Source organism: Ziziphus jujuba, chromosome 2 (assembly GCF_031755915.1).
Source record: "Ziziphus jujuba cultivar Dongzao chromosome 2, ASM3175591v1".
In the NCBI taxonomy this organism is placed as follows: domain Eukaryota; kingdom Viridiplantae; phylum Streptophyta; class Magnoliopsida; order Rosales; family Rhamnaceae; genus Ziziphus; species Ziziphus jujuba.
This window is the reverse complement of record NC_083380.1, coordinates 9,195,578-9,303,799: the sequence shown is the minus strand read 5'-3', so window position 1 is coordinate 9,303,799 and position 108,222 is coordinate 9,195,578. Positions and strand designations below refer to the sequence as shown.

Below are 108,222 nucleotides of genomic sequence, written 5' to 3'. Positions count from 1 at the left end.
TGCAGGTGCAAAATTGACAAAGCCTGTGACTGACCATATGGAAGAGCAACTCACACTACGAAATTTGGAGTCCATCGGACTACGTGTGAAAGCCATTAATATGCATGAATTTCTTGTGGAAGGTGGGAGTTTGAGGGGTACAGTTAATCTCCAATCAAAAACATGCTCATGCAAAGTCTTCGATCTTGATCAATATCCTTGTGATCATTGTATTGCCGCTTGCAGAGACCGAAAAATTGCTCCTTATGGCATGTGTTCTCATTACTACACCGCGGATGCATATCGTGCAGCTTATGCTGAGTCCATTTATCCTTTGTTAGATGAAAAACAGTGGCATGTCCCGGATGACGTGGCAAGTCGCATTGTTCTTCCACCAAGATGGACACGTAGGCGAGCCGGTAGACCGAGGATGCAACGCATACCATCCGAAGGTGAAGATGTTATTGGACGTAGATGTAGCCGATGCGGTGGTATTGGACATTATAGGCAGAGATGTACGAATCCATTGTCTTATGCTTCGAATTAAAAAGTTTTAATTTAGTGTTATGGTTTAATATGTTTTGATAATTATTTCATATCTTTTTTTTTTAATTTAATCCTAAATGAAAAGATGATTTCTGGAATTGATTTTCAATCTTTAGTTTACATATCATTTTATGAAATGTCCAAATGATTTTGAAAATAAAAACAAACATATATCAATTTTATTTTTATTTAAAATGGTTATTGATTTTAAATGTCACTACATTTTTTGTTAATTCCATCTTCATCTTATATAATATTTGTCTCCACTCCCATACAATTAGTTATGTCTAACCAGTCATAAGCCAGATCTCAACATGAACACCAAGAAAAACAACTAACACTCCAGTTAAACTAACACATTCTCAAAAACACATAAAACCTTCAACAAATATATAGATATACATATAGATATTTCAGATACCCGCGTTATTTTTTATAACGCATTTATTTAAAAGAGTGACAAAGATCGAACCGGAGAGGACTTCTGGTCAATTTAACGGAGCAACTTCTGCAGTAAAAGTCAAGTCCTCCACAAGACGAAAGACTCTTTATATCTGAACCAACCAACCAGCAAACCTTAAGATAAAAGAATACACTTTATTATACATAGTATGTGAAAAAAAAAAAAGAAAAAAAAAAGAAAATTACAAAAAAAAGAAAAAAAGGAAAAAAAGGACGGGTGGTTGTTCTTCCACAGACCACTAAAGATCGATAAACACAGAATATGGTAAAGTGTCAAAAACACTATCACACATTAACTCGCCAATTTAAACATCTAAAACTGTAATAAAAAAGCACGCAGCTATCTTTTTCAAAAAAAATTAAATAAAATCATTATTTTTCGTACGGTTCTAACACTGGTCTTTTGGAGTATTTCCCACGGCCATGGGTGAACTTCAAAGATTTATATAACCTCCGCAATCGGGCTGTGCAATACCTCCTGTGAATTAACGAGAATCAACCTATTAACATAATAAATTAATATTGACTCACAAAGTAGTAATACAATAACAGTCACAATATATCACTAACACTGAAATCGAAACTTATCCCTGAAATGGGATCACAAAGTACTGATAATAACACTAGCAATGACAACAAAAATAAACCACAACAGTATTGCAAAATATTATTAACACTATCAATGAGGAAAAGAAAAAATAAACGAAAACAGCAACATAAAAGACTAATAGTAGTAGCAATAGTGCCAGTAATTAAAGGCTTAGGCTCAACAATGCTTAACAAAACAGAATGAGCAATAATTTCAATCCGACCGGAATCCATAGAGATCAGCTTCGACCAAGCATCGAAGGATGCATTTTCTACGTCATCAGGCAAATTCAAAATGGAATTGAAGCTTGAGATAATAGGATGATCAACAGGAAGAAGCAGGACGAGCTTGACCTCAATGTGATCATCCAACGCTTTGAAATTCACAGGGGATTCGGAATCGACCAAAACGCTTGGTATTGGAACCCTAAGCGAGATTTGGGTTTCTTGGCACCAGCTGACCAGAACTGAGGACTGCGAGAGACTTACACCGACCTTGAGGTTCTAACACTGAGTCGAAGGGTTAGTGTGCGAATCGAAGAGGAACAATCGGAGGGTTGGGATGTAGACTGGACTTCCCAAGCGAAACGCCATTTTCTAGGGTTTTCACCGGTGTGAAGCTTCAACGACATCCTTCTTCCTCTACTCAGTTCGCTGCACCTTCCTGTGTTTCAAAAAAGAATAGGGAAAGGGAAAGCAGAAAAAGTATTTTGGTCGACGAAAAGAGATAAAAAAAAATAAAATAAAAATAAAAAGAAAAATTAGTAATAGAGGGTATTTTAGTCCGGATACTTTAAAAGTGGGTTACTTTTTAAAAAAAAAAAAAAAATTTGCTATTCTTCAACAAATGATTTATAAGGTGGTTATTTTTGAAAAAAACCCCATTAGTAATCCATAACTTTTCATTGTATACTTTAGGGGCAGTGGTCCATTTTGCTCTCAACCTCCACAATATGTTCTTACTTTAATGTATCTAAACCCAAAATATATTTTCTTCGTTAAACCCAAAATACATTTCTCGTCCTATGTATCAGGCCTTTGTTTTATTCAATATTTGGGATTTGTTTGCTTCTTCAAGTAGGCCCAAATAGTAACAGGGCCTGCATAAAGTCCGGTCCTAAATCCCAGCGCCTTGGATTATCAAATTTCTATAATCTATATACATGATAAAAATACAAAGTGGATAACACCCGCAATGAATTAAAATTAACAAAACAACAAAAATATTGTTAAAATTATTATTTTTTATTACAAATAAAATATCGATTTGGAAAAAAAAAAACAAAGACATGAAACAAGCAGAAGGCTATTCTGGAAATGATATTTCACAAAGCAATTTCCCTGTATAAAGTAATTTTTAAGAAACCGCATTAGATGTTTATTCAAAAATATAGAGATTGCACCTGCTGAAGTTCGAAACTTAGAACCCACATGTAACAAAGCACGTTGCTAGGCTGGCAAAATTTTTAGACAATCCAGAGCTCATAGTAGGCGAGGAAGGACGGACGGGAAAGCTGAGAGTTAGTATTAATTGCTCTATTCTCAGGTAATGAATATGTAATTTGCAATATTGGCCCTGTTTCTACAAGAATTTCATGAAAGCACCCCACACAAATATTCTATTCTAACACATTTTAAATGACAATGGGTCAAATGTCGTTGTTCAAATTTGGGCTCTGTACAAAGTTAAAAGCCCACGGCCTTTGATTATGATACTACCTTGTTATAATATACATATACATAATACATCTTCTGTTTTAGGCTCTGTACCAACATAGCGATACGTAAATTACAAAATAATAACAATAATAATAATAATGATAAAAATTAAAAAACATAGTGATACTTTAAATACGCCTATTATTTTATGTTTAACATTTTATTTTATGTAGAACATATAAGTTGCCATTTTCTATAAAAAAAAAAATATATATATATATATAAGTTGCCATTATTTCAAGAGTCATTACTCAATTAAGGTAAATAGTAAATGCTAAAAGCCTGTTTAAAAAAAAAATGAAGGTAAATAGTAAAATCTATATATGTACCTTTTTCTATCAAGGTTCAAGAGCAAGAACTTTCCAGAAAAAGAAAACAGATTCAAGAGAAATAACAACTCTGGACTTCACCAAAATAAAAAAATAAAAAGAATTCTGGATTTGTGGTAGTTCATATACATACGTATTTCAATTGGTAGTCTTGAGAAAATTAACATTTTTCCTTCGTGTATCCTCCACAACAGATTCGAAAGAAAATCACTAAAAAAACAACTGAAAAGAGATAAAACTAAATTTCAAGACCAAATGATTTGTTGTTATAGAGTTGCGATCATGAAATGAATAAGAAAACATATTTTGCTTATCGCAAAAGTTTTACTATTTTGTTATTATTAAAACACTAATTTAATCCATTTCTAAAGTGAGTGTTTCTAGGATTCAAGCAAATTATGTCTTCAAAATATGTACCAATAAAATAAAAAAGAAAAAAGGTTTGGCTGGTGTTAAAAACTTTTAGCACGGAGAATACGAATGATGTGAATTAAGCACATTACGTATTTCTACATTTTGACTTGCTGATTTTCGTCGGGGCAAGAATTCTTTTTAAAACAAATTGTGTTAGGCATGTCAAATTTTATTTTTTTTAAATATATTTAAAACTGCAATAAACAGGACTTACACGGGCTTAAATTTGGGCCAATAGTGGAGTTGGTTGTATTTTTGCAATAGAAGCCCATCGTAAGAACCCAATCCAAATACCTTTTATAATGATTGTGTAATACGAACATGCTATGAAATAACGTGCATAAAGTTATCTATAATTAAAAATAAAAAATCAATGAGAAATTTATTTTATTTTATTTTACTGGGAGTTCTCCATGCAGCCGTGGCCAAAAACCAAAGAAAACTTTCGGCTAAATATGGACCAGCTGATAGCCCATATTTGGCTCCTTTAGGCAATATATTTTTTCCCTTTAATTTTTGCTCAATCTGTTCTTTATCGAGTGTTTTCAACAGTTCTATGTTTGTATAGTAGAAAAAATAATTGCTTCAAAGATATTTGTATTCGCCTAATATATATAAACAAGATGATTTAGACTTATCCAAGTTATGTATATTAGATGTATATTGTTTCATCCAAATTATTTAATTAGAATGGAAACAAATAATATGTAAATCAATCATTTGATATCTAGAACTTGAATAATCTGAACATATCTAAGTTTTGTGTACTAGACATATGTTATTTTACTTCATATGCCTAACCTAAATGATTTAAACTCATCAAGATTCTATACACTAAACATATTTTTTTTCATTTGGATTATATAGCCTGAACAAAAATGATCAATATGTGAACTAATCATCTTATATACATAACTCAAATGATTTGAACCCCATCTAGATTCTATATATCAAATATATTTTATAGGGTTTTTCCCATAAATAACCACCTTACAACTCCATTTTAGAAAAATAGCAAATTTTTTTTTTTTTTAAAAAACTAGCCACCTTGGGACAAAAATACCCTTGATAAAATTGAAAATTACACAAAAGCTTTCCTTTCTTCTATACAGCCGTTCGTTCGTGGGGGTGGAGTTTATACAAAACTGTTCGTGGGGTTTCTCTAAACTCTTTGCATCTCATCGCCTCTCACTTTCATTTTTTTGTATTTTCTCAGATCTCAAACTAAAATCAGGTAAAAATTTTATCTTTTTTCTTATTAGATGAAAGTAAGGAAATATGTATTTTTTTTGTTTTTTCTCTTTCTATTTTTTCTTGTAAGTTTTATTAGTTTAGGGTTTTTTAAGCTTTTTATTTGATATGGGTATGCAAGAAATTGATTTATGAGATGTTCTATGTGATTTTAAAGATACTTTAGGTGGCATATGGTTTGAAAATGAGAGAAATTTTGTGTAAAACTGAAAAATCCCGAAAAACAGTAAAAAAGGAGGAAATTTGGCGAAAAAGATGAATTTCCGCCAATTTCCTCCAGTTTGTCAGTTTTCGCAAATTTCCGCCAATTTTCCGCCAATTTTCCGCCATTTTTCCGCCAGTTTTCCGTCAGTTTTCCGCCAATTTTCCGCCAGTAGGAAAAAGCTATATTTGGCCCGAAAAAAAAAAAGAATCAACTTTTTTAATACAGTTAATATGTTTGTTTAATATTATTCAAAATTTTATATATTTATTGATTTAACGTTATTCATTTAATTTTGTAGTCAAATGGAAGATGATGACATTGTAATTGCGGTTTTATACAATGGAACATTGGTACAAAATGATAGTGGTGATTGGGAATATCGAAATGGTAAAAATGTAATGGTTTCCGTCGGCAAGAGATGCACAAAATCAGAGTTAGAGGATGAGATTTTCAATTCTATTGAGATAGATCGAAATGAATATTTGCTAAAGCTAAAATGGATATATGGACGATGTGCAGAAAAGTTGGATCCTACAGAAATACGATGTGATAGGGATGTGAAATGCTTTCTTCAAGAAGTAAGGAATGGAGGGATGACAATGATGCGGCCTCCATTGTATGTTGAGGTGATTTCAAAAGTTGCACATGTATGTAGAAATGTTCATCAAACAGCATTTGCTTCGGATAGTGGGAGTAATCTTCATTCTTTTTCTTGTCCTCCAATTGGCGGTCGTCTACCACAAGCTTCCGGTACTGAACCGATTCAGGCTACATCTCAGGAAATTATGGTTCAAGAAACTCAGTTTAGAGATCAAGTTGATGTTCGTGGGGGGGCCTGGACATCATTTAACATTCACGAAGGAGTTGATGTTGGAGGTGACTATGCTGAACGGTTTCCTAACGACGAGGAGTATGAGCAGTTGCATCATATTGATCATGATGAGAATTACAATGCAGCAGGGGATGATGTTGGTCATAATGATGTAGATTTTGATCATGAGTTGCCGGATAATGATAATGATATGCATCCTGAAATGAACAATGAAGGAGTTGATGATGTTAGGGTTCATCGTGCTACAAGTGACCACATATCATCGAGCAACAGAAGTGGTTCTATGGCCATATTTTCGTCAAAGTTCACTGGCTGTGAGAGCATAGTAGTTGGACAATTATTTCGCAACAAACGTGACCTACAGAATAAACTGAGTATCTATTGCATGCGAGAAAATAAGGAGTTCAAGGTGACACGATCAACTACACAACGGTATGAGGTTGTATGCTTGGAAAATACTTGTAAATGGCGACTACGTGCAACCACATTTAAAAATGGAGAAATATTTGTTATGAGAATTTTTGATAATGTACACAGTTGCTCGTTAGATATCGTGCATCGAGAACACAAGCAAGCCAGTAGCCGGGTTATCGGGCAATGTATCAAATCTAAATATGAAGGTATTGCACGTGTTTACAAACCCAAAGAAATTCAACATGATTTTTTGCAGAAATATGGGGTGAATATAAGCTACAACAAAGCATGGAGAGGTAAAGAGTATGCACTTAACAGTGTTAGGGGATCTCCAGAGGAGAATTTTGCTAAGTTACCTGCCTACTGTTTTAAGTTAGTGTCGAAGAACCCTGGGACTGTTACACGTATCAAAACAGACGATAATAACAATTTTGTATATTTCTTTATGGCGATTGGAGCAAGCATTAGGGGATTTAAATCCCACATAAGACCCGTATTGGCTGTTGATGCAACTACATTGAAAGGGAAATACAAAGGGTACATGTATATTGCATCGGGCATGGATGGCAATAAGCAAATATATCCTTTGGCTTTCAGCATTGGAGATGGAGAGAACGAGCAAGCATATACATGGTTTTTCCAAAACCTGAAGGATGCCATCGGAGATTTTCCAGATTTGGTGTTTGTGAGTGATAGACACCCCGCTATTGAAAGGGCATTACGCAAAGTTTTTCCCAATGCATACCATGCGTTGTGCACGTACCATATAAGCAGAAATATTAAAGCAAATGGACATGCGAAAGATGAATCAATAATACAATGTTTCATACTCGCAGCTAGTGCATATTTGGTTGAAGATTTTGAGTTTTATATGGGGCAAATTGAGGCAAAAAACAGTAGAGCTGCCCAGTACATTCGATCATGTGACCCTACAAGGTGGGCACGTTCTCTTTGTCCATGTAGAAGGTACACTATCATGACCACCAATATTGCAGAAAGCTTGAATGGCATTCTGCTAGATGCTAGAGAGATGCCAATAGTAGCATTAATAGAGCACATACGGGATTTACTGCAAAGGTGGTTTTATGAGCGACGTACTGCAGGTGCAAAATTGACAAAGCCTGTGACTGACCATATGGAAGAGCAACTCAAACTACGAAATTTGGAGTCCATCGGACTACGTGTGAAAGCCATTAATATGCATGAATTTCTTGTGGAAGGTGGGAGTTTGAGGGGTACAGTTAATCTCCAATCAAAAACATGCTCATGCAAAGTCTTCGATCTTGATCAATATCCTTGTGATCATTGTATTGCCGCTTGCAGAGACCGAAAAATTGCTCCTTATGGCATGTGTTCTCATTACTACACCGCGGATGCATATCGTACAGCTTATGCTGAGTCCATTTATCCTTTGTTAGATGAAAAACAGTGGCATGTCCCGGATGATGTGGCAAGTCGCATTGTTCTTCCACCAAGATGGACACGTAGGCGAGCCGGTAGACCAAGGATGCAACGCATACCATCCGAAGGTGAAGATGTTATTGGACGTAGATGTAGCCGATGCGGTTGTGTTGGACATTATAGGCAGAGATGTACGAATCCATTGTCTTATGCTTCGAATTAGAAAGTTTTAATTTAGTGTTATGGTTTAATATGTTTTGATAATTATTTCATATCTTTTTTTTTTTTTAATTTAATCCTAAATGAAAAGATGCTTTCTGGAATTGATTTTCAATCTTTAGTTTACATATCATTTTATGAAATGTCCAAATGATTTTGAAAATAAAAACAAACATATATCAATTTTATTTTTATTTAAAATGGTTATTGATTTTAAATGTCACTACATTTTTTGTTAATTCCATCTTCATCTTATATAATATTTGTCTCCACTCCCAATTTTTTTTACCCTACTATTAACTTATATAATCTATTAGAAATTGATTTTCCAAGTGGAGGAAATTAGTTTCTAATAGGAGTAAAAATTATTCAACGATTTCCGCTTGGAGGAAATGTTTTCCAACAGGAGGAAAACTATTTCCGCTTGGAGGAAAATTTTTCCACCTGGCGGAAATTTATCAAGAGGCTTCAATTTTTCTTCATATGGGATTTCCAACTGGAGGAACGTTTTTCCTCCATTTTTCCTCCAGTAGGAAAATTTTTCGGCCTATAGGAAATATTTCCGACAAGCGGAAAATTTTTTAAAATTTGCAATTGAGCTCTTAAGGCGTTTGTGCATAACGGAATTCTAATAAATAAACATGGCACATTTCCTATAAGGTCAATTACTTATCATTACATCAATACCACATTGTTATCTTTGTTAAATGAACATTATAAGCCACCATTATATTTACAATTAAAAGTCAAATATAATAAATAATATGCATCTATAAACATGAAAAAAGGAAAGAAAAAAGCATCACCACGCAGCTCATATGCTAAGTTCTTTGTTGTAAACCTCATATGCATACTTCTTCCTAAAGAACTCCATGTTATCTTGTGTGAATGTCAATGGTAATCTAGCATGTAAGAATTCGATGGTCTTGAGTGTAAATATGCCACAGTCCTCTAACTCTGATTTTGTGCATCTCTTGCCGACGGAAACCATTACATTTTTACCATTTCGATATTCCCAATCACCACTATCATTTTGTACCAATGTTCCATTGTATAAAACCGCAATTACAATGTCATCATCTTCGATTTGACTACAAAATTAAATGAATAACGTTAAACTAAATCAATAAATATATAAAATTTTGAATAATATTAAACAAACATATTAACTGTATTAAAAAAGTTGATTCTGTTTTTTTTTTTCGGGCCAAATATAGCTTTTTCCTACTGGCGGAAAACTGGCGGAAAATTGGCGGAAAACTGGCTGAAAACTGGCGGAAAACTGGCGGAAAATTGGCGGAAATTTGCGAAAACTGACAAACTGGAGGAAATTGGCGGAAATTCATCTTTTTCGCCAAATTTCCTCCATTTTTACTGTTTTTCGCGATTTTTCAGTTTTACACAAAATTTCTCCCATTTTCAAACCATATGCCACCTAAAGTATCTTTAAAATCACATAGAATATCTCATAAATCAATTTCTTGCATACCCATATCAAATAAAAAGCTTAAAAAACCCTAAACTAATAAAACTTACAAGAAAAAATAGAAAGAGAAAAAACAAAAAAAATACATATTTCCTTACTTTCATCTAATAAGAAAAAAGATAAAATTTTTACCTGATTTTAGTTTGAGATCTGAAAAAATACAAAAAAATGAGAGTGAGAGGCGATGAGATGCAAAGAGTTTAGCGAAACCCCACGAACAGTTTTGTATAAACCCCACCCCCACGAACGAACGGCTGTGTAGAAGAAAGGAAAGCTTTTGTAGATAAGGGTACTTTAGTCCAAACGGGTAAAATATTGGTTAGTTTTTAAAAAAATAAAAAAATTTGCTATTTTTCTAAAATGCAATTGTAAAGTGGCTAGTTATCGAAAAAACCCTATATTTTATTTATGAATGAACCAATTTCAATTGAGAGGGACTATTGAAGATGAAGAATAGAATTCAGACAAATAGCTTTCTCACGTCTTGCATTATTGTTGTTTTTATAGATGAATTAAATTTGGATCCAAAAAATTTGTTGAAGTTGAAGTGACAAGGATTTAAGTATTGAGGGTGTAGTATAGGGTGTGTATTTAATTTCAAAGAAATCAGGGTTAATAATATATAGTGTATGTATTTAATTACATTAAAGGATAAATCAGGTATAATTGAATTGGAGTAAATAGTAAAACTTGAAATAAAAATAAATGTGTATAGATTATAATGTGGGTATTAATTATTGTAATGCGAACAGAACCACCCTTTTAAATTCTAACAATACAAAATTATATTTACAATTTTCATTTTTCAAAATTGATCTATAAAAATTGTTTTAGATCTGGATAGTACAAAGCTTTTTTCTATCAAACTTCAAAAGCAAAAACTCCCCCCCCCCCCCCCCCCCCCCCCTCCCCCCAAAAAAAAAAAAAAAAAAAGATTCAATACCAAGAACAATTATAGATTTGCAATTGACATACATATGTGCTTCAATTAGTAATCTTGAAAAAATAATTAATATTTTTCCTCCACATGTATATATCCTCTACTCCAACCACTCCAGACCCGAAAAAATTTGAAAATACTAAGAAAACAATCGAAAAGAGATAAAATTAATTTTCAGTATTAAATGATTTGTTGTTTAATTTTAATTGGTTGGGGTCATGAGATTAATGAGAAAAATAAGATTTTTGTTATTTGCAACAGCTAATGATGAGTACTAGTGTAAACAATTTCTGATATGATCGCAAATATTATTTTGGGTGTATTTAATTATGTTTTAATCTTTTTATATTAAAAACTTAAAATAAAAAAGTGAATTATTTGAATAACCACATGATAAGTGGATCAACGGGTGATGGTCATAGACTCACAAATAATGACAGTTGTATATTTAAGCCAAAAAAACGAAGAAAATGACAGCTGTATTATTGTTCTATCGACAAATGGTGATCAGGAAGTCAAACTACAAATTAAAACTCAAATAACCAGAAACCGCCACAACCACCGTCGCTACGTATTTCCACTTCACTATTTCATTTAATTTAATTTAATTTCTCTTTGTTCAATTTTGTTGAAAGTGAAATTAATGGCTGTTACTTTGGCATCTCAATATTTATGTGACAAATGAAAATTGACGGCTGATTAATATTTTGACCATTTCAGTACACGGTCCGTACACCAACTCAATGGTCAATATCTTGATGTCCATTTGCATGCCTTTGCAATAAACTACTAATATTCGAATATAAAATCTGGTGAGAGGTCAGAGAAAACTTAACGAGCGAATTTCTAGAGAGAGAAAATTAATTCACACACAGATACTTAAATGTTGGAAAATCCACCACACCATTTTAATCCGACTTTTATATTTGCACAGGCAGAATTACACTGTTTGTGTCACGTGCTCTACAAGTTTCTCAGAAGCTGCTACGTGTCAAACTGACTCATGCTAACAACTCTTAACCAATTCCACCGAAAAGCTTCTCGTCGGTTAGATCTTTACTTGCCAACTCAGCTTTTTGTTTAGACGTGTCACTGGTAGTTATGTCATCATTCGAGATGATACCGAATTAAATTATACATTTAGGTTGAATAACTTAGTAAAAAGTATTTAATCAAATAAGCCTTTTAAGTTTTTTATTTTTATTTTTTATATATTTTAAATAAATAAATAAGTCTTAAGTGGTCCTAGTAGATGATCGCACTATGCATATTTTATCAAATTATACAATATATTTAGCGATTAAATATACAACCTTAATACAAGATTTAACCTATTACCATCAACAATATTAGCAGCAGGCAAAGTAACATCATTATGAAGGAGCTCCCCATTGAGTCGTTCGAGTACATAATGCTCACTACTGTAATGGGGGAAAACATTTTTCCATAGTTTTGAAAACTCATTTTAAATAAAGAAATCGGCTTTAATATTTTAAAACCCAATTGTTCACCTTCTTTTTTAATCATTACGAATTTGTTTGCTATTATTGTCAAAGTTTAAATGAAACTTTTTGTTAAACAATTTTTTTCCCCTTTATTTTTATTTTTTTAAAACTTTTTATAGAAATCTATGTTAAGACGTGTTTGGGAAATGGAATATACATGTTTGGGTTCCCATTATAATTGCCAATAGATGTTCGACTTCCCTGCCTTCCTGATTAGCCAGTAATTTTGATCGAGCAGCAGCTGCTTCAAGAGCTGTTGCAACAGCTGCTTTAATTCACAAATTTAGAAGTATATCATCCTTCTTAAAAGATGCATCCTGATCTTCTGTAAATATACAGGTATGTATGTATATATATATATATATATATATATTACAGAGAGAGATATGTTAGGACTGGCATAATGAAACTATTAGTAGACAATAGAACTAAGGAGGGAATGTCTCAACATTAGAATACTGAGAATGCAGGTCAATAAACTTGACAACCATACATAACATTAATATATACCTGACTGGGAATGCCTTTCCTTCATCCCTGAATCTTCAACCTCAGGGACTCTGAAATGAATACACGTTGATTTCAGAACTGTAACACTAGAACAACTAACAGAATAATTTCAATGGACGAACTAATCTCTGTCTCAAAATCAGCATTGGGAGACAATAGACCATTAGTTACACAATCATCTTCACTATCAATTATCTCCCTCGAACGTAAGTTTTCCTCACAAAATGAATAACAGCTGCCTCAGCTGCGGCAGCTGTGATATGTGATAGAATAGCTATCTAATGAAACATTATTTAAACTTTGTTGTTTCTATTGAACTAGAAACATAAGCAGTTGAGCTTAAAGCCCAGACAAATTCTCAAAAGTTGTTTTAATAGCATTTATTAAAAACAATTAGAAGGTATTCACAGAACCAATGTTGTCCCAAAATTATACCACGAGATTACATTTTTCTAGAAGTTTTGAAGATTATGAATGTGCCAGGACTCCGACCTGTTTCATCAGTGAACCATCATCACCTAAGAAGGATGCCATCTATTGTCTCTTCAGAGGACCTAGGTTCTAAGTACCTCCATTGTGCTCATTCTCATTTGTCTGCATATCATATTAACCCACGCTTTTGACATTCTCTGGATGTTCAGCTGAAAGTAGCTGGATTTGTTTTGAATTGTCCAAGTTGCGATTTAGATAACTAGATTTCTGTGAACAAAACGCAGCATAATCTCCCTCAGTGGTTTCTCAATGAGCTTGGCAGTACAATCCATTTGGTCTTTGTCTGAGCATTTTGAGCAACAAGCTCCCAGTCATCCCCATGCTTCATAACAGACTCCAAAAGAAGTGAGGTTTCAAGATTACCACCGTTTTAACAGAAGTAACGCGCAGCCACTCATTAAACAGAAACAAAAAGAACACAGAGGTGATTTTCTCAAGAAACTTATCCGTGGTTATCTCTTCCAGATCTGCGCTTCTATCAACATCTATGGCTTTTCCACTTTTGAAGACACATCAAAGCACTGAATGTGGCATTTATGTAACACCCTTACTGTGGTTGTGACACAGACAAAGGGACTTTGGAGTCTCCATTCACAAACTATTTCCTCATAAACTACGATCAGACATTTGTTATTTCTAAGTCGAAAAGGAAATCATTGTAACCAGATCATTCTTAAGCATTTAAAACAACGACACGTCGTTTCTAATGAAACTGTTTTAACTTTTTAGTTATTTATCGTTTATCCTTGTTCCACAAGTATAATCCTTTCTTCTCAGCTTGTTTAAGGTTCAAATTACATTTTTCTCACAAAAAGAAAAAAAAAAAAAAAGTACAAATTACATTATACTACTAAGAAACTCACATCAAGAAAAATTATGAAGCATACACCATATAAAGCACCAATGTTAATCGAGTATACAGAGCACCTATGTTAATCAAGAATTGGAAACAAACAAAGCAAGAACTCAATTAATAAAAAATTTGGAACAAATAATGCCAAAACCTCAAATCAATTCATAATTTGGAGCAAACAGAGCCACAACTCTATCAATCCAGTGTTTGAAACAAATAACGACAGAATTCAGCCAATCCAGAATTTACAACTCTATCCATCAGTGTTTGAAACAAATAACGACAGAATTCAGCCAATCCAGAATTTGAAACTAAGTAATATACCATTGAAACTAAGTAATATACTATGTAAAGAGTCAAGATCATTGTGTCAGCAGCCTCCGTTTGTCAATCAAAAACGATACGAAGTCTGGACTTTGGCGGCTCACCTTCATCCACCAACAGTTGCAGTCCTGAATCAACATCAGCATCGATAAACGTCTTAACCCACGTACCTTTGAAGCTGAATGCCGAAACAATCAACCACCTCCTCTTTAACGTCAAAACATCTTCCTGGCCTTCGGTTTGCCATATGACATGAGAGGTGATAAAAAATAAAAAGCGCACGGTTAGACAACAGTATTTCTGACTGCCCCATAAACCTTGAGCACTTGCAGGTGAAGCAAGATTTGGAACCACCTTCAAAAAGAACAACAAGAACAACAGTGTTATCAGAATTTAAAAAACCAAGAAATAAAGAACAAAACAGACAAACAAACATACCGGTGCAAAGTTTCTTGGGATTATGGTCTTTCGGGGTAGAATGACCTGTTTGCTGGATCCATAAACTCTGCTGATCCAGATTGATGGATCCCAAGCCCCCAGCCCCGAAATAATGTTCTCTTCCTCCTTCGTTTCCTGCTTCTTCCCTTTTTCTGACTTGGTTGGTGGAAGTTTGGCAGAGAACAGTATGCTGTACAGTATGCTGTTCTGCTGAGTGTTCTTCCTCAACATCAAATCAATTTTCTCTTTGCTAAAATCGACTGAGATTCTAGTGCTGATCCCTAATCCAAGAGCCATAAGCTTCGTCTTCCTGAATTTCGGAGAGACTGCTTGTTTCCACACAAATTGCAGGAAAAACATTGGTCCATTCATCGTTTAAAGCCTTCAAACACGTGAAATTCTTTCAAAATCAAAAGCATGGAAAACGAATAAGCAATGTTTAATATAGATACATAGATTTCAGAGATAACCATACCTGAGAATAGCTAATGCAGAAGGAATTCTTTCTTCGTTTGTTTCTTCGTCTGTAAACGATTTTTTTTTTTTTTTTTTTGTAAGAGACCTCTGGTAATGAATTTAAATATTTGAAATCTGGGCTGTGAGTGAATTTATACAAAGAGCTGGCGACGGTTATTTATTTTTTTTTTTTTCAATCCATTTTCCAATTTCCCGCGCACGCACAAGGAAGAAGCAGATTATAAAGCTTCTGGAAAGTAATGGTTAAATAAAATGAAAAAAAAAAAATAATGTTTGTAATTTAAAATTCTTTTGAATACTTTTTATTTTTATTTTTATTTTATTATTATTATTAATTTTTTTGGGCCAAGATTTTCTATAATTTATAATTTATATTTGGACTGGTCTAGAGCTTAAGCCTTAGAAGTCGATTAAGTGACATCTGGCACATTGTTTGCCATCGTCATGTCATTCTGATTGTCCCGAATCCACTTCATATTCTCAATCACCATGAGCCATGTCACGCGCGTGTTGGACACATTCCATGCTTTGGGCCTAATTGATTCTTCCCGCCAAATTTTATAGCAGCACTTCCATGAATTAGATTTCTGGGCAACAAAACCTCCCTGATTCGATCATTTGAGAACTCTAGCCCTTGCGACGTCGTTTCGGTCTCAACGGTGCACTGAGGTGGCTCGCGGCTTATATTCATTAACTCCGAAAGACGCAATGGAGTCGATTTGCCGGCGGACGGTGTCGTATTGGGAAAAGGGCTCTGCGACCCTTTCGCTCCATTAACAGGGTTTAAACTATTAGGCATTGCTAGGGTTTAAGGTTTTGCAAGAGTGCTCATTATTTGTGTTTTGTTTAAATGCGTTTATATTAATAAGTTTAATCCCTTTTTTAATTTGTATTGGGTTTTTGTTTTTTTCTTTTTTTGTGTTAATTTTGTGATTTTCCCCTTTGGGTTATGACTTTTGTTTGCAGATATTTGTCACGGGATGATTATTTCATGGAAGTAGCGGGGTTTAAGGTTTTGCAAGAGTGCTCGTTATTTGTGTTTTTTTTAAATGCGTTTATATTAATAAGTTTAATCCCTTTTTTAATTTGTATTGGGTTTTTGTTTTTTTGTTTTTTTGGGTTAATTGTATGATTTTCCCTTTGGGCTTATGATTTGCAGATATTTGTCACGGGTTGATTATTTCATGGAAATAGCATTCTTATCGGCTGATCAGATGATTCTAAGACCTTAACGGGCAGGTCATATTTTCAGCTCTATTGTAATGCTTGTCTGTGGATGCCTTGAAAAGTTTTGAGTAGAGCTGCTATTTGCAATCATGATTAGTTAATGTGAGAGGTGTCATGAAAATGCTTTGCTTTTGTATGTTTTATCTAATGTGAGCATTAATGAATTAGAACAAACAGTGATTGATTTTCTAATTTTGTATCGTAGGTTGAAGCATGCTTGGTCAGTCAAAATGGAGACAGTCTAGGTAAATAACAGGGGCTTATTTTTACTGCAAATTTCTTTCAACTTTTAAAATTGAATAATTTCAGTGCCATGCTAGACTTAAATTTAAGCTTACTTTGTGTGTTTTGGATTTCATCACCAGCTTTGCTTCTGCACTAGCTTATCACCATACTGATTTCTTAGTTTGGATGATCATGCTGCTTCTCTATCAAATTTTGACCACAAAATTCAGATATGATATGGTAAAAGCTTTCATTTCTATTTGTGCAGACGTAAGTTTCATACCCTTTTGGACAAATAGTATTCATAAACGTTTCTGTAGGGATCGGGTCCGTTTACTGAATGATCTTAAGTGTTTGTGTGACTTTCATCAGGCATTGGATATAATGGTTTCCCTAGAGGTTGTAAAGATGGCAAACTTCCTTGGGCAAGGTTTGTAACTGATATTAAATAATGGAAAATACTTTGATCTCTAAGCAGTAGTCATCCCTAAATCCTCTTATGTTTCAGAAATGAAATCCTAAACGGATGATCCTTTGGAGATGTATCCGTAAGTCAGGTTTCTAGGCTGCTGTAATCTGTTGTCTTTAAGAAGGTGGATGTCAAACTTTTTCTATCTATTTTTTTGCATCCAATCACACTATCACATCATATTTCTCCAAAAGGTTTTTGATATACTAAAATATGCATTTTTATAATACTAATTCATTTCATTCTTTCTATATATCTAATAGTTGCTGATACTCTGTCTGATTCTCTTCACTAGTTATAAAGTTTATGAGCGATGTCAGGCTCAATAATATTAGGTTATCACTGTAATTACAGCAAAATTGCATTTTATGCCATAGTCTAAGCAGGATTATTATAGTGGTTGTGGACAAGTACTGTGGAAAATTTTATATATAATATTAGAGATCAAAATTCTTCATACAAGTATTGTCCACAATGACTATAATAATCCTTATGTTACCAACCAATAATTAGGATTATTATTAGTTTAGTATTCTGATTTAGTCATTATATATCAGAATTTTACTATTTTTTTATCATTAGTAAGGAGCGTAGGAAATCATACTGAGAATTACAATGGAAGTATATAGAGTAATGTCTAGTGGCATAAACTGTTTGTTAAGAAATCGGTGTGGGAATTTATGGGACTTCTAATAATCTTTTCAGTTCAATTTTGTTTTTTTGATGAGAAATAAATTTTGCAAATCTAGAATTTTTTCTTTCTTTCTTTTTTTTTTTTTCTTTTATTTTAGGATGTTACAATTTATATCTTGACTTTTAAAATTCATCCTATTGAACCCTTTATTTTTTACTGGAGCAAATTGAGCATTTTATAAACTTAATAATCATAATTTTTAACTACTCATGCAATTTTGAAGTATGAATTAGGATTTTTTTAGTTTTTACGCTTAAGATAAGTTAACTGTAACATTTTAAACATAAATTTTTGTAGATTGATATTAAGAATTTTTTTGTTTTTCCTTTTTTTTCAAATTGAGAGTTTTTTTTTTTTTTCCTTTATTTTGTTTTTTTTTTTTTTTTTTTTTTTGTTTTTGTTTTTGGGGGCGGTGAAATAGAGAGTTAGTTCGGTGGGTTTTTAAATCGAGGATCTAAAATATTAGAAGTATCAAGTGCACTTAATAGACGAAGTTGGCTAGCTCGCGTGGTCGAGCGCCACTACCTCCGCCACAGTTGCGCGGGTTCTATGGGGAGGGCATAGGGGACAGCAAAATAAAAAAAAAAATAAAAAAGTGCAATTAATAAAAAATAAATAAAGTAAATAAAACAAACAAAAAATTGCTTGCTTTTGGAAACAGAAATTTTACTGCCAGAAAACAAGTTTCTGAGACCGAGCATGGAGGAGGAAGACGGAGCAAAGAGAAAGAGAGAAGTAGAAGCACAAGTCCTTGAGAAGGTCGGAGAAGTAATCTCCGGCATAAACAAGGCCAAACACGTCGACCAAGTCATTTGCGCGCTTCACTCCATCGCTAACCTCCTTTTTCCTCTCGATGCCTCTCTTCTCTCAGGTCTCATTCTCAATCGCCCGCTTCTCACTTCTTCGCTTTACTATCTTTTTAATGGTTTTAACCGTGGCTTTTTGTGAACAAAAATTTCAAGATTTCTGAGTTTGTGATACCGGTTGTTTGGTTGCTGAGAAATCGTATAATAATAGTTCTTTGTTTATTTTTTTTGCTTTGTTTACTAAATAACCGACAAAACTGGTAAAATTTTGCTTTCTTTAATTAAATTTTTGGGAACAAAATCAGCGGGAAAATGTTCTGTGTAGTTTCTTTTAATATATAGAGTTTGGAAACACCATATATTTCAATTCTAATTCGAACATCTATAGTTTTTGCTGTGTAGATTTTGATGGAAAAACTGAAAAATGAATTGTGAAATTTCAGGTAGTATTGATAAGCGGTGCAGAGAGCAGGTGTGCTTTCAGTTTGATTCATGGACATTCGAAATCTCGCAAGAAATTCTGTTTGTAGTTTTATGTTCATTTTCGATTCCATGTCTTTTATACTTGTGTTTGTGCTTCTACAGGTACTTAGTGCCAATGTTCCCACAGCAGATGAGAGAAAAGAGTGGTGGCAGGCATTCTACAGAGGAGCTGCATTTCCTTCAATTGCTCGCGTCCTTTTGCGTGGTAAATTTCTTTGATGATATTCTTGTTTCATGAATTCTGACTTAAAGGCTTCTTATGTCCTGTATAAATCGCTGTAATATGCAGATGTTGCTTCCAATTGGCTTGCTTGTTTCCCCTTTTCGGCTTGTAAACATGTCTATGATGTGTTTTTCGTCAATGGGCTTGCATCTGAGGTTGTTCGGACCTTAGTTCCTTGTCTACAGCAGAGTGGAAGTGATGATGTTGATGTTAATGCTATCAACTCCAATGCTGAAAGGTATGCATGAGATATTGATTTAATGCTGCTCTTTGAATTCATAATTGTATTTGGTAAACACACCTTTGAATAGCCAAAGATATCTGGTGCAAATACCTTTCTTTTTTTTTGCTGATGCAGTCCTATGTTTTGAACGTGCTTCTATTCTTATTGTGGCAAGTGTGTGAGAGAGTCATGCTATAGGCATTGCGTTGTATGAATGGAACAGAAATGTTCAATAATTTCACTATTTTAGTGTATGCTTTTGTGATATATAATTTGGAGCATAATAAATATCTAACTTTCAGTCTCATTTTTATTTTATCACCACCAAGGTTACTCGTACTCTGCTTGCTTGAAAATGATGGGGTGCTCCAGATGGCAAAGGAATTTGGTGGTTCTGGCCATTCTGAAAACTCTTCCCGCGAATATTTCAAGCCAGCTTTATCTAGGGTAGCACAGATTGTCACATCTGTACCTGACAAAGCACGATTAAGAGCCCCAGCCTCACTTTCATCACAGTATCCTTTTTATCTTAAGTGCTTAACTGTGTGGGTTCATGTATTTTGGGGCCTGAGATTTTGCTTTCACATGTTTTGGCTAAGATGATAAACAGAGTTGTGTTCTGTTACAAACTTTCTGGCTTTCTGTCAACTGTCATTGAGATGGAGTTAGTGATATGATATTTATCATGTCAAACTTTTATTATTGCTTCCTTTATTTGTTTATTCCTCACCAGATTACCATAGTTTGTTCTTCAAACAGATTACCATACAGCTTCTTTCTCTAGCAGAAGAAAGCAATATGAATCTATTGAATAAAGGAGCCATTTCAGATAAAAATGACATGGATGGTACCTTGTTATTTGTTGGTGAAATATTTGCACGTATCTGTCGACGTGGATCTGTAGGTAACTATTATAACCTAAGATAATGGAAAATCCTTACATTTAATCTATGCATTTACACAAAATATATATATATATATATACACTTTTGCTAGAAAGAAATGAATTCTAGTTCTGCTACTTCTTTTCTGAAAAAGTCACACTTCCATACAAGTTACTTATATCCATCAAATGGAGGAGCCACTCATGTTTTCTCAATTAATATTGTACTGAGATTAATATTGGTTGGGAATTTTCTTGCTTTGTCCTGTCAAGAAGGAGGCCTGGAAATTTCAACCAAAGTGTTTTTCTTTTTTCTGCAGATGTGCTATTAAGCGAAATAACCCCAAGGATCATTACACATGTCCAGAGCTTATTATCATCAACTGTTAATCTACTTCTCTCTGATGATTTTGAGTCGAATCCTAGTTCTCAATTTTGGTTGAATCTAATGCAAACAATCAAAGATTCATATGCTGTAGAAAGAATGTCTGAGCAGCTTTTGCAGAACCTTGCAACTGGATCTGCAAGTGATGTTGAAGCTTACTGGATTCTTTGGTTACTTTTTCGTCGAATTTTTGAACATCAGCCTTCAATAAGGTCAGTGAGCGTGGTTATCTTTTTTTCTTTCTTTTTTTTCCCCCCTTTTTTTCCACCACTCTTATGATCAAGTGGCCAGTTGTTTCCCCTTAGTGTTATGACCAAGTACTACTAATAACTTCTTTTGGTAGTTTTGACGTTTCCTTTCCTGTCAGGTCCATGTTTGTTGACAAATTTTTACTTTGGAAAGTATTTCCTGTTCGTAGCCTGCGATGGATCCTTCAATTTTCTGTGCTTGAATGCCCACCTGTTGCAAATTCACTTTCAAAAGGTCATAAGACCCGCAATTTCTTGGAGACCTTGCAGCGTCTGGTAGCTGTCTGGTCTAAAAGGGAATTTGTGCAAACAGCCACCATGGAGCAGCAAACTTGTATCCTTTCTCATTCCTTTATTCTGAAGCTACCAGTAGTGTTTACAGGATTATTGCTAGTTTTTGGTAATTCTATAATGGGGTAAGTTGTAGGAGCTTCAATAGTAGTTATAACAAACATATTCCAGCCTATTCTGCAAGACTTCCTGTTGCTTTAAAAAGGCTTTAATCCTCTTTGCACTTCTTTTTGGATTCTGTTGCCCCTTAATCTTGTAATTTAGATGTATCTGCAGCCGTTGGCCTATCCCTGGAGATGATGTCTAAAGAGGAACTAGATGAGGCTAAGGATGTGATGCACTCGATTCTTCAAGGAGTCGGCTGTAATTTTCTTCTTCCTTACTCTTAATAAGTATCTTGCAATGTGACTGGTTTGTATTTTATAACTTCGTCTTTCTGCTGGCAGGTAGGTTGGAGAGCCCTAATCATTTAGTTCGAAAAATGGCCAGCAATGTTGCTTTAGTGTTCTCTAGAGTTATTGATCCACATAATCCTCTATACCTTGATGACAGCTGCATTGGGGAGACTATTGACTGGGAGTTGGGGTTGATTAACTCTAAGGAAGGGACTCTGGGAACCACTGATTCTTCCGAGAAAGCTATTGATGTTAAAACATCTGCTACCATAATGCTGGAAAAGGACTTGAACTACACAGCAGATGATGGGACAGGCACTAAATTTAAGAGTAAAACTAAGAAAGTATCTGAATATAAGTTTGTTGATCCAGATGAGATTATTGATCCAGTTACTCTAAACTATGAATCAATCTCTGACAAAGATGACAATGATAATGATAGTGAGAATTCAGATACCTCGAGTGACTCCTCTTTACAACCATATGACTTGTCTGATGATGACACAGATTTAAAGAGAAACTTTTCACATTTAGTTGATGTAGTTGGGGCATTACGGAAACCTGATGATGCTGAAGGGGTAAGTCATCTTTATTTATTTATCATTTTTGTTTCCAAATTTTCTTCCAAGAATATACTTTTTATCTTCATTTTTTGGTATTCTGAGCTATTTGATACAACTTGTGCGATCCCTTTTGGTAAGCATTTTGTACAAGCTGGGATAAAATAGCATTCCTTTTTGTAAGCCAATAAAACATTTGGGAAGAAATAGCTAAAACAGAAATTGTTGGATTACCCAGTTTAATTGGATATGATGCAACTCCATGCAGTTCATCCAGTTATTTGTGCTGAAAAAAGTTATGTTTTTTAGATAGTTACACATGCATTATATTGCAGGTGGAGAAGGCTCTAGATGTTGCTGAAAAACTTGTGCGAGCATCACCTGATGAACTGAGGCATGTAGCAAGTGATCTTGTCCGTACTCTTGTACAGGTTCGTTGCTCTGATTTGGCTGTAGAAGGTGAGGAAGAATCAGCCGAAGACAAGAGGCAAAAAACATTGGTTGTTCTGCTTGCCACATGTCCTTTTGAATCCCTTGAAACTTTAAATAAACTACTATATTCACCTAATGTTGATATCAGTCAACGGATAATGATACTCGATGTCATGACCAATGCTGCTCAGGAGCTTGCTTATGCTAAAACTCTGAAACCAAAACATCAGACCAGGGCCCTCATATCAACCTTATCAGAGACACAAGCCTGGTTTTTGCCTAGTGACATAGGGCCTCCAGGAGCTGGTTCCTGGAAAGAGATTTCAGAAACAGGAACTTTACTAAACTGGTCAAATCGTTACGAGAGGGAACTTCCTTCAAAACCTGGTCAGATCAAAAAAGGAAAAACACGCAGATGGAACCTACGAACATCAAATATGCAAAACAATCAAATAGAGTGGTCTCAAAATAAGTTTCCAATGTATGCAGCAGCATTTATGCTGCCTGCCATGCATGGCTTTGATAAGAAAAGGCATGGTGTTGACTTGCTTGATAGAGATTTTATTGTCTTAGGGAAACTCATCTACATGCTTGGTGTTTGTATCAAATGCGCGGCCATGCATCCAGAAGCATCTTCATTGGCCCCTTCTCTTCTTGATATGCTTAGCTCAAGGTAATAAACTGAAAAACAGCATAATCTGTGCCTAAAAAGCTCTGTACTGATTGCCTCGGTTTTAACATTATGTAGGGCCATATGCCATCACAAAGAAGCCTATGTTAGAAGAGCAGTCCTTTTCGCAGCTTCATGCATATTGGTGTCTCTACATCCCTCTTCTGTAGCATCTTCCTTAGTTGAAGGAAATCTTGAAATTTCTAAAGGGCTTGAATGGATTCGCAGTTGGGCTCTTCATGTGGCTGAATCAGACACAGATAGAGAATGCTATACGGTAAGCAAGTAATTCTATCCATAAAGGTCCAGTATTTAAAATTTATGCATGCTTTTCATTTTTGCTTAGCTTTCTAATTATACTGCTGCTTATTTTATTAGTTATAAGAACAGCTTTACAGGAAACCATTTCTTGACCATTATCAGAGCTTACATTTATTTTCATATCACCTTGTTTACTTTTATTGCCTTCTATTGCCTGATACATGCTCAAAATTATGCAGATATACTTACATTTTTTTTGAAAAATCTATATTTGATTCATTTGCTTTACTATTATAAGGTCCTAATATAGATATTAAAATTTCAGATGGCTATGACATGTCTCCAACTTCATGCCGAGATGGCCCTCCAAGCTTCAAGATCGCTAGAGGCATTAGAAAGTACATCCAAGGTAGAAAATATTGGTCTTCCTTCCCATCTATCCAAGGGAACCATTAAAATCCCCTTCTCTAGTGGAACAATTTTATAAATTGAATATTTACCCCAAAAAAAATTGACAAATTGATCGTGGTCTTAAAAAGGAAATCCATTACTTGTGAGCTCTTTTGTACAGACCATAGCCTCGTTGTCTAGGTTTTGTGTTTTCCTTTCCATTTTCTTTTTTCCATGTTCAGTTTTTTGGGCACATTGGAAGGTGGCCCTCATTCATGTCCATGTATATTTATTGTTGTGTTGTATCCGATAGCAAGTGGGACATTAGCCCAACACTGTTATCTTCTTATCCTTTTTCCTTTACAAGCTAAATTGCTAATTGGCCAACTCAGCGTTAGAATACTGCCACGTGGATTTGAATTGTTCCACCTAGGTTTAATACAACTTGTAAATCAACTTAAATAGGATAAAGCATTTCTTCACAATCTTAAATTACCTGCAAATTAATTTTTTCAATTTCATTTTTATTAATATATTCAATTTCACTTTATTTAAACGTTGTAAGAAACAAAAAGAAAACTCGGAAATTATATTTTGCAAGTGCAAAATTCAAACGTATGTGAATTAACATGCATAGGGAAATTTTTGAGGAGCAAAAATAGAATAGAGAATCGAAACCATTGCATTACGAATTACGTGTATATATATATATATATATATATATGACCTAAACATATTTGCTTGCTTCTCGGCTAAAGTTTAATTTACAAATACACTATACATATCTGTCTACAAGCACTTTCTTTTTTTTTTTCTTTTTTTTTTTTTTTTTTTTTTTGTGGGGGGCTTGGACTGTCTACAAACACTTCGTTTATATGGAGGTCACTTCGTTTATGTAGGTCACTTGGGAAAAGAATCAAGCCTCTTAAGGAAGCATTCCAAACCTTCCCGAGTAAACCAACTTTGTTTCATCTGCAGAGCATCATATAAGAAAGAGAAAACTCCATTACTAAACTTTCTTATCCGTGCATCAAAGAATAAACATATTCAACGCCGAGGGAACTTACAAAATAAGGGTAGCCCTTCATACTAAAATCCTCTGGAGCACCTTCCATGAATAAACTAATGAAGTAGAGGACAAAACTACCACATTCCTCTCCATCTCTCTGCTGCGGTACCTGAATTTTTTTTTTCAAATTGTGATTGCAAGTGAAACAAGTATGAAACGAGAGATTTATATTGACAGAGGTCAAAAGAAAGTTTCATGATCACCTTCGGCACCAAGAGAGGAATTTTTCTAATTTGATCTTTGCTTTCAGGCCTGCCTTCTGCTTTATAAATGTCGAATATAAATCTGACAAGAAAGACAGTATCAAAGTCTAAATTAGGAACCATGCTGAATCATGTTTGGTGAAAAATTAAAAGAGAAAAAGGTAACAATAAAACATACTTTCTTATGTCCGGTTCAAGCCGCCTAGGATCTGCACCTTCAAGAGAATCCAGCAACAACATGCATGTTGTTCTGGATTCTGATTGCAAACTTTCACCAAAGTGACACAAGATTAGTAGGCTCCAGTGACTCCTAAAAGGATGGTACTTCAAACTTTTAACATCCCAGGAATTGATGAGAAAAAAAATCTGAAAATCTCAAACAATGATAAGAAACAAGCACGTACCAGCAAACTATTGGAACAAAAACATATTTTTTTGAAAAAATACGCTTCTTCTTAATCCATGACAGCAGCTTAGATCTCTGAGGTACTTTCTTGTACAAGGTAAACCATAAACAATCAAAGTATGTACAGGAAGTCCTCTGATCCTCCGGGAAGCTCCTCCACAAATTCCTGTACATATTGAAAATATCAGGGATAGATTCTCAAAACACAGGCGATGAACAAGGCCTCTCTTAAATATGCATATTTAAAGACTAAAACTTACTCCAAGTAACACTCAAAAATTCCAGAGTCTAGTTTGCTAGTTCTTTTAGATACTTCATCTGCATTGTCAGCATCCTTGTGGCGAACTAAAGCTCGAGAGGATAGTTTCTTATCTTGTTTAGAGACTGCATCTGCATCATAATCTGCATTCTTGTGGCTAACTAAAGCTTGAGAGTCTAGTTTCTTATCTTGTTTAGAAACTGCATTTGCACCATCTACTGCATTCTTGTGGCTAATTAAAGCTCGAGAGTTTGGTTTCTTATCTTGTTTAGAAAGTGCATCTGCACCATCTTCTGCATTCTTGCGGCTAATTAAAGCTCGAGAGTCTTGTTTCGTCTCGTGTTTAGAGACTGCATCTGCATCATGATCTGCATTCTTGGGGCTAATTTTCCACTTTGATCGCTTTCCGCGAGGAACGTTTAAAAACCATGGGAATTTCTCTTCATGATCTTGATTAGTAATCTTCTTTCTTCGAGAATATGTGCAAAGATTTGAGATCTCTGATCAGGGCATAAAACACACTAACTGATTAGAATTTCTCTATAAATCTTCTAAGACAAATACATAAAACAAAAGCTTCATAGCACTGTCAAACTTAAAAACCTATAATATGTATCTCACTTAAAATTATTGGCTTAGCAGGAAATTACTTTCATTTACTTTGTAAAGAGTAACAAGCTATCAATATTTTCAACACTTGGCCAATAAGAGCATAAATGGTCAATATCTGAAAATCGTTGTAGTATATATGGTTTCCCAACTACAAACACACGGAAAAATGAAAATGCACTGGCACACAAACATATGACACAGACAGAATCTGAACATGTTCCTCCCCCCCCCCCCCCCAAAAAAAAAAAAAAAAAAAAAAACATTGGGGCATCGTCATGACCAAGCCAATAGCAATATTTTTCTTTCTTCTGTTTCACCCCCAATTAGTTTCAACATTTGTCATCAGAAAAGGGAAAATTTTTCGCTACCTATGTCCTTAAAAAAAATAAAAATAAAAATTGACACTTATAATAACAAAAGATGGGCAATAAATAAGCGGAAAAACAAGTATCATCAAACACCCAAACTCACCCCTTAACCTAATGAGGAAAAAAATATATTTTTTTGTTTAGGGAAAAAAAAAAAAAAATAACAAATCGCGTTTGGCAACTGAGAAAGCGCAGGAAAATAAAAGTAACTCCAAAAAACTAAAAAACAAAAAAAAAAACAAAAAAAAAATATATATATATATAGGGCTTTTGTACTGCTACTTGTGGAAAAACTTAACGGGCTGTGAAATTATGGAGAGAAAGAAAAATAGATTAGCAATGGTGGTGAGAAAAAGATTAAACCTGAAATCGGAGGGTCGAGATCAATGATGGTAGTAGTGTTACCGATCTTTCTCTTGGTCATTCTGAAATATGAATACCCAAAAGGAAGGAAGTCCGTCTCTGAGTCCGGCGCAGCAGAGCACGTGAATATTTTGGGCGCCAATTTGAACGAGGCCATGTTTCTGGGATGGTCAGAACTATACTGTGATTTACAGCTGCCCACTATTCTACCTTTGATGGTCATTTATTATTATTCACTTTTTTTATAAAATTTGTTAATACTTTTATTTTTTATTAATTCCTAAATTTACTATTAGTTACTAATGGGTATTATTTAAAATTAAAAAATATATATAAGAAAACAGCAAAAGCGTTGATTATATTCTACAACCATGAACTATAACATTTTTTGTTAAGAAGCAATAAATATGTATATAGATATATAGAGTTTAATATGTATATAGATATATAGAGTTTCAACCCAAATCAACCAAGGAAATCATATTTTGGAAACTGTAATAATTATTATATCACCATAACGTAATGGTATAGTAATTAAATATATATTTTTATAATAAAATCATATAATATATACCTCCCGAATGTGTATATGAAGTTGATCAAAAATGAAAAAAAAAAATGTGTATGGGTAATTTATAATTTTTATGTTATGGTACTTATTTTATTTGCATGTTGTAAACAGGGATAGCAACGGGACAGCCTCTTCCATTCTCCGTCTCTTGAGAATTCCACGTTCCCGTGCCTGGGATGGGAATTCCCAAGGTCGAGTTGAGATAGAGATCTCAATTCCCTTGCTTCTTTTTTAAATTTTTTAGATTTTAATTTAAAAAAATTAATAATATTGTTACTTTCTTTTTCAAACAAACAAATAAATAAATAATAAAAATATCTAAAAAATTGTTTATATATATATATATATATGTTAATTAATATACAGTAAAATTTTCATTTAGGTTTTTTCAGTTTTATCTTAATTATAATTAGATTCATATTTTTAAAAAATTATATTCAAAATTTATCCATTGTTTTAATATGTTAATATTTATTATTTTTTATTAAAATTCATAAGTGTAAGGATGTCAAAATTGAAAAAGTTTAAATAAAATTTACTCTACTATATATGTAAACAAAGCGGAGATTTTATTTCTAATCCCCACCCCTCCCCTAACCCAAGATAAAAAAATTTTACCCCCTTTCCCACCCCACCAACCTAATTAGTTAGGGAATTCCCACACTATTAAATGTGAAAATAGGACAAACCCAAGTTATTTTGTAATACTTAATTGTGAATATTTAATTAAAAAGATATATTTAATTTATAGTTTAATAGATTTTAAAATAAATTATAAATTTTAAAAAATTTGATGGATTATTATGGAATTTTATATACTTTATAAAGAATTTATAAAAATTTAACGAAATTTTTTGAATCAAAGCTAAATTTCATATTAGCTACTTTTTTCACAATTTCACCTTTAAAATTTTTTCAAATTCATTAAGATCTATCATTTTTTAAAATATTTTAAAATCAATGACTTTTTAAATATATATAGATTTTAAAAGAATTTTATAAAGTTTTAATTTAATACATTTGGATTTTAATAAATTTTTATAAAATAAATTAAAATATAAATTTAATATTATTAAATTTATATAGATTATTTTAAAATCTAAATTGAATATCTCTAAACTTTCAAATTCTTTTAAATTTTTTTAAACTCTAACACTCTTAAATATCAAATAAATTAAAGCTCTTGGTGTGCTCAATTACAAAACCTATGGGTAACCTTTTGCTCTCTTGTTAATACTAAAAATATGTTAAGAAGCAATAAATGTATATATATATATTAAAAAAATAGCAATATATATATTAAAAAAGTTGTTTTCTTTTTTTTAATATTTTTTTCTTTATTAATTATTAAAATTTCAATTCCTTCCAAGCGTAGTTTTTAAGTCCAAATTACTAATTACAATGTTTAGGATTGAATTGTCCTATTAGGAGCGTTCAACCAAGGAAAGTTGTTTTTTGTTGAATTACAAATTGCATTTTGTTGTTTTTCTTTCAAATTACCGATGGGGATCATAAGAAATTGTCGATGAAATTGTCGATGAAATTGGTTTAAAATTACTGTAGATTGATCTAGGTTAAATAATTTTTTTACCCATGCCTTGTGCCATGTAATGTAGGCTAGTTATTTTAATTTATTTATCGTTGGTGATATGCAAACAAAGTCGGGTCGGATCGAAATTGGCCCACTGTAAAAACTGCAGCGCGAGAAAAGCATGAGATTTTATTATTAATTTATTAATCAACGAGTTTATATATATATATATATATATATATATACGCATATCAAACACAAACAAAGCCGTACTGTTTATTTTCGTCTATCACTTTCCTCCTTGCCCAAGCAAAGCACAGAGCTTTTAAAATCGGAAACCTAACTCAGTGAATCGGGTACTATTGACTCAGCAATGGAAGGCCAAGATGGTATTCAGCAACCGCACCTCGTGCTCGCTCACAAGCTATTCCTTCTCTCCGACCCTGACGTCCAAGACATCGAGAAGGTTCGACTAAGAGAAGAGGTCTTCAACTCCGTTAAAGCCGACGGTAAATAATTTACTCTCCGTTTGGGACACCAATTGTCGCCGATCTTCTTCTTATTCAATGTTTTCGAATTTCGGCTTCACATAAATAGGTTTCTTTTCTTTTGCATTTTTGTAGACATGGCTCCGTTGTACGAAACCCTAGTCGCCGAATCAGTGTTGGAGTTGGATCAGGGCGTTTTGAACTCGATGCGTGAGAAGATCGAGGAGGAGCTCAAGAAGCATGACGAAAAGTGAGTTTGTATTTGGTAATTTCTGACAATTTGGTTTTTGCTAGCTTTACTTTTGGAGACGATGGAGATAGTAAATTAAATACGTAGTGTATATTTTTAGGATTTGAAAATTCATGTTTTCTTTGCCAAATTGCTTTATTAGGATAAAAAGTAGCGGGTTTAATGTTATTTGATTTGACTATTTAGCAGTTTAAAAGGATTGTGATTCTAATAATCTTGGTCAATCTACATATGCTTTATTGCGCTGTATAACCAAATAGAGCTTGTCAATATCGTTTACTGTTTAGAACTGTAAATTTGAAATTCTGGCATATTTTTCTATAAAGCAAGTTGTATAATCTAAAACGGACTTTATTTTTAGTGAGGAAATATAGGTTGTTGCTCAATGTTAGTTTTTCAAGCAGTTTATTCGTTAAATTGATTGGCATTGGAGTTCCGCGTGGTGTTTTGCACTTAACTCGAAATAATTGGTTTTCATCAACAATTGGTGGTATTCAGCACTAACTGGAAGCACTTATCATGTTGCTAGAGTTGTAAGGTCTCAGATGTGGTTTATTTTCTGTTAGTAGATTATATTCGTAGGGACACATTCACTTCTTTAGCTTGAAGTTCCCTATATACATGGCCATTTTTGTTGGGAGATGGTAGGATGAACCTTTATCACAGGGTTGTTAAATTAGGTGCTTAGGTCCTTCTATACAGCCTCTGCTATATATGCATATGATTGCTGGAAATTTCTTATCTATGGATTATAGATCCTGTCATCATGTGACAAATTTTTTTTACATGCCAAAATTGTGGCGGCTTACCTTTTTTCCTTCTACCTGTTACTCTAGCTGGTGCTGGTTATTACAATGTTGTATCCTTCATCTTATGTATCCATATTGATTGTAAAGTGTTTTACTCTACTATTTTCCCTAGCATTATCATTGTGGGAATGGACCTTTTTACCTGAAGTTATGTACATCAAAATGAGTTCAGGCTGGTGTAGAATTTATGGATGAAAAGAGTATTCCAATACTAAGCTGTTATATTATTGGAATTCATGCATAAACCAGTTTATTTGTCACATGTTTATTTACTGTATTATTTATATCCAATTGATTCTATCTGGTTTCTTTTGTTTTTAGGATTGCTGATGCTGAAGAGAACTTGGGTGAAAGTGAAGTTAGAGAAGCTCATTTAGCTAAATCCTTGTTTTTTATTCGGATTGGTGACAAGGTATATAAGTGTTTGAAGCTTTGGTTTTGGGGTATTGTTTTCTTCTTCATGTTCTTTCAAGAGGTATTTATTCTATATCTTATTTTTTTGCTTATGAACCAGGAAAAAGCATTGGAGCAACTCAAAGTGACAGAAAGCAAAACTGTTGCAGTTGGACAGAAGATGGACTTGGTCTTCTATACATTGCAGATTGGTTTTTTCTACATGGATTTTGACCTTATTTCTAAAAGCATTGATAAAGCAAAGAAGTAAGTGAAGATGCGAAATTTTCTACCTCATTCTATGGCTCTCTATTAACTTGGTAGTTGACTCTATGATTGTTACTGTTTGCACATGAGGTCAGCCTGTTTGAAGAGGGAGGTGATTGGGAAAGAAAGAACCGACTGAAGGTTTATGAAGGCTTGTTCTACATGTCCACTCGGAATTTTAAGAAGGCAACCAGTTTGTTCTTGGATTCTATTTCAACATTCACAACTTATGAACTTTTCCCCTATGATACCTTCATATTTTACACTGTCCTTACAAGCATTATATCACTGGATAGAGTTTCTCTGAAACAAAAGGTATCTATTTTCTCAAGTGCATAGATTTATTTTGAACTTTTTATTTTAGTAAATTTCTTTGGTTTTCTGGGCAATTAGCGATGTTTACTACAGAAGTTATTAATTCTGATGGATATGTGATCAGGTAGTGGATGCGCCTGAGATCCTGACAGTGATTGGGAAGATCCCACATCTATCTGACTTTTTGAATTCTCTATATGATTGTCAATACAAATCATTTTTTACTGCATTTGGTAAGTAGGAATCTATCATACATGCCTGTTATATTTATCAAGTGAAAATGGTCAGAGATACTAATTTGAAAAAAATAATAATAAAGAGCATGATGTACCTCTTAAATATGGACATTATCACTAAATTTTATATACATAGATCAGCATGTTGGGTATGTTGTATAACATCTTTGTACTGTACTTTCAGCTGGCTTGACAGAGCAAATAAAATTGGACCGATATCTACATCCACACTTCCGGTATTACATGAGGGAGGTCAGAACTGTAGTGTACTCTCAGTTTTTGGAATCCTACAAGAGTGTCACAATTGAAGCAATGGCTAAAGCATTTGGCGTGACAGTGGACTTCATTGATTTGTAAGTTATTTTCTATGCATCTTTGTTTTTTTCCTCTCTCTCTCTGTACAATTTATCTTATTTGTGTATACATCTGTGTTTGTGTGTGAGGAAATAATATGTAGTAGGTGTACTAATTCAGTAAAGTTCGTTCCAAGGCCTAAATCTAATGGAAACTCACATTCGTTTTTGCAGGGAGCTGTCTCGTTTCATTGCAGCAGGAAAGCTACATTGCAAGATTGACAAAGTTGCAGGTGTTCTTGAAACTAACCGGCCTGATGCAAAGAATGCTCTATACCAAGCAACCATCAAGCAAGGGGACTTCTTATTAAACCGGATCCAGAAACTGTCTCGAGTGATAGATTTGTAGGTAGGGTCTTCTCTCGGAATTGATTTTCAACAGTTAGTAGTCAGAAAGAGATTTGGAGCATATAACTTTCTGCCTTTCATTCAATGATTGTAATATTAATTGAGAGTTGTATTTCATTTTCTCTTAATTATGGTGATTTAAAGAGTACTGAATTTTCAGGCTTTGGCTTTTATTTTGTTCTGAGGCATTTTTATTTCTTTCCGTAGTGATACTTTTAAATGCACGGATTTTCATGTAAAATGTGCTACAAATAAGCATCTTTTTGATAATCATATGACAGCGGTGGAAAAACAAAGATTCCACAAAAGCTACCATTTAAGCTAAAAAATCGTAACATATTTTCCATTTTCGAAGTAAATGAAATGACTTAATCTCGTGCCCATGCATCATTAGAGAGAAATCTGTATGTGCTTGTGTCATGTGGAGGTATAGTGTCCTGGAAAGATTCACGGGCATGTAGTGTTTGACCCAGATAGGAAAAAGCTAGTTCTTGAAATTCTGGAATTTCAGGACTACTTGCTTTTCTGAGTGGCGAAGAGGTGGCGATTGTCATGTGGATTGCTTTTTTGTGGATATCCTTTCGGCCACACGCCAATAATACTGTATGATCTTTCTTATAGTGTTTGATCATTAATTTTTCTGTTTATTTATTGGAATTCATATAATGATTAAATATTCAATTATGGGTTTCGAATACTTTTAAAAGAGAACCAAGTTTTCTCATTTGATCGGAGAAGTGAAGCTTTCAGTACCATGTGAGAATTGTAACTTGACGTAAGGGTTTTTCTATTATTATACTCAAAACATGATTTGACAAGTTTTCATAAAATAAAAAAATAAAATAAAAAAGAAAAGAAAAGAAAAAAAAAAAGAAAAAGAAAAATGTACTTGTCAAATGAGAGATGCCCGTCGTTAAGCTCACTTTGGTACGATTCTTTCGACACCTCACAATCTCACCAAAGCATAAGACATGAATGCCTCCCAACTTTTTTCAAACTCCAGATATTATTGAATACAACATGAAACTTAAATGCCTTGCGATTTGTGTTTACTATTTAATGATGTTTATTTTTCTTTTTATCAAATTTTCTTATCAAGTGTTAGAATTAGAATGAAGAATACCTAACTTTCGAGGAATATTTACATTTATATATATTTTTCTTTTTCTCTTTTCATTTTTCCCTACCTTCTCATCTTAGAAAGCTATAATAAAATGTATTATGTATATATAAACTATTTATCATAAAAAATATAAAAAGTGTTGCTCCAAGAGTCCAAGAAAGAAGGATGCAGATCAAAACAAAAAAACAAAAGGGTAAAAAAGAAAACCAAAAAAAATGATAATAAATATAAAGCAAACATTCTCATCTTATGAAAACTTTTGTCAATTATACGAAAGAAGCAAATTCAAAACATTACAACCATTTATCACTATATATATAAAAACTACTTATCACAAAAAATAAAAATATAAATAGAGGGCTGCTCCTAGAAATCAAGAAAGAAAGATATAATTCACCCAAAAAAGAAAAAAGAAAGAAAGAAAGAAATAAATAGACCATTTTTTTTTTTTTTTCCGGGGTAAATGAGGATAAAGAACACTCGACTATCTCTCATCGAGTAGAGCTTTTTCAAAACTAGGTGGGGACATGATATTTGGGGATACAAGCCTTGGAAGCCACGCATTTAAGCCATTTCCGCAAACTCTTTTTGCAGTTTTCAGTGGACAACGAGCGCTCCATGTTTGTTATTGCAATATTGGTGGGATATGGCTTTGAATTCTCAACCGCACCATACCAAGTAACTGACAAATTGATTGCTCATTTTGAGGCCTACCCATCAGCTGATAAGCTATCCACTTTGGTTTTGTACCTCGTCGCTGTTAGAAATGGGTTAACAAGGAAAAGCAGAACCACCAAAAACCACCATTGACAACATTAATAACAACAACAAGCCCAATGCTCCCTTTGCCTCCCCTCGATTTCAAAGATGTCCAGGAACGCTTCGCTACCCATTTTAGGCCTTTACAACGCTCTTTTCAATTCTGGGCACGAGCTGTTGATATCTATACTGGCTACAAGGTCATTCTCTCTCTCTCTCTCTCTCTATATATATATATATATATATATATGCACATACTTGCTTTATAGCTCGAGAATTGCTGTGGCTCAAATTATTTGTTTGATGGGATTTATTTGGGTTTTTGGGCAGGCTTTTCAGCTTCGAGTTAGTTTTGTGAAAGATGTGCAGAAGCAAGAGCAAATGTGGGAAAGGCAGCATGAGGTGGCGGCTGAGAAGATATATGCTATGTGCTACGACCTTGGTGGTTTTTTCCTCAAGGTACTTCTGGATTTCCTTTCTATTTAGTTTTATATGGTTCATTGGTCGTTTGAATTTGGTTTCAATTTACTGATTAACCTTTCTATTTTTTCTTTTACATACTATCTGCTGCTTATTTGAAAATGGATTGTTTGTCTAGGTTCTTGATTTTGGATTATATTTCTAGGTTGTTGATTTTGGATTATATTTGTTTTACTTCCAAATGGAGTCATATATGGGTTTAATTAAGTTGAAATATAGAGTGTCAAAGAAAATAGTTAATGGAATGAGTTGGATTAATTGCTTATTCTCTCTGTTCCTTTGTTAATTAGTATTTTCCTTTATGGTCATTTTGGGATGTTATCGTTAAATTACCATTAATGGTTTGTGTTTGTAACTTCTGTGCTGCATATCAACATATCTTGGACTGTTTTAAATTAGATCGCCCAAATTATTGGGAAGCCAGACCTGGCCCCAGCTGCGTGGGTGAGAAGGCTTGTTACACTGTATGATCAAGCTCCTCCAACCCCTTTTAATGCCGTCCAAAGTGTGCTAGAGAAGGAGTTTGGTAAAAGTGTTGGGGAAATATTTGAAAGATTTGATGTGGATCCTCTTGGTTCTGCTTCAATTGCACAGGTACTTTTTTATGAATGTGAATTTTAAGTTTGTGGTATATATATATATATATATATATATACATGTATATATTTCTGAATATATGATTTCTGTTCAAATTAGGTTCACCGAGCAAGACTGAAAGGTGATAAGAGTGATATCGTCGTCAAGGTGAGGGAAATTGACAACTGTTGCATCTTAATGTCTGTGAAACTCTGACTTTTTGTGTTTACACTAGGTGCAACATCCTGGAGTTCAGGAGCTGATGATGACGGATATCCATAACTTGCAAGCTTTTGCTTTATACATGCAGAAGACAGATATCAAATTTGATCTGTACTCTATAACTAAAGAAATCGAAAAGCAGGTTTACATGATTTCTGAATTCGTTTTCTTAGTATATCACTGGTATTGTGTTTCCTTCATTGTTATCTGCCTTATTTTCTTTATTGATAGGTTTTTCCTGATTGCTGCAAGCCTGTTACCTTGAGGTCCATAACACAAACACATGCACGCACACACACCCTCTTACCTCAAATTTTACCCAACCCACCTTAAAGAAATAAATACTAAACCCCCAAATCCTGATGAAAGTGGGATATGTTCCCAGATCTCATGTGAAGTCTAAAAAATTAACCAACTAAGCTAGTCATCACCCTAAAAGTGTCTACCTATATTCAAAGTGTAAAGTATGTTATATCCCATTATTTGTTATTTGCAACTATAGCATTTGCTAGTTGAATGAGGACATTTTGAATGCGATTGTGATCTCTGTCTCTTACTTGCGGATTGGTATATATTCAATACTATTACAGCCTATTCATTAGTAGTAGCAGTAGTCTTTGTTATTTCGCCTATAAAGGGGCCTTAAAGGGCTTACCGATGAAATCAAAGCTACTTTTGTTTTTGAGATCAGGAACATCACATTGAACTTATATAGGGAAAGAAAAATATCATTTTAAGGCTTCACTTGATGTAATATAAGCATATCTCCTTTCTTTTTTAATTGATTGTTGTAAAATATTGGTGAATCTCTATGCTTCATATTTTCCGCTGATGGAAGCTTTCTCATGTTGGATGACTTATTGAATTCAATAACAAGTGTTGGATTGTAATTTTCCTTCATTTATGCTAGTTAAGATTGGATATGAATTCGACTTCGTGAGGGAAGCCAATGCTATGGAAAAAATTCGACGTTTTTTGTTTGAGAATAACAAAAAGCCTCCTGTTTTGGTGCCACGGGTGGTGCGAAACTTGGTCACTAGGTTTGTGCTGCCTTACTCCAGTTTAATACAGTCAGAATTTGCAAATGTGGTCTAGGATGAGAGATATTGGTCCTTATCGGTGTGCATATCTTTATATTACTGACTGTGCTGAAAATGGTATTTAAGAAAACAACTATTTTTGGTCTTATAATAAACAAGTTATTTGAATGTATAACACTAGCATCATCCTGTGTTTGTGTGTTATAGCCTATAGGAGATTAACTTTCAGTAGTTGAGTATTTCCATAAATGTATGCGCTCCAAAAGATACCTTTTTGTTTTTTCCCTCTGTGTGTGTGTGTGAAAGAAAAAAAGGAAAAGAAAGAAACTGTTTTGGGTCTTGAACCTCAAGTTAGTTATTCGAATGTATTCAGTTACAATGTTTCATTTCTGGTACTGTAAGTTCATTTGATAAACTATTTATTGATAAAGTTGTTTCTTTTTAATTGTTAGGAGGGTCTTGGTGATGGAATATATTGATGGAATTCCAATCATGGATCTTGGTAACGAAATAGCAAAAAGGGGCATAAACCCTGATAGTAGGATAGCAGTGGCGGCAAAGCAGTAAGGCCTTAGACTAAAATTTTGGCACAGTTTCACTAATAATCTTTTTCTTAAGGCACTGACAGAGACAGTAACAATTAGTTGCTGGGTTACTTTTGTCATTAGGATTGCAAGCATGATTCGCATTTATTTTCCTGAAAATGCAGGAACATCCTTAAGAGTTTAACTATAGCATACGGACAAATGATTTTGAAGGATGGCTACTTCCATGCAGATCCCCATCCTGGAAATATCTTGATCTGTAAAGGCTCAGAGGCAAGTGAAACCAATATATATGTCCTGTTTTTACCTTCCTAGCACAGTTTTTAGTACTGTTATATGTTTTCACACATCACTAACCAGAATGCTATTTTAAATTAATAGCCTTTTTTTTTTTTTTCCCGGTGAAATAAAATTAAAATTTAATAGCTTATATTGTCTATATGATATCAAAAGAATTTGAACATTTTGTAGATAACTACATATATGGTTTTAAAGATCTGCTTTTTCATGTGAAACCATCTTAAAAGCCTAATTGTGGTCATTTTTCTGCAAAACAGGTGGCGTTGCTAGACTATGGGCAAGTGAAGGATCTCCCTGACAGTTTGAGGCTTGGTTATGCTAATCTTGTCCTTGCGATTGCAGATGATGACCCTGTAAAAGCATCAGAGAGCTACAGGTACTAAATGTTATCCAAGTGAGTTGGTTTTTATGATTCCTGTAAGTTACTGTTCGGTTGCCAATATGGGAAGAGAAACTATGGCTGGAGATGGTGAGCTAGGAACTTTACAGTGATGCTGGTGGTACTCCTGAAGATATGAATGAAGACTTGCTTTATCATTCATTTTAAGTTTTAACTGAATGCTTGATTGGATATTGGTGGTTGGTAATTTGACCAGCTTGGGTTATGTGAAATAAGGGCTTAATTTAATTAAAGAACAACTATTTTCTTTTATCTTTTCTATTCATGTTCCATAATTTGCTTAGATATTTTGGGATTTAACTTATCCATAGGTAATTATATTATTCCATTTTATAGGGAGCTGGGGATAGAGACTGTAAGCAACTGTAAAAATGAACAGCAGGAATTGTTTAGGTTGGCACAGACAATGTTCGATACGAAATTACCCCCTGGAGTTACGATGCTACAACCTTTTGCTGAGGAATCTTCAATTAAAAAAATTGGTGTTCAGGTAGGTTTTCAGACTCTTACATACGATAAATACTATCACTTTTTTAGAAAGTCTACTTCTCTTGTTCTTGAACATTAAGACATATTTACCTTATTGTGCTTGTCCATTTTAGTCCTTTCCAGAGGAATTGTTTTCTGTACTCCGGACTGTACATTTGCTGAGAGGTCTGAGTGTTGGTTTGGGAATCAACTACTCATGTGCAGAACAATGGAGACCTTTTGCGGAAGAAGCTTTGTATCGTGCTGGGAGGTTACCAGGTATTTCATTCAAATTCATAAGCTAAAGAAAATCAGGGACATGGTACATTGCTTGGCAAGATAATCATATCCTTGGATCCTCACGATTATAATTCACCCAAATATTTCTTCTTCTAATTTTCCACATTTTAACATGCTGATTTGGTACTATTTCAGGTAAGAATATAAAGCCTAGAGTCCATAGACGCGGTTTTATAAGAAGATTATTTAGGAAAACCTGATCGACCAGTTTTGATAGTAATGCTGATATAGCATACATACATAAACGACATTCTTATCCTTGGTGTTAAAATTATTTTTCTAGAAGGGAAAAGAATATTCTATTTACCAGTTGCATAGAGTCTGTATCTTAGCTACCACAAGCTCTTGTATGGCGTTGTAATGCAGTTTTAGGGTGTTAAAAACTGCATGAAGTAAGAAGAAAACTGGCCACAGTTCTTTGGTTTGTTGATGATACTGTCTTGGGCATTATTTGAGACTAAATAGAACCAACTTCTGTTTGTGATTTTCTGTATATTTTTTGACAAAAATTTTTATCTTTGTTTTATGTTGGGATTTCGTTTGTCTTTTTTTCTTTCTTATCAATTTGCTTCTATACCGCCTTAAAATTTATAAAGAGCATGTCCTAAATGGTCAAGTAAAGCTTCTTCAAGCAAAACAGAAATTTTTACCATAAAAAAAATAAAATAAAATAAAAACAAACAGACAATCAAGTGGGTTCTGTCAAAACTAGATAGTTGGGATTTCAACATGGTCAAAAAACCAAAATGAATGGAGATGAATGGCTAATTTGATACAAATGGGGTGTGCATAGAGTCGGTTTTGTGTTGCAAATAGAATAGAGTTGGTTTTGACAAATGGACTATTGGGCCAAGGCCCAAACTAAACCAAATACCCTAGGTAAGGGCTTGAGCCCAAGACAGCAATTCTAAATTGGGCCGAAAAAGATTGAACAATAGTTGGAAACGAAAGCCGAAAATCAGAAAAGAGTGCTGAGCAAGCTTTCCCGCGCTGGTTTTTGTTTTGTGCCGCGCTTTCACTACTTTTCCATCTGTTTTCAAAAACAGAATTTAGATCTGAGGGAGTGAGAGAGAGAAAAAAAAATAAAATTTGCAGAATCGGAGAGAGAAGAAAGAGATGTTTGGGAGGATAAGAGCATCGTCTTCTTCTTCTTCGTTGGAGAGACCGCCTTCCAAGATTCTCAAAGACGATTCTCTCTCCATTTACGGTAATCTAATCCTTCTTCTCCTCCATTTTTTTTTTTTAAAACGGGTCGGGTTGGTTCTGGTTCTAACACGTTACCCATCAACCCGACAGGCAACCCGTTTGTGATTCCCCGAAACCGTGTACATCTATCTGCTTTTGATTATCGGTTTGGATTGGCTCGGTTTCTCGGTTCAAGCCTCCACCAACAATTAAGTCGATTTCGATCATCGAATTATAATGTACAGAAAAAGAAGGGAAAAAAAATATAAAATTCTAACCCTACAAAATTGTAAATTAGGAATTTTTACAGTTTTTTTAGCATAATTTGAGCGCAAATCTATTCATTTTGCATCGTAATTTTTCAATTGCCTTGAATATTTCATGAATTCTTTGTGCCAATTTTTGAGGAAATTATAAAAGAAGCTGATTTTGAGTACTAGAAAATCGTTTGAATCATTGTTCTTCCGAGGATTATGGTTCCTGAAGTTGAATTTTTGATTGCTTTTGAGCAATGGGTGAGTCCTTGAATGGATAATTAAGATCAAATTCGACTTTGTAAGCTAAAATTTCCAAAGTAGATTCAAAGTTTTTCATGGCGATTCTCTCTAATTCTGGGGTTCCATTCGTTGCACTCGCTATGTATTTGATAATATTCCTCAGAGTGCAAGGTCAAACGTTTGCGACAGCATTTCTTATGGGAGAAAAACTGACTTGTTTACCACATCACAAATTGCAATGAAATTATTCCTGAAGCAAATGCGATGGGATATTATTGTTAACAGAATTACCCTTTTTGTTTTGTTGCAGAATCCACTCTTATGAAGCTTAAACTTGGTTCTCAACGCAGTTTGAACTCACCCTCGAATGAGGCAGGGGAAATAGATACCGAGGAATCCGAGTCGATGCAGATGGAGGCAAATTGTCCTTCTTCAACTAAGTCTTCACAGGAAGGTCTAGAGTTTGTAAGCTCTCCCAATGAGGAAGAGGTAATGGCAGTAGATACAGATTGTTATTCACCGAGAACCAAACCATGTTATACGGGTTGTCATTCAATGGGGAGCTCAAAACAGCATCACAAAAGGACTATTTCGGTTCTTTACTTGTTTTCTAAATTTAGGAATGCTCAAAATGCTAATAGTTCATCATCAGTGGATTCAATTGAAATAGAGAAAGACTACCTTGTTAGTGTTTCTCCAAGTTTTGGCAGTTGCTCATCTCATAGCACAGAACAACAATTTGAAAGGGAATTTGTCAGTTCTTTATCTGTTGGCAATATGTGAGCTCAGAAATGACCTGAAGATGTATGAGTGTGGAAGATTTTCCATCTGGTCTTTAATGGTTATTCGGAGAAGATAAATATAGGATTTGATCATTCATGACTGGTGGGATTTCAATTGTCTGCTGTAATTTTACACCCTAAAAAGGGGAATGCTTAATAATTCCCGGTTTTATGTTTTGTTTTTCATGTTTATTTTGAGTTCGCGATAGTTATCTTGTTGAATTGAAAAAAAAGACAGCATTTTGCATCCATCTGGCTCAGTGATACCATACAAAGAAAATGAGAGGAAAGAAAAGCCATTGCTGCCAAAATGGATATAAAGTAAGAGGGAATTAGATTGAACTTCCACAATGTTAAGAGGAGTTTTTAAATTTGGTTTCTGTTGTTCCTTGCTGCTCAGCACTAGAAAATGCTCAAAAAGTTAAGCCAGAATGATAATAATGGTGGACACTGTAAATTAGGATCTAAAATGAAAAGATAATAATATATTTTGATGAAATATGTCTCCCAACTAAATTATGAATTAAATTCAGATTATAAAAGAAGACTCTTGCTTGAATTCATTATTTCAATCGATACTGGGGCTTATGCAGCCTAACTTCCAAGCTCCATGTCACATGTACAACAGTACAACAAAGAGGAGAAGTTTCTAATAACTAGAAGCAATTAATAGCAAATAGAGAACATATATATCCAAAATGTTTTGTCTCAAAATCAGAGATGCTACTTGCCAAATAGAAGATACAGGCGCCCAGAACCACCCTTCCAAAATTGCACGCCTCTGTAGTTTTGAGCTTTCAGTGAAAGACTACTCTATTAACCATGGTTCCTGAGTAGGAGTCCACTGGATTATTTCACCCTCCTTGAACCAGAGAGCTGAAAAGTACATATAATGGGGGAGAGAGAGTTAATAGAAGGGAGAGGTGGGAATGCTTAAGCATTGGCGAAAACAAGTGTGTCTCCGACAAATTCTACACAGAAATACAATATACCACCACTAGTGAAGGTCTTACCTATTTCACGGTTGCCATTCTCAGGGCTGTCACTCCCATGAACCACATTCCTGCCAAGATGTTCACATAACATCATGTTTCGTCATAATTCAATTACTATCAAGGGTAAAAAGACACTTGTATGCAACAAAATGAAATTTCATCATGTACAAATAACTCATCAGATACCAAGCATCAAGAGTATACCTTCCTGTTTGAACAGCAAGGTCACCTCTAATAGTTCCTGGTTCAGCCTGAAGAGGATTTGTAGACCCTATAAGCTTACGGGCTGATGCCACAACACCAACACCTTCCCATGCCTTACTAGCATTGCAACATTATCAGAATCATAGACATAAGACCCAAAAATACCTAGATTCAATATCCACTGCTTTTATCATGGTGTACACCAACAAAAAAAGGGGGAAAAAAAAAATGATAACAAGTAAAGAAAGAGAAGAATGTGAATCATACCATGCACACAACGGGACCTGATGTAATATACTCAATTAGTTTAGGGAAGAATGATTTGGCCTTGAGATCTTTATAATGTTCCTGTAGCAACAGAAGTTAGAAAAAGGACATAAAATTAATACATAATTGAAAGAAGTCTAAAAGCTATGGAAAGCAACCATTAGATGGGATATCAAATCAATTTGGTTAAACTCAGGATGCGAAATCATTGAGCAATATTAATGCCTAATTGTATAGGCATAATAAGTATCCAGTCTCTTCAGTGTATGACTCAAGCTCTCTTTTTTTGTTTCTTTCGCACTTAAATTTTCTGTCGTTCTGTATCTTAGCAACACATTCTCTGACCACTAACAAATGCCGTTTATCTCGTTACAAAATGTGGGACCAAAAGTGTATAACAGGAGTTGCTACAGTTCTCCAGCATCTACTAGACTAGCATTAGCACGTACTTAAGAAAGAAGTTGGTTTTGGCACTTCTTCTAACCAAAAATGAAGTATGATCATCGACTAACCTCTGCCAACTCTCTGGGGCACTGGAAAAGCTTCAAGCCAGTCAATTTAAATCCCTTCTTCTCGAACCTCGAAATTATTTCTCCAACCTGAATCAAATCAACCCATATAGAGAAAACTTTGTTACTTTGAATGCCAAGACAAATTTCCATAGCTCATCAGATACTTCTCCATTCTGTTGCTGATAAAGCATAGTAGACAAGGTAAAGTCTTATGCCGAGAAAAAGTAAATAAAAAAGTAAACAAGGTTAACCCTTTACCAAGCCATCCAATGCAAATTAAAATTCAAGGTGTTTGTGTCTTCAGGTCCCAAACTAAAGAAATATAGAATATAAAATTCAACCAAAATTTGAAATTTCTTACACAGTAATAAATTTTCTGAGCAACCCAACAGAATATAGAACATAACAATTACACCAACAAAAAAGGAAGAAAGAAAAGAAAGACTTGCCAAACCACGTTGAACTCCGTCTGGTTTCACCATTATATAAGTTTGTTCAACATTTTCCTGCACATAAACATGAAATTGCCCATAATTCCATCTGGGTTTTTCAAACATTGAAAAGGGCCAAAAAAAAAAAAAAAAAAAAATCTTACATGTTCTATCCAAATTTCCAGACCGCACTAAAATTAACAAAATGGAAAAAAATGCAAGTTGCAAAATTTGCAGCCAAAAAGTGAAAAGCGGATGGAGAAAGAAACATACCAAGGCAGCAACCAAATGGGGAAGGAAGATACGGGATTTGGTACGGAGTTTGGCATGGGGACGAGATAGGCAATATGAGAAAAGATGGGAAGTAGAAGGGAATGCAGCTAAGTGGTGGTGATGTCGAGAATAACGAATGGTGGGGTTGTGGGTGTAGGATAAGCTGCAAATTCTCTCAGAAGATGAGCGTGTAATAGATGAGGAAAGACATGGACTTCCTCCTCCAAACACCGCCAGAGCCTCCATTTTTTTCTCTCCTGTGTCTCTCTCTTTCCTCCGACACGTGATTATTACATACTAAAATTTTCCATAAGGACTTAAATTACTAAAATACCCTCACACTCTGTAACTATATATAGTTTTTTTTAGGGCCGGGGCAAAACCCGACCCAAACCGACCAACCTGCTCGAACCGAACTATTTGGGTCGGTTTGGGTTGGTTTTTAACTGTTAAACGGGTCGGTTTGGTTACATATGTATTGAACCCGTGGTTTTCGGTTCGGGTTACGGGTGGGTAGAAAATTTACCCAACCCAAACCGAACCGACCCATAATAATCCAAAGGTGAAGGTTTAGTCATGAAATATGCATGAGGTCCAAACTGGCCCAAACCAAAAATACAAAAAATTGGGCTGAAAGTGAAGCTCATCATAAGGCCCAAACCGACCTAAACCAAAAATAAAAAAATTTGGGCCGAAGCCCATCAGAAAGCCCAACCCAACCCAACCCAGCCCAACCCGTGAACCCAATCCAAACCGAAAAATATTCATTCGGTTCGGTTCGGTTTGGGTTGAATGTAACGGTCAGTTCGGTTCGGTTTTGTACCCAACCCAAACCGAATCGGTCGGTTCGGTTTAAAAAAGATCACAAAACCGAACCGAGCCCACCCCTAGTTTTTTTAGCCTTAGAAATTCACTAAAAATAATGCTTTTTAATTTGTTAAATATTCTTGAGTTTGTTTAAAAAGTCATATTTTTTTTATTCCAAGAATTTGTCCTATAAATATGCCTTGCAGAGAGAGTCAAAAAGTTTGTGTTTGTGATATTTCTGTAAAAGTTTGTGTTTATATGATATTTCTGTACTACAAGCATGACATGCTTTTTCAAGGCCACGCTTGAAATTGAAAATCCTTTGGTTTTAATAAAACTTATGATCATTAAAGAAATTGAAAATATTTTGGACTTTATACTAGAGCAAATGTGTTACTGAATCCTTTAGATATTATTACAAAGCAAACAAATTCAAGCTTGGCTTTTCAGCTTTTATCAGACAAAAAGCAATGTTGAAAAGCTACAAAACTGGAAATTAAGCCTTGGCAGTGAGTTTTAGTCGTTAAAGAATGAAAGAAATGTTAAATATGTACAACTTAAGACCTAACACACATATGCACACCAAATCACAAAAGGGGCTTCCTCTTTTATTTCCATCTGTGTGGATCACCCAAATAGCATAGCATATTCAAAGCCACTTATTTCTCACTCCAAACTTAAAAAAGACTTTGTGCTCGCTAATTTTGGGGCATACCACCTTAATCACAAATCAGAAGCCAATAAACACGACATTTTTAACACACAAAGGCAAACCCATTTCTCTTCACCAGGAAAAGTATTCAGATTATTTTATTGGGACCTGCTGCATAAAATCTGAATTGGGTCAACAAGAAGAACTCTAGCATTTCCAGCAAGAAGCAGCTATAATGGGCTTTGATTTCCAACCAAGAACCAAACATCCTTTCTCTTCAACAATTGTGAAACCCTCACAGGCCTTGATATTTTCAAGCCATTGTTTGGCTTCAGCTATCATCTTGATTGGTGAACCTTGAAAACCTGCCCTGCTCATCCTTCTCCTCCATTGGTCCACCCTCTCATGCCTCTCCACCCTTGCTGGTCCTTCACAGCTAATGATATTCTTTATCTCCTCAGCAAAGTAAAACTGCTCTATTTTGGCTCTCCTTGTATCATATTTAGGAAGCATTGCATCCAAAGAATCAAATATTGCAGAGTAATAATGCAAGGCTTCCATGAACCTCCCAAGGAAAAAAGGTCCATTATGGCTTGAATCTTGTTCCACAAGAACCAAGACTTTTGGTGAAAGTTCATGAACCATTTGAAGAACAGAGTTCAAAGCTCCTCTACTCTCTTTCACCACACAATGCAGCTGAAGAATGCTGTTGACAACCAAAACTTCACCTTCAAACCGTTTGATATCTTTCGGCTGGAGGTTTTCCAAGTTGCTTTCCACCACAGAGAATTCCAAATTCATTCCCAAACTGTTTGCATAAGCTTCAAGCTCATCTCCAATGATTCGGAACCTGTCAACACAGAGTCCAACAGCTGTAATCCGAATCCGGCGAGGTGGTTGTTGTTGGCCACCTGAACCGGAACGGTTGGCGAGGCTTTGTAAAAGCTCACGCCATTGATGTCCAAGTGGTAAAGCAAGTGTCATACCCAAGTCCACCACATGAACATAACTCTCTCCCTCAAAGGCTTCCAATATTGCTGAATTGGCCACAAAATGACCAAACTTAATATGTGGACAAATTTCATACACGAGGCGCAAAGCCTCTTCTTTCTTCGCCGAACCAACATCCATTAAATTCATTGCAGGTGATACAAAACCAACAGCTCCGAGCGGGTTAACCATAGCTAAACGATCAGCTAAGCCTTGAACGAAGCACGAAGCTACACGTTGGAACGACGAGCCAAACACCAAAGCATTAGACCTCAGCTCAGATAGCAGAAGAGAAGCATGAGACTTGTCTCGGCAAGCCACTGCTTCAGCACAAGCAATGAGGAGCTGGACAAGCCTCATACCATCAGTACCACCCCTGTCTTCTGTACCGGATTCTTCTCTATTGATCATGGCGGCCGCAGCCTCTTCCACGGCTTCGGCCGCCAGATACCTTTGAGTATAAGTCCATATATGATCTCGGAACTGAAGCCGTGGCAAACTATTCAAACTGCTTGTGCTATTGCTGCGGCACATGTTGCAGCTGCTGATGCTCATGTTGCTGCTGCCATTGCTGCCACCACTGCTCCCACGGCTATAAAAACTGCTGTTGCTGTTGCTTGATATTGATTCGGCCATGCTCATGACACGTTTATGTCTCTTATGATTCTGGATTTCGTCGCAGAAAGGTAAAATCATAGTAGAATCATTTTCTTCCAGTATTGGCATATATGGATATGGATAATAAGCCATGGCTGATAAGCTCAGATCAAGATTGCTCAGACTTTCGGCCATTCCTTGTTCGAAGAACTGAATTTTTGACAGCATGTTATGTCTAGGAGCCATTTCTTGATCTTAAATTTGTGTTTTCTTCTAAAGTATATTCAACATAGCCCTGAGAAGAACCCTTTGTTGCTTAATTAGGTTGATCTATATAGAGAACGTCAGGCGGGGTTTGCAATGCTTGGTTAATGTTGTTTGAAGACCAACCAAAAAAAAAAAAAAAAAAAAAAAAAAAAAAAAAAGGAGCTTTAAGCTGCATAAAATATAAATGTCTTCTTTAAAAGTTACATAGTCATAAAAATAAAAATAGCATCGACCAATCAAATTCAAGGCTTCTTATTTTATTTTATTTTATTTTATTTTTATAGTCACACTCCAAGAGTTTTGGGTTGTATATTCTTGTTTCTCATCTACCCATGTTGCTGCAATTTTTTATTTTTTTATATGCTGCAAATGAAAAAAAATACCATTCAAGCTTATATCATTTTCTACATTGTCCATAAAATTCCTCCTAAAACTATACCCTTTTATTTATTTTTTATTTTTTTCTTTTACCTCTTTTAATCCTTTTTACTCTATTGCAGATATTTTCCTCGGTGGATTCATAACCGACTGGAATCTAAGATTGATAACCCCAATGAAATATTAGAAAAACAATTGATTCACCAAGCTTTTTGGAAGATTTGAATGAGAGAGACAAGGTTAAAATTACTTAGTGTAAGGGAATTTTAATCTGTCATAGGTATAAAACAGAAAACAAGACCTTAGAAGCACAATGTGATTCATTTTACTGCTTAGGCATTTTTATTGTTTCATAAAAATAGGAAGAAAAAAAAATGTTGTTTCCTGGTATAGAATACTGTCATCAATGTGAATTAAGATTCTATACACCATATGACAGCTACAGTAAGAGAAAGTCCAGCAAAGACCAGGAAAATAGTGGGGTCTTCCATGTAAGAATGTGAACACAATTACCTTATGAATTTTGCATATGGGGTTTGCATTCATTTGTTGCCGGCATGCATAAACAATGAGAAAAAGACAACCATATAAGTGCAAAGAAGTTCATTGAGTCCTTTACGCTTCTAATTTGTATGTTTCTAGAATTCTTTTTTATATTTTAATCCTATATAAAAAAAAATAAAAAAAAATAAAACAATTTCAACATGGAATTTTCAATTTTTCCCATAAAATATCTTGTTCGATATAATCTGTGTAGCATATTCAAATGCTTCCTAGACTGCTAACAAGAACTAAGCTCTTGTACAAATTCTTCTGCTTGATTAGACAATATGTGACTGTCTTAGACCATCATCTACTACCAGACAGCAGGGAAGTTTGGTCAGCCAGAAAATGTTTGTGTTGTATTAATTTCCAGCATATTCTTCTCAATGCAACAACGAAAAACTTTCGGTCATTTGCAAAGAACGGAAAATTATTGAATATAGAATGGAAAATTTTCTTGATGATGCCTTGGATGTTTGGCAAACGAGAACCGAAATGAGACAACTAAGAGTTGTGTTTTTTAGTGTTTACAAAATGAAGAAAGCTAAATTTATCCGAAAAGCTTAGGTGAAATAAGTGTTATTTAGATAAATAAACCGGAAAGGAATAGAAACATTCGAAGTGCAATAGTTTTTTTGTCCATGTTTGTCTTCACCCTATTAAGAAAATAATTTTTCCCACATTGATTTGGTTAATGTAAACCAAGATCAAATGCACTTTTGTCATTGGCTGTTAAGTAAAACGAGTATGGATTAAAGTATACAGCATGGGAAAATCAGAAAATTTGATTTAATATAACGAATCCGAGGTTAAGTTTTTGGTCCTAAGTGAGTTCTATACTAAAACGGAGTCCCATAACGGTAAGTTTTTGCAAAAACCCGAAAAACAACCATACCCTTTTAAGACCCTGGCTCTAATACATAGATTGGATTATAATATTATAAGTTTGAATGGTATACTAAAATCCATATGGCTAGTATCTATCGATCACACTCAATTGGGCTTTGTGGGCGAGATCTTGTTTATGCACAATTTCAAAGTAATGATATTTTGAGATTCAAAACAAAGGTTACTATATTATCAAACACTTGAAATCATTACCAAAATTGGTTCAAGTAAAATTAAAAAGTTGTGATGCATTGTCTTGCTTCTAATTCCATTTATGATGCCGTCTCCTAATAAACAGCAAGAAAACTTTAAAAATTTCCAAGGTATAGGGTGGCCTGCATATATATATAAAAATAATAATAATAATAAATTAACAAATAAATAAATAAAGCCTAACTATATTAATAATGCCCTGCCACCCCCTTTTCCTTTATAAATGTTCAATGCCTGATCTGGGCTACATTCTTAAACTTCTGGCCTGCACTCTTAAACTTCCAAGTCCGGCCCGTCATGTCGTTTGTTGATGTTATTTGCTTTTCTCTGTCGCTTTCCCCTTTTCAGAGAGGTGAAAAAAAGATCATAATGGTCTGATTCCAACATTATAATTCATATTTATTTAATTACAATTAAATTTAAAGAGTTTTGCTAATATATTCTTAAGTATCAAACATAAGACATTTATTTTAGAATTTTCCTGATTGGGATTCATATAACATGTGAAGAGTCATACTATTGGTATTTAATATTTATTTTTTGAACGTAAAAAGCAATAATATTTTTGGACCAGAACAATTGTAGTGCAGTGAACTGACACGTGGTCTATCCCCAAGAACCGCTTGTTATTAAATTGCACACCCCGTTTTCTTCACCTGTAGAACATGTCTGTTTTGTATTTTTGTACTCTGTATTTTTATTGGTTGATACTACTAAGCTCAAGTCGTGGAATGGGAATTGGTGTGATGAACTGTGACATATGTCAGTGGGGACTTGATCAAACATTTGGACAAAACTTGATTGAAACGTACACCAGCTGCTTGTGGAAAGGTGCATGTGATTTCTTTGGTCATTGATAGGAACCAATATATACTCCATACCCCACATGCCTTTGCTTCCACAATGATTCAGTGATTTGATCATAAAATTGATGTCATTTTTGTTTCACAAGGATAATGGTTTTATTTGAATCGAGGTGTTATGAAAGTATATATATTATGAAATCCAAATAAGTGGGGTCAGAATATATTGTTTATTTACTTTTAAATTATAAGACGTCGAAGAATCCAAATAAATGAGTCAATATATACTATCTATCTAGGTGTAGATTTTGGATAGATTGAAAAATTCAAATAAGTGGGTCGTGGTAATCTTCTATCAAAGCAGTAGATTTTGGCATAAAAGTAGATGGGTCTTAATATCCTCATGAAACATAATTTAAGTAAAACTTCATCAGGTCTTGTGCTCTCTAACAAACTTGGTATTTCAATGTGTAAAGGCTGAGGTGTAACTTCACAGCTATGTGTTTTAGCTCGTGCCTAAAAGAAGGATGGGAAACTATCATACATCAAGATTTTATTAAAACAGAAGTCTTGGTTACGGAACAGCAGAATCTTCAAATGGTTTAACAGTGGCTAGTTCCCTTCGCAGTTGATGTTTTCTTTAGACAACTATAAAGTTTCCATGTAAACAAACACAGAGCTTAATTTGATACAGTTTCAAATTTTCCATACAGAAGAAAAGGAGCAACAGCATAAGAAATATGTGAGGAAAGATATATAAAGTAGAAGTTTTTAACTCACACCAAGAAGAAAAGCAGGACAGGAACAGAAATTAAAAAGTTACATTATAAGGACTAGCTGCTTAATAGGGAATTTGAGAGAGAGAGGGATATATAACAACTACAACTATTAAGCTATATATATATATATATATATATGATACTCTATATTTCTACAAATTTGAAGGAGCACAAGCAATACAAGCAAGCAAGAGAATGGCAGTGGAAACACCATCCTCTTCAAGATTGGAACTGCTTCTCTTGAATTTGACAGCTTTTCCTTTGTTGCACTGTATTTGTTTCTGCAGCTGTTGCTGGTGATGCTGCTGCTGCTCTTTTTGCTGCTTCTTTTTCATTGCTTCTTCCATTTTAGACACCATATCTTTGAGAAAATTTTAAGAACCTTATGAAACTCTTTGGAGTAAACTTTCAGGAGGGAGAGAGAGAGAGAGAGAGAGAGAGAGAGAGAGAGAGAGAGAGAATATCTAAAGAGAGATTTGGGTTTTGATTTAGGAGGAGAGGAGCATGCATGGGAACATCCATACATGCACTTCCTCATTTTATAGCCTTCAGTAGTACCAAAATGCCCTTGGTTTCTGCAAGTTTTTTCACTTTTAATACTCCTTAGCAGGCTCCAGTTTTCAAGATAGAATTTTAGGACTTTTAACTTCCAAAAAAAAATAATAATAATAAGTATTTTATGCATGTGGGGTTGGTCCATAATTGCATATGTTTCCTTTTTCAAGCATATATGTTTCAGCTACAGATCTTACAGACATGGGTTTATCCCTAAAGCACACACAGATCCCAATCTAACACTCAAAACCCAAACATCCCCCCTAGACACATACACTCTTTTAAGTCCCTCAAACTTCTGAAGAAAATTCAACAAGAAAAAGGGAAGAGTACACTTAAAACCAAGAATTAAGTACAAAACAACAAAAATCAAGCCAAGGTAACTGTAAAAGAAAGTGAAATTGAAATCATACACACACAAAAATAAATAAATAAATAAATACTTTCTTAATTCTTTTAATTGCGTTGGATTGAATTGTAAGGACAATTAGTCTACTAGTTGACCACACAAGATGGAAGCAAAACCTAGTCAAAATCACGACAGTTTTACTTTAGAAGCAGCACAATTTGTTTAAGACTATTATTAATCATAGTCAGAATCGAGTTTACTTTAAGTGCTTTGTAATCATAGTCAGAATTGAGTTTACTTTAAGTGCTTTGTTTAAGCATTAATCTGCAAACTAGATCACATGGAAATAAATACTTTAATAAATCATGTTTTCTTTTATTTAGTCATTGCTGTTTTATTAACATAAATACAAAACTCACAAGTATCATTACAGCTGCAAAAGATTTGGCAAAAAAATGAATCATATTATTTTAAGCAGCTAACTAGACTTATCATATATGGTTCAGACTTAAACTAATTAATCATTTAACAAGGACAAAAACTCTATAAATAGCTAGCATAATCAACCTAGAATTATGAATATTTGAATACTTTTTTCTTTTTCTTTTTCTTTTTTTGTTTGAAAGACAAGGTCAAATTGTAATAATTTTGCAACTAGGTCCCTCTTGCAGAGTTTTTTGCCCCAGTTAGTCTTTGTCTTGACTCTTTTGAGTGTAAGAGCTCTTCATGTGCAAACCCATGTGAGCATGTGTGCATGTTATCATCATCTTCACGACTGACCCACTTCTTTTAGGACCAAAGTTTCTTACTTTTCTATGGATAGGACTTTCAGATTTATGACTCTTACTGTTATAATTTTTGTCCTACATATTTTTGGTCTTCATTTTCTTGTACCTTACAGAAACTACTCAGTGAGAAAAGTGGTCCAACTTATTAAAAAATTTAATTTCCTTGCACCTAAAAATAGTGTTTGATCTAGGAATGAGAAGACTTTCTCTACTATCAATGTAGTATCACAAAAATGTCATTTCAGTACATATATTTTCCAGCTTATCCCATCAGAGAAGGCTTAGAAAATAAGACAATAAGAAAGAAGTGCATGCATGAATTTTCCATCTCGAGCATTTGGTAGGTGTACTAAGCGAACTTTAAGAATTGCCTTGTTTTCTTTTTTTTTTTTTTTTTTTTTTTTTGCATGAAGTGTCATGTGCCTTTCAACCACTAAAAAAAGAAAAAGAAAAAAGAGATAATGATAATAAAATTATATTCTTTCCTGATGAACAATGATGGACTTCTTTTTATAGATGTTTAATCTCAGCAGGGCTAGCTCTAGCATTGATATTAGCCACATAAAATATCGAAATGATTTTTGTATTGAATATGAGAATAAACAATTATTGGTTAGATCATGGTGGCTAATTATTGCTAACCCAAATACAAAAAAAGAAGCACCCTAATCAGATCTGCTTCAATACTACCAAGCAGCTCTATTTTGTATTAGATTACTCTAAAATCTGGCTTTGCTTGAATAATGTGCCATGGAAATAAAAAGAAAACCTATTGGATTAACAAAATATTTCAAATGCAGTTTCTTGTATCTGATTTGATCATTATTTCAAACACATTACAACTCAAGAGAAATCAAAAGATTGCTGTGCAGTTTTTGAAAGTTTTATGTGTGAATTTGTATTGAAGATATAGTAAAGAACAAATTATCAAAAAATATCCGCATGGAAAATTTCTTCTTGATTTCTAAAGTAGCTTGATTTGCTTCCCTCTACAGTACAAAATTGATATTATCTATCAAACTCTCAAAGTAACAGATTAAGATAGAGTGTGGAATTATATGGGATTGTTATTGTTAATATATTGTCTAACAATATTAAGAGGGACAAAGCATTAACTATTAGCACTCTCAATCAATGAAATGCAAGTGGGCCAAGATATATAAGTTCATGTTTGTTGTGGTTGAAAGAGACAAAAACAATCCCTTAAAGATGATTCATGAATCGTCAAAGCTATTAGTTCTTAGCACAATAATTCTGAGTTCTATTCCCACATTAATTTTAAAAAATTAAAAAAATAAAAAATAAAAAGAGAAAAAGAAAGAGACAAAAACAGTTGAAGGAGATGATGGGCATTGAACCCATAATCCTGAGCAAGCAGGAGGACCATATTTTGAGAAAATGGGATGTTGGCCATATTGAAAACAAGCCACTTTGGTTGGCTTCAAACATCAAAAAGAACGTAAAAATTTATGGGAATCCCTTTGACCCCCACATTATTTGATTGAGCCAAATCCATTCATCTTTATATAAAACTAATTAAGCATTTCTTTGTGAAGTCCTAAGTCTTTCTTCCTTCACTTTGTTTTTCTTTTGGTTGGACACCAAAATACAGTTTGACACTACAGACTGGATCTTTGTCTTCCTATATACCTAGTATTTCTCCCTGTATTAAACCTTTATTAAGTTGCTCTACTGGCTCCATGATTGACTATGATTAGAGTACCTACCTACCTTTTGAATTTTGATGTATAAGATTCTCTGCAAGTCTGAATCTTTGTTTTCATTTTCATTCCAGCATAGGATTTTCATCTGTATATATAGGCCATTCCAAAAGTTACAGCTGTTTGTACAGCTTATCGCATAAAAAAAAGTATAAAAGCGTGTCAGCTTGAAATTTGAATGAATAAGATATGGCTAAGAATTTTGTTTCATTTTTTTTTTTTTTTCATTTTCACTTAATTAATGCAGTTTACAAAGTGGTATATGGAGCATATTGTCTATATGGTCAAGGACATCTCACGTGGCATAGTCATCTTATCCACAATAACATATTTCTTATTTGTTTTTTTTTTTAAAAAAAAAACAATAAAAAAGAAGTTTCAAACTGGGGAAAATAAATTAATTAGGATTTGGGCCTTAAATTGACCGAGTGCAAATGATGAAACACTAATGTATATTAGACCCAAAATGGACTCTGGATCATCCTACAAAAGTTTTCTCTCTAGGCCCAATATAATATCCAGTTTGGGCTGGTACGGTTCACGTTGGACCGGTTTTCGTGTAAAATAGACATTAGCTTCCCTGGGTGCTGCTCAAGGGCCTAGAATACCACATTCATAAAATTTTGATTTGACGGGCGACTTTGCGGTGTTCAACATTCAATCATATGTTTCAGCGAAAAAAAAAAAAAAAAAAAAACATTCAATCATATGAATTTCACAGATTATATTACTGGAATTACATGTATAATCCGGTGTTGAATATCTATCATAACATTGGGATATTATCCATTATAGTAGGATTATAAACTTATGAATAAAAATGAAACTAAAAAACTAAAAATTTATTGTCTAATCAATAAGAAGAGAAAAGAAGAAAGTTTACAGAGAAAGGAATTTCAAACCCAATGGAACCAAACATTTTTATATGCAATTTGAGGTCAGAAATGTAGCTATTTTGCAAGGCCAAAATAAAATAGATATTTAATTATCTGCGATTTGTCCATTAATGTCTACCTCTCAATATGCTTGAGGCTTTGAGGAGGTCAAAAGCTGCCAAAACAAGCAAGATAGAGATGAAACATCCAAATGAATATGCTATCTTCTACCTGTTTCTTTATTTATCCAGCGTCACTTCACCTACTTTCTAAGGTTTTCCTTCCTTAACTGTTAGGTGTGAGAAGCTGAGAAGCTCATGAAATACCATTAAAACTCCTACCTGTTTTCCCACCAACCCAATAGCCCACAATATGAGTAAAAAAATAAAAAAATGAAAAATAAAAAGCTGGTTTTGTTGGTTGGGAACTTTATACTTTCACATGTTACAAGCTTTTATCCATAAATATAATCACAATAAAAGCTTGTCATTATTTAAATAATAGATTTTTTTCGATAAATAGCCACCTTATAACTCCATTTTAGAAAAATAGCAAAATTTTTTTTTTTAAAAACTAGCCACATTGGAACAAAAATATTCTTGATAAAATTGAAAATTACGCAAAAGATTTTTTTTTTACCCTTTCCTTTCTTCCTCTAGACAGCCGTTCATGGGGTTTCTACACAGCTGTTCGTGGAGTTTCTCTAAGGTCATTCTTTGCATCTCATCGCCTCTCACTCTCATTTTTTTGTATTTTCTCATATCTCAAACTAAAATCAGGTAAAAATTTTATCTTTTTTCTTATTAGATGAAAGTAAGGAAATATGTGTTTTTTTTGTTTTTTCGAATATGTGTTTTTTTTGTTTTTTCTCTTTCTCTTTTTTCTTGTAAGTTTTATTAGTTTAGGGTTTTTTAAGCTTTTTATTTGATATGGGTATGCAAGAAATTAATTTATGAGATGTTATATGTGATTTTAAAGATACTTAGGTGGCATATGATTTGAAAATGGGAGAAATTTTGTGTAAAACTAAAAAATCGCGAAAAACAGTAAAAACGGAGGAAATTTGACGAAAAAGATGAACTTCTGTCAATTTCCTCCAATTTGTCAGTTTTCGCAAAATTTCCGCCAATTTTCCGCCAGTTTTCCGCCAGTTTCAGCCAATTTTCCGTCAATTTTCTGCCAGTTCATGGAAAATGGCGCTGCTTCTAAAGGAAAAGAGAAAATGGCGCTATTGGTGTGCTTCTAAAGGGAAAGGGAAAATGACGCTGCTTCTAAAGGGAAAGGGAAAATGGCACGGCTGGTGTGTTTTTTGCTAGAAATGAAAATGGCGCTGCTGATGTGTTTCTAAAGGGAAAGAGAAAGCTTTGTGTTTATGCTCTAGTTCTGTTTCGAAAGGAAAAGGGAATGGAGGAAAAAAAAAAACCCCAAAAACAACAAACTAAAACAAAGTTGCATTTCGATAGAGAAAATAGATCAAAAAAAAAAGTACAAAAGGGTATTTTGGTCCTGATGTACTAAAAGGTGGTTATTTTTAAAAAAAAAAATTTTTTTTGCTATTTTTCTAAAATGAAGTTGTAAAGTGGCTATTTTTCGTAAAAACCATTTAATAATTTCCTTTAAAATAATGGGATTGATTTGGTTAGATAGATCCATTCCTTCCAAATGAAAACAAATGATATCATATTGGATTTGATCACTCTACCAATTCCATATATATTTGTTTGACTAAAAATTATATACACAATTCAAACATGGTAAAGATTTCACAAGTGATACACAATTTCATATTGAACTTGAAAAGAAAACAAAAGTTAATAATTTTAAGATGAAAATGGGCTTTTTTTGACATTTACCCAAACGATACATTTTGTTGTCAACCATAAAGAAGAATACTCGAGAACCTTCATTTTCACTTTTATTCAACAACTCATGCCGGGTCGGGCTCGGATCTATTTGATACTGTTGGTCCAAAACATGACAAACACTTGTCATTATTTCATAGCTTGCTTTAAAATGTGCATATTTGAAGTTGAAGTTGAATATTACACAAAAAAAGTTCATAGTTTTAAAATAGAAATTGGAATTTTTTTCATTTTTTTGACGTTTACACAAATAATCTAGGATATAAATTACAATTTTTTTATTCTTTTTTTTGTCAACCAAACATTATTACATTTGACAACGATAAAGGAGGTGAGGGATTCAAAATTCAAAATGAACCCTTGAATATTGCATTGAACGAAGAATACTCGTGAACCTTCACTTTTAATCAAGAATTTGGGCCGGGTCGGGCTGGATAGATGTAATAGATGTGGTCCAAAACACGACTGGGCCAAAACAGTGATGTCAGAAAAGCCATCTGTCCACCAAGTGGCGAGCCCTCGAGTCCATTTCTAAGTGACGTGGGTGGCCTTTAATGTTTTGCTCTCGCACAGGCCTCCGCAAATCAACAACCACCACATCTCAAAAACAACGTCTTGACCACACATACTTTCTCATAAAATCCAACGGCTAATGTCTCTTTACTTTAATCTGACGGTGGAGATACGATCAGCGCAGCCCGAAGTAACGTAGATGTCGGCAAAATCTAGAACGCAGTCACCGATCATTCCGGTCTTCGGTCTTCTTCCTATTTTTTATTTGTTAAAAACCCTAAATAAGTTTCATTTGACGCCCACCTCACTCTCTCACTCTCTCACCTTCTCACTTCTGCTCTTCTTTTGCTCGAAAGTTTCTCGATCCAAGTCTACGCTCTTCTGCAATCATGTCTAGCGGTTGCTATTTTTGTCTGACTTTATTTATTTATTTACTTAATTTATCATTTTGTTTGTGATCTAAATTTTTATTTTTATTTTTATTTTTTTTTAATTTTTTTAATTTTTTTTGTTCTTGTTTTGGTGGGTTTTTCGATGATCTATTTTCAGGAAAGATCAAGATCGGAATCAACGGTTAGTTTCGATTTTCATTTTTTTTTTAATGAATGATTTTATTTGCTTCTGTGTTTTTTATTCGGATCTAATTATTTAATTATCTTTATATTTTTTTTTTGGGTTAAATATTATGGAAAATGAACGAACTATATAGGTTTCGGAAGGATCGGTAGGTTGGTTGCTAGGGTTGCACTTCAGAGAGACGATATCGAAATCAAAGCTATTAACGATCCCTTCATTGATGTCAATTACATGGTATTTGTTCCTTTCCTTGATTTTCTTTTCCGTTTTTTTACTTTATTTGAGTTTAGTAGAGGATAGATCTGAGCCGTCTGATTGGACTACTCCCCCCCGCGGCGGCGGGATCGCTTACGGAATAGTGTTTTTTTTTTTTAATTTGTTTTTTGGGTGTAGACCTATATGTTCAAGTATGACAGTGTCCACGGTCAATGGAAGCATCATGATCTCAAGGTTAAGGACAATAAGACCCTTCTCTTCGGTGAAAAGTCCGTCACTGTTCATGCCTGCAGGTATATAGCATAAGTCCAATTTTCCGATCTTTTTTTTCTATAAGAAAAAAAAATTATTTGGGAAAAAATGGTTTGAACTGCTCTGTGTGGTTGCTTGCTATTGTAGGAACCCAGAGGAGATCCCATGGGCCGAGAGTGGAGCTGAGTACATCGTTGAGTCTACTGGAGTTTTCACTGACAAGGACAAGGCTGCTGCTCATCTAAAGGTATGCAGCTTTTATTAATTTTTGGCTGCACGGCTATAGTATTTATTGTTTCGATATTCGGCTTGCTTTGTTTAGTTCAGTGGTGGTGGTGGGCTGGAAAGTAAACTTTTTCTGTTCGCTGTTATGGGCTTTTATTTGCGACTCAACTTATTAAATGTTGGGCCATTTCTTGTCTACATGTTCTTTTGTTTACTTGTGGAGGTTTTTGCGTGCACATGCTACATTTGCATTCATATGTCATCTATCCACGCTCACTTTAGTTAGGACTCATGGATTATGTATATGTATGTAATTTGAATGTTTGTACTTTAATAAACAAAAGAATAGAAGACTTGGTTGTTAAATTAATCAATGATTAAAGCTAATTATTGGTTAAAACCTACGTCGAAGAGAGATTGTATGATGTTTGCAATTTCGTATACCTTATAGGAGTTCAATTTGTTTATAATTCCCAGGGTGGTGCAAAGAAGGTCATTATCTCAGCCCCTAGCAAGGATGCTCCCATGTTTGTTGTGGGTGTCAACGAGCATGAGTACAAGCCAGAGCTTAATATCATTTCTAATGCTAGCTGCACTACCAACTGTCTTGCCCCACTTGCCAAGGTTAAACTTTGTCTTGATAGTTAAGGATTAATTTTTAAAGGGACTTGTAATTGATGGGTTAATAATCTTGGTTTTTAATTTCCTTGTTTTTCAGGTCATCAATGATAAATTCGGAATTATTGAGGGTCTGATGACGACTGTTCACTCGATCACTGGTGGGTTTTTTAGTATTTTTTTTATTTTATTTTTTTTTTTGGGTTTTTCCCCGTGTGATGCAGCTTTGGGTTTTGTTTATAAACTCATTTTCTATAAACCACTTCGCTTTTCTGTTTTCAGCCACTCAAAAAACTGTTGATGGACCTTCCAGCAAGGACTGGAGAGGTGGAAGAGCTGCTTCATTCAACATCATTCCTAGCAGCACTGGAGCTGCTAAGGTACAAGAAATTTTAGCATGTTTGCGATGATATGACTTGGCTGCCTTTGTTTCTGGTTCTATGGGTGTTTTGAATTGTACATACTCCGAACAGTTCTTTACTATGTTGAATTATTAATCATTTGCTGTGTGTCATAATGAACGCTTATCTTGAATTTTGTTATGTGAAGGCTGTAGGGAAAGTGCTGCCCTCATTGAACGGGAAACTGACTGGAATGGCTTTCCGTGTTCCTACTGTTGATGTTTCGGTGGTTGACCTCACGGTGAGGCTCTCTAAGCCTGCTACCTATGAGCAAATCAAAGCTGCTATCAAGTAAGGATGTGGATCAAGTTTTGTAATGGATTTTCTTTCTTTTCATTTTTATAGTTAGGTTTTTTTTTTTCATCAGCTCTAGTCGCTACTGGTTCACCATGTTGCAATTAGTTTTTCATGGTTGCTACGATTTATTAATCGTGGGGATTTTTCTGTGGTTTTCTTTATCATGTTCCTTATGATATGTGTGGTGTTTAATCAGGGAGGAGTCGGAGGGGAAAGTGAAGGGAATCTTGGGTTACACCGAGGATGACGTGGTTTCCACTGACTTTGTTGGTGACAACAGGTATGGTTGGATGCCAAATTATTTAGTTGCCTATCCAAAAGTTTTTGGGCGTTACCAGCCATACATTTGGGATGCGGGCCTTATGTTACATGTTCTTATGCTAAAGTTGATTGATATCGATTAATCAGCTGCCCAAAAAAAAAAAAAAAAAAAAACTTTTTTAGTTTTATCTTTAATTTTTGTCCCTTGGGGTAGCAAATAGCCCATTGTTGGTTTATCATTTGTGCATTTTGCTCTCTATCATTTCTTTGTACTAATAATCATACAATGCTTTGTTGGTTGTGTACAGGTCAAGCATTTTTGATGCCAAGGCTGGAATTGCTTTGAACGACACATTTGTCAAGTTGGTAGCATGGTATGACAACGAGTGGGGTTACAGGTAATCTACATCACATATGTTTTCTCACTTCGTAAATTTCATCTTTTTTACCCACAAGTGTTCGTGAAAAATCTTTTCTGCCAGATTGATTAAACCCTGATCCTTTCTGTGATATTGCAGCACCCGAGTTGTTGACTTGATTCGCCACGTTGCACTTGCCAAGTGAAGACAGTTGCACTTGCCAAGTGAAGACAGCAAGACTAGCTCACAATGATAAATGTTAATGGAGTTGCTGCCTGTTTGGTTACTAGTCTTCTGGTTCATGGTTAGGAAAAAACAATATGGCCTAAGAGCGATAATAAAAAGAGATGTTTCTATATAAAAACTACTTGGGTGTTTCACCAAGTATCTGTATCCTAGAGTCTTTTAGGATCGGTGTGTTGGTGGGGACAATAGATTTATATCCCCTTCCATGTTTTTGTTTTCAAGAAAGTTGAAATCTGTATTGTCTTTTACCCATTGTGTTTTTGCGGAATTTTTAATCAAGCAGAGGATGATTCTCTTATCTACTCTTTTTATCATGGTTTGGGAATTGTGGCTGACATATGCTAGTTTCTTGATTAAGTTTTGAGAAAAATCTAAAAGAAGCTTTTTAGGTGGGTTTGGTACTAGTCATTTTTAAAGTTGAAATAAGGCCTGAGAATATTCGTAATTTTGGCATGTGCTAAAGGGTTTTGGCGTATTTGTTAGGTGAGATTAGAGTTGGTTTTTGTTCTTCAGAAATATCACAAAGTAAATATCCTTGTTCTGGATTGTGATATGCAAATTATTTAAATAGAGGTTCCTAATATGAATAAATTGTGAGACCGGTATTGGGCTCTACTTGGATTTGAACGCTATCACGGGGCCTGTATGTGATCCTTCCAAACAGTATCGGTTTCGATTGTGCCCATTGGAACTTTAGTTTTGCTCTGTTGTGGGAATTATGTCCATGTGGATGGGCTTCTGTTGTGGAAAAATTCCATTAGACGTTAACAATTACACATTTTTTAAATTGAGCAACTTAACAAAAATTTAAGTGGTGAATTCAATTTAGAATTTGAAAGATTTTAAAAGTTTTTAAAAGTTTAGAGGTATTCGATTTAGATTTTAAGTGTAATGATATTCAATTCAGATTTTAATGGATTTTATAAAAGTTTATTAAAATCCATGTGTATTCAATTATAATTTTATAAAATTCTTTTAAAATCTGGTGGTATTCAAAAAGTCATTGATTTTAAAAGATTTTAAAAAATGATGGATTTTAATGGATTTGAAAAAATTTTAACAGTGAAATTGTAAAGAAAATTGTCAATATGAAATCCAGCCTTAAAGCCAAATATTTCGTTGGATTCTTATAAAATCTATATGGAATCTATAGAATTCCATAACAATCCATCAAATCTTTTAAAATTTATAAATCATTTTAAATCTATCAAACTCTAAATTGAATACATCCCCTTTAATTTGTTTGTTGAATTTTGAATATTGTAATATTTTATTGGTATGTAGTTGTCTCATTTATCTTATTAATTCATAAGCTGATAAAATAATATTCTATCGCATTATTTTATTTGGTTGCTAGAATTTTGATAAAATTAATGCAAGTAGAATGGAGATAGAGCAGTGACCGTGGAGACAAAAATTGAGACGCGGAACATAACAGAACATCTATTAAAAAGAAAAATGAAAGGGATAAAAATAAATATGAGACCAAAGAGGAGAGAGGCAAGGGTGAAAGAAAGAAAAAGGGTTAATTTTATTTAGTTAACTTGAATATAATTTAGTCTTTTTAACTTCAAAAATATTATCAACTTTTATTCAGATAAGTTTCATGTACTTCGATGTAAAGAGATGGGGTAGTTTGCCAATTGATTATGTAGAAGGCAATTAGATTAGCATAAGCCATACGAAGAAAAAATGTTGAACTTGAAATGATAAATTGAATTTTTTTTTCTCAGTAAAAATGATAAATTGGATTTAGATTCAAATATCTGACCTTTGAATATGATATATATATATATATATACACACACACACACATATACATAAGAGAGTCTCTTCTTTCAAAATTTTGATAAAAAAATTAATAAAGATGATGGTTTTTAAAAAATCATCATCTATTGTATATATATTGATAATAATTTCTTTAAAAACCATTGTTTATATAGATATTTTAAATAAAATTCATCCAAATTTTTTCATATTTTTCATATGTGAGAACAATCTTATATATATATATATATATATAGAGAGAGAGAGAGAGAGACTTTGTGATGTCGGGAGGTTAACTTTGGAAGCAAAGGAGTTTAATTATAATATTGTAGTATACAATGTATTTTTAAATATATAGAGTGCTTGGACTGCAACTTAAAATTGAAAATCATATTATATTGCCAATAAAAGAAAGAAAAAAGGAAAAATGAGAACCATATTCTGCCAGATATCACTCTCTGTGCCTAATACATGCATTACAAGCCAACCAAAGGACAGAGCTATTAAAGAGCAATGCTGTAAATGGTAGGTGTCTTACTCTTAAGAAAAATTTGGCTGTCAGTCAATGCAACATAATGTTGTTGCTTTTCCTTTGAGAATATACAACTAAAATATGAATAAAGATCCAAAAAATAAAATAAATAAAATATAATTATAATAATAATGATTTTAAATGTTATAGAAAAACAATTTAAAACTCAATGAAGTTGATATTACCACCGTCAAGACCTACCAAGAAATAAATGAATTTAAATGCTATTTAATTAATTACTTTTATTGTTTTTGGTGTCAAATACAAAATAAATAAATAAATAGCAAAGGTGGTTGTAACATTTATTTACGTATATCTATAGTTTTTGATAATAAATTGAAAAAAAAAGGTTGTGGAAACCGAACAAATAAGCAATTAAAAGCATAATTCAGATCGAGAATTATTAAAACATTATATATTTTAATTCATTTGGGGAAATTAATTATTTGATCTTAAAAATTAAATAAGGTAACGTATCCTTGACAAAATGAAATAAAAATTCAAAATCAGAGTAAATATCAGTCAAAAGTGAAAAGTAAAAGGTCGAAAAAAAAAGTGTAATTATAAAAAATCCAGAGGACCAAATCCTAAAAATGAAAAATTCATAGAGTTGTTCCTTCTTTTTTTTTTTCTTTTTTTTTTTTTAATTCAAATTTTTGCGATTTAATTTTTGGATCTCTCCGCCAAATTTTCTCCCTCTTTCTTCTTCTCTGTGTCGCTCTCTGGCTTTCACATCTCAGCTACTACTGCTCGTGAACTCTCTCTCTCTCTCTCTCTCTCTCTCTCTCTATCTAAACCAACTCTCTTTCTCTCTCTAAATCCCGCCCTTTCTATGAAATCATAGAAGTAAGCGATTCTGGTTTAAATCTTCCAATTGCTGAACCCTATTTTGTCATATCATATCTATATAATTAGCATTTTATATAATATAATTATACATATATATATATATATATATTTTTTTTTTTTTGGCATAATATTGTTTTGTTGATTTTGTTTAATTGTAGGGATGGCGACCTCAGCATTCAAATCGACCTCGAAGCGGACGCCAATCGGAGCGCCGTCGGCTTCGGTGGACGACTCTGCGTCGTCGAATCGGAACTCGGCTCACCGACGGTCTAGAAGCCTGAGTCGTTTCTCCCGCCGGCTGACGGAGCCGGCAATCGATGACTTCGATGATGTTCCAGCTCCCAAAGGGAAGTTCGTGAACACGGTCAGAGGCTCAGGTTTTCCCGAAATCAGTCTCGACGACCTAGCTGTCGAATTCTTCGGGTCGTCCGGAGACCGAGGGCGTTCGGGTTCTCGGAATTCTCAGGCTAGCCCGGCGAGTGGAAGCAGTGCGGCACAGAGACGAGGGAGGTCGGTGTCGAGGCAAGGTTCGAAATTGCATGGTAGCGGTGGCAATGGTGGTGGGGATGGGAGGGGCAATGTTGTTAGTCACTCCGGTGGGGGAGGGGTAGGTACGGAAAATAGTGGTAATTCGAGGAGAAGGAGATCGGTTTCGGTGGTGAGGTATCAGGTTAGCGATTCTGAGGTAAGCATTGGTCTATCAATTTCCCTTTGAATTTTTTGTGTTCTTTTGTCAAATTTTACATGAGAATATGTAGTTTGGGTTTAGCTTTTTTTCTGATTTATTATAAACTTTGTTCATTAATATATGCGTCAATTTGTTGTTCAATATTCAAAGTATTATGCACTGTGGAGTATTATTTGGGTTCAAGAAGCTCTGTTGTATTCAGTGCTTAAAAATAGGTGCTTTCAAGTATTATTACTCTACTGGGTGGTTCGGGGAAAGCAATAGATTCAATTAATAGGAACAGGAATGTTTTATTATACATACTTGATGACGCATTCATATGTGAAATGATTGTCTCTTTTTGTAGTTTAACTTTCTATTAAAGTAATTGAGTCCCATCGGAGGATAAATGGAAAAGTAAAGCCTTTTCCTTTTAGAGGGAACAATTATCTATTTATTTATTTATGTTGAAAAAAAAAGCCCATTTTTTTACTTATGATCTAAACAGCTATAGAATTGGGCCTGGACGACTTTAAATTTCTTGTCATTGTTGTTATAAGCACATGTTTTGGAGAGGTGTCAGATATTGTGGAGTTTGGTGTGTAGTACTTTTAGTCCTCTGAAGGACGTTCTGGTTGTGTTGGCCGAACATTGAAGTAATGAGCCCCGTTGTTGCTTATTATTTGAATTAAGACATTTATATAACACATGGCTTGTTCCACCATAAAATTAACATGTATAGCTTCTTGTTACTTGACTCATTAGTTATCTTTTCAAATTACAGAGTGACCAGAATGGTAGTGATGCTAATTCGAAGAGCTTTACTAGCAGAAACAACCAGACCCACTTGTCCCACAAGCCAACAGCTTCAAGTCATAGACCGGGAATGAGAAGATCCCTTAGCCAGAAAGACTTCAAGTCCTGTGATGGCTATTCTGTAAGTCTTTTCCTTTTTAAGTTGCTTATTGATCGTCTATAACGTTAAGGTGGGGAGAGGTTGAGATGTAACACTTGTACAGAGGATGCCCAAAGTCAGACCAATCCTGATGGTTGCTCTGGGACCACCTTAGCTTTTCAAATTTTATTATTATCAATGTCAATAAAGTATCCCTATCCCATAAGAATTGTTGAAGGGCTATATGGAGTCTAAACTGATGTGTTTGGATCTTTCAGAGCCACTCCTCAGTTTTAACTGACGATGAAGGGAGGGATACTCATTTCAGTAAAAATGGAATTGAGAGGACCATACGAGCAGTTTATGCAAAGAAAAAGGTATCCTTATATTTAGTGAAATGTTATATAAATCACATTTTTCTCTCCACTTTTTCATCTATATTTTGTTGTTTTCATAATATCCTTTAGGGAGAGCACCCAACCGGAGATGATGCAAACACTGGATTTTATGAAGTAATGCGGAAAGAACTTAGAAATGCTGTGGAAGAGATAAGAACGGAGCTTGAACATGTCTGTACTCTTGATTTTCTTTAGAGCCAGTTACCCATAAAAATGTTCTTTCATACGTATGCAAATTTTACTTTGCTTCTCTAGTTTCCTGAAAATCACTAGAATTCCTTTCAACTTATTCAGGCAATGGTAAAAACAAAATCCACTGTTCCAGTAAATGGTGATGTCTTCAATTCAAACAGTTCTGATGTGCTCAAGGCTGTAACTTCAATTAGACAGAATTACTCAACCAAATTGGAACAGGTATTAAAATACAAATTAGTTAACTGTTATCTTTATTACTATTTCTTATTGTTGATACTTGAATTTCATAAGTACATCAGATGATCAAGTAGTAATTACGGGGCTGTTCATAACTTTTAGCTTGGAATGTTTTATGCAACTGTTTTTCATTGTTGAGATGTCATTTCTAAGAATTTTAAGTGAGGAACCATTGTTTTTCAATTTGCAGTCTGAGAAGCGTAAACAAGATTTATTATCTGAAATAGTGTTGGAGGAGCAACGTAATAGGGAGCTGTCAAAGATTGTTAAGGAATTGCTTCCTGAACAAAATAACAGTGTTCGTACTGAGAAACCACCACAATCTAGAAGGGTATTACTCTATCTGTCACATCCTATAGGGGAACTGGATGTGCCTTGCCTGTTAATTTGATTGTCTCCACATTTTCGTCTTCTTTGCAGATCAAGATAAGGTAATTGACTGTCGTATAAACATTCTAATGCAATTCATGTTTTCCTTCCAGAGGAGTACTGACAGAAGTAGGATGTCAAAGAGGTTGACGGAGGAGGCAGAAAAATACATTGAGGATTTTCTTTCCAATGTTGAAGATACTGATATATCATCGCTTGATGGAGAAAGGAGTGATACAAGTTCGAGCTTAGGGGGAATAACCAAGACAGAAATTTCTCATAGTCCTGCAGTGATTGTACCGCTTCCCGTTGAAATGGATGGGGTCGTACTACCTTGGTTGCAGTGGGAGACTAGTAATGAAGTTACACCTCTTCCATACAAGAATAAGATGGACCCACCGGTGACTCCAAAAACTATCTCGTGGGATGCTGCTCAGGTATTATTACAACTGCTAATTCTTTATGGGAAATCATCTATGCCTTCTGCAAAATTAGTTCACCCATTCTGAGATTTTAATTTAGCAATTTTACATCTTTGATAGCATAATGTAGCATGTATTATGAATTAAATTCCTGATGATAATTTGGTTATTTTGGACTTTCAGTCATACAGTTCCTGATATCTCTTTCACTTCATATTACAGGAAGTTTCTAACTCACAAGATCGAAGTATTCATTCTGCCAGTAGCCGTGGAAGTTGGAGCCCCGGAATTATTGATTCCCATTCAATGAATATTCGAGAAGGTATAGCAAGTAAACTTGGAGAATTAGGTCACTACCAATGTCCATCATATACTGATGGACCAAAAACACCAAGTTTTGACATGGAAGAGTACCTGAAACTTCAAAGCAATGAAGATGTTCTCTTTGAAAGAATTAGGCAACAACAGAGAATTAGTTCAGGCAGTCTACTCCTCTGTAACCGAATGTTTTTCTAAATATAAAATCTTTATGAAGGTTGTTTCTCCTTCATTATGAACTACAGTGATTTATCACTTTGTATAGACAATTTGTTCTGCTTCATTTTGTCAATAAAATTTAGTTTGTTTCTGGGTTATAAGGATTTTACTTGGTGGGTATAAATTATGTGATTTTATCCTACACTTCCGAAAGGTCACGAAAGGTTCTAAAACGTTGATCTATGATTCTGATATCTTTGATTTCCGGGTCATGCTCAGGCAATATTTGGCCAAGTAGCCCAAGAATAATTCCACCAAAAAAATAGCCCAAGAATAAGGTTAGCATTTAACAGCAGTAAGTATGCTACAGTGGGACTCCACAAAAAGTGGGATCCTATAATAAATAAATATCTAATCAAATTTTAAGAAATTAAACTCTATAAACTTGATTTTGGAATATAATATAATATATGCATTTTTTTAGTTTATTTAACAAAGACCAACAAACTGTACTTTTTTTTTTTGGTTAAAAATAAACTCTACTATTATCTTCAATATTTTTAAACAACAAAAAAGAAGTTCAAAGAGTGTATTCTAATAGATACTTTATTTTACTTCAAATTTTAATCTTATATATAAAAAGCATGGGAGAAAAAAAAAATAAAATAAAATAAAAGGGAGAAGAATTAATAAAATAAACAATCTACCAGGTTTTCTTGTTGCCTCCCGCAACTATATATTTCATGCTTTGTTCTGTAACAAGAAAAAGCAGAAGTTGGTGGTTTCGTTGACAACTCTAAAACAAAACCAACTGACAAACGAGAATTATACTCACTATAATGCCTATGGTAGGCATTAGAGTGAGTATAATTCTCGTTTGTCAGTTGGTGGTTTCGTTGACAACTTTCATGATTTGCTATTCTCTCTCTTCCACACACACATGCCTTTGATGCTTTGCATATTTTGCTCTTTGTAACTTGTTGATGCTTTGATCTCCTTCCATAGCGGAATATATGGGATTTTATTTGAAGACTTATTATCTAATAAAAAAAGTTTCGAAATACATCCTTTAAAAGCATAAGGTACGAACACTTAGAAAGGGCTTGTTATTGGACAGAACAATAGCTTTTTTATTTTATATTTTTTGATTGAGAATTTCACACGTGTAATAAATCTAATCCAGATAATCCAGGTGTTTTTCAACTTCTACAACTATTTATTTATTTTTCTTTTATGATAATTTCAACTTTTACAACTAACTAAAAATATTTTTAAGGATAATTAATTTTGAAAATATAATTTTGAAATCAAGCGGCTAAAATTTGCCCAATCAAGTAACAAAATCATAATTTTGTTCAAATTTCCATAAAATAGAAACATATGAAGAGTCATAGTTTTACTTCAATACTACTTCCTTTATAAAAACCAAGCCAAAACAGAAAGGAAGCACTAACATTGTTCTTGTCCTGTGTGTATGTTGAAGGTTTACTATTGAATACTGACATTGCTGCAGAATTCTGATGGATACAAAAATGGATAATGTATCATCAAATCGTAGGGAAGAAGAAGCAATAGACAGGATAAAAGATCTTAATGACTGGCTTCCCATCACCAAATCAAGGAATGCAAAGTGGTGGTACTCTGCTTTCCACAATGTCACTGCCATGGTTGGGGCTGGTGTTCTTGGTCTCCCCTATGCCATGTCAGAGCTTGGATGGTACGCATATTAAAACAAACAAAACCCATACGTTACTTTTTCTATTTTGTGTGTTTAACATGATTTTTAAATATTTGAACGCAATTTTTTAACCCCTTTTTTTATATTTTTTTTTTGGGTTACTTCAAATTTTTTTCCCCCTATTATGTGGTTTTAAGATGATTTTTCATATTTGGAGGCAATTTTTGAACTTTTTTTTTTCTTTGTTATTTTTTCAGGGGTCCTGGGACTGCTGTTATGGTCCTGTCATGGATTATAACACTGTACACATTATGGCAAATGGTTGAGATGCATGAAATTGTGCCTGGGAAGAGGTTTGATAGGTACCATGAATTGGGTCAGCATGCTTTTGGTGAAAAGCTTGGGCTTTGGGTTGTTGTGCCCCAGCAATTGATGGTGGAAGTAGGAGTGAATATTGTTTACATGATCACAGGAGGGTCTTCATTGAAGAAGGTCCATGATACGGTTTGCCCTGGCTGTAAACCTATCAAAACCACCTATTTCATCATGATTTTTGGCTCCGTTCACTTTGTTCTTTCCCACCTTCCTAGTTTCAATTCCATTGTTGGTGTCTCTTTGGCTGCAGCTGCCATGTCCTTATCGTAAACTCTCTCTCTCTCTCTCTCTCTCTCTCTCTCTCTCTCTCTCTCTCGCTTTCAGAAAGATGCTGCATGATAAAAATCTCAGCAAACGGTCACATAATTTGAATTCTTGACATGAATATGAACATCTTATAATCCTTATTAGAAGAGTTTATAGTTTTAAACTAATAAATTAAACTTTTCAACATGTATCATTCTCATACTTTAAGAGCTCTTTTGCTAACATTTATGTTTTGATCTTTCTTTTTGCATATATGAATGATGAATAATAAATGATAGTCTTTTTATGATAAAAAAAAAATAAAGACATTTCAATTTGATGTTTCATTTTTTTTTAACTTTTAGCTAGTTGCTGTTTTCTTTTCTCTATTCTTGTAGCTAGTTTCTGATTTCCTTTTCTTTAATCTTGTTGTTAGTTTCTTTAAGCCTAAATATCATTTAAAGCGCAAGCCAATTTCACATAACTAGAGTAAAACCTTTTAAGAAAAATTGAATCCCAAAACAAAAAACATAGACATTACCAAACAAGCACTGAATCACCCAAATTTTTGTTCCATCATTGTTGAGGATATGCTGAATTAGGTTTTATGGTTTTCTGTGTCTTTTTTGTTAATCAGATACTCAACAATTGCTTGGATAGCTTGTCTTCACAAAGGGGCTACAGCAGATGTGCACTATACCCCTCGATCATCGACCACAGCAGGAAATGTGTTTGGCTTCCTTAGTGCATTGGGCGATGTTGCATTTGCTTATGCTGGTCACAATGTGGTTTTGGAAATCCAAGCAACAATACCTTCAACCCCTGAAAAGCCATCCAAAAAACCTATGTGGGCTGGAGTAATTGTAGCCTATGTTGTGGTGGCTCTCTGTTACTTCCCAGTTTCTCTAATTGGTTATTGGGTGTATGGAAACTCTGTTGAAGACAACGTTCTCATATCATTGGAGAAACCTCGTTGGCTTATTGTTGCAGCCAATATGTTTGTCGTTGTTCATGTTATTGGAAGTTATCAGGTTTTGACTAATAAACTTGTATCTGTCTAATGCATATTTGCTGAAATTACCTTCTCTTTATATATCTCTTTTTCTATTGAAATTGACATTTGGCAATATTGTAGGTTTTTGCAATGCCAGTGTTTGACATGGTAGAAGCATTTCTCGTTAAAAAGATGAAATTCAAACCATCTACGTTGCTGCGCTTCGTAACGAGAACTACATATGTTGGTGAGCCTTTTATTTTATTTTTTTTCATCTTCTACATTCTTATCAAAATATTAGAATTTTGCTTATTTAAGAAGTAAGTGAAAATTCATTCTCTAATCTTCCCATGCAGCATTTACCATGTTTGTTGCAATAACATTCCCTTTCTTTGGTGGGCTTCTTGGTTTCTTTGGAGGATTTGCTTTTGCTCCTACATCATACTTTGTATGGATTCATATTTTTCAGTTCTTTTTTTACTTCTTTAAAATTATCTGAACTATATGAGATGTTAAATGCCGAAACTCTAATTTGTCTCAATATTGCAGCTCCCTTGCATTATGTGGCTTGCCATCTACAAACCTAAAAGGTTCAGCTTATCTTGGATTACTAATTGGGTATGCTAACTAAAAAAAGAAAAATTCATTTTCGGTTAATTAATCTCGTCTACTTGTATAAGTTATAAACGTTTATATTGATGAATCATTCTTGGTTTATTTTTGGCATCTCAGTTCTGCATTATAGTTGGAGTACTATTGATGGTTTCGTCCCCCATTGGAGCATTGAGGCAGATCATACTTCAAGCCAAGGAATTCAAGTTTTACTCATGAAAATCTTCCTCAAATGGAGGAGGGTGTAAAGTAGTTTGATATAACAAATTTAGTATTCTGATGATGACAGCCATGGCTTTTTTACATTGCTATTGTGTGTCTGTGTGTTCGTTTTCTTTTTCTTTTCTTTTTTCTTTTGTTTTTGTTTTTTTGTTTTTTTTTTTTTTTTACCAGTCCTTGTTTAGCATTGTTGATAGATAAATTGCTAAATCATCCAAGCCTCTATATATTTTAGAAATTTGAAGTCAAAATTTTAAGTCGATCAGGAAAAGTAGGAAAAAAAGTTGCATCAAAATTTTTCTTGGAAGATGCAATTCTTCGGTCCTTTATATATTATTATACTAGCAATCTTGCTTATTGAACCAACCATTGAATTTATTGAGTAGCCATGACATAACATTTTGATAATATTTTTACTTAATTTTAGTTCCCTGAGATGAACTAAGCAGAGTAAAGGAATGCATGAGCATAGTATGAATACCTGAGGTGCCAATTTTGTCTTCAAACAGTGGGCCATTTCACCATTAGAAATGGAAGGTACCTTCTGGCCATGGACATGAAACAGACAGCAATTTCAGCGCTACTTATTGGATAAAACAGTTATGGGTAAAAAATCCGCCATAACTGAATAATGGAAGCTCACAGTTCTCAAGAACCAAGTGAAAGCAAGAAGGAATATCAACCTGCAGCATCATAGACCAGTATTTACCTAAAGTGTACAAAAAGTGGGACTAAAACCTACAAATACTCAAACTGAAATCTTCACTGCATTTCATGAAGAAAATCGGAGATTAGCAAAAGAGTTTTATCTTGATCTATATAGTGTAATTATCTTGATCTATATAGTGCATATATCTCGTTTTTCTCACCCAAGAAGTACATTTGTGAAATTGAAATTGTAAAAGATAACTGTGCTTTTACAAAGCCTCTGCATACAAGCTGAACCTTAAACCACTTGGTAACAATAATAAACAACTATCCTATAACAACTTATTAACTATAGCATATTAGCAATAAGCTGGATCTGGAGCCTTAAAGCTTCTATCTAGCGCCTAAGCTAAGAAATTTTTTGACAGCCAAAAGCAATCCTTCTGCAATTGCCATTAACTTCTTCCACCAAACAAATGCAAATGTCATGAACTTCTTCAACCAACCAAATGCAACTGTCATGTACTTCTTCCACCAACCAAATGCGAATGTCTTGAACTTCTGCCTCCAACCAAATACCCAAAGCATAGCGATATACCTGAATTAAAAAAAAATAGGATCACGGGCAGAGTGAGTCAATGCTCCAACACAAATTAATTACAGATCACCTTGATACCTGACAATGCTTTCAAAACCAACCTGATGGGCCTGAACCTCAACAGTTTATGAATAAATAACAAGAAATTCCCATATGAGCTTGTCAGATTGATCATTCTAGTCACCTCCATTTTCACTTTCTTTAATGCACCAACCAAATCATAAGCATTTGTAACCACCATATCTTCAGATTTTTCATACATTATGGTTGAGGAATCTTTCCTGGTCAATTTTGAACAAACAGCACTTTTTCTTTTCTTTTTTCAAATAAGTCAACATGAAAAAAAAAAAAAAACAAAAAAAAGAAAAAACAAAAACAATAACAAAAACAAAAACAAAAGCAAAAAAACTTACTCTTTACCAACTCCAGCTTCCTTCACCAAATATATTTCACCTGCTATTTCCAAAAGAGCATCACCGTTTTGGAATTCCACAATATCCTCTTTACTTTCAGGAACCACCCAAATAGTAGGTACACGGCTCTTCTGTGCGTAGGTTTGTAAAGTTTCAGGTAAAATTAGCATTGTAAAATTTCAGGTAGAAAACTAAAACTAGCATTGCGAAATAAAAACTAGCATCGTAAAATTTCAGGTAGAAAAAATAAATAATTAGTTTCAGAGAAACTCTCTCACTCACCCTAGTCTGTCGCCGTGAAATGGAAAACTGAGAGTTGGAAAGTGAAGGAAAATCAGCCACCAACTTTGCATTTGTGCTCAGAAGAAGCTTCTTCTTCTCCTTCTTCTTGTGTGGGATGAGTGTTGGGTGGTTATCTCCTCCTGCTCTTAAAATGGAGTGAGATAAGTGTTGTTGTTGATGAAGCTCAAATTTTGCTAGGTCCATCATCATCTCCATTGTAGCTTCTGGTTTCTGGGTGTTGTCTATTTGAGGATTGAAGAAGATACAAAACCCAATACCAAAAAAAAAAAAAAAAAAAAAAAAAAAAAAAAAAAAAAAGGAAAAAAGTTGAAAAATGTTTGCTTGGAGACGAAGAAAATAAAATTCACTCAAATTATCAAAGAAACAAAAATATATACGGCCTGTCCTTTAACCCAGCTTAACTTTAATCCATTGTCTCCGTGACAAATTCAAAAGCATAAAGCCCCCTGTATTTCACTCTCTCACACACTGCGCTTTGTCTGTTTTCACAAGCAATGCAAATTCTCCAAACCACTTCTCACCAAATCTTCTTCTTCTCCTTCCCTAAAACCCTAAACCCTACTACCTCCAAACCCCATTCCCACCACCACCACCACAACCACAACCAGCTCCCATAGCATCCTCTTCTTTCCCTTAACCCCGACATTCACGAGAAAACTTCATTGCCAACTCCTTCAGCTCCGACGAATTCCCTGACGACGAAACTTTCCTGAAAAATATAGGCCCAAAACAAAAAGAAACCGAGGACGAAGATCGAATTCACCTGTATGTACCTCAACTGTACGTAAAGTGGGACTAAAACCTACAAATGCTCAAATCTAAAGCTGTTTTATATATCTTGATCCATATAGTGCATAGTATCTTGTTTTTCTCACAAAATTGCCATAACATCTCACCTTTGGATTGCAAAAACAGAAGTATAGAAACAAGAGAAAGCTAGAAGAATGAGAAAAAGAGAGAGAGAGAGAGTTCGAATAAATACATTTTTTGTGAAATTGAAATTGCAAAAGATAATTGTTCAGTGCTTTTCCAGCTGAACCTTAGCCTGACAGAAACCGACTTGATTAGCCTTGATTAAACCTAAAAACAGTAAATAACTAGCCTTGACTAAGCCTAACTGATTGGACAATTGAATAACAACCAATTAACCAATAGCATTTTTCAGTTATTCCCTGAATCCAAAAAAAAAAAAAAAAAAAACACAGGATCACATGCAGAGTCAAGTCAGTGCTCCAACATAAATGACTTACAGATCACTTTGATAACTGAAAAATGCTTTCAAAACCAACCTGCGGATCAAGAACCTCAACAGTCTAAAAAGGAGGCAGAAATTCTCAAATGAGTCTGTTAGTGTGACAGTCCCTTTCTTTTCCACTTTCCTTGATGCACCATCCCTATCATAAGAACTTGTAACTGCATCTTCAGATTGTTCCTGGTCAATTTGAACCCAACCAAAAAAATAAAAAATAAAAAATGTTTTCAAATAAAGCTAACATGAACTATGGCCCAAAAAAAAAAAAAAAAAAAAAGTGAAAATAAATTTACTCTGTCCAACTCCATCTTACCGGCTGTTTCCATAAGAACGCCCCTGTTTCGGAAGTCCATCATCCTCTTATCATCAAGCACATCTATGAAGAATTCCGCAAGATCCTCTTTACTTTCAGGGTTCACCCAAATGGTAGGTACACGGTTCAGTGCATAGGTTTGTATGTATATAATATATATATATATATATATATATATTAAGTTAAAAAACTAAAATTAAAACTAGCAATTATAAAATTTTCAGGTAGAAAAAATAAATAATTTAGTTTCAGAGATACTCTCTCACTCACCCTAGTCTGTCGACGCGAAATGGAAGACTGAGAGTGGGAAAGTGAAAGAAAGATGAACCAACAACTTTGCATTTGTGCTCAGAAAAAAGCATCCTCTTCTTGTTGTGTGGGATCATGAGTCTTCGGTGGTTCTCTCCTCCTATTCTTTAAATGGAGTAAGATAAGTGTTACTGTTGGTGATGCTTAAATTGTGATAGGTACATCATCATCTCCATTGTACCTTTCTCTGGTTTCTGGGTTTTGTCTGTGGGAGAAAGAAGAAAAACGACTCAAAAACCCAAAAACCAAAAAGAGACAGAGATCAAAAGGGTTGGAAAAAGTTTACTTGGGGAAAAAGAAACTAATTCACTCAAATTTATAGAGGAAAAAATAAAATATAATATATAATATTTACATTATAATATATCAATGGTATTTTATGTACTAAAAATTTACTAAATGTGATGTAAATAATGTGCTATTATTTTCTTAGCTTATAAAAATACATAACTTAGATAATGATGACTTTCACAAAAAAAAAACTTAGATAATGATGAATAATAAATATAATTAAAAATCATTTTATTATATCATTTGATAAATAATTTAGTAAATTTTTTTTCATATCTCAAATGTTATTATATATATAAATATTGATCAATTATTTGATGAAATTTTTGATATCTCTAACATTATTATATATACATATATATATATATATATATATATATATAAATTTTCTCGTCAAAATATCTGCAATTAAATTTCCATACAAACTTCAACTTATCTAATCAATGATATGTTGCTATTTTGGTGCAAATTCTAACCCATCTAATTAATTATGCAACTATTTCAAAATGATCACATGTTCATGGTTGTATCCATAAGGGGATAAAATTATGTTTGTATGAAAATTTCATAAACACGTACGGCATGTCGTTTAGCCCAATGTAACTTTATCCATTGTCTCTCAGTGACAGACTCAAAAGCACCTACATTGACACTCTCTCAGGCACACTGAGCTTTGTCTGCTTTCACAGCAATGCAAATTCTCCAAGCCCCTTCTCACCGTATCTTCTTCTTCTCGTTCCCTAAAACCCTAAACCCTACTACCTCCAAACCCTATTCCCACCACCACCACCACCTCCCACGGCGTCCTCTTCTTTCCCTTACCCCGACATTCCCGAGAAACTTCATTGCCAACTCCTTCAGCTCCGACGAATTCCCCGTCGACGAAACTTTCCTGGAAAATTTCGGCCCAAAAGACAAAGAAACCGAGGACGAAGCTCGAATTCGCAACTGGGTCGAACGTGGTTGGGCTCCATGGGAAGAAATCCTCTCCCCTGAGGCTGATTTCGCAAGAAAGAGCTTGAACGAAGGAGAGGAAGTGCCTCTTCAGTCCCCTGAAGCCATTGAAGCTTTTAAAATGCTGAGACCCAGTTACAGGAAGAAGAAAATGGAGGAAATGGGTCTGAGCGAGGACGACTATTACAGGAAACAGTTCGAGCTAAAGGGTGAGATACCGGAGCCGCTAAAGACTGTATGGGCTGGACCATTGGTTGTCCGACACTTACCGCCGAGGGATTGGCCACCGAGAGGGTGGGAGGTTGATAAAAAGGAGCTTGAGTTTATAAGAGAAGCGCATAAATTGCAGGCGGTGAGAGTGCCATTGGAGGGGTTGGAAAGTGAGGTGAGAACGGAGACAGATGATATGTGTTTGGATAGATATAAAGTGTTCTTGAAGCAGTATAAGGAATGGGTTGCTGCCAACAAGGATAGATTGGAAGAGGAATCTTATAAGGTTTGGAAATGAATGATTAAAGCATTTTTTTTTTCTTTTTTTTTGGTGTTTTCTTATTTTGTTTATGGTGTTGAAATTGTATTTGTGTTGGTGTTTTTTTATTTGAAAAACAAATGCTTGCTTGTTGTTGTTTAAGAATTTGGAACTATGATTGTTTCTGAACAGGCTACATTTGGTCATTAAGTCTGGTACTTTTCTAATGTGTTTGTTTTTTTATTTCATATAGTATGACCTAGATTATCATCCTGGGAGGAGGAAAAGAGGCAAGGATTACAAAGAGGGCATGGTAAACTGTTTACTAGAATTTCTTTTTTTTTTTTTTTTTTGGTTTATATTCATGCAAAGATATTAACATTGAAATTCATTATTTTCTGCAGTATGAGCTTCCATTTTATTATCCAGGACAGGTACTGAGCCGTTTCTTTTCTCTCCCTAAATTTTCATTTTTTATTTTGTTTCCAGCAATTATATATAAGTTTTCTTTTTATAATGATAAGATATGGTTGTGTCAGGCCTTGTCCGTGCATGGGGGTTTGCTAGCTTCTTGAAAATTGAATTTTTATGTTGAGAATGATTATGAGTATCATCACAGCAATCCCCTGTTAAAAGATAAAAATCTAAAATTTTGCCTTCATTTAGTTAAATGCACGAAATTGTTTGAAAAAACACCCCAGATAAAATGCGGTATCACTAGATGATCTTCAAAGGTAGTTAAATGGTTGGGACTACAGTTTCTTAGATTTCCTAAAATGGATGCAGATTTGTGAAGGAAAGGTGACAGCTGTACACCTTTATCAGGGAGCTTTTGTTGACATAGGAGGTGTACATGATGGGTAATTATTATTCCTATGCTGATTACCTTGTTCAAGTTGTATTTTTTCCTGCCTAATTCATGTTATAAAAAATAACTGATTGATGTTACTTTTATTCCTGGTGAAAAAGTCCACTAGATTCATGTATGTTAATATGCCCTTCAGGTGGGTTCCTATAAAAGATAATGATTGGTTCTGGATCCGCCATCACATAAAAGTTGGAATGCATGTCATTGTTGAGATTCTAGTGAGTTTACATCTATGAATGTTTTATCTTTTTCTTTTTTTTCTCTTTCTTCTTCTTTGGGTGCCAGTTTAATGTTCTTTTTCTATTTTCTCCCTTTTTTGCAGGCAAAGAGAGATCCTTATCGCTTTCGGTTTCCTATAGAAATGCGTTTTGTTTTTCCTAATATAGACCACCTTATGTATGTCTCCTGCACATACAATCATTTTCCATCTTAAAGTCTATTTAAGTAGAACACTGATTTCAAATCCCTGTCATTTCTATGATTAGTTATTGGTCTGTCCAAAGTTCTACTTTCTTATCTGCTTCCTTATTTCAATGGCTTGTGTCTTGTACTTCCAGCTTTAACAGATTTGAATTTCCACCAATATTTCATCGTGATGAGGATACAAATCCAGATGAATTAAGGGTGTGTACTTCCCTTCATTTCATTGAAGTAATATTTATACATATAGCACAATTATTATAAAGGTTTGGTGTGGGGTAAATTTCACAGCATCATGTTCATAAAATTTAGAAGGATACAATGCACTTTATTTTGTAAACTGTTTGATTCATCAAGACTATGCTTTTGATTTGGCTGTTTCTCTTTGCAGCGTGATTGTGGAAGACCTCCTGTCCCTCGGAAGAACCCAGGAGACAATCCAGTGGAGGAAGCTTTATTGTCAAATCACCCTTATGTTGAAAAGGTTCATTTATGACATCCAATATATTATTGTTTTCTTGCTATTTGCTAATAGGTTACAGCCAGATGCTTCTTAAATCAATAGTTGACTTTCACTGCTTCATGTTAAGTTCCTAATTTTGAAAGGTCTGACTGATTCAATGTGCATGATGATTTCCTTATGAACAGTCTATGAACATGGCCTCTATTTTCATTAACATTTAGAGCAGCATCAAGCCTGTCTGGAATATCATCTGAATTTAGAATAGGTTCTCCTATGCATTTAGCAAAATATTCTCAAACAACATTTTAGCAGTTCTATTATCATTTTATGAACTGCATGCATTATGAGGATGTCATGCATATCCACAGTGTCAATATATCTTTCTAAGGGTCTGGCATTGATTTTTAATTGGCATCTCATGGTATTATAGCTTTCCTTCCTCCATGAGCTTTATATGATAATTGTTTATAGTACTGTTGTATTTCATTCATTATAAGCTTTCACTTTTGTTTGTTATGCAGTTGTGGCAGATACATGTTGCTGAGCAGATGATTTTGGATGATTTGGATGCTAATCCTGACAAATATAAAGGCAAAAAATTGTCAGAACTAACTGATGAAGAAGAATTTGATGAAGAAAACAGTGTTGAATATACCAAAGCTTATTATAAGAAATCTTTGATCTCAAAAGTGATCCTGGTGAGCACAATGTACAAATTGTATTTTGATTTATATGCTGAGCCATTTACCTGATGTTCTTGATATTTGTTTGCAGAAAACAAGCGTTAAAGAACTTGATTTGGAGGCTGCCTTCGCTGAACGTGAGGTTAGCTTTTGCCATGACATACTGATGTATCTATATAAAGACTACAGCTTTAATATGGATAAACCTTTCTTTTATTTGATTTTACTATTCGGCAGTTTTGTGAAGCAGGTTTGTTTTCTGATTTTTAAGTTGCTGTATACATAAAATTCTTTGTGAGCTACACTTCAAAATCAAGCATATTAGTCATAATTTAATTTTCATGTTGTCTTTTGCAATACAGCACCGTAAGAGACTAATAATAGAAGCAAAAGAAAGAGGAGAGGAATACAAAATTACCAAGATGAGGCGAAATGATGAAATGGATGAGTATGACTTTTTACATTGGCGTCGATCATTTGAGGAAAGAGAAGCTCTGATCAGAGACATCAGCTGGTATTCCCCCATTGGTTCTATATTTTTACTTTGTTGAAGGAATTTTACTTTTTTCGTTATTGCAATTCCCTCTACATTTGTCTGAATGCTTCATCCATTCTGAAACTGACCATTTCTCTCTCACGGGAGCAAGTGAAGTATGGTGTTATTTGTTCAATTGACTTTACTATAACTGAAAACCTGTTTGGTTGTTGTACAGCCGCCGAGCGCTTGGCCTACCGCTAGAAGAACCACGAAAGTTTGTAGATGCTAGTTACTTTGGAAAGGATCAATATGACCCGACAAACCCCCTTTACCGGTATGATTACTGGGGAGAACCAAAGAACTCTGAGAAAAGCAAGCAAGAACGGATGATGGATGCCCACAACAAATCTATTGTGGGCAAGGGCAAAGTATGGTATGAAACGTCTTATGAAGATTGCATCGAACAGAAGATGCAAAGGGAAGCTAAAGGAATAATGCCAAGAACAGTTGATGATGAAGAGTTAAACACAGTTCAGGATGATGATGATGACGACGATGATGATATTGATTTCAGCATTCTGGGTGAATCTAATGTTGATTTCTCAAACCAGCCTCATGTTAATGGGACTGAATCTTTAAGATTATCAGATGATGGAATGTTCGAGGATTAAGGCAATTGGTGTACAACAGTGCTTTCAAAGTGTATAAACCGCAGAGCTTATGTATAGGGATCAACTACTAAAGTGAGAATTTGCATACGGCAAAATCCATTTTTGTTCCTAGGGGGTAGCTTTCTTTCTTTTCTGGGGGGTTTTGAACGAGGATTGTATCAGTTGTACATCTAGATATACATTTCCTATAATAAATCAATAGTAGTAATAATACTAATGATACAAAGAAGTCTTTTTTGGTTGGGCTTGAAAACATAACATTCAAATTAAAAACTTTAAAGAAGAAAACTCTACATATTTGGCATCGAACTTTATTTATCATAATAATAGCTCGAAGCTGCTATAAAATTTATACGAATTTCAAGAGTAGATTTTTAGGTTTGATTCTAACTTCTAAAATATCAAACTACAATCTGTTGTAAAGTATTGTCGACTAAATCTAATTTTGAGACTAAGATAATCACACCTAAAGTGGGACAAATTAATTAGATTTATAATGCAATAAATGCCCAAGAAGTTAAATAAGAGGCCCATTCCACGACTTCCAGTCTGACGTCGTTTTTGGGAACCTCTGGATGTAGCTCTCAAAAACTAGTTTGAATTCATGAATTACTGTACGGCAAAAGCTAGAGGGTTCATATGATATCATTAATCGGATGACACTTGAATAACCATAACAGACTTTTTGGAAGTAAATTTTGAGATGACCAACAAAACATGCTTAACAAGCAACATATACTTATTAACATAAAATCCAAGATCATTTATCCATTATAAGAAAAGGCTATATTTCTGTCATGCAAGCAAAAACTTCATGTGAATACAACGCATCCTTGTTCCAGTTAACAAAACTGAAACCAAAATGAAAAAGAAATACAAACAAAAGATCACACAAAATTTTCCTATTTCTCGTATGCTCCCGGTAAATAAAAACCTATATCTAGAGAGGAATTAGAAGATAATGCCTTCCTTTGTGAAGATTTTGTAGAAAGCCAGCAAAAAGATGTGGGGTGTCAGCTTTTACATCACCATTCCTCCATCAATGGTGAAAACCTGCCATGAATCAGTACAAATATATGGTTTTCCCTCCCAAACATGAAATTTAAAAATAAATCCGAAGGCATACTTTCAGAAAGCAAGAATTAAATATGATCTAAACAGAAGTTACCTGTCCTGTAATATAGCTAGCAGCAGGATTAAGTGCTAAGAATTCAACCAGTCCAGCTACTTCCTCAGGTTGCCCATATCGCCCTGTAAGAACAATTTAAAAAGTAGTGAATTTCTATCTATAATTTTTATTTGTGTTCCTCAAAGTTTGCAAGTTTTTTAATGACATGTCATCAAGTAAAATTAATCTGGAACCATATTGAATGAGTCACACAGCTATCGTGAGATACTCCACTCAATTAAAACAGCTAGCGAACCATATCACAATTAAAAGTTGTATATAAGTACAAAATATGACCTTTATTTCCATTAACAGAAAGACGCACGGTTTCATGAACCGCAACATTCATATTTATCATTTAAGAAGAAAATTTCTCATTCATGCACAGCGACTACAATGGGGTATATTGAAAAAACAGTATTCCTAAAAGCAATTTCACTACTATAACACCATATAATTCAATAAGAATCTTTGTCATTTAATCTCTCACCTAAGGGGATGGACTGCAAGATTTTCTTTTCTATGTCTTCTCCAAGCTTGGCAGTCATGTCTGATGCAATAAAACCAGGAGCCACAGCATTGACCTATAGAAAATAAAGGCTTTACATTGATAAATAGTTTCGGCACACATGCCAATATAAACTAACATATACCAGCAAAACTTTAAATTCCATTAAACAGATTTACAAGCATTTTGGATAGCTCTTGCAAGTCCAAAGTAGATACTTACGTTAATGTTTCTGCTAGAATACTCCTTCGCAACACTTTTTGTAAAGCCAATCACCCCAGCTTTTGCAGCACTGTAGTTGGCTTGACCAACATTTCCCACCAGACCAACAACAGATGCTATATTGACTATTCTTCCCTATGAAAAAATCAGCTTACTCAGACAATATAGAAGGAAAAAATGGAATCCACATTAAAATAAAATAAATCATTTGAAGAGGATTTATATCCAAGACTTTCAAAGAAGTTGCCAAGAATAAAAATATCTACCCAGATGATGATGATCATTACCTTTTTCTTCTTCATCATAATTTTGGCTGCAGCCTGAAAGATAGCATATCAAAAATAGATTCAGCATGGCCACAAATTAAAGTAGTGGAAGTACAAGCGATGAAAAATACAAAACTAACAGACTTAGAATAACAATACCTGTGTGCAAAGAAACACTCCTGTAAGATTCAAATCAATAACCTCCTGCCATTGGGACTTCTTCATTCTCATTAATAACCCATCCCGTGTTATTCCTAAAAATGAAAATATTGAAGAACAGTCAAGTAAGCTAAAAGTGCTAGAGAGGGAAAATAAATAAGAGAGAGCAAGAGAAGAAGTAATTTGTAGTTGACCTGCATTATTTATCAGGACATCAACTGTTCCCCATGCATCAACCACCTATAAGAAAACACCAAAGTCAATCGACATATACATATATATAGTCCGTCTACGGTACGGACGGTCCGTCTACGGTACGGACGGTCCTCATGCGGACCACAGTATTGGTGACGGTTTTTCATAGTATTGGTGACGATTTTCTAAGAAACCGTCGTTAATACTATGAAAAACCGTCACTAATACTACGGTCTTCATGCGGACCGTCCTCTACATATATATACATATATATTTGACAATGAAAGTTAATCAGTGTTGCATTGCAGCAAACAGATCCAACAGACAATAAAAAGAACACATTTGTCGCTTACAGTTTTAATCATGGACTCTACATCTTCCTCTTTTGAAACGTCACCTCCAAAAGTAAGTGCATGACCACCACCAGCCTCAATCTAGAGTAGATACGTGACATAACAATAAATTAGCATATGATCAAATAACAAATTGGAGTTATAGGTCAGAATCTCACATTAGATATTAAAAAAAGTTTCATCACCAAAGAATAATACGCAGAAGATTCATGGGTACTACAACATTACTAAATTATTCAAAGCTGCATATAACGATGAAAATAAGAGGGAATATCAAAAAGGAGAGAGAGAGAGAGAGAGAGAGCAAAGCCCACCTCCTTAGCAACTTCTTCAGCTTCCTTTGCTGACCTTGCATAGTTTACAAGCACCTGTGATAATGAAATGCAGTCTCTACAACCATCAAAGAACAAGAATTGAAAAAGTACAAGACAAAGTAATCTATTTTCTCGTTTACCCACAACCAGCATAAATTTTTCACTGGAAAACTTAAAATTATGCATTTATCCAAGCGGAAGAGATTGAACCAATCACAACCTCACAATTGCATTTAGAATTAACACAGATATATATAATATACATCAACATTGAAGACAAACTGGAAAGAGAAGAACAGCAATGAAACAGAGAGAGACCTTACAACCAGATTTGCCAAGAGCCAATGCAACAGCTTTGCCTATCCCTCTTGAAGCTCCAGTGACGACAACCACAGGAGCTTCCACATTAGGAATTGTACCAATGCTCGATTGCTCAACTGCAGCAACCTGAGCCCTAATTCCTGCAACAAAATTACACCCAAAATAAACAAAAATAAAATCGAAATAGAAAGAAACAATCAAGTAGTAATCAAGTATACATATATGCGTATATATACCGGAGGAAGAGGAATATAAAGAGGAAAATGGGCATGTGGAAGCAAGGGTAGCAAGAGAAGATGGCGATCGGAGTGGAAATGAGCGGTGGTGGTGGGGTGGTCGACTCAAATGAGAAGAGAGTTTAGCCGGAGCTCCGACGGCATTGAAGGCTACGGTGGCCGCCATTGATAATCTGCAAAAGCTCAGACCCAAACCACAAGAAGAAGAAGAATAAAGAGAAGCAATTAAGGAAGCCAGAAGGAAAAGACTAATGAAAGAGAATGAGAAAATTTTATGGTAATTTTCCCCTCTTTTCTTTTTTTTTTTTTTTTTTTTTTTTTTTTGGCAACTCACATCGCTCGCTCGCTTTCACTGCACAAAAATGGACTTCTTTTTGTTGAGCCACTGTGGAGGTAGGCGTATATACAATCCCCTCCTCTACGTGGACGTGGCCTTTACGCGCATAGATTTTACTGACACTCAATTTTATTTTTGTTTATATTAATTATTATAAAATACAACTTACTATTTTTGTTGATGAAATCTGGGAATTTTTATTTATTTTTTTTATTCTTTTATGAAATAATTTCATTTATACAAAAAAGCCAATAAAACTCAGTCCTTTAGTTTTAAACGGTTAATTTCCTTCGAATAGTGCAAAATAATTTGTGTAGTTTTCCACTAATTTGTAATAATTAAATTATGAAAACTCCTATGGTTCGGTTTAGCATCCAATAAACATTACCAAGTTCATATATTTTCATATATGTCTTTGTCTTTTGAAAATACAACTAAGAACTTGTAGTGCTTAAAACGGAGATGACCCTATAACACCAATTTGGCTAATATCAAAAAAATAAAATAAAATCATCAATATTGGCTTGGTTAGTGAATTCTTCATTACACAATCTATCATCATCTAAATCTAGTAAACTGTTTATCGAAATGTCAGAAAATTTACCAACAGCAAATACTAATATTGTTCTTAATAGCCTAATGTTCCTAACTTGAAAAAATGGATATAAAATGCTGTTTTTATTACAATTGCAAACTCACTACCCTCCCTACATCAAACAGACTATTAATATGAATTTTCAAAATTGGAATTTTCTGATTAATATTATCTCTTCCATCAAAATTCAAAAACCACCCCACAAAACATCCTTTCATGGACAAAATTTGATCCGAAGATGTTATATCCCACACTTCCACTCCATATTCAATTAAAAAAAAAAAAAAAAAAAAAAAAAAAAAAAAAAAAGGAGCTAATCATGGTTGCTAGTTATAACTGTTCAAGCTTTGAAAACGGTAAGAACACGGGTTAAGGACTATTTATTTTAGCTAAAAAAGTGCTTAAGATGGATAACAGTTGCCATTGCACTCACCAATTTATAATTGATTATTTTTTAGAATTATTTTTTATATTCTAATATAAGATTTTACCATCTAACATATAATATTTGTTCCTAAAACAATACATCTAAAATCATTAGTATATAAATTTCTTTAACATTTAATGTTTCTAAAATCGTATCCACAGAGCTGTATCTAAAGCTTGGATCCTTTTTTGCCAAACCCCCATTTCCCAAACTTTAGAAGAACAAAAAGGATCTGACACTCATAGATATGTACCGGTAACCGAAATCCCCCAACCCGAGTCCAAGCAAGATAAGCAATCACAAAGCACCCAAACCCAATCCAAAACCCATAGCAGCTGATCATGTTTCTCTTGCCTGTTCATACTCTTATATTCTAAGGTTTGAAGATTGCTGGCCAAAAACAGGAAAAGATATAAGAATTTTCTGGCCAAAGACAGGTTGCAAAAGTAGATTTTAATCAAGTGCCAACATTCCTCAGGTTCACCATTTTCCACTCTTGCTTGACTAGGCAACAAGAATAAACAGAAGAAAGTCACTGACTGATTTAATCAATCTCTCCTTCCTCTACATCGTTCGTTTGTTCTGTTGCAAGTTCCTGAGCTTGCAGGCCTTCCTCTTCCTCGTCTTCCTCATCATCCTTCATGTATAATCCAAGTTGTTCTAAGGGGTTACCCTGCATTTTGAAACTACCTAACCCATTCTGAGAAAGCTCAGGGCTAGCCTCGTCCATGAAAGTTGGTAACTGTTCATCACCGGAAACCCTGAGCAATTCTAGATCTTCCATAAACTGACTGTTCTCATTAATATCGACGGTCTTCTCCATCTGTGCATAAACCCAGAAGCGGGTCAACTAAAACATAAGAGAAACTTGCAATCAGTTTTCACCAGAGACGATTTGTCTGCCTTACCAGTTGTAATGCTTGTCGCGCAGCTTCTCTCTCTGATTCCCTCTTCTTTCTTGCTTCAGCTGCAGCGTCTTCTTCAGCCTTCTTTCGAGCCTCTTCAGCAGCCTTTGCCTCTGCTTGCAATCGAGCTTTCTCTGATTATAGAATAGAAGTAAATATCAGTAATTGAAAATGAATATCGTATTATTCTGATCAGAGAGAACAATGTTACAAAGTTACAAGTAGATTGTAAACCTTCTTTTTGCCGCCTTTCAAGTTCTTCTCTCTCCTTTCTTAGTTTTTCAGGATCTCGCTTTTCACCCTGAACAGGATATCACATTGTTATGACCACTTTGTATAATAAGCTCAAGCCTTGCGCATATACATGGAAAACAAACAGTAAGCAGCCATTGCTCCAACCTACCTTTTCAAGTGCCTTCTCTCTAGCTTTAAGTATGGTGTCAGCAAAGCGTCTCCTCAATATAGCTGCACGGTAGAGCTTTTCGGGGGAGACTTGCCTCTCAGACGGAGCACTCTCCCCTATAAATTATGTTACAGCATGATTTGTAAGATGATGCCCCAAAACTAACAGCAGACAGTTTTCTTCATTATTTTTTCATGCTTACCCTCTTGAAGGTTATCCACCTCAACTGAAAGTGGCTTGGAGTTCGAATTTTGCTCTACCTGAGCCTCCTCATTTAATAAATCTGTACAAGATTTAGTAAAGAATGTTATAAGAAAACCAAAAACTGATCTAGTTATTCCCCAAGCAAAATATGACATTAAATCTTCAGACTCACGATTTCCAATTTCTGAATCACCAAGATCACTTCTCTTCTGATCTAAGCTTGGTCCAGAATTTAACTTTTCCTGCCATATAAAATCAGAGTAAAAAAGCATGAATTTGTGAAGATCTAATATGCCTATGCACAAGCGCAAACACATGTGCATGAGAATGAGAGAGAGAGAGAGAGAGAGAGAGAGAGAGAGAGAGAGAGCAAAATTTCAATCCAACACCATATGCAAGCGGAGTAACAAGCCATTCAAGACATCAACATATGTACCTCTGCAGCAGTATCAGGAACAGAAGCTTTAACAGCATTTGATTCACTTTCAGATGAACTAGCAGAATCAGAATCTGCAGAATGAAAGTTCCATAAAAATACAGTATCTAAAAAGTAAGGGAAAGTAGCAGTTATAAAATAGTAAATGCTCACATCATGGCTATAAAAAATATTATCGACTGCAGATGACGAAGTTAAGATCCTAAGAACATCCAGACCACAAAAAAGGTCAAACCCAAAACTATTTACATGGTATAAAATGTTATTAGATGTGGTTTTAAACACCCAATGAGTCCTTGAACATAAAGAAAACTGCAGCTTTTATAAAGGTAAAGGTCAACATAACGTTTCCAATTCCTCAACATATTCCGTTCCCCCAACCCAAAACCAAGAAGAAGAAAAATGAACACCCTGCTATATGAACACAGTAACCCAATACCAATGAGAAAATTAAGACTGAAACTGAGACTGCCTGTCTGCACCCAAAATGTAGGTAAATGCGGTCGAACAAAGGTCACTTCCATAAGTGAAATCCATTGAAGTCTAACCAACCAGGCAAGGATTATTTACCAATAAAAGAAAAACAAGGCAAGGATTTATTTCATTTTAACCACGACCTAGATAAGGAATCAATACAATAGAGTTCATCTTAACTATGATAATTATTAAAAAGGAATTCCAGATTTCCATCAACCAACCAAAGATACTGTAAATCAGACTTTACAACATTCCATACAGCTGTGTAATAATGAAGTGGTGAAATGACATTTGAAGGTTTTAAAGAGACACTAGGGTAAAATTGAAATATTAGTTTGAAATTGTACTCGTGCCTGAATAGAGATAAGTACAACAAAAGGAAATATAGAAAGAGAGAGAGCAAACTAAAACTTTATAAAAGGGACAACATTTACAACTATTAAACATGTTTGAAACTTGTAAAGGTTTACAGTATTTTTTCTCGCTAGATGTCTCTGAACTAAAATCCAATTTAAAACAAGGATTACAAGCTCCTAAAATTAGATATTTAAACACAATTCTTAAATCATAAATATAATGTACACAGTAACACGAACCACTTGATGAAGAGCCTGATTCACTACTGGAGCTATTGCATTTACTGTTTCTATGAGCTGCATCTTTCTCTATTTCCACCGGTGGAAAGGTTGAAATGGGCGGATCATTTCCCCCAACAACATCCACATCCTCATCCACCGTATCATTGCCTGGCAATAAAAAAATTAGATTTAATACATTAAAAATTGGATCATCTTGTGAAGCAATATTTCACCAACTCCGTAAGTTATAATGCATAAGAACGCAATATATCTTAAATGCACAAGGATCAAGAGAAAAACCTTTACATGGTTGCATCGACGAGTTGCTAAGTCCTGACTCATTAAGAAGCTGCAGCAAGAAAGCAAATTAGATATACTCGCATGTAATTAGATGAACAAGAATGAGAGAAAGAAAAAAGTACCTCCATTTCACAAGGTTCAGCTTTCGCCGCAGCTTTCTGCTTTTCCAGCACATACTCATCCAAAAGCTTCCGTAAGACAATCAGGTTATCATTACCAAGAGCATCCATATCAATCTCAATCTCATCTTCATCGCCTTGGCCATCACAATGTGCTTTTAGGAAACTAATAATATTTTCAGGCAATTCTGCCATGTAAGCCTCCAAATCATTACTCAGCTTATCTTTCTCCTCCTGATTTATGATCTGCCGGACAGTCTCTGGCTCGTGAGCAGACACAGGAGGTGTAATTTTCTTCTTTTTTGAAGGTGGTAGTTGATCGGTAGTTCCGGTGTCTGACTGAAGATCAACTCTTGAAGGCAATAATTGAACATCTGTTGATACCTGAAGCTTCTTTTCTATAGCTTTCCATCTCACTTCAAAATATTTACTAAGTGTCGCAGCCATAACGTGAACATCATTTCCAGGAGGGTTGTAAGTCATTGCATTTGAAAAAGTAAGCCTTATATCATCAGCAAAACCCAAAGGACTTGAATATTGACCTGAAGCTATCTTTCCCTTCACAGTGCTAAAATCCATTGGATGCTTAATGACTGTAAAATAATCTGGAATGTTCAACTTCACTATGTCAACCGGAGTGTTGAACACCCAAGCATATTGATGTGACATCATCCGCATCAACAGATTTTCACACTGCTTCATCAACATAGCAATTGAAGTTTTAGCTGGTGGTTGGGATTTTACCAACTCAAAACGGCCAGATGAACTTCTTTTTGTCCGCTGTCCATTACGCCCAGGAGGAGCCTTTTTGTTACTCGGTGGAGCCGATACCTCCGGCAACCTATGTATACTCTCAAGTGGAGGCCTTTTCTTTCCATCACTGCAGCTCCGAATATCACTAGATGGTGATAACACAACAACATTTGTACTCAGACTCTCAACTTTGGTCTGAAGTGTACGGATTTGTTCAAGTTCCATTTTCAACTTCATCTCTAAATCCTTCCTTTCAGATCGTGACATCCTTGAAAATGACAAAACTTGCATAGGTACACCAAAACTATCATAACCATTCATATTTAAGCTAATGCTTTTTCTCTTAGGTGCAAATGAATCCTCTGAAGCAGTCATTTCCACGTCAACACGTCCTGAACTTCCAAACCCTTCTGATTCTCCCATTGTCTCAACAGCAGCATGACGGTAATCCGGAACAAAACCAGTAGAAGAATGCCCTTTTGAGTACTGAACAAAACCAGAAGAATGCCCTCCAGAGTACTTTCGAGACTTTCCCATCGTTTGCGAAAGTGAGAACTTTCTAGATTCCTTCTGCCCAGCAAACTCTATGGGAACAGTTGGTGCCATAAGATTAACTTGCAACTACTGCACATATCAACAGGGGCAATCAATTATTGTCTCCAACTTCAATCTACTGATAGCCACATACCCGGTAATAAAAGTTTCTTGCCAAAACAACGTTCCGGTTCACAACACTTTAAATCTTAAAGATTTCTAACATTACCCGTTTAGTCACCTATTTAACTTCCGACGTTTCGAAATGATCTTAATGAGACGATTCAGCCCCCTAAACGAATACCAGCACTTATTCCTTCCTCGACAATTTCAAAAATAATATACTTTGATATTTTTCAGTTGAATTTAACAGTTCTTCCTATCCTCCAGTAATGTCAAATTTCATTTTTTTCACAATTTCACAAAGTCGCAAAATATACGAACAATAACACAAATCGGGGAACGAAAAATTGAGTATAACCGAAACCTTTTTTAATTATGCCAACCAATGTCATCCCCAAATCCTCGAAAACTATATAAAACCTAAAAGAATCGAATCCACCTTGTAATTCCTCAAAATCACTTAATTACCCACTTTCAGATCCAAAAAAGAAAAGCTCTTTCAAATTAAAAAGCAGAACAGAGCCAGATAGTAAATAATTCAAAGAACTTACGAGGGTCAAATTAATAAAAAAAAACCTAAATCTTGAATCCTTGTATAAACCCCCAAGAATGCAAAAAACCAAAGATCGCGATAGAGAGAGAGATGCGCCGAATCGGGAAGCATAATCCAATGCGCTCGCCCAGGAAAATCTAATTCGGTTTTTTTTTAGAATAAAAACATAAACCCTAACAAAACGCTTTGCATGGAATCCAATTCAAAATCTGGATCTCAGGGCAGAGCCGTTGCAATGCGCTAATATATCAAACCCTAGAAAACCCTTTCAGCGCTCAGAGAAAGAAAGAGAAAAAAAAAATTGAGAGAGAGCCTATGATTTTCTTTTCGTCTTAGTTCGCTCCTCTTCTTATAGGCCTTTTTGGCTTCAATGACCGCCACAGCCAAACAGATTCTAGCCGCTCATCACCGACACGGAAATATCTAACGGTCTGAATTCAAAACAGTTCGTTACACGCATGATTCAGATCTGACGGTGAGGTCTTTAACTACGAAAAATCGCGTTGATTAAATTAATCTAAATTATTGATAAACCGATCACCGATGATCTACGCGCTCGAGTATGTTATTCTTCTACTCGCTTCCCAAGAGAGAAAACTACAATCATAGTACAACACGTGTTGTTCTATTAGAGCGAGTGCGCTGTAATTGTGTGGTTTAGAGAAAGATGTTTACGGCGGGAATTCAAAAAAGGTTGCCAACATTTGCCGACCACGTGTCCATCTTTGACTTTTTATTGCCATGTGACGTGGAACGCGACCTACTCCATTTCACACGTGCTGGATTTGTTACTGCCAGCTAAGTAAACATTATTTTATACGATTTAATTAATTACTGTGGTTAAACAATTCTGGGAAATAAATAAAGAGAGATTAAAAAATACTGCTGGTTTACGTTTGTTTTAGATTTTATGGATTTTTGGGCCTCATAAAGTCCAGCAGTGAACCTAATGGAAAACAATTGAAAATTGGGCCCAATTCAAACTATTTAGACCTATTAGACCCATTATATGAAATGATCCAAACCGTGATCCCTCCAGTCTATACTGACATAAACAAAGGTAATCTAATAGTCTTCAGCCCCAAACAAACGAAAACAAAAGCAGTGAAGCAAAAACCTTACCTTAGTTATAAACTACACGAATTCTAATGGTGACCTTGTAATTTCTTTGTGCATCTATTTGTTCGTTTTTAATCAAATTCTTATATTGGGTTTTATTCAAATGGTTGGGACTAGATTTGCTAAGGGTAACTCTATGAAAAATCATTTAATGGATTCGTCCATGTGCTTTTATACGAAACTCTTTTTTTTATTTTTTTATTTTTTTTTTTTACAAAGATACCTATATAAAATAGATCTACTAAATAATTTTTTTCAAATTCGTATCGATTTTTATATTTATAATATTTATTTAAATGGAAGTACTTATTAAATAGCTTATAGAAATAGTTAGATGCAGTGTATTTTTTTTATTATTATAATATAAAAAAGAAAATTTTCACTTAAATCAAGATTTAAATCTTGAATTTGTAAGTATACTCTTAGTAGTTATACTACTAAGCCAAGCTTACAAAAAAAAATTGAGTAATTAAAATACGTGTAAGGGTTTTAATTGAATAACTGTACAGTTTCTTAAACGTTACAATTTGGCTTCTTCACCAGTCCCGAGTTGAATATTCATTGTTTAGAAATAATTAGAATTTCAAATGTTATAGAAATCTATCCCCATGACTTTGGGTGAGAAATACAAATATTAATTAATAATTATATATGACATTGAATCCAATATTTATATAATATTTATTTCATTGTTTATAAACTATTTTTATTTATATATATATATATATATATATATATTTGGAATCTACGGTACATAAGTTAATAATAACACTTACTATCAATAATAAATATTATTTTTCTAATCCGACTATGCAGTGCATACACTCGAAAAACTACAAGCAGAAGAGTCGAATCTATCTTTTGAACTGCTTTTGCAAGGCTCAATCATATCGGTACTATCTTTATATGTTTTTAAATTTTAATTTTATATATATATATATATATATATTTGTAGATCTGCACATTTTAATAACTATTTTATATTTTGTTCTAACAATTTGTAGGGTCAAAATGTGTGATTTTGAAAACTCTATAAATGAAAAATTAGGATGTGAAATTTCTAAATTTGGGCATTCACTGGTATATAGGCCTCCAGTAAAGGCCAATAATGCTATAAAATGCTATTGATCCCATCTAATATATATATTTATATATTTGTTTAATTTCAAGCTTGAAATTCAAATTAATCCTGCAATAGCTAAAATTAAACACTAATATGATCATAGCTTGAAATTCAAATTAATCATGCAATAGCTAAAATTAAACACTAATATGATCATCCCCACAAAAATCCGATCAAAATGAATTGCAGAAGAAATTCCAAATTTCAGACTTTTTTTCCTTTTTTTGGGGGTGAATTCCAAATTTCTGAAAGAAGAACACAAAAACAAGTGTTTCAATCAAATAAGAAAGGGTTACTGGGACGCCCTAGGTTTGGATAATTTGGATTGAAAAGGGGACTTCAAAGACTTCAACCAAAGTCTTTTGGCAATATATATATATATATATATATATTCTTTTTATAACTAAAGTCTTTTGGCAATGCATATGCAAACATAAACCTACCTCGCCTACAAATAAAAATGAGCTACATTCCGAAAAAGGCAGTTATATATCTCTTTTATTTGCCGTCTTAAAAGGCAATATTCTAGTTCTTTATTTCCCAATTGCATTTTTAGCATGGACATGAATTGATGACAAGAGATTTTAGAACATGCAAACAAAATAAAATCATTCAAGTGCTTTTAATTTTATTATTGTTTGAGTGGAGGAGGACTTCTTAATCTTGATTTTAGTTGCAGGAAAAGTTGTCCCCTATATATTTAAGGCTCAGGCCTGATCAAAGGTATCTAGACATTGATTGCTACAACTTTTTATCCCTTGCCACAGGTAACATACATTTAAGTAACCGTTGTTGTTAAATTATTCATTTAAGTTATAATTTCCTGAAGCTTGTATCCCGAGGTACATAACAACATGTTGATTATTATGTCTTCTTTGCAGCTTGAGAGTTAGTTGGCTTCTAGGAAACCAGAAATACTACTTCGGCTGGGGAAACTAGAAAAGCATATGTGGATGCAAAGAGGCTGGGGACTTTCTAGAAAGAGTTCTTATGGAGAAATACTACTTCGGCTGACATATAAAGCATATGTTGAGGATGAAGAGGATGACAAAGCTGAGGCAGAATCCACTAACATTGATGCTTTAGATTGTGAAAGAAGAAACAAAGTATTCTAAAGAAGCACATAAAGAGTCATTCATGGATGTCTTAGCTACTTTAATTGTGAGTGAAGAATTTCGAGGAATAGTAGCGTCAGAAACCGGAACTACCAAAATATTGAATAATGCTTCAAGGGTAGAATCAAGAATATCAAGATCGCTTGGTCTTAATGATGAATCCGCACCCCAAGATTCAAACAATAGTTCAGAACATCCCAAGGTAATTCTCTGACATTACTTTTAGTTTAATGCTGGTTTGTAAGTTCATTTTTTGTTTTTTTGTTTTTTTAGGTTGTTATGCAACATCTAACATTTGATTGAAATACTAGTTGTATTGTGGTCTAAATATTGCCTGAAAGAGGAATGTAAAAGGACATAAACCGTATCAGACAACTTGTCAGTACACAGCTTGTGTATATTTCTATGTGTTTGCATGCAATGCTCTGCTTGTGTAGTTTCAATACAAACTAATCAAACAATGATGCAGTGATTGTAGGCAAACACTTAAATTGACAGAGGTAACTGCAAGCGATAAGCTGGAGAGTTTTCGTGCAGTAAAAAAGGTACTGTGAATTTCAAATGAAAATTCTATATGATAATAAGTGGTAGTGGTTGAAAATTCTATATTATATCTGTGAACTTCAAAAGAGGTATCTCTGACATTGTCATTTATGCACATGAGTGGTAATGGTTCTTAAGTTGTATTGCATGGGCACAACCTGATTCTGAAGCAAGCATGGCAAATTTCACCATATAAAGATAAATAAAGTGTTTTCCAATTTCAAATGAACGTTGACATGGATATGCTAATTCCTAGTTTAGCAACCACTTTCAAAAGCTAGCATGACATTCTATACATAACAAATTCCAATATATCAAGAGAAATAAAGGGTTTTCCACTTTTAAAATGAACTTTGACATGGATATGTTAATTCCTACTTTATCAACTACTTTCAAATGTTCTTGTTAAAAAGTGATATACTTGAAAACGCTATACTGCAGTAAGTGCTAATCTATTTAAAGCATGCTATACTGCAATAAGTGCTAATCTATTTTATTTTTCCTTTTTATTATCATTATTATTATTATATCTTTTCAAGTCTTGCAAAGTAATTTTGTTTGCTTCATTTTGCAGGTCCTCAAGGGTTATATTGCACTTAGGAATGCTCAATTTCCTAATGGAACCAATGGTATTTTATTTTATTTTTTAAATTATGTATTTCATTTTAAGTGAAATGTATTGACTATATTCTTGTAAGATTGTGTGATAGGAAGGTACATGTTCATTTTCCTACAGGTAATGCCCTAGACATTCTTGCTTGAGTTCCACTATAGAAAAATGGTCTTGATTATCGGCACGGTACAAGCCACGGAATTGGGTCTTACCTTAATGTTCATGAAAGCAAGTATGTTTTACTACTTTCCTCTATTATTACTGGGTATGAGCTATTGCCTCAATTGTTGATTTGAACCTTTATACTTCTTTATGGATACTTTAGGTATTTAATTATTTTCTTTGAAACTTGTATGATAAATATTGTAACTAACCGTAGATATTTCATTTGATTTCATCCAGGTATCAAATTGGTCTCCGTTATAGTGGAGATGCCCCGTATACTTTTAATGCTGTCACTAAAGTTTGGCATTATACCAATTGTGGTGCCAGTTGGTGTTCGAGATTTTGACATTGATGGGGAACTTTGGGTCAAATTAGGATTGATACCAACAGAGCCTTTTGTAGGAGTTGTAATATTCTCTAGATTTTATTCATAAAACACTTGTACATTTTTCTCTTCCTAATTCAGGTTTAGTTTTTAGTTTTTCTACATGATTCTTATGTCAAGATGAAGTGTAAGGACCCAATTTCATTATTAAATTCTCCATATTGTTTGAGATGTGGAAAAAGAAATAAAAAGGATGAGAATTTAAATAGATGGTAAGTGAGTTCTCAAATATTGGCTCTCTAGTTTGGGACCATTTGAACTTGTTTGAATGGTATGCATTGAAATTTAGTTAGTTTTAAATTGGACTTTCCTAGCTTGAAAGCTTCTTCCAATCTCTTTTAAAATGCGGCTTCATGGTAGTATGTCCAAAAGAGAGTAGTCAAGAGCGAATTAATTGTGCAGTTGTGGAAAATATTTAAATAAATGGATATGAAAGTGTCAAATAAATGGAATCATCTTCCATTTCTCATATACTCTCATTTTTCATTAACTGTCGAATAAAGTGGAAAATATTTTGCATATTATTGCATTTAATACACATTAGGGGACTTATGGGAGACCAAAAAATTGGTAAAATATGATAACCATAGGGGTTTCGGTAATTACCGATGAAATCTACGATAATTTTTTCCAATAACTACAAATTGATTACCATAGGTTTCATTGGTAATTTTAGAATCCATATTCTGCATGTTTTTGCATTCAACACACATTATGGCACTTGTGGAGCCGAAAAAATTGGTAAAATGTGATTGCCATAGGGGTCTCGGTAATTACCGACGAAACCATCGATAATTTTTCCAGAGGGTATATGTTGGTTACCGACGTTTTCATCGGGAATTACCGAAGGTCTACAGTCATCGTATTCTTTTGGAAAATTTGACCAATTTTCAAGCAATTTTGGGATTTTTTCTCCTTAGTATAATTTTAGAATCCATATTCTGCATGTTTTTGCATTCAAAACACATTATGGGACTTGTGGGGCCCAAAAAATTTGTAAAATGTGATTGCCATAGGGGTCTCGGTAATTACCAACGAAACCTTCGGTAATTTTTCCATAGGGTATATGTTGGTTACCGACGGTTTCATCGTGAATTACCGAAGGTCTACAGTCATCGTATTTTTTTGGCCAATTTGAGAAATATTTAAGCAATTTTGGGATTTTCTCTCCTTAAGATAATTTTAGAATCCATATTCTGCATGTTTTTGCATTTAACACACATTATGGGACTTGTGGGGCCCAAAAAATTGGTAAAATGTGATTACCAAAGGGGTCTCAGTAATTACCGACGAAAACGTCGGTAATTTTTCTAGAGGGTATATGTTGGTTACCGACGTTTTCATCGGGAATTATCGAAGGTCTACAATCATCGTATTTTTTTGGAAAATTTGACAAATTTTTAAGCAATTTTGGGATTTTCTTTCCTTAGGATAATTTTAGAATCCATATGTTGCATGTTTTTGCATTCAACACACATTATGGGACTTGTGGGGCCTAAAAAATTGGTAAAATGTGATTGCCATAGGGGTCTCGGTAATTACCGACGAAACCTTCGGTAATTTTTCCAAAGGGTATATGTTGGTTACAGACGGTTTCATCGGGAATTACCGAAGGTCTACAGTCATCGTATTTTTTTGGCCAATTTAAGAAATTTTTAGGCAATTTTGGGATTTTCTCTCCTTAAGATCATTTTATAATCCATATGTTGTATGTTTTTTCATTTAACACACGTAAGGGGACTTGTGGGGTCCAAAAAATTGGTAAAATGTGATTGCCATAGGGGTTTCGATAATTACCGACGAAAATTTCGGTAATTTTTCCAGAGGGTGTATGTTGGTTATCGAGGGTTTTATCGGGAATTACCGAAGGTCTACAGTCATCGTATTTTTTTCACTTTAAGCAGCCAAGGCAGTCAAGTTATTGATAATGGATCATTCATTGGTGCAGGTGACCTTTTAGACTTTTAACCTTTTAAGACCTGGGCATAAAAGATTTCTTTTCTGGTTTTCTATGAAGTTGAACTAGATTTGTGTATGTTTTTATGCGATTGTGCAGGAGTCTTTTTGGCATTGTTTGCTAGGTCTATGCAGAGGGTGAAGAAACTTGATAAATTTGAGAAGATGATATGATCTTCCAATATTCAAGTGTATAAAAAAAAATTTATTTTTATTCCATTTCAAAAATGTAATTTTATCCAACAATGTAGTATAATATTTTACTTATAGATCCATTGTAGATATACCCATAATCTTTTATCCAACAAATATAATGTTTTACTTATAGATCCATAGTAGATATAGCCATAATCTTTTATCCAACAAATAAATGATTGAATTGAGAATGGCTTCATAACCAATTTTTTTTCTGGGAAAATAAATGATTTGAGTTGAGAATGGCTTCATAACCAATTTTTTAGTGGGAAATTGCTTTTCAGTGCAAGAGAAGGAAGATGGCATTTTCACATCACTATGTATATTTACCCACATCGACACTACAAACCATCCACTTATTTGACTTGTTCTTATTTTTTCTCTCTCCTTTTTCGTCAGTTCCTTTCTCTTTTTTCTTTAACAGATTGATAATAGAAATTGCTCGTTAGACATAAAGACCTAGTTCTAGATGTATTACCAGTAAACGCTGAAGAATCAAATTGAAATTTAAGTAATAATTCAAGAGTAATCTAGTACGTACAATGACTAGAGAAAGGATACAGAGCATGCAAGGCTTATGGTTTTTGATATAAAATGGCAGAATAAAAGAATGAAATACAAACTACATCTATATATTACTTTGCTTTGGGGCCTTCGCCACTTGGGCGCTTCGCCTCTATTTTCATTTTTGAATTAGAAAGAACGGGGCCTTATTTATTCTGTTCAGGGGGGGATGAAAGACAAAGGAAGGGATCAGGGGCCTTTATGATCGCAGAAAGAGTCCAATCATTCCAATTTTGGAAGGAAAGTTTTTGCATGGCCACGGGACGTTCCACCACGCTTCTACACCAATCAAGGATCAACTCTTCATTCTTCATCGCCCATCCTTGTACCAAACACACAGAAAATGTTCCTTGAAAGCGATGGAAGTTGGAGGGGTGAAAGGGTTACCAACAATTGCCAAATATGCAATTTGAGGCATATGATTATCTGACAGTTACCCTCACAAAGCTTGCGACTGCATTCAGCTCTAACATGCTCAAACAAATTTTTGTTTTGTTTAAAATATAACAGGATATGTAAGTAATTTTTTTTTTTTTGTTTTAAGGTTAACCTCCTCCTTATAAGGGTATTGGGCCAAATTCCCCTAGTTATAAACTACACAAATTCTAATGGTGACCTTGTAATTTCTTTGTGCATCTATTTGTTCGTTTTTAATCAAATTCTTATATTGGGTTTTATTCAAATGGTTAGGACTAGATTTGCTAAGGGTAACTCTATGAAAAATCATTTAATGGATTCGTCCATGTGCTTTTATATGAAACTCTTTTTTTTATTTTTTTTTATTTTTTTTTACAAAGATACCTATATAAAATTGATCTACTAAATAATTTTTTTCAAATTCGTATCGATTTTTATATTTATAATATTTATTTAAATGGAAGTACTTATTAAATAGCTTATAGAAATAGTTAGATGCAGTGTATTTTTTTTATTATTATAATATAAAAAAGAAAATTTTCACTTAAATCAAGATTTAAATCTTGAATTTGTAAGTATACTCTTAGTAGTTATACTACTAAGCCAAGCTTACAAAAAAAAATTGAGTAATTAAAATACGTGTAAGGGTTTTAATTGAATAACTGTACAGTTTCTTAAACGTTACAATTTGGCTTCTTCACCAGTCCCGAGTTGAATATTCATTGTTTAGAAATAATTAGAATTTCAAATGTTCTAGAAATCTATCCCCATGACTTTGGGTGAGAAATACAAATATTAATTAATAATTATCAGCACTGTATATGACATTGAATCCAATATTTATATAATATTTATTTATATATGAAATTCATTGTTTATAAACTATTTTTATTTATATATATATATATATATATATATATATATATATATGTGGAATCTACGGTACATAAGTTAATAATAACACTTACTATCAATAATAAATATTATTTTTCTAATCCGACTATGCAGTGCATACACTCGAAAAACTACAAGCAGAAGAGTCGAATCTATCTTTTGAACTGCTTTTGCAAGGCTCAATCATATCGGTACTATCTTTATATGTTTTTAAATTTTAATTTTATATATATATATATATATATATATTTGTAGATCTGCACATTTTAATAACTATTTTATATTTTGTTCTAACAATTTGTAGGGTCAAAATTGTGATTTTGAAAACTCTATAAATGAAAAATTAGGATGTGAAATTTCTAAATTTGGGCATTCACTGGTATATAGGCCTCCAGTAAAGGCCAATAATGCTATAAAATGCTATTGATCCCATCTAATATATATATTTATATATTTGTTTAATTTCAAGCTTGAAATTCAAATTAATCCTGCAATAGCTAAAATTAAACACTAATATGATCATAGCTTGAAATTCAAATTAATCATGCAATAGCTAAAATTAAACACTAATATGATCATCCCCACAAAAATCCGATCAAAATGAATTGCAGAAGAAATTCCAAATTTCAGACTTTTTTTCCTTTTTTTGGGGGTGAATTCCAAATTTCTGAAAGAAGAACACAAAAACAAGTGTTTCAATCAAATAAGAAAGGGTTACTGGGACGCCCTAGGTTTGGATAATTTGGATTGAAAAGGGAACTTCAAAGACTTCAACCAAAGTCTTTTGGCAATATATATATATATATATATATATATATTCTTTTTATAACTAAAGTCTTTTGGCAATGCATATGCAAACATAAACCTACCTCGCCTACAAATAAAAATGAGCTACATTCCGAAAAAGGCAGTTATATATCTCTTTTATTTGCCGTCTTAAAAGGCAATATTCTAGTTCTTTATTTCATTAGGAAAAAAAGTTGCTGAAACCAAACACTAGACCTACATGACCTAAAGCTTTGGACCAGCTTCCCACCACCTTGTACGTGTCACAAATCCAACACAGCTGGTTTCCAACTTAAGATAAAGATTGAATCGAAGTTATTAATATATAATTGTGAGAGTTCTTTTACTAAATTAAGAATAATTAATATGTAATTAAGTGGGTCCTAGCTACATTTCCTTGATGTGTTGAACTGTAATTGGGCAGTTATGCATAAATTGCGGATGATATATTATATGCCCCCCACTCCAAAGTTAGAGCTTGCTTTAAGAGGAATAGTGCTTTTTGTTTTTTTGTTCCCTAACTAGTGGATTAGGGCTAATAATCAATGTCATTAGCTATAGACGGTATGCAACTTTTTTAGTACTTTTGTTTTTTTTTTTTTTGTCTTTGTATAATACTCACTCGTTTTTATCATAAGCAAATTCAACATGATATCTGCTTTTGAAAATTGAGCAATACCTTCTTCTCCTAATAAGAAAGCTATTGGTGATTAGTTTTTTGTTTGAAAAAATCATATTGATGTCAACATGATATCTGCCTTAAACCCAATATCTCAAAGATATCGTTAATGATCATTTGAACGGTTGAATCTCTAAATTTAACCTTTGTACTTTCTTTCTTTTTTTTGCTTCAACCTTTGTACTTGCTAATATAATATTTGAAAATATAAAAGAAAGCTCTTTTCTTTTTGGAATAATTTTGAGTAATTTCCTTTTAAATAGCCCAATTAGCAATAACTATTAAAAATAGCTCACAAGAGTAAATTACCATCTCCAATTTACCAGAGGAAATTATTATATGTAGTTTTATTTTTGTGATATGTATTTCAGACAGACGAATATTATAACGTCATTGGTTGTTTAGCTTTGCCGTGGTCTTGACCCTAGAGTTCTGTGCGGAAATATTGGTCAATAGATGAAATATACTTCCACATACTTTCTCAGCAGCCAAACAGTGGAAACCAAATAAATAAATTAAGAGGATTGGTTGCTGGTTTTTCCACGTTTTCTCACCAGTTATGAAAATTGCTTGTCATTCACGGATATATCTGATAATAGAAAAAGAATAACACAGAGTCGCATACTCGGTAGAAATGCATAGAATTCTAAGAAATGGGACAGAACCAAAAGTCATAAATGTACATATATAGATTAGTACTAGTAGTAAGTGATAATGATGAAAGGCCAAGGATACAAATTCAGAGGCCAACTCAAAAGTAGATGCGAAAGGTTCAAGTAATCTGAATCTATTGCTTGATTATAGATTGCCATGTGGATGGTCGCAAATCCAAACAACAAAAGGAATTTATAATTAGTATTAGCCAAAATAAATTAAATATTATACTAATATTTGATTTTTATTTTTTTAATATAATTTCACATGTCCCATCTTTGTCCATCTTGTCATGGATATTTCCTCAACAAAATTATTGAAGACAATGAAATTTTCGGTTACAATATCATATCCCCAATAACTATTAATTTATTCTTCCTAAATATTTTTTTCCTAGAACCCCTTTTGATTTTGAAAGTTTTGTCCTTCACTTGATTTTTTAATTAAATTTTGTTCAACCTAATGTGCGTGAATTAACCTTTAGTTGTGGAGAAGGAAAAATAGTCCTGGAATTTTTTTTTGCTTTTGTGTTTTTTTTCCAAGTCGAAGAAGTTCTTTTAATTAGGATAGATCAACTTCAAATCCATGACTTCATGGTGTAAATGTAAGAGGTAGACTACTAAACCAACATCGTTTGAAGAAGTTGATCAACACACATGTATGTTTCATTAATGCTCTAATATTTGCTTTCGGTTTCAATTAAGCAAATTTATAAAAATAACAAATGAAGTTTTAATTTATAATTTGTGGGACAGTAATTTTGTATGTATTTCTGTTATCAAATAATAAATAAAGGGTAATGATAACAATAAAAAAATAAAAAATAAAAACAAATAAAGGGTACGTAGAACTCAGAACTATGAAATGTCAAGGGGGAAAAAATTCAGAATTATGAAGATTTTTGAAAGTTCAATGCATTTGTTTCGACTAAAAGCTACATATCTATCCTAGAAAATAAAATCAGGTATAAAAATCTGTATTATTTTATATTACAATTTTTTTTTTAAATTCTAATATCAAAGCAAAATGTAAGTACAACTTTATATTTATACTCAATACCACATTATGATCTTTCTTTTATCTTTTTTTCTTTTGGGTAATCATCTTTCTTTTATCTCTAGCCACAAAGACTAGCTAATATGAAAAGGTTACCTAGCTACATATAGCTCTATAAGTGTATGCATATAATTAGTGAGAACTGAAAAAATAATAATTGAAAAAAAAAAAAAAAAACCTGACACATGCAAAAGATGATAACCTTGCCTGCTTGAATCATTTTGATAGATTGATATACCACTAAAGAACTCTAAACCATGATTTCTTCATTTTGTAGACCCTACTTGCTTACAAAAACACTATCTGTCAAAAAAAAAATAACCAATACATCCAACCTATGCCAAAAACGTGCAATTCTATCATAGGTTATTGGAAATTAAGGGGAGAGAGACATATTCAGTGATCCTAGTACAAAAAGTTTAAAAATAATTAATTAAAAATTTGTTAAATATTAAATATGGGTTTAATTTGATCGTAAGAAACTTCAATTAATTTGGTTGTTTATAATAATTGATTGTGAAATGCTTGATGTTGACTATGTGAAAATTATATATTTTAATTACCATATTAATTTCATCTTCACTTCCCTTATAAAGCACACAAAGAATCAAATAAAGAATCCTAAAAATTATTGATGTACTCCATTTCGACTGATCATAATTTTTATAAATAATAAATTTTACTGTGTAATGATTGTCCATCGCAATTAAATAGCTTTCTAATTTTATTTTATTTTTTATAATCATCTGCGTTTGATAAAATGTGGGATTAGAAAAGTATAACAAAAATTAATACATTATAACAAAATAAGAGACGTTCATAAATGATAATTAGAATAATAAGAACTCCTTTAAAAACAAATTAAAGACAATAAAATCATTTGGCGAATGCTTTTTTTTCACACATTTGAAATGTTCGTCCAACCACTCATAAAAAGCTGCTGGTGAGAAACTAGCAAAGTCGTTTTCAAGCAAGATTTTGCTGATCTATCCGATCAGTGCTGTACAATATTTTCTGGTAATTTCACCATTACCTTTTGTTGTCAATGTCAATTAAATGTGCGTACGTCTTTCTCTGTATCTCATCTTATATTGTCTTTGTAATCTCCTCAACCCAAAGTCTTCCCCACATCCTACCAACCTAATTAAGTTCAAAATTCTAGTTGATATAATTTTGTTATTGTGGAAGATGACTATCTGATTTTACACAATTATTATTTGATTACATCATAACTATGATGATCGGACGATGATAAATAATTGTCTGCCTTTCATTACAACTGAGGATTTGGCCCACATTAGCAATTATGCTCCTTCATATGTCAATGCATGTTACACATATTTGCAATTTTACTCGATTGGACATATGATTTTGCCTTGTATTTGAAACTATATTAGTATATACATTTTAAAATTATAACACTTTAATTACGATTTAAAATTATTAAAAAAAAAAACTGAAGAGTAAAATGATGAAAATTACAGAAATCATTTCATGACCACGTGTAAAACAAGGTTGGTTTTCTCTCTCTTTTTATTTTTATTTTTTATGTTCATGTCCATGACTATAATTTGGAGCTTCAAAGAAAATATAATGTGCCAATAGCATTGAATATCTCATTGTGTGAAATTTTCTTGAAATTAATATGGAAATGCAAAGTTTATGAGCATATTATTGGTATTATCCTCTTCTTGTACGTTTTGATCCTGATGGGGTGGGGAAATTTAAAACCATATCAAAAGGGGATTTGAATTTGAAAACTGTGGAACCACATGTAGCCAATAAATTAACCCCAATATTGGATCCACATACATACTGGAAATGCTGCCAACCATCCAAAATTTTAGCACTCAATTATTATTGGTACGGTGGCTAGACTGTATTCTCCACCGCTGGATCAAAATCAGGACCGCATTACCAACATCTGAGATGATTCCAGATGTATGCGAATTCAGGGCAATACGAACAATCGCTAGAATCATCGATAAGACACGTTTATTTTCCAGTTAAGATACTTGAAAAATGTAAATTTAATAATCTATAATCATATATAATTATCAAAATAATAATAAAATATATAAATTCTATAACATAATTATCAAATATTTGGTTGTTAATATGATATGGATAAGTATTTTGCATAAAATGGGTGATATAAAAAAGATTTTCTTTTTTTATGAGAAAAATATTATATGTGACAGCACAATTCCTAATTATTATGTACAATTTTAATTTTTTGTGTCACGTGAAATTGAAACATGTAGATCTGAAAAACAAAATTATTGAAGTCCGATTTATGGTTAGGTATGTATGCTGTAATCCGTACTATTGTTAAATATAGAAGCCTTTGTTTTTTCCATCTCTCCATCTTCTTCTTCCTTCAAGTTTCAAAGGCTTTAAATTAAACCCAAAAAAAAAAAAAAAAAAAAAAAGGAAGAAAAATATTCTGCGTTCGGAGGCAATGTATCGACAGGTTTGAGTCACTTTCAGCTTCAAAGAACACCGAGTCCCCACGTGGACACGTGGATGGGAAAGGGAAGGTATAAGTTTTTTTATTATTGCCAAAAGAGTGGAGAGACTCGATGCGACATGGGGGAATATGATTGGCTGGCGTGGTCGTACTAGGAGGGCATCCAAGCTTTCCTTTTTGCTTTTGAAATAAAATCTAAACCATAAAAAATAAAAAAATAAACAAACAAAGGTCAAACGCACCATAAAGGGAAGTGGAACTCACATGCCAATTGTAGTGAGCCATGGTGGGGGGACAAGATTTTTTTTTTTTTTTTTTTGTCCTATTTCTCTTGGTGGTCAAAAATGCCCATCACACTCCACAAAACTTTTTTTTTTTCTTTTTCCAAAAAGAAAATAATAATGAAGAAGTAATTTTTTTTTTTATCATTTATAACCATTTTCTTTTTAATTTTTAAATTATGATTTTTAATAGTTTACTGACTCAAACAATTGCATTTAACAAAATAATAACAATAATAAATTGCCTTCAAATATATTGAGAATAACCAAGTGAGCTAGCTACTGAAGATTGTTATAATCCATCTCCAAAATGTATAGAAAAATGTTTATAATTTTAAAAATGTAAAAGATTAGAAAAAAGAGTTGTAAAATGAGGAAAGGGATAATGTTTTGAAGAAGAATATCACGGTAATTAGGGCAAAGCATAAGGAAGGATATAAAAAAGTAAAATAAAAAAGTTATAAAGTAAAATAATATCTATACTAGATTTTCCAATGATTTCAAGGTCCAAAGTCTCAACACAAGTGGAATTCACTTTGGAGTTAGCGTAAGGAAATTGTGGGAGCTACCTAGGTTTGGTTCTTTTGGTCTTAAATATTAATTGGAGAGATGGCAGTTCCCATTCCCATCTAGATTGGGTGCTCTATTTGTGGCCTACCTAAATATTAATTGGAGAGATAGCAGTTCCCATTTCCATCTAGATTGGGTGCTCTATTTGTGGCCTAGATTCTTTGACTATAATAATATAAGGTTCCATATAAGTAAAGATAATTTAGATCATTATAAGGTTTTATATAACCAAAAATAATTAAGATCATTACTATTATATAACACTTATTAATTATCTATCATATACACAATTTAAGAAAAAAAAAATAGACCGAATATATTGTTTTTGATTTTGTGAAATTAAAATATTAACTTCAAATAATATGTAATTTAATAAATACTTCAGAAAATATATTGTATAATATGTATCATAACTTTATTAAAATTAATATATTTTGAAAAGAAAAAGACCATCCAAACAAATTTTGTTATTTTCTTTTTTTATTCTAATTTTATATTCCTATATATAAACATTAATTTTAAATTACCATAATATTAAATGATGATGTTTTCTTAATCTATATTAAATGAATATGTTAACAAATGTTTTCTTACCTTCATTGTTTG

At 33.8% G+C, this 108,222-nt stretch overlaps 15 protein-coding genes and 2 long non-coding RNA genes across 27 annotated transcripts; 9 read left to right on the top strand and 8 right to left on the bottom strand.

Annotated features, from left to right (window-relative positions):
• Positions 1–8,991: 8,991 nt before the first annotated feature.
• LOC132800617 (uncharacterized) lies at positions 8,992–10,237 on the bottom strand. Its single transcript, XR_009635815.1, has 2 exons — positions 9,978–10,237; positions 8,992–9,450 (listed from the first exon to the last, which is right to left on the bottom strand). It is a non-coding gene; the product is annotated as an uncharacterized LOC132800617 (long non-coding RNA).
• An 8,250-nt stretch (positions 10,238–18,487) lies between these two features.
• On the top strand, positions 18,488–24,596 carry LOC107418194 (uncharacterized). Of its 2 annotated transcripts, XM_016026870.4 has the most exons (13): positions 18,488–18,870; positions 19,249–19,277; positions 19,391–19,493; positions 19,578–19,749; positions 20,064–20,249; positions 20,478–20,638; positions 20,938–21,214; positions 21,370–21,584; positions 21,806–21,904; positions 21,988–22,514; positions 22,832–23,601; positions 23,677–23,875; positions 24,185–24,596. In XM_016026870.4, the coding sequence occupies exons 1-13, from the start codon at positions 18,699–18,701 to the stop codon at positions 24,344–24,346; spliced, it is 3,072 nt and encodes a 1,023-aa protein (XP_015882356.3). In that variant the 5' UTR covers positions 18,488–18,698; the 3' UTR covers positions 24,347–24,596. The 2 variants fall into 2 exon arrangements, with proteins under 2 accessions (XP_015882356.3, XP_048329580.2); XM_048473623.2 differs by lacking the exon at positions 19,249–19,277 and having other exon boundaries at positions 18,709–18,870.
• A 452-nt stretch (positions 24,597–25,048) lies between these two features.
• Positions 25,049–27,837, bottom strand: LOC107418168 (uncharacterized). 2 transcript variants are annotated; one of them, XM_048473626.2, is made up of 7 exons: positions 27,530–27,837; positions 26,188–26,686; positions 25,926–26,093; positions 25,700–25,789; positions 25,522–25,603; positions 25,317–25,427; positions 25,049–25,221 (listed from the first exon to the last, which is right to left on the bottom strand). In XM_048473626.2, the coding sequence occupies exons 1-7, from the start codon at positions 27,750–27,752 to the stop codon at positions 25,150–25,152; spliced, it is 1,245 nt and encodes a 414-aa protein (XP_048329583.2). In that variant the 5' UTR covers positions 27,753–27,837; the 3' UTR covers positions 25,049–25,149. The 2 variants fall into 2 exon arrangements, with proteins under 2 accessions (XP_048329583.2, XP_048329582.2); XM_048473625.2 differs by having other exon boundaries at positions 25,700–25,831; positions 27,530–27,822.
• Positions 27,838–29,880: 2,043 nt separating this feature from the next.
• Positions 29,881–33,263, top strand: LOC107418161 (26S proteasome non-ATPase regulatory subunit 6). The gene is made up of 8 exons (XM_016026828.4): positions 29,881–30,140; positions 30,255–30,369; positions 31,500–31,590; positions 31,693–31,838; positions 31,934–32,153; positions 32,278–32,386; positions 32,574–32,742; positions 32,917–33,263. The coding sequence occupies exons 1-8, from the start codon at positions 30,005–30,007 to the stop codon at positions 33,089–33,091; spliced, it is 1,161 nt and encodes a 386-aa protein (XP_015882314.2). The 5' UTR covers positions 29,881–30,004; the 3' UTR covers positions 33,092–33,263.
• Positions 33,264–34,661: 1,398 nt separating this feature from the next.
• LOC107418188 (protein ACTIVITY OF BC1 COMPLEX KINASE 8, chloroplastic) lies at positions 34,662–39,796 on the top strand. The gene is made up of 12 exons (XM_025073274.3): positions 34,662–35,172; positions 35,303–35,431; positions 35,852–36,046; positions 36,149–36,196; positions 36,264–36,392; positions 37,166–37,290; positions 37,743–37,853; positions 38,000–38,108; positions 38,393–38,511; positions 38,872–39,025; positions 39,138–39,282; positions 39,439–39,796. Exons 1-12 carry the CDS (start codon positions 35,050–35,052, stop codon positions 39,501–39,503), a joined length of 1,452 nt encoding a protein of 483 aa, XP_024929042.2. The 5' UTR covers positions 34,662–35,049; the 3' UTR covers positions 39,504–39,796.
• A 338-nt stretch (positions 39,797–40,134) lies between these two features.
• On the top strand, positions 40,135–41,959 carry LOC107418204 (uncharacterized). 2 transcript variants are annotated; one of them, XM_016026884.4, is made up of 2 exons: positions 40,135–40,510; positions 41,296–41,959. In XM_016026884.4, the coding sequence occupies exons 1-2, from the start codon at positions 40,420–40,422 to the stop codon at positions 41,766–41,768; spliced, it is 564 nt and encodes a 187-aa protein (XP_015882370.2). In that variant the 5' UTR covers positions 40,135–40,419; the 3' UTR covers positions 41,769–41,959. The 2 variants fall into 2 exon arrangements, with proteins under 2 accessions (XP_015882370.2, XP_024929043.2); XM_025073275.3 differs by lacking the exon at positions 40,135–40,510 and adding an exon at positions 40,742–41,003.
• A 342-nt stretch (positions 41,960–42,301) lies between these two features.
• LOC107418203 (nucleoside diphosphate kinase 2, chloroplastic) lies at positions 42,302–44,734 on the bottom strand. The gene is made up of 7 exons (XM_016026883.4): positions 44,450–44,734; positions 44,195–44,251; positions 43,746–43,832; positions 43,234–43,314; positions 42,967–43,079; positions 42,781–42,830; positions 42,302–42,643 (listed from the first exon to the last, which is right to left on the bottom strand). The coding sequence occupies exons 1-7, from the start codon at positions 44,693–44,695 to the stop codon at positions 42,576–42,578; spliced, it is 702 nt and encodes a 233-aa protein (XP_015882369.2). The 5' UTR covers positions 44,696–44,734; the 3' UTR covers positions 42,302–42,575.
• A 1,158-nt stretch (positions 44,735–45,892) lies between these two features.
• Positions 45,893–47,837, bottom strand: LOC107418113 (GRAS family protein RAD1). The gene has a single exon (XM_016026792.4). The coding sequence runs from the start codon at positions 47,739–47,741 to the stop codon at positions 46,116–46,118; it is 1,626 nt and encodes a 541-aa protein (XP_015882278.1). The 5' UTR covers positions 47,742–47,837; the 3' UTR covers positions 45,893–46,115.
• Positions 47,838–51,319: 3,482 nt separating this feature from the next.
• On the bottom strand, positions 51,320–51,890 carry LOC107418177 (uncharacterized). Its single transcript, XM_016026851.4, has one exon. It carries the CDS (start codon positions 51,723–51,725, stop codon positions 51,519–51,521), a length of 207 nt encoding a protein of 68 aa, XP_015882337.1. The 5' UTR covers positions 51,726–51,890; the 3' UTR covers positions 51,320–51,518.
• Positions 51,891–58,418: 6,528 nt separating this feature from the next.
• Positions 58,419–61,439, top strand: LOC107418185 (glyceraldehyde-3-phosphate dehydrogenase, cytosolic-like). The gene is given in 12 exon segments (NM_001323870.1): positions 58,419–58,428; positions 58,579–58,602; positions 58,739–58,839; positions 58,999–59,114; positions 59,221–59,320; positions 59,776–59,922; positions 60,017–60,077; positions 60,199–60,296; positions 60,466–60,608; positions 60,811–60,894; positions 61,184–61,273; positions 61,394–61,439. Coding segments are annotated over 12 exon segments (1,020 nt in total).
• Positions 61,440–64,432: 2,993 nt separating this feature from the next.
• LOC107418166 (uncharacterized) lies at positions 64,433–68,446 on the top strand. The gene is made up of 9 exons (XM_016026839.4): positions 64,433–64,625; positions 64,787–65,313; positions 66,080–66,232; positions 66,469–66,567; positions 66,658–66,759; positions 66,883–67,002; positions 67,211–67,351; positions 67,503–67,826; positions 68,034–68,446. The coding sequence occupies exons 2-9, from the start codon at positions 64,789–64,791 to the stop codon at positions 68,325–68,327; spliced, it is 1,758 nt and encodes a 585-aa protein (XP_015882325.2). The 5' UTR covers positions 64,433–64,625; positions 64,787–64,788; the 3' UTR covers positions 68,328–68,446.
• A 1,277-nt stretch (positions 68,447–69,723) lies between these two features.
• On the top strand, positions 69,724–72,793 carry LOC107418178 (lysine histidine transporter 2-like). Its single transcript, XM_016026852.4, has 7 exons — positions 69,724–70,005; positions 70,224–70,607; positions 71,225–71,618; positions 71,723–71,828; positions 71,938–72,029; positions 72,131–72,199; positions 72,314–72,793. Exons 1-7 carry the CDS (start codon positions 69,809–69,811, stop codon positions 72,410–72,412), a joined length of 1,341 nt encoding a protein of 446 aa, XP_015882338.1. The 5' UTR covers positions 69,724–69,808; the 3' UTR covers positions 72,413–72,793.
• Positions 72,794–72,900: 107 nt separating this feature from the next.
• LOC107418112 (uncharacterized) lies at positions 72,901–75,867 on the bottom strand. 3 transcript variants are annotated; one of them, XM_060814247.1, is made up of 4 exons: positions 74,354–75,867; positions 74,072–74,202; positions 73,737–73,939; positions 72,901–73,658 (listed from the first exon to the last, which is right to left on the bottom strand). In XM_060814247.1, exons 1-4 carry the CDS (start codon positions 74,567–74,569, stop codon positions 73,579–73,581), a joined length of 630 nt encoding a protein of 209 aa, XP_060670230.1. In that variant the 5' UTR covers positions 74,570–75,867; the 3' UTR covers positions 72,901–73,578. The 3 variants fall into 3 exon arrangements, with proteins under 3 accessions (XP_060670230.1, XP_060670229.1, XP_015882277.2); XM_060814246.1 differs by having other exon boundaries at positions 72,902–73,658; positions 73,760–73,939; positions 74,072–74,199; XM_016026791.4 differs by having other exon boundaries at positions 72,905–73,658; positions 73,760–73,939; positions 74,354–75,864.
• A 1,303-nt stretch (positions 75,868–77,170) lies between these two features.
• Positions 77,171–81,774, top strand: LOC107418202 (protein PLASTID TRANSCRIPTIONALLY ACTIVE 10). Of its 3 annotated transcripts, none has more exons than XM_048473873.2 (12): positions 77,171–77,989; positions 78,216–78,275; positions 78,367–78,396; positions 78,749–78,822; positions 78,967–79,048; positions 79,153–79,226; positions 79,388–79,454; positions 79,642–79,734; positions 80,235–80,411; positions 80,488–80,646; positions 80,759–80,910; positions 81,110–81,774. In XM_048473873.2, the coding sequence occupies exons 1-12, from the start codon at positions 77,231–77,233 to the stop codon at positions 81,543–81,545; spliced, it is 2,163 nt and encodes a 720-aa protein (XP_048329830.2). In that variant the 5' UTR covers positions 77,171–77,230; the 3' UTR covers positions 81,546–81,774. The 3 variants fall into 3 exon arrangements, with proteins under 3 accessions (XP_048329830.2, XP_048329831.2, XP_015882367.2); XM_016026881.4 differs by having other exon boundaries at positions 77,172–77,989; positions 80,488–80,538; XM_048473874.2 differs by lacking the exons at positions 78,749–78,822; positions 78,967–79,048.
• Positions 81,775–82,284: 510 nt separating this feature from the next.
• On the bottom strand, positions 82,285–85,606 carry LOC107418159 (3-oxoacyl-[acyl-carrier-protein] reductase 4). Its single transcript, XM_016026825.4, has 11 exons — positions 85,288–85,606; positions 85,049–85,191; positions 84,731–84,784; positions 84,417–84,497; positions 84,063–84,108; positions 83,869–83,963; positions 83,731–83,763; positions 83,444–83,578; positions 83,204–83,297; positions 82,714–82,796; positions 82,285–82,598 (listed from the first exon to the last, which is right to left on the bottom strand). The coding sequence occupies exons 1-11, from the start codon at positions 85,451–85,453 to the stop codon at positions 82,566–82,568; spliced, it is 963 nt and encodes a 320-aa protein (XP_015882311.2). The 5' UTR covers positions 85,454–85,606; the 3' UTR covers positions 82,285–82,565.
• Positions 85,607–86,746: 1,140 nt separating this feature from the next.
• On the bottom strand, positions 86,747–92,355 carry LOC107418190 (transcription factor GTE10). 3 transcript variants are annotated; one of them, XM_048473400.2, is made up of 11 exons: positions 92,030–92,355; positions 90,072–91,445; positions 89,950–89,998; positions 89,668–89,817; positions 88,595–88,668; positions 88,331–88,400; positions 88,157–88,237; positions 87,955–88,070; positions 87,786–87,852; positions 87,555–87,685; positions 86,747–87,469 (listed from the first exon to the last, which is right to left on the bottom strand). In XM_048473400.2, exons 2-11 carry the CDS (start codon positions 91,425–91,427, stop codon positions 87,191–87,193), a joined length of 2,373 nt encoding a protein of 790 aa, XP_048329357.2. In that variant the 5' UTR covers positions 91,428–91,445; positions 92,030–92,355; the 3' UTR covers positions 86,747–87,190. The 3 variants fall into 3 exon arrangements, with proteins under 3 accessions (XP_048329357.2, XP_015882352.3, XP_024929125.3); XM_016026866.4 differs by having other exon boundaries at positions 90,072–92,355; XM_025073357.3 differs by having other exon boundaries at positions 89,956–89,998; positions 90,072–92,355.
• A 2,564-nt stretch (positions 92,356–94,919) lies between these two features.
• Positions 94,920–96,792, top strand: LOC112491575 (uncharacterized). Of its 2 annotated transcripts, XR_009635842.1 has the most exons (5): positions 94,920–95,040; positions 95,155–95,590; positions 95,867–95,933; positions 96,506–96,560; positions 96,668–96,780. It is a non-coding gene; the product is annotated as an uncharacterized LOC112491575 (long non-coding RNA). The 2 variants fall into 2 exon arrangements; XR_009635841.1 differs by having other exon boundaries at positions 96,506–96,792.
• Positions 96,793–108,222: the final 11,430 nt, after the last annotated feature.

Bases quoted from the DNA above. Each gene is read 5' to 3' on its own strand.
- LOC107418194 (XM_016026870.4), top strand. From the start codon at position 18,699: ATGGAGGAGGAAGACGGAGCAAAGAGAAAGAGAGAAGTAGAAGCACAA. The intron at 19,750-20,063 runs GTATGCATGAGA...ATCACCACCAAG, and splicing joins ATCAACTCCAATGCTGAAAG to GTTACTCGTACTCTGCTTGC. The intron at 21,905-21,987 runs GTAATTTTCTTC...TTCTGCTGGCAG, and splicing joins GATTCTTCAAGGAGTCGGCT to GTAGGTTGGAGAGCCCTAAT.
- LOC107418168 (XM_048473625.2), bottom strand. From the start codon at position 27,752: ATGACCATCAAAGGTAGAATAGTGGGCAGCTGTAAATCACAGTATAGT. The intron at 25,428-25,521 runs GTGATCATGAAA...AAAAAAATTCAG, and splicing joins TTCCTCTCTTGGTGCCGAAG to GTACCGCAGCAGAGAGATGG. The intron at 25,222-25,316 runs GTAAGTTCCCTC...GATGCTCTGCAG, and splicing joins TGAAGGGCTACCCTTATTTT to ATGAAACAAAGTTGGTTTAC.
- LOC107418161 (XM_016026828.4), top strand. From the start codon at position 30,005: ATGGAAGGCCAAGATGGTATTCAGCAACCGCACCTCGTGCTCGCTCAC. The intron at 30,141-30,254 runs GTAAATAATTTA...GCATTTTTGTAG, and splicing joins CAACTCCGTTAAAGCCGACG to ACATGGCTCCGTTGTACGAA. The intron at 32,154-32,277 runs GTATCTATTTTC...ATATGTGATCAG, and splicing joins GAGTTTCTCTGAAACAAAAG to GTAGTGGATGCGCCTGAGAT.
- LOC107418188 (XM_025073274.3), top strand. From the start codon at position 35,050: ATGCTCCCTTTGCCTCCCCTCGATTTCAAAGATGTCCAGGAACGCTTC. The intron at 35,173-35,302 runs GTCATTCTCTCT...GTTTTTGGGCAG, and splicing joins ATATCTATACTGGCTACAAG to GCTTTTCAGCTTCGAGTTAG. The intron at 37,291-37,742 runs GTTTGTGCTGCC...TTTAATTGTTAG, and splicing joins GTGCGAAACTTGGTCACTAG to GAGGGTCTTGGTGATGGAAT.
- LOC107418204 (XM_016026884.4), top strand. From the start codon at position 40,420: ATGTTTGGGAGGATAAGAGCATCGTCTTCTTCTTCTTCGTTGGAGAGA. The intron at 40,511-41,295 runs GTAATCTAATCC...GTTTTGTTGCAG, and splicing joins CGATTCTCTCTCCATTTACG to AATCCACTCTTATGAAGCTT.
- LOC107418203 (XM_016026883.4), bottom strand. From the start codon at position 44,695: ATGGAGGCTCTGGCGGTGTTTGGAGGAGGAAGTCCATGTCTTTCCTCA. The intron at 43,080-43,233 runs GTATGATTCACA...AATGCTAGTAAG, and splicing joins CAGGTCCCGTTGTGTGCATG to GCATGGGAAGGTGTTGGTGT. The intron at 42,831-42,966 runs GTATACTCTTGA...ACATCTTGGCAG, and splicing joins CTTGCTGTTCAAACAGGAAG to GAATGTGGTTCATGGGAGTG.
- LOC107418113 (XM_016026792.4), bottom strand. From the start codon at position 47,741: ATGGCTCCTAGACATAACATGCTGTCAAAAATTCAGTTCTTCGAACAA.
- LOC107418177 (XM_016026851.4), bottom strand. From the start codon at position 51,725: ATGGTGTCTAAAATGGAAGAAGCAATGAAAAAGAAGCAGCAAAAAGAG.
- LOC107418166 (XM_016026839.4), top strand. From the start codon at position 64,789: ATGGCGACCTCAGCATTCAAATCGACCTCGAAGCGGACGCCAATCGGA. The intron at 66,233-66,468 runs GTAAGTCTTTTC...TGGATCTTTCAG, and splicing joins AGTCCTGTGATGGCTATTCT to AGCCACTCCTCAGTTTTAAC. The intron at 66,760-66,882 runs GTCTGTACTCTT...CAACTTATTCAG, and splicing joins TAAGAACGGAGCTTGAACAT to GCAATGGTAAAAACAAAATC.
- LOC107418178 (XM_016026852.4), top strand. From the start codon at position 69,809: ATGGATACAAAAATGGATAATGTATCATCAAATCGTAGGGAAGAAGAA. The intron at 70,608-71,224 runs GTAAACTCTCTC...TTTGTTAATCAG, and splicing joins GCAGCTGCCATGTCCTTATC to ATACTCAACAATTGCTTGGA. The intron at 71,619-71,722 runs GTTTTGACTAAT...GCAATATTGTAG, and splicing joins ATGTTATTGGAAGTTATCAG to GTTTTTGCAATGCCAGTGTT.
- LOC107418112 (XM_016026791.4), bottom strand. From the start codon at position 74,569: ATGGAGATGATGATGGACCTAGCAAAATTTGAGCTTCATCAACAACAA. The intron at 73,940-74,071 runs GTAAGTTTTTTT...AAAATTGACCAG, and splicing joins GAAGCTGGAGTTGGTAAAGA to GAAAGATTCCTCAACCATAA. The intron at 73,659-73,759 runs GTTGGTTTTGAA...TTTTTAATTCAG, and splicing joins TTGAGGTTCAGGCCCATCAG to GTATATCGCTATGCTTTGGG.
- LOC107418202 (XM_048473873.2), top strand. From the start codon at position 77,231: ATGCAAATTCTCCAAGCCCCTTCTCACCGTATCTTCTTCTTCTCGTTC. The intron at 78,276-78,366 runs GTAAACTGTTTA...TATTTTCTGCAG, and splicing joins AGGATTACAAAGAGGGCATG to TATGAGCTTCCATTTTATTA. The intron at 78,397-78,748 runs GTACTGAGCCGT...AAATGGATGCAG, and splicing joins CATTTTATTATCCAGGACAG to ATTTGTGAAGGAAAGGTGAC.
- LOC107418159 (XM_016026825.4), bottom strand. From the start codon at position 85,453: ATGGCGGCCACCGTAGCCTTCAATGCCGTCGGAGCTCCGGCTAAACTC. The intron at 84,785-85,048 runs GTCTCTCTCTGT...TCATTATCACAG, and splicing joins TTGGCAAATCTGGTTGTAAG to GTGCTTGTAAACTATGCAAG. The intron at 84,498-84,730 runs GTGGGCTTTGCT...TATCTACTCTAG, and splicing joins CTGAAGAAGTTGCTAAGGAG to ATTGAGGCTGGTGGTGGTCA.
- LOC107418190 (XM_016026866.4), bottom strand. From the start codon at position 91,427: ATGGCACCAACTGTTCCCATAGAGTTTGCTGGGCAGAAGGAATCTAGA. The intron at 89,818-89,949 runs GTTTTTCTCTTG...TTTTATTGCCAG, and splicing joins GTCGATGCAACCATGTAAAG to GCAATGATACGGTGGATGAG. The intron at 87,470-87,554 runs GTAAGGCAGACA...GTTTATGCACAG, and splicing joins CGCGACAAGCATTACAACTG to ATGGAGAAGACCGTCGATAT.